Below are 141235 nucleotides of genomic sequence, written 5' to 3' on the forward strand. Positions count from 1 at the left end.
TGACCTGATTTCAAAGGCTGCTGATACTTCCTGGCCCAATCCTATAGGTTCTCTGAGCTGTCTTCAGATTCGGTTAGCTTAGTAGTTAGTAAATTCTGGACAAATGATTTCTGCCTTTGACCTCCACCCTCACATGTCTCTGTTCATTGGATATTCTGTACAGCTCTATGATGCTCAGCGTCTGGAGCTCATTTCCCTCTCCCAGCCCCATGTCCAGCTGCCTCTACTTTACTACTTTATTAAACACCTTAGCTGCAGCTACCCACACAATCTTTTTTTTTTTTAACCTCCTTTGTGAGTGCTCATGTCGGATATTATCAGCACACATTTTCAAATGTTTAATTGTGGGGCTGGGGCTGTAGCTCAGTGGTAGAGTGCCTGCCTAGCATGTGCGAGACACTGGGTTCAATACTTGGCATCAAATATAAATAATGGTATTGTGTCCATCTACAACTAAAAAAAATTTTTTAAATAATTAATTGTACATAAATTTATGGGCTACAATTTGATAATTTGATACTTTCATATAACAGTAATGATCAACTAAGTGTAATTAGCATTTTTATTTCCTTAAATATTTAATATTCTTTATATTGGAACCTCTTTGAACTATATAATAAATGTTAACAACCAATAGTCACCTTCCTGTGCTGTAGAACACCAGAATTTGATCCCCCTATCAAACTGGATTTTGATATCTCTTATTCTACTTCTCCCTGCCCTATCTACCTCCTATACTTCCTAACTTCTTGTGACCACAGTTCTACTCTTTCCTTCTATTAGATCAACTTTTTAAGCTTCCATATATGAATAAGAACATGTCGTATTTCATTTTGTGCCTGGCTTATTTTACTTAGCATATATCCTCCCGTCCCACCCATGTAGGACAACATGGTTTAACATGCAATTGTCCTTCCATGTTTTGTCTCATGTTACCAACATTCAGGAAATTTTACAAAGCAATTAAGACAGTGTGGTGTTAATGCAAGCATAAGCCAATAGGCCAATGAAACAGAACAGAGTCCTGAAATAAACTCACATGTATGCACTTGATATATGAAAAAGCCACTACTGCATTTTAAGGTTTAGGGTGTAGAAGAATAATTTTTTTCAATAACTCTTGCTAAAGACAATTGATATACATAGTGAAAAAAAAAGGACTTAGACCCCTACTTCATGCCATACATGAAAGTTCATTAAAGAGGATGGCGGCACATGCCTGTAATCCCAGAGACTTGGAAAGCTAATGCAGAATTTCAAAGTCAGCAATGTAGCAAGGCCCTAAGCAACTAAGCAAGACCATGTCTCAAAATAGAAAAAAAAAAAATAATAAGAGGACTAGAGATGTGGCTCAGGAAATTCCCCAAATAAAATAAAATTAAAATTAAAAAAGTTATCAGGAAAGCTAAAACAACATATATGCTAGAAAAATACAGGTAAAAGTCTTAATAAACCTAGGGTAGGGAAAAATTTAATAACAAAGCAAAATAAAAATCACTAACACTGGGCTGGAGTGAGCTCAGTGGTAGAACACTTGCCTAACAGGTATGATGCCCTGGGTTTGATGTCTAGCATGCATGCGTGTATACACACACACATACACACACACACAAACACACAAACAACTTTCCCCAAATTGATAAAGTTGGACTTTGTTAAAATTACTTCACAATACATCATTAATAAAATGAACAGACAAGTCACAGCTGGGAGATATTTCCAGAATATATTTAATGAACTTTTACAAATCAATAAGAAAAACACAATCCAATTAAAAATTGGACTCATGATGTGACATTTCACAAAGAGTGATATTCAAATATCAATAAACACATAAAGAGTGGTCAACATCAGTAGTCATCAGGGAAATTCATATTAAAAGTACAGTAAGATACCACTACACACCACTTAAAATGACTAGGATTTAAAAGACCAACATAAATTGGTGAAGATGTAGAGCAATTGAAAATATCATACATTGCTGGTGGGGATGTAGATTGGCTCAACATTTTGAAAAATTCCTGGAAGTATCTACTAAAGCTATATATGTGTGTGTACGTATACATACATTGTATATATATATATATACACACACACACACACACACACACACACACATGTATAGGTATGGCATGAAGTAGGGGTCAAAGTTATAAATAAATATATATATATATATATATATATATATATATATATATATACACAGATGCTAGAAATATACCCAAGAGGAATGAATGTATAGTACCATAAAAAGACTCTTATAAGAATGTTCATAGCAAGTTTTTTCATAACAGACAAAAACTGGAAACTGCTCAATGCTTATAAAAAGGAGAGTGGATACATTTTCATATATTCATACACTGGATTACAGCTATGCATGGTGTAATGTAGATTAAAGTCATACACATTATGTTGAGAAAAGAAACCACATATAAAAAGAACATACTGTATGCCTCCATTTATTCAGTACAAAATGATAAAAACAAATCTATCATGAGTGAGCTCAGAAATAATTACCTCTGGAGAGGACATTAACTGAGAAGAGTCACCTGTAATTTGGCAATATTTTGCAAAATTAAACATACACTTACCATAATGATACTGCAATTATAATTCTTTTTATTTAGCCAAATAAGTGAAAATTTATGTATGCGCACACACATACATGCATGTAAAACATACAAGGATGTTTATAACAGCTTTAGTCATAATTGTTAAAACAGCAACCAAGATGTTCTTTCAGTGAGTGAATGAAAGGACTCTAAATGATCTGTCCTCTAAAAATACAATGAGAAAATTGGTTTTTCAGATCTAGAAACTAACTGCTCATAGCATTCAAGGAAAAGTGGTTGAATCTCATTAACAACAGTGAGTTCTCTGGGCACACCTGTAATCTCAACAGCTAGGGAGGCTGGGCAGGAGAATCTGAAGTTCAAAGCCAGGCTCAGTGAGGCCCTCGGTAATTTAGTGAGACCCTGTCTCAAAATTAAAAAGGGCTCAGGATGTGGCTCAGTGGTTAAGCGCCCCTGGGTTCAGTTCCTAGTTTAAAAAAAAAAAAAAAAAGAGCTCAGGGCTGGAAATGTAACTCAGTGATAAAGCACTTGCACAAGGCACTGGGTTCAATGCCCAGTAGAATGATAAATAAAAGAGCAATGAGTTCTGTGGCATTTTATTTTGTGGGGCTTACATTTCCTCTTCCCCAGTTCTATAGTAGTTTGAAAATCAACAGCCTACTATCATGGTTAAAGTCAGCAGCAATGGTAACAACTTGATAGGACAGAACAGGGTTAAGATACTTCAAAGTCCCAATTGGAGGAGGATTGTCATTATTTGACCTGTTCAGTGGTTCCTTGGAAGAACAGACTCTGAGCTAATATACTTCAAAAAGACATTTTTCACAAGGGATTTGTTGGAAATTGTTAGGGACTCTTGTTTCATCAATATATGGGTCTGAAGTGGTGAGTAAGAGTTGGAGCAAATAATAAACTAAATAAAAATCTTAAAAGAATGGGAAATGAGATATCCTTTGGAGATTTGATAATCTCTTACATATTCCTAGGAATTTAGAAAGCTTTCATGCACATATGTAGGGATGTATTAATGGTAAAGGTTGTGTACATGGTCATGACTTCAGAAAACTCTAAGCTCTTACCTCTAGTATCTTTTAGGCTCTGAACAAGCAGGAAATGAAGGCTAATGTGAAGTTGTAAACTGCCTGAATGTTGAAGGCATGCTTCAATATGTACACAGAGCCCTTCAGCAAAGACTGGGAAACTTGTTTCCAGGAATTTTTTTATTTTATTTTTTATTAGTTGCTTGAGACAATACAATGATCTTGATATATCATACATTTGATTCAAATGGGGTATGAATTCTCATTTTTCCACGTGTACAGATTGCAGGATCACATTGGTTATACAGCCACACTATCCGACAACTAAGATAAGCAAATGAGACTTCAGTGGCTGAGCATGAGACAAAAAGTACTTTGCAGAATTAGGATTAGGAACAAAAAAAAAAGGATTAGGATTAGGAACAAAACACACACACACACACACACACACACACACACAGATAACAGACCAAACCCTTATGAGGGGTGAAAATCTCATTCCAGAATATAATCTACCTACCTATATATTTATATTGTAAAGAAAACCAATGAATTCAGACAATTGAGAAAATACAAAATGCACTATCTGGTAACAATGGAATAGAATTAGAAATCAATAAAAAGAAAATGTTGGAAACTCACACAAATGTGTGGAATTTAATATATTTTGTAACAAACAAGTAGTCAAAGAAGATATCACATAGGAAATTAGAAAATACATTTAGATGAGTGAAAACAAAATATACAACTTAAGAAAATGTATGGAAAGTAGCTAAAGCATTTTCTAGAGAGAAATTTATAGCTGCATATATATTAAAAATAAAGATTTTAAATAAATAATCTAATGTGATACCTTAAGAAATTTTTAAAAAGGAAAATAAACACAACAAGCAAGAAGAAAAAGATAAATATTAGAGCAGAAATAAATTACATAGAATAGAAAACAATAAAGTCAACAAACCCAAAATTGGATGTTCAAAATGATCAACAAAATTGAAAAAGCCTTAGTCAAACTGACCCATAGTAAAACACAGAAGATTTCAGTGACTAAAATCAGGGATGAAAAGGAATATATGACTACCAAGATTAGAAAAATAAAAAGGATTATAAATTGATGCTATAAACATTAATATGCCAAAATATTAGATAACCTAGATGAAATGGACAAATTCCTAGAAAAACACAAATTAATGAAACTAACTCAAGAAGAAATGGAGATTTTGAGTAGACTCATAATAAGATATTGAATTATTATTTAACAAGCTTCCCACAAAGAAAAACCCAGGATCAGATGGTTTCAATGCTAGAATAAAGAAGTAATACATGATTATCTCAATATATGCAGATATTTCCCAAAATTCACACTCTTCCATGATTAAAAAAACATGGAACAAAATAGGAATAAAAGGAAACATCTTCAGGCCTCTACAAAAACCCATAACTAACATCATTTGACTTGATGAAAGACTGAAAGCCTTACTTTAAGATTAGAAAAAAGACAAGAAACTCTATTTTTACCACTTCTATTTAGCATTATACTAAAGGTTCTAGCCAAGATCATTAGGCAAGAGAAAAGAAATAAAGGCTAACAAAGTAAGAAGTAAAACTATCTCTAATTGCAAATGACATGACCCGAAAATATAGGAAATTTTTAAAGACTCTTCCCAAAAAGCAGCGTTTATAAACAACTTCAGTAGAGTTTTAGGATAGAAGATCAATATTCAGAGTGAGACCAACCTAGGTAGGAGTTGAGAAACTAAGAAAGAAGGTGAGAGAACAGTAGGGGTTTCTGGCCAGATGGCTGGCAGCAGAATAGAAATCAGACTGGTGATTTAGTGAGGAGGTCAGTCACTAGAGGCAACTATTACAGCTGCAAAGGAGGAGTAAAATACGTGTAGCATTAAAAAACTATTCAAGGTGCAGTGTGGAATGCACAAATACTGAGCACAGGGACAGGGTAAGGAAGAAGGAATTGTCAAGGAAAAATATTCAAGTTCGTATACAGGGAAAATGAGGGGATAGTTATGCCACCAAATGAGAGAGGAGCATGAGAAGCAGAGTAGAGTGAGAATAAAGATAATATATTTGCTATTTTGAGGTTGAGGTTAAGAAAATATTCAAATCTTGCCTCTCTCACTGCAGGCTGTGTGATCTTGGATAAAATACTCATCCTCTCTGTGCTTTAGTTTTCTCATCTGTAATTATTGCCTTGGCCTTGAATATGTTGTGAAGGCAACTTGAGATAATAACTATAAAGGATGCTGAATGATGTCTGGCAAACTGTAAGTGCTCCATCAACATTAATTATAATTATTTAAAAAGGCATGTAGGCATGATCAAGTCTGGATTTTAAGGGGCTTGCCCGGGTCTAGTATGCCTGGAATTTAAAGTGCTAGAGGGAGACTGATAATGATGGATGGTGGGAGATAAGACAAGTCAAATTGTGAAGATCCATGAATGCTCCTAGGCTAAGGAAATTTGGCTTCTCTGAACTGGGGAGTAAAGTTTCAATCAAGGTAGTAATTGGCTTAGCTTTGTGTTCAACACCATTCTGGAGACAGTGGAAAGAAAAGATGTTCTCCAGAACACAATCTAGTTTAGGTTAAAAGAAAACAATGGATCAATTGGGACCCCTGAAAAAGGAGATGTTCTCAGATGACTAGCTTGGAGTTCTCTGTTTCACCTATAGGAATGGATAAAGAAGTAGTGTGGCTAGTGCCTTATGGATCCTAACTCAAAGCTCCAAAGCCATCAACTGTGCATGTAAATGGCAGTGATGATGGAAGGGAATCTTTCTAAAAAGATTGGGAACAAAGCAACTGAAATAATAAGGGCACTCCACAGTAGACTGTGTACAGGCCTTTGCAGAGGCAAGAAATTGTGTAAGGACAAATTTTGTCACTGTGACTGTGGTCAAGTTCCTTTTACTTGGGTCTTAGTTTCCCTCTTAATAAAATAGTAAGAAAGAATTTGATCTAGGAGTCTGAGTCTCTGTGGCCCCTTCCTACCCAGATATTATAATTAATTTTTTTCCCGTTCTTTTTTTTTTTAAATATTTTTTATTGGTTGTTCAAAACATTACAAAGCTCATGATATATCATCTCAGATATTATAATTAATTTTGGACACAATTTTCTAACACCTAGATTAACATTTGTTTTAGGCTAAAATTCAATATAACTTTAAGAAATACCATCCAGGCATGGTGGTGCATGCCTGTAATCCAGTGGCTCCAGAAGCTGAGGTAGGATTGCAAGTCAAAGCCAACCTCAGCTACTTAGCAAGACCCTGTCTCAAAATTAAAAAAAAAATAAAATAAAAAGAACTGAGGATGTGGATCAGTAGTTCTACCCTGGTACCAAAGCAAAAAAAAAAAAAAAAAATATTTTTCTTTTCTTGGTGAGTTACTAAGATTGTGAAAAGAGAGTTTTATAATGGCGATTTTATTCACATGTTACCTGCTTTCTATCAGATTTTTTTCTCACCTATTAATTTAAAATTATTTTAAGGTCAGCTTTAGCTCAAGCAGTTACTTCTTCACACTGGACTTTTCATCTGTTTATTTTAAAATTGTTTTAATGAAATTTTCATGCGACTATTTCTATTTTTAAAACTGTTGGCTAGCAATCAACATGTATTGAATTTTAAGGTAAAAAAAGATAAGTTTGGAAATCAGGTAAAGAAGCACTACTTGCAAGGTGAAGGTAGCCTTTTAAGAATAGGGAAGGCCTGTTCCAGGCCTTGAAGACCCAGGAAAAAGAGCCAGGAAGCAAATTCTAGGCCCATATCTGCTTGATGGCTTGTGTGAACTTAAGACAATTCCCTTCTCTCCCCCCCGCCACCCCCCAGGACTCCATCTCTACCAATATTGGTCTACTCTAGAGAAGCAGGGGCTTTCCAAGTATGGTCCCTGAAGCATCAAGATCTTCTGTAACCCTTGAGAACTTGTTAGAAATACACATTCTCAGGATTTACTTTTGACATACTTCAAGAAGCCCACAAGTGATTCTAATACACACAAAATTCTGAGAACCATTATTCTAGATATTTTCAAATTTTTGCAATGAATGAATGTCCCCTTTAAAATGATTTATAGTTCATATAATAGCTGATGAATTTTTACCTGTCTATACTCTATAACCATCATTCAAACCAAGAATATTTACATGAGCCCATAAATTTCCTTATGTCACTTTCTAGTCAATTTCTCCTGAGCCAACTCCAAGTAACCATTCCTGCTGTGGAATTTTTTATATAAGTGGAATTAGATGATATGTTCTCTTTTGTGTTTGCCGTATTTTATACAACACAATGCCTATGAGATTCACTCATATTGTTGTGTGCATCAGTAGTCTGTTTCTATTTTTGGACAATATACCACCATTTGAACATTCCATAGTTCGGTTATCTCTCTCAGGGGTGGTTAACCACTGAACTACATCTCCAGCTTTTTTTATTTTTTTGAGACAGGATCTCACTTAATTGCTTAGGGCCATGCTAAGTTGCTGAAGCTGGCTTTGAGCTTGTGATCCTCCTGCCTCAGCCTCTTGAGCCACCATACCCAACTTTCCTTTCTCTTACTTATACAAGTTGGGTCATTTCTCAATTTAAACTGTTGCAAATAGTACCCCTATGACTTTTAGCAGATATAAGCACTCATTGTTCAACAATATATAACCAGGAGGACCTTCACCCCTTATTTTTTAAATTAAATCTCATATTTTGACATCATTGTAGACATACAGGCAGTTTTAAGAAATAATAGAAAGCCGGGTGCTGTGATGCACACCTGTAATCCCAGTGTCTCGGGAGGCTACGGCAGGATGATCACAAGTTCAAAGCCAGCTTAAGCAAAAGAGAGCCACTAGGCAACTCACTGAGACCCTGTCTCTAAATAAAATACAAAAATAGGGCTGGGGATGTGACTCAGTGGTTAAGTGCCCCTGAGTTAATTCCCCAGAACAAAAAAAAAAAAAAAAAAAAAAAAAAGAAAAGAAAAGAAGCAATAGAGAGAGCTCTGGTATACTTTACTGTGGATCCCCCAGTGGTAACATCTTATAAATTCTCCTATAGTAGCACAACCAAGATACTGACAGTTAAGATTCAGAATGTCACCACAAGGATACTTCATGTTAGTCTCTTGTAGCGACTTCTTACACACATTCCATCCTCTAACTTGTTCTTAGCTTTTGGCAACCACATTTATTCTCTTCTCCATTTCTATATAGCATTGCCATTTCAAGAATGGAGAAGCTGCCTGGTGCAGTGGCACATGCCTGTAAACCCAGTGACTCAGGAGACTGAGGTAGGAACATTGCAAATTTAAGTCCAGTGTGTGCAACTTAGGAGACCTTCAGCAACTTAGCAAGAACCTGTCTCAAAAAAAAAAAAAAAAAAATTAAAAGGACCGTGGATGTGGTTCAGGAGTAAAGCACTCCTGGGTTCCATTCCCAGTATGAAAAAAAAGGAGAATCATAAGAAATGGAGAACAATGTTATAGTGACTTAAAATAACACACATTTATTACTCTATAATTCTGGAGGTCAGATAGAAGTCCAAAATAGGCTATAATTGAGCTAAAACCAAGGTATCAGCAGGACTGTATTTCTTCTGAAGCTTCTCGTGGAGAATCTGTTTGCTTGACTTTCGAAGCTTCCAGAGGCCACCTGCACTCCTCAGTTGGTGGTCTTTTCCTCCAACCTCAAAACCAGCAACATGGCATCTTCAGATCTCTACAATTATCACTCTCTTCCATCTTTTGAGGACCCTTGTGATTACACTGGAACCATCTGGATAACATAGCATCATCCCCTTATCCTAAAATCCTTAACCTAATCATACCCAAGTCCTTTTGCCATTTAAGGTAACATTCATAGTTTCCATGGATTAGAACATGAAGATCTTTGGGGAGTCATTATCCTGCCTATCACATCTATCTTCCTGGAAGAAGTTCATCTTCTTTCCCCCTTTTAAAACTACACATACATAGCCCAACATATAAAAACAGACATCCTCTGGTTGAGGTTGGAGGGAATCTAGAGCCCTTTAACTTCCAAGGCAACAACAATAGTTGGGATGATCATTAAGAGATTCTTAATGTCTCCTCCTAGATCGATGCTCTAGGGACCTAGAATTCCATTTCTAACCTTAGAATTGAAGTTGTGAAACTGTCCTTTTCCAAGTACATGACGGAACTCTCCTAGGGGAATACATTGGAATCAGAAAATATACTGATGCTTGAGTTCCCTTTCTACAGATTATAATTTGATCTGAGGTTGTGATGTGCACTTTGGAAACTTTAAAGGATTCTAATTTGCAGGCAAGTTTGGGAGCCACTGCCTCAAATGGTTGTTGTGAGAGTTTAAAGCACATGTGGGAACTTTCCTTGCAGTGTTGGATGACCAAGAAGAGATTGGTACAAGTCAAAGTGCCAGGTCCAAGATAAACTAGGTTTATTTGCTTCTTAGTTCCTTCATCGGCAAAATGAGGATAACATAACTAGGTTACAGAATAGACACCTTTTATAAACTCTAAAGTACTGCTTAATAATTTTGTATGTACATACATTCTTCATCCTCAGTTTATACTGCACTGCCTTCTGTAACAAGACCCAAGTAGTTTACACAACCTTTATTGGCACTGCAATAAGTAAGGAGATGGGACAAGATTGAGGCCTTCCTAATAAGGGGGAAGGACAGGGTTTGACCACCCATGAAGAGTTCAGAGATAGAAGTTAGAAGTCCCTAGGTCCTGATGACAAGCAAGTCTAGAAACACCATATGGTCAATGTAGGACCCATAACCACACTAGCAAAGCTAGCATTTAAGCGAGACAGTCTGTGATCTTGGAATTTTCCTGTATTTTTGAGCTTGTTCCCACCTCTTAAAATGGGGGGTGGTCATACCCCTCCTTCCCATAAAACTAAAGTGAAGATAAAAAGGAGATCAGGGATGGAAAAGGTGATCTGGAGAGTGCAAGTTACACTGAAATCTTACAGCCGCCCACCCAAACCACAAAGAAAGACTGAGTCACAGTGAAGTCTTCCTAAATTTTATTGGCACTGAAATAGAACATGGGTTGAGCATAAACCCTGCCAAAAACAATTTTTAAAAAACCCAAAAATACACAAAAAAACCTGAATATAAAATCTAACCTTTCTCCCCAGCCTCCCTGGGGGTGGGTTACTGCCCTTAAGGCAGCTAGATTGCCCCACAATTCCAGATTTGAATTTAGCCAAAACAGGGCATATCACCAAGTGAGTATCAATATAATTCACAGCAATGCACACAAGACTCCCCAGGGTCAGGTGGGGGGCAGGGATTGAGGAAGGCTCTCAGTTAGGGGCACTGCATGGAGGGAAAGGATAGCCCCAGGGGGGACTGAACCCTAGGGAGAAGGCAAACAGGAACAATAAAACCAAATACCAAGTGCTTTAAAAATGGATTGTATGACCTATAGTGACAGGTAATATCACTAATACTGAAAGTTTCTTACATTACTGTTTCTGGCAAAGTATCCTTTTATAATATAGTATATGCTTCCCAGGTAAAGGAATGAGGCCAAAATGATCCTGCCCCAAGACTAATATCTTCTAATGGTGCATTAGCAATAAAGGCAGAAATCAATATTGAGTTAGATATCACTAGAATATATAATACTGGTAGAAAGAAAAAGAGCACACAAGACAGAGAGGAGGAGGCCACTTCTGGGTTGAGAGCAAGGGGTCGGGGTGTTGAAGGGACCAGGTTAGAATCCCCAGCAGCTCTCTGATATGTAGCTCCAAGGGACACCACAGCTGGTGACAAGACCTGGTTAAAGGTTTGTCAGAGGTAGGGCCCAGTCACCACCTTGGATGGGGATGATGGGAAGGGGCTACTGGGCACCTGAGAGGATTGAGTAAACTGAAGGACCAGAGGCATGGGCTTCTCTCACCAGATGCAGCTTCTGCTATCCACTTCCCAATTGAGCCTACTGGTGCCAAGATCTAGGGCTCACCATATCAAGGCCCACACTGCTGTGAGGCAGGAGCTGTGGCCCATGTAACTCTGATAGGGGAAGTGGCCTAGAGCTCCTGGCTAAGAAAATCCTGAAGGCAGGTGTGAACATTCCTCCCTTTTGGCAAGAGCAGTGGTTGGGGGTGGCTGAGCTTTTGGGTACTTATCCCTATTATTCTAACTGTGGGGAATTTGTGGATTGGAGGGGGCATGGGTAGATACAGAGAAGGAACCAGGAACCTGGAACTACAAGGGGTACTTCTGCCCATAGAGCTCAATTGAGACAAGCCTAGGCTCATATAAGGCATCGGGGCAGGATCTTTTACCCAGCATTGGCTGACTAAAAGTGCCAATGGCCTTCCAGAATGATAGTGAAGCCTTTTGAAGGCACAATCTCCCTCATCCCACCCTGGGGAGAAACTGAGTCCCTGAACTCAGGGACAAGGCTTATTGGGACTGAGTTTGTAACAGGCCCAATCTGGGAGGTAGAAACAAGAATGACTGAACATCTCTTTATCCTCCAATCATTACCAAGCCTAAATAACTCTAAAAAGGATGGGCATTGGGAGGCCAAATCCTATGTAAGTTGGCACACTAGAACAGATAACCAGGGACCTGTCTGCTTCCCTATACCCTGTAATACCCTAACCCTGTAAATCATATGGAAGAGGAAGTCAGTGGTGGGGTAGGGGAGAGGAGCTAGCTTTCACCACACTCCACATTTGACTTCCAAAGGACAATAGTAAGTGGGGGGTGGGCAGTTGCCAACTGAAGTGAAAGTGCCTCTGAACTGGGAAAGTGGTTGGTTCTAGCAAGCTAGATTAAATGGAACAGAGAGGGGAAACAGGGTCCCATTGGCACCACATTGGGCTATTTGACTGCCCAGGGAAATGAGTGGGAACTGAGGTGCTAGGTTTGGTCCCATGGCTGCACTGTATGCTTGGCATGACTCCAGGGCTGCTCTAGTTAGTGGCTCCAGCACAGTGTGAGTTAGGCAAAAGTATAAGGAGTGTCAGGGAAAGGAAGAAGGGAGGAGGGGTCCCTAGAGGCTGGGTGCCCTTTACATGGACTCAAACTCATCGATGCGCTGCTTGGTGTTGCCCTGCCGGATCTGGCGCAGGGTTTTGTATTTGTCTCGGCCCAGTCGCATGTTCTCAGCATGGATCATGTCATTGGCAGTCTTCTTGGATTCATCACGGGCATTGGCCAGCTCTGAAGTAAGGGCCTGTGAGGAGGCAAGCAATGTAATGTTCAATGGCTTCCTTTCATTTAAAGTATACATACTTGATCAGATTTTTCTTTTCTGTTTTTTCCTCTCCCTGCCAATTCCAGCCCCATTAGCACTGCATGCGACAAGTATTGTTTCTTTTTTAAATATAAACTTAGGGGACCAGTTGATGTTTCATATTCCTTGAGAGTAGAACAACATACCAAAGAAAGATTTGAGTAGGAATTTTATCAGGTAAGTTTTTTTTTTCAGGTAAATATTTTATGAATGTAAGAGATAAGGAGTGGGTGGAAGGTAGGGCAAAAATAAAATCTTGAAAATGGAAGACGCAGCCAGGCATGGTGGCACATGCCTGTAATCCCAGCATTTCAGGAGGCTGAGGCAGGAGGATTGCAAATTCAAGGCCAGCTTTAGCAACTTAGCAAGACTCTAAATAATTTAGTGAGACCTTGTCTCAAAATAAAAATAAAAATAAAAAGGGATAAGATGCAGCTTAGTGGTAAAGTGCCTCTGAGTTCAATCACCAGTACTCCCCCAAAATTGAAGAGGCAACCTAGGGACTGATTAATAAGTGAGACATGCCCCCCCTTTAATGTTTTACTTAAGATAGCCTCAGACTCTAGTACAGCACTGGGACAGGCCCCTATATCTATTCCTTCATGATGATCTAGGGAAGACCATGGCTAGTAAGTCAATACACAAAGTCTCCTGGACCATTTGGCCTTGTCCAGATACCTTCAGGTGTTTCTGCACACGCTCGTTCTTCTCTGCCTCAGTGGTACGTTCCTCTTCACTGCGGTCCTTGGCCATAGCATCCGCCCTCAGATCAGCACTGGCCTCTGCCCCATTCTCATCCTGTTCATCTTGCTCATTCTCCGCAGGCTCTGCCACATGAGGTGTACTCATGGCAGTCTTCAGTTCAGCACGGGTCTTCTCCAAGTCTTCCTGTACCATCTGGGCCTATCCAGTGACAAAAAAAAGAAAAGGAACAGAGGTCAGATTAGGTAACCTGTGGCAACATGTGCATGCTTAAAATAATCTGGTAAAAGACAGATACCAGGTGGGACAAACAGCTTTATATGTTTAATCCCTAGTTTCATCAGCTATAAAATAGAAGCAAATGTACCAACTTTCCAGGAGTACCAGGGAATTTGGAAAGTGTTTGAGACAGCATTGAGCACCCTCTCTCACAATTTCTGCTGTCCAGAAAGACTGGAAGTGGGAGGAGCCCAAATGAAGGAGCTGGAATATGTACATATAGTACCCCTTCCCACAATGCTTTGTTCTGGCCACTATCTTACCTTTTGCTGCCACTCCACAGCCTCACTCTCCTTCTTCTGTCGGGCCATCTCCAGCTGAGAGATCCGAGCTGTCAGCTCTGCCATTTCTGAAGCCTACAGATAGATTAAAAGCTAGTGAGGTCTGGGCATTCTGGTTTTCAGAGCACAGGTGTCTTCCACCCAAGTTCTCTTGGGGAACCAGTGGAGAACCTAATGTTCCACTTGCTTGCTACCCTGGTAGCTCTTTTATAAATTTTCTTTTTAGTTGTAGATGGACATGATACCTTTATATTATTTATTTATTTATGTGGTGCTGAGGATCAAACCCAGTGCCTCACATGTGCTAGGCAAGCACTCTACCACTGAGCCACAACCCGCCCCTCCCTGTGGCTCTTTTAACCAGACCACTCCACTCCAGTCCCATCGTCCACACCCACCACCTTCTTGTAAGTCATAGTTCTCCTCCTAGACTGTAGGATTCCTGGAGGCAAAAAAAAAAAGTCTCTTCTTTGTATCTATCACTCTTTCTCTCTTCTTTCTTCTTCTTCCCTTTCTTCTCCTTCTCCTTCTCCTTCTCCTCCACCCGCCCCCCAGTATGGCCAAGTAAGCATGTGGTTTAGACCTCAGTAAAGCTGTGGAGATCACTGCCTAAAATGCAGTGCCTCAAGTGTCACAAGGTGATTTGAACAAGGGAAAATGCTTATGTACACAATCACACCTTCAACAAATTTCCCATGATAGCTTCTTCCTGAGAGATAGGTCATAGTTCCCTCTATTCCCACCTCAAATAATACAAGGGAAGAGTTTATGTCCAAGAATTTGGGCCACGGGTTCCTCTCTTGTAAATCACAAAAGCCTGCCCCCAAATACACTGACATAGTTCTGCAAATGATTTCAGGGGAGCAAACCCTTAAAATGGAGGTAGAAATGGGTTTCAATCCATGCTCAACCACAACTGTGTGGCCTCTTGGAAACCTCCCTAAGACCTCATTTTCTTATCTGGCCATATTATTCCATGTAGGGGTTAATCGCATAAGGTACTGAAAGAAATAATGAGAAAGTAAGAAAAAGGAAAATATGACTAGGATAGCAACACACAATAGGTACTTAATTGAGTGAGAGTCCCTTTACTTCTTTCCTCCATCCCTTTCCTTTGCAGGATTACCATTTCATATCTCCAAGGGTTAATAAAGTGAATAAAAACTAAGGGTGAGAGAAAACTGTTTGCAAAGGTTTCTGGGCCACACCAGTGACTCCTCAGCTTGTTTCTGAATGAGCTGTTAGAAGCCTGTGGAGTGGAATCCTGCTGGGAAGAGCCAGGCTTGAAGGCAGAGGTAGCTATAAATAGGTTGGCTGACAAGAGAGAAAACACAGGTCCCACAATTCCAGACCATCATGCAGCTTTACCAGTTGTTCCTGGGTCTTCTTCTGGTCTCGGGAAGCCTGCAGCAGGGCCTCCTTGGCCTCTTCAGCTTCTTGACGTTCCTTGGCCAGCTTTTCAGCCTCGCTCTGAGCACGCTTCCGTTCTTGCTCAAGTTCCAGAGCCCTGCGGGTTTGTTCTTCCAGTTCTGGGCAGAAAAGGAAGGAAAAGGAAGGTGAAGGAAAAATGAGGTGAAGGGAAGAGAGATGATAGTACATTAACATCTTTCCTGGAAATGTTCTACTCCATGGTACAGCTGGCAGATGGTTCTGAGAACTCTTCTTGCCCCATCCCTCAACTTTTCTGTGGCCACATCTAGTCTCTATGGTCTGGGTCTGCAGTTTAGGCATTAGAGTCTCCAGCTCACAGAGTCAGGCTTTGGGAAAACCCAATCTCCAGTGTGACTCCAGTTTTACCTTGCTGAGCCTTCTTAGTCTGTTCCTCGATCTGCTTCAGCTTCTCCATCAGTTCTTCCTTCTCCCGTTCAATCTTCTCCTTCTCCTTTTCTGCCATTTCACGCTTCTTCTTCTCATTTTCCAGCAGAGCACTGGGGAAGGGAAAGAGGAATAGAGCAGGATAGCAAGGTTGCATGGAAGCATAGAGATTCTCAGGGCTCCCTGGCCCTGAGTCCCTCAGTCAACATCATTCCAATAAACCCTGGGCTTGTAAACTTGAACCATTCTCCCTTACTTCCACATCCTTGCCCTCATATCACAACCCCATATAGGATATTATTATATTATATTATACTCAGGGCCCAGTAGGGAAACTCAAACTAGAATCCCAACTCTGCCAGTAACCCACTAGGTGAACCTAGCTATGCTACTGCTTCACTTCTGTCTTCATTTCCCCTATCTGTAAAAGTGGTCTAATAAGTCCTCCTCTGTTTGCCTATGGAATTTAGGAAGACAAGTTTTGGCTCCATGTTAAGATGCTATGCTTCAAGTATCTATGGCTAACTTTGCCTGTCCTAAAGCCCAGCTCTAGGCTCCTTTTACTCAGAGTTTATTGCAAATATGAAATAAGAATTTGTTTTTCTTAGCCATAGCATTTTTTTTCCAGTAAGCCTTCTTATCCCTTAACAATATGTTTTTTAATCCCTCTGAGCCCTCAGAATATTTGAGATACCCTCTTCCCCACCCCTCTTCCCTGTTATGCTTTTCTCCATAGCACTTTTAATATTCTACTTACTATGTAATTTTCTTATTTATTAGTCTGTCTTCTCCCAATAAAATTATAGCTTCACAAGAACAGGGATTGTTGGTATTTTTTCAAGTACTCATTAATTATTTACTAAGTGAATGAATGACACAACTTTGTAACTTAAGTTTCATATACATTATGAAACTCCAAAACCATATACATTTGAAACTATTTGTCCTACCAGGACTGTGAGGTCCTAGAGGGTAGGTTCTTAGCAGATCCAGTTCCATAAACTGCCTCCCAATCCTGGTAAATTTTTTCCTAAATAAATGTGGACTTCACGGTCTAAGCTATCATATATGGAGTCATTTCTAGTCTACTAGATTTGAAGCCTTCCAAGGTTTGAAACATTATATATATATATATATATATATATTTTTTTTTACTTTTTGGTACCAGGGATTGAACCCAGGGGCACTTAAACACTAAGCCACATCCCCAGCCCTTTTTTTATTTTGAGACAAGGTCTCACAAATTGCTAAGGCTGACTTTGCAATCCTCCTGCCTCAGCCTCCCAAGCCGCTAGGATTATAGGTGTGTGTCACTGCACCCGGCAGGTTCCAAACTCTTTATGACAGAGTATCTAGTACAGCAACACTCCTCAAACCCTAATATGCATAGGAATCACCTGGGATCTTTTAAAATAATTGAGGCAAAACATACATAACATAAAATTAACTATTTTAAAATGAATAGTGGCATTTAATACCTTCACAAATGTTGTACAAAATTCTTTTAGGTGTAGATGGACATAATATCTTTATTTTATTTATTTAATTTTATGTAGTACTGAGGATCAAACCCAGTGCCTCACATGTTCTAGGCAAGTGCTCTACCACTGAGCCACAACCCCAGCCCTGCAACCACCATTTTTGAGTTCCAAAAACATTTTCATCCTCTAAAGATCCTATACCTATTAAGCAGTTTCTACCCATCCTCCCTCCACTACCAGCCTCTGACTATCACTAATTAACATTCTGTTTCTATAAATTTTTCTATTCTGGACATTTCATACAAATAGATTCATGCAATATGCAACATTCTGTCTTACTGCTTTCACTTACCATAATGTTTTAAAGGAGCATCCATACTGTAGCATGTATGTTCCCCAAAGAGCCTTGGTTCCCAAGGTAATGGTATTGAGAGGTGAAAACTTTACATAGTGGGGCCCAGTGAGAGGTAATTAGGTCATTGGGGAACTATCCTCAGATCGAATTAATGCCTTTCAGGAGGGAGTATGTTGGATCTCATAGGACTGAATTAGTACTTGTGAGACTGGTTTGTTATAAGTGAGTCTGGCACTTACCCTGAATTCCTTCTTCCACATGTACACATGCTCCTGCTTTGTGAAGCCATCTGCAGTGTAATATTAGAGTCTGAGGCTTTCAACAGATGTGCCTGCCTGATCTTGGACTTCTCAGCCTCCAAAAACTAAAATATGCCTCTTCTTTATAAAGAACTCAGCCTCACATATTTTGTTATAGCAACACAAAGTAGGCTAAGATATACCCTACTCTATATTACAATTTGTTTATTCATTTATCCATTGGTAGGCTTTTGGGCTGTTTCAATTTTTTGACTATTGAAATACTACTGCTAGTTCAAGTGTTTGAACACCCATTTTCAATTCTATTAGGTACTTAACTAGGAATGGATTTGCAGGATCATATATAGAGCAATTCTATCTTTAACATTTTGATGAGCTGTCACATTCTTTTATTCCATTATATGTTCCCACCAGCAATGTACATCAGTTCCAATCACTCTACAACTTCAACATTTGTTTTCTAGTTTTATTTATTATATCCATACAAATGGGTATGGAGTGGTAACTCATTAAGATTACCATTTGCATTTTCCTAGTGACTAAGGATGTACCTGTTGGCCATTTGCATATCATATGATCATGATCATTTTCCAAAGATCCAATGGGATCTTATGAGGCAGATTTTCATCAGTAGGTCTGGAGTAGGGTCTCAAATCTTACCTTTCTACCAAGTTCCCAAGCTGATGCTAATGATGCTAAGGCTCACATTACACTTTGAGCTGCAAGGGGTTATAGTGCAAGGACTAGACACTTTGTATGGAAAATTCTGGGAGCCCTGCCCATTTCTGCTTAAAAAAAAAAAAAAAAAAAAAGCACCCTGAAGAATCCAAACTTAAATGTGCATGGAACCCTCTGCTACTCCCACTATACTGGTAGGTTAGTCTGGAGCAAACTAGTCCTAACACAGTAATGGCATGAGGGTCATAGATAATGGGGAACTATGAAATATCCTTTCCTCCAATAAACCTCTGAAACGTTAGGTTTCCAATGCCTGCTTCCCAGCAACAAGGATGCCTTTGCCTGAAACTAAACCTAGTGGTATCATCCATACACAGCTCGCTCACTTCTAGTCCTGAGTTGACTTCATATCCTGGGTACCTCTTACAGTCTGGGCATCTGTGAGGCTTCCTTACCCTAGTGCTGGCCCTTTCTCCAGGATCTCCTCTAGCTCGTTAGCACCTACCGTTCCATCTGCTTCTGGTGCTTCTCCTCCCGGGCCTGTGCCTTCATCTGCTGCACTTCAATGGTGTCAGGCTTACGGCGGCGCATGTATAACTCATGGTTCCCCATGCACAGGGCCAAGATTCGCTTGTTAATCCGCAGCCGGGGAGCATAGAAGACAAAGTCCTGGTGGGAAAACAGCAATGAAAATGTTTGGAGGAACAAATGAAAATGAGTTTCTACCTTCTGAAATGCTAAATCCACAAGCACTGGAAAGACTGCTTTACATTACAGATGGGAAGACTAATTATCAGAATGGTGAAGTGATTTGCCCAGGGTCAGATGGCAGGACAAGGGTAGACCCGAGACTAGAACCCAGGTTTCTTGACTCTGAAACCAGTGCTCTTTCCACCAAACCACAATTTCTTCCAACATACATTTATAAGAGGATCCCTAAAATACATTCATCCTAATATACCCAGTTAAAGAATCAGAACTGCCTTTATCTGCTAATTAGAGATCCTACTAAGTCTCAGGAGGCCTCTTTTAGAAGCCAAACAATCCTTGCACCCAGTGGGTGCAGTATGGGTGGCTAGACTGTTCCTGTAATTTCCAGAAAGCATATCTTAGACCCAGCCTTTAAATCCTTTTTGCAACAAGATAGGCTGTAAATACATACATAGATATATAAATCTCCTAAACATTGATTGTCCTGGTTGCTGTTTGTTAAATAAGCCCTTGAGCTCAGCTGGCTTTGTTACTTACCTTTTTCTGATGAAAGTTGAGCACAGCAGCAATAAAAAAGAACACACAAGAAAATCCAGTGAGTTTAAGTTTGTTGCTACAAATACCACTGGACCAAGGTCACTCTCTGATGGGCTAACAACCACCTCCTCTGCCACTGAAACCAAACTGCTATCATCTCATAGTTTGGGGTACAGTGGAAGGAGCACAGGCTTTCAAAGTCAAATGACCTAGGTACAAATCCAAGTGCTACCATTTTCAGTTGTGTGATCCTGGGCAAATCATTTCATCTTTCTGAACCTCAATTTCATGAACTTAACTGGAATGCTACTACCTACCTGATGACATAGTTAAGGCTTTAAAGAGACAACATAATATGGAAAAGTTCAGATATCTTAGGATTGGAGAATAAGGCTGAGCTCTCATGAAATGGGTCAGGCTCAGCAAGGTCACTGGCCTTGCTGGATACAAGGTATACCAGAAGAGTAGACACTCATCTCAGTTTTCTATCCTACTCTCAATCACCAGCTTTCCAGTCCTGTTAGATGCAGGAAACTGAGTGGGTGAGAAATATAATGAATGTGTAAAAGGAAGGACTGGACTCAGAATTTTCTTTTCTGGAGAGAAGTCTGAGAGGGCAAAGATAAAGTTATACCAAAAGAGCAAATTTGGAAGGTCATTTTTAGATTTGGACTTCTGCTGGCTCTTCCCTTTTTCCACAATTAAGATAAATCAAGTATATATCTACTTTCTGGGGCCCAAGGGCTTAAAAAGATGAGATACACTCTGTTTTCACCACAGATACTCAGAGCAGCAAGACAATAACTAAGAAGCAGCACTTAGGACTGCCTGTGGCTCTCCCTCACCCACAGAGTGAGACAGGTATCAGGGTGGCACCTGAAATGTGGGTAGCAGAATGACAGTTGGCACAGGGTGTCTCCTGGTCATTTCTTAGCATTGACATCCTTTGTATCTCAATCATCACTTGTGCCTCCTGTTCATGTGTGCATGTACACATGCACACATGTACATGTACACACAACACACACACATACCTATACACACAGAGACATGCACAACAAACCAGAAAAGGAGAGATGAATATAATGATATGATTGCTTCTAGCATTATCCAGGCCTTGGTGAGTACCTGTCATGGTCAGAGGGAGGGGTTACTTACTGGGGCTTTTTTGTCAATAGGCTTGATGACAAATTTCTTATCATTGAAAGAGATATTCCTGATTTCACTCCAGGGGAAGCCAATCTTAGGAGTCAGTCTGTAGAAATGGAGATCAACAACATTAGGACAAGGGCAAGACAAGAAGTACATAGAGGCTTGTGCCTTGCCCTCACCACCCCCCAAACCTCTCCCTTTAGGAGGTAGACCCACTACAGTGCAGACAATGTCATCACATGCCAGCAGGTTAATTGCTAGCACTCAGGCTGCACAAAAGACTCAAAACCACAACCAACATATTATTCCTTGTTCCAATCTCTGAGATTTAGTTTGTTTTGATTTTTGTTGAGGCATGGACCTTGTAACAATCCTTTAACAGCATCCCTAGTTCTATTAAACAGAGACTCTTCTATCCAAGGTTATGAAAGTTGAGGAGGAGGTAAATAATGAGTTCTGAGATTCAGAAGTTATATGGAACAATAATCTATTGATCTCAATCCTCACCAAGAACAGACCAAAAGGGAAAAATATAAGCAAGTGAGATAAGGTCATAGAATGAGTATTATAGGCCAAAGCCACTTATTATCACATGGGGCTTATATCTAATTACAAATCCTGACAAGGTAGGTTCTAAAGCAGCACTGTCCAAAAATTTATAATGATAACACATATCTACTTTTAAGTTTTCTAGTAGCCACATGAAAATGAGTAAAAAATAAATAAATGGAATTAAAATAGTCAAATTAATCCAACATACAACAAATACTACTATTATTTCAACACGCAAATCAATATTTAAGAAAATATCAAAGATATACTGCAAATTCTGTTTTTCACATTAATCATTCAAAGTCTGGTGTATAATTTATGCTTATAGCATGTCTCAATTCAAAGTAGCCACATTTCAAGTGTTCATTGGCCACCTATGGCTAGTTGACTACCATCATAGGCAGAACAAGTCTAGTCAATACAGGATTTCAACGTCTGAGAGAGGTGGTACAACCATCTGGACTGGATTAAATCAGGTAGAAGAAGAACTTTGGTGGGACTCAAGAGGTAAGCTAGGTGTCAGAATGACCCAAATAAACTAGGAGAAGTCTAAAGTATACCTGTCATTCTGTTCATAGATGTTGAGACCCAGAGCATCTACCCCCAGCCACAGCTCTGATCCTTTTTTGTTCTTAATGCTGAAGTAGTTCACACCGTACATCTCCAGATCTTGGGCAATCTTCAGATATTCCAGGACAGCATCCTCTCTGGGCGGGGTGGGGGGAGGTCACAGAGGGAAGCATTTGAATCAGACCCAGTGGGACAGAAAAGCCTACTTGCTCTGTATTTCTGATAAGGATCTTTTAATCAGTAGAAGGACATGGGGTGCAAGGTAAACAAATAATGGAGAACAGAGCACATGTAACTTTTACCAAGCAAAATAAACCAACTGGAACCTAGGCCCTGACATGTTAGTTGCCATAGAATCTATTTTCTTCCTCCCATTCAATGTGACAGTCTCTTATACAAGAACATTCTTAGCAAAACTTAGATAGGGTAGTAGTGATGGCAAAATGATGAGATCTGTTCTTCAAATAGACAACCCTCCAATTCTTTGCAATATTCAGAGAGCTCATTTCCTAGTTCCTTTTTGCATAGGAGCCCGCTGTTGACCCAGAAGCTACGTGGATATCCTATGGTCCTCTCAATTACTCAGTGCTCAGAAGTATTTGGCCTTTCGACTTCTACTATTCATGAAAGCACACAAACAAAAAATAGGTTTATGATGGTTCTGGTTTTGCCTTCTATCTTTAAGTGCTAGTATCATCCCTGCTTCTTTTTCTATAGTATCTCCCTTCAAGGACCAGTGGGGCCCACAATTGCTAGGTGAGGTTTACCTAAGCATGCCTCGGTGTTCCTCATGCCACACCTGGATCCGCTCCTCCCACTGGTCCTTGTTGAGTTTGTGCTGCTCCAGGACTCTGAAATGATAATTGGTAGTGAGTAGTTTAAAGTGCAAAGTCAATGTACAGGAGAGAAGGGAAGCCCACTTAGTTCTCCAAGACATGGAGTCAGCTCATGGAGATAACACTTGAAGCAGATTCAGATTACAGTGGAAGGTATTAAATTAGACATAAGTAACTGCTTAAGAGGTAGGAGAACTTACAAGAATGGATGGACAAGAAAGACAATGAGATCACCTTCCTATGTACCTTTAACAACAAAATCCAATAACGTGCTGTGTTCTCTAAGCACAACAGGAATGTATCAGGAGTCAGTGCTGACTTGAGGGGATAAGAGTAGAGATGAGCCACAGACCCAGGCACACTCTCTCCTAGATCCTCTTGGGGTCAACAGGTTGTGTTTTTAAGAATATTTCTCAGGAATGAGAGGACAGACAGCTTTTGGCTACAGAACAGAGAACTAAGCCCAAACAGCTTTGGGAAAAAAATAAAAGGCCAAACCTCTCAGATCTACTAGATTATAAATAAGGCTTGCTTTAAACATGCCATCTCAGCTATTGGGGCAATGAGTCAGGAAATGTTCGAGGGTACAACTTCTATCCCTAATACCTTCTGATGGATTGTGCACATGCCACAGCCCCAGTGGCACTAGGGATCCCAGAATGAGGCTTAATTTTGTTTTGTTTTCTAATATATAAGCCTATGGAAATGGCCACTGGATGCAACAGAAAAATCTCAGGGTTAAAAAAAAAATCAAGAAATTAGAGTTTCTGGTCTGGCTCTGCCTCAAATGAGCTGTGGGAGATGGGGCAAGTCAGTACAAGTATCTCTACACCTCTATTTCCTGAGCCAGGAAATAAGGATAATGCTTGCCTTATTCATTTTCTGTGTTGTCGTGATGTTAAAACAAAAATAATGAGTGTTTGAGAGCTCTCAACTTTGAAGTTTACAAAAGCAGAAAGCCCTGTACAGTGGTTATCAATATTAAAAGACTATTTGAGCTCCCCATGTCCCTTGCTTGCGTATTTCTCTCTCTCCCCTGTGAACTTCTGAAATAAAAGGTCTAAATCAGTGAAAGGGATTGAGAAAATGAAACGGGGGAGGAAGGAAAAAAATCAATCCATCTCTGGTTCAGTTATAAGCACCTGTCTCCAGGGTAATGAAGTTCTGTAATCAGACAGAGAGGAGAAAAAAAGCTTTTTATTTTGAGAGTCAGAGAAACAACAGGGCATGACGCTATATGCAAACGTCTCTCTGAGCAGCATAACATGGTCTTCAGACAGACCCTAGTGGAGAGGAATAGATCTGGCAGCCTCTTTGGAGCAGAGATTAGCTAACTGTGGGCTGCAGCCCCCTTTGGCTAGGGCAAAGGAGGCCAGGGTACCACCTCACCTCTGGGGCAGCAACTTGTCTCCAGCCAGGTAGCCAGATTTGTGAACCTCCTTATTGAAGTCACCATACTTGGACTGGACAGCATAGGAGGCCAGTAACACAGCAGTTTCAGGTGGGCAGTAAATGTCATCATTGAGAATGCCCTCCTTCACTTGCAGGAAGAACAGGCGCTGGGTGATGTCCTGGATCAATTCCTCAGATACATCCTCAGGGTAGAACTTGGCCCGGAACTTGAAGAGCAGGGGGCTTTCCTTCCGGACATCCTGTGCTGTCACCTGGGAGAATCAAGGGGTTATAGACTCTCAAAAAGAAGGTTTTAGTGGTGGAGGGGATGGCTACAGGGTAAAGAGGAGACATTGAAAGGTCACCAGTTTGGGTAATCCAAGAGAACTAGGGGACAACCATTCTAATAATACATACTAAAAATACTTTACTTTCTTTAGAGATCCCATCCCATGTCAATTATTACTTTCTGTTGGGAATTATTTTCCTGAAATTTCTTAATACCCACTGATGTTCAGAAGTTGTCAAGCCACTGTTATCTGTCCATATATACAACTGGCCTCATATTCTAAGGGCAGATTTAAGAAAATTCTTTTAAGGTTCTTCTAATTCAGTAAACTAGCACAGTAAAGACTGGGGAACTATGATTGAGGTCTCGAAATTGGCTGGGCAAGAGCAGAAACTAGATTAACTTTTAGGGGCTGGGGATGTAACTCAGTGGAAGAACACTTGACTAGCATGTGTGAGGCTCCAGGTTTGAATCCCAAGACTGAAAATAAAAAATGCTAGATCACCTTTAAAAGCTTGAAATTGGCTCCTAGTGGCTTTATATTTGTCCAGTAAATGTCTCAACTCTTTGGGAAAACAAGACTCAACCAGCAGAAAGTGAAGCATCCACTAGACAAAAATCAAGAAAACGAGTCATAGCACAGTATGGAGACCTCTAAGGATAAAATTGGCCAGTTTGAGGATACTGAGACGGAGGACTACTATGTTCCTGCTGAAATGACACTTAGAGCAGAAAGCATGAATGGATGAAATCATCCCACATGGAGTCCAGTTGAGGTGGAAGATCAACAATGAGGGGAGCATTATAATAGGGTCAGGCATCATTTAGCCAGTGAGAAAAAGGAAGCATGATAATACTGAGATGGTTAAGATTTTTTTTTTCCAGAATGTAAGTTCTGTGGCTCTTTTTTATAATAAATCTCCTACAACCCCTGAGTTTGAAAAGAAGAAAGGAATACAAATCCCCTCCTAAAGAGCCTCTAATGGATTTGGTCCCAAATAAATCAAAATTAGAGACATAACTTCTAATGGGAAGGGAAGGACCTTCCTTGTACATGGCCATTCTTCTCACTATCAGAATTCAAAGTAGGAAAAAATGAATTCAAAGTGGAGACAGACAAGAGCTTTGTCTTGTCCAACTCTGCCCTTATCTAATTCAGATGGTCAACAGACCACCCAGTGTCAAACATAGCCCTAGGTATCCCAGTTTTGCTAGCTAGCACATGCTATCTCCCTGAGCAAGTTCTGGTGGAGGAAGAAATTCTAAACTCTGACATAAGAGTAAGTAGTTACCTTCTTATTGAGTTTCAGCCAAGTGGAGAAACCCTTAGTGTCCTGGTACTGCAGACCAAAGAACCAAACTTCCCGCAGACCAATAGTTTTCACCACCTAGAAGAGAAAACACAAAACAACCATTGGTTGAATACCTATCACTATGCCAGGCAGAGGACACAAAGGTAAAGCCAAACTGTTCTTTGCCCTCAAAGGTTTTTAAGTGCTAAAGGTCCAGAAAGAAAATATACTTGGGTAGCAGTCAAGAACTGATGTCACCATCTTTCTGCTTCTGAGCACTATCATATACCAAGAGCCTCACATCTATTACCTTCTTAAATTTTTACAATAGCCCTTTGATAAAATTACAACTAGACCCATTTTATAGGCAGTAAAATTAAAGTTCAGAGAAGTGAAATGATTTGCCCAAGGTTCAGGGAGTGAGTGCAGTCAGGATTGAAATGAGCTCTGTTTGACTTGAAAACCATTCAGATCCAGTGCTTTCTATCACCACCACCCCCTTCCCTCTACAAGGCCCTGTAGCTATCTGCTGTCAGAATGAATTAAGGGCTGAGGACAAAGACTGTTGGGCTAATTCCTGCATCTTATTCTTGGAGATTACTCTGATATATTGTCTATCTTTTTAAAAATGTTTACCTATTTATTATAAAGGTATTACAAAAGATACAGATAAATAATCAGATGGAAGACATGCAAAAGATGAGTTATGGGAGGAATACAGAGCTTCTATGTACTCAAGCACTGCTTTCTCCAGGAACCTCTACATGTTCACCTCTCTAGGAACTTCCCAAACCCAGTCCTTTGAGTTTTTATGAAGGATTTATTATGTGGGCATAATTGATTACATCACCAACCATTGGTATCAACTCAACCCTCAGCCTCTCTCTATTGTCCTTTATCTTTAGAAACTGGGAGTAATGCCCACACCCTTAAGACTGAATCCCATTAACAATACCCAAGAAAGAATGTTTGAAAAGACAAAGCAGGGCTGTGGTATCTATACATCCCAAAGCTATGCTATCCCTGGGTACTGAGATGCTTTTTTCCAGCCCTAGTCAGAGCCCAGTCAAGATTCTCCTTACTACTTACACAGGTTGAGGGCAATAATGGGGGTGGATACCTCAGCATAGTAGCTGAGGATGCCCCCTGGTGCCCTGGGCCTCCTGGCTGAGCAGTGGGCAGGGAAGGGAAGCCTGCCAGGAAAAGACAGATGGGGTCTGTTCTCTAGTCCCTGACATTAGCATGTTAATGGTCTGGCTGTCTGCTCAATCCCAGCAGGCCTACCACTGGGGATTGTGGCAATGAAGCTGAGTCACATCCTAATGAGATCAGGATGATACCAAGCAGTCTTCTTTACCATTTGGGGGGTGGAGATGGGGGTTGAGGGTGGGGTGAATAGGAAACCTAAGAGATATAACTAGAAATATAAGCAAAGAACAAGAAGCCAGAGTTGCTGATGTCCTCCCCCTTGAACAAATTAATATTTTTCCTCCTAACACATACACTTCCACTGTAGTCACAAAGTTTCCACTATGCATTCAAAGTCAGGTCCCACAGTCACACCCAGAGCTTACAGTCTAGACATTCAGAGGCTCTAAAGAAAAAGTGTAAGTAATTACATGCCAGGCACTGAACACAAAATGATTCTGTGAACTAGCTATTACCCCATTTTATAGATGAAAAAATTAAGGCAAGGGGAAACCTGTCTAATATCATAAAGGCATAGAACACTAATATGTCTGACTCCAAAGCCTGTACCTTTTTTCTCTAGTATGCTATCTTCTAAAGCCAAGAGCTTATAGGAGCTTAGGACTCCTGGGGTTCTCACATGATTGTGTTATTTCTATTTTGGCTCAAACATCCCATCCAGATCATGATCTTTGATTACCTTTGCATCTAGATATGCTTTCTGGATTTCCCAGTAGGCCCAGTCAACAACCACTTTGAGAAGAAGTCATGTCCCCAAGTCATCAACCTTTGTTGCTCATCAGGTTACACTTTCCTTTCATACTTAATGTCAGATATCAGGAAACAAGAACAAAAGTCTCATTTCTATCTCCAGTTTGCCATATGATCTTAAAGCAGGATGTTTCCCTCTCTGAGCCTTAGCTTCCTTTCTATCCAATTTAAAGGTGTGTCTTACATCACATTTTGCTCAAGTTCTATCATTCTATTAATTAGGTTACAACATTATTTTGCAAAAACTGCTAAAAAATTAATCCCTTTTTCCACCTACTTCTTGCTGACTTGGGTAATTAGGAACATGTTTAAAAAAATTAATGGGGCCATGTGTAGTAGTGCATGCCTGTAATCCTAGCTACTCAGAAGGATCACAGGTTCAAAGCCAGTCTGGGAAACTTAGTGAAACCCTATCTCAAAATAAAATGGGCTAGTGGTATGCTTGCCTATCATGTATATGGTTCTTGGTTCAATGGTTCAATCCCCAGTACCACAAAAAAAAGAAACAAAGAAGGAAAGAGAAAGGGAGAAAAAGAGAGAGAATGAGAGAAAAACTGAAAAAATACATGAGGTGAGGGGAGGAAAGATCAAAAGGTTTCCAGGACTGAGGGCTAGTTGAGTCCCTTACTCTAAGTCAATAGACAACAAAATGTCAGCAAGTTCTAGATGGAGAAATATGAATGCTTATGTTGAAATGTGAACTGGCTTTTTAAATTTTCTTTTTAGTTATAGATGGACATAATATCTTTCTTTCTCTCTTTCTCTCTCTGAGGATTGAACCCAGTACCTCACACAGCTACTGAGCTACAACCCCAGCTCTGAACTGGCTTTTTTTTTTGCAAAAGATGGAGAAGATGGTTATGAACAAGGAAAAAAAAGTTGGGAGGAGGTGTTACTGGAGATTGAACCCTAGGGCACTTTAACACTAAGGTACATTCCCAGTCCTTATTGATTACTTTTGTTTTTTGAGACAAGGCTTCACTAAATTGCTGAGGCTGTCCTCAAATGTGGGATCTTCTTGTCTCAGCCTCCTGAGTTACTGGGATTATAGGTCTGCACACCATGCCTGGCAGGAAAGAATTTTTAAAGCGTGTCTTATCCTAAATCTAACATAAGGTCCAATTAACAGTTCTACTAATTTTCCACAGGATTGTAGATAAACAGTGTGTCTGATTACAAGTGTGCATGGGGTGGGGGAGAAGCAAGTTCCAAGAAACAATCCAGTCCCAAGAGAAAGAAAGACCCACTGATAATGCTAAACATAGGATGAAGCATTAAAGCTAGGATGCTAGGTCATGAAGGAATGGAGCAAACTGGCAAAAGAACTAGTAGAGCAGCTGGGGGCGAGGTGCATGTCTGTAATCCCAGCGTCTTGGGAGGCTGAGGCAGGAGGATTGAGAGTTCAAAGTCAGCCTCAGCAATGGTGAGGCATTAAGCAACTCAGTGAGACCCTGTCTCTAAATAAAATACAAAATAGGGTTGGAAATGTGGCTCAGTGGTCGAGTGCTCCTGAGTTCAATCACTGGTTCAAAAAAAAAAAAAAAAAAAGAAAGAAAAGAAAAGAAAAAGAACTAGTAGAGCAGTAACTGGCCTTTGCCAATTACCAATAGGCCAGCTGCAGAGGCTCGGAGAACCCAGGACTAAAGGTAAATAAGACAGGAACAGACTATATAGACAGTCTTGGAGGTCCTGGGAGTGAGTTCCTTACCCCTTTTTGCACTACATTGTCTGTTTCACTAGTGGGATGGGTAGAGATATGATGAGAAGAAGAGGATCATGATGACCCAAGTAGTTCTGGGATAAGGAGTAGTTATGAAAAGTTAGACAAATTGCTAAAGCAATGTCTAGAGAAATATTTCAGGATCACTGGGGGCATTTTTATCTGAGCACTGTCTGTTTCTTCATGAACATAGAAAAATCAGAAATATCAATTTTCCATTTCCTCAGGCTCTAGGGGTTGGAAATATGAGAAATCTCTCTCAGTCAGTACTGAAGTTCCAAAGGAAGTGAGGATGGGGGTGGGGCGGAGGAAACATGGTCTGAAGTTAGAATTAATACTGAAAAAGAACAAAGGACAAAACAGATGACCCCAACCACAGGCCATAAGGCAATCTCCAATTAAGGTCCATGCAGTTCAGGCATTTGGTCAGGCAACTCTTGTCCCCATTTCCAATTCCCAGGACATGGAGGTAGGGCTAAGCTTTGCTCACTTCCAGCTTTGCTTCCAGCTGAGACCTCCACTCCAAAAGGGAGGGGGGACCTCATTTTCATGTGAAAGGGAAGTATCTATTCCTGGTTCCAGGAATAATCTCTGTGGATCCAGTTACTAGAGTCTTTATTATACTACTCTGAGAAATGACTCCATCCCAAGAGGGCAAAAATCTTTCTTGGTTCCCTTTTGACTCCAGAAAGACAGTTCATCTGACCTGAACCAGTATATCTTAAACCTGCCATGGGAGAAATCTTTAAGCAGCAGAAAATAAGCAAATGCATACACCCAGGGTCAGGAGTGGGGGTGATTCATAGGGTGAGAAGATAGGAGACGGGAGATGGTTGCAAGCCATCCAAAATTTCTTTGAAGCTTCAGGTTAGTCTTTGCATTTGTGCAAATTTTACATTCTACTTCTTAAATAATGATTTTTAAATTATTATAAGTAAAATGAATGCTCCCAGATATGTACTAAATCACATTTATCCCATAGCTTTATGCCCCTCCTCAAATCTGCCACTTACTCCTAGAGGGATTAGGACATCAGTTTGTAAGACACTGGCTTAAGAAACTGGAGGCTATGGATTCTATTCAGCCCCACAACACAAATCCCTAAAACAGGCTGTGGAGACTGATAGGGTTCAAGCAGCATAAACTGGAAAACTGAAGTCCAGGAAGTAGAAGAGATCTGCCTTTGAGAAAATCCTTACTAATTACCAGGAGCTTCTGGAAGTAAGAAAATAACACCCCCCCCACTACCCTTAAATCTCTTGTGCATGTGGAGGCTGCATACATCTGAGGTCTATGGGGGGACATATCAGGTCAGTTCCGGAGCCCAGTGCCTCCTTCTTTGTACCCGCCATGCATCTGAATAAACAAACCAGTGATGACGTCTCAGCCACTTCAGAAGCCCAGTGCAGGATCAGGAAGCAAGGCTAGAGCCTCAAGAGAAAAACTGTGAGAAATTATGTGCAAAACTGCGTCAATGCCCAAACACCTGAGGCCCACTGAGATCCCATTATAGACTAGGCAACAGCTGTGTCAGCCACCCACCTGAAAGCAAATCAATGCACAACTGGAAAGCTCCAAGAGAGGCTACCACAACTGCTGTTTCTGCTACTTCACACTGCCTGTGCTCTAGTGAGCTCCTGCTCTATAGCAGAGAACACACTTGGCTATGGTTTTAAGTTTTAGGAGCAGATGGTGGTGGGGTGATGGGGGGAATCACAGAGGACATAGCTGACAAAAGATACCGGGAAAAGTGGAAACGATATCTGCCCTGATTCAAGTCTTAGCTATACCACTTCCTATAGCTATGAGACCTTAAATAAATATTTTCCCCTCTCAAAGTCTTAGTCCTCCATCTGTAAGATGAGGACATTAGTACCATATAACAGATGTTAGTGATTTGATAAATTAAAAAAAAAAAAATAGAAGAAAAGAGCTGCTGTTCTCAATGCAAAGTCATCAAGTGTGGCTTTCCAGAGCCAGAAAATCTCCATGATCTCATGGCTCCCTCATCTGAACTTCTAGCAAAATTCCCAACCACTTATTTAGCTTTTAATAAGAACAACACATCTTAGAATGCCTGCTATGCACCAAGCCCTTTACTTAATTCAGGATTAAGTCATAAAAATTCTGAGATTTTAATATGATTACTATTTTACTGAGGAAAGTTAAACAAATCATCCAAGGTCACACACCTAAGCAGCAGGACGGAATCTGAACCCAGGACTGACTCCAAATGCTGTGCTGTATATATCGCCTCATGTAACCTGAGCCTCACAGATGTTTCTTTTTTTTTTTTGTACCAGGGATTGAACGCAGAGGTAGTCAACCACTGAGCCACATCCCCAGCTCTATTTTGTAGCTTATTTAGAGACAGGGTCTCACTAAGTTGCTTAGGGCCTCGCTTTTGCTGAGGCTGGTTTTGAACTCACAATTGTACTGTCTCAGTGTGCCACCACGCCCAGCAGGTGTTTCATTCTTTGTGGAAAGACAAATGCATGTGCTTATCTATGCCTCCATAAGTAAATAACTCCAAGCCCTTAAGAGCACAGATGGTGTTAACTAGGTTTAGGGATTCTCCTTGAGACACAGTAAACCTTCAGTCAATATTGGATAGGTTAATGAATAGATGAATGGATGCTCTGAGATTTCACCTCTCTCTTAGAGCTCAAACACCATGAAAGAAGAGGGCAAGTAGTGAGACTCTGGCTGGAGACTAAACAAGCAAAAAGGGTCTCAAACATGGAACTCACAGTGGTGGCACTGCCCCCTAGTGGCATTTAGATAACCCAAGATCAAGTCCTTTGAAGAATCTTAGCCATCAGAGGTTGAGGCAAGTAAGAGAATCACTATATTGTGTATTCTTTCTCTTCCCTGGCAGTGAGCACATTCACAAGAAGAAACAGAGGTAAATGGGAGGAACTGGGCCCCACTTCCTTTTCCCACCAGGCCCTGAGCCTCCTTAAGCTATGGCTTCCCATTGTTGCCTGTTATTTATCACTGGTGCCAAGGAGGGTGCTTCCTCTCCAGTCTGCTTCCTCTCTGGTCATCAGCCAGATGACTTCTGGGTTCCACGATGGCCCCAGAGCTTTTGTCAATTCCTCTCAAGGAATAAAGCTACTTCCTCCCAGGTCCTGGCTCTGCCACAGGGACCTCCTGAATGATGGGTCTTAAGAGTCAGGCAAAATGGACTTCCTCCCTTATACCTTAAGTTACAGGGAAGAGCTCTGGTCCTCCAACTGCCTATGAATACAGACCTCAGTGTTCCTGTTCTGGCGTCCTTTGGCCTCAAGAGGGCCAGATATTCAATTCTTGTCTGGAGTTTAAATTTTTTTCTTTATACCTTTTATTTATTTATTTATTCTTTTATATGGTACTGAGGATTGAACGTAGTATCCTGCACATGCTAGGTGAGCAGCTCTTACCACTGAGCCACAACCCCAACCCCTGGAGTTTGAATATTTTCCCCCATGTTTTTCACCTATGTGGTCCTAGATCTGCCCCTTCTGACCTCACAGAAAGTGACTGCCCCCTCCTTCCTACAACGGCCCTTCAGAGACCTGAGGACAAACAATACATCTTTTCTCTTTTTCAAGCTAAAACAGTCTCATTCACCCCAAGCTGAATAGTGCATTGGTGGGAAAGTATAGTTGTTCAGTCAGAGCTGTCTGTATTGGAAATTCCATATCACAACTTACTGACCTCATGTTATTTCACCTCTCAAAGGCAGGATCATTATGAAGAGTAGTGCATCAAGCCATGTACATTAACTAAAATACTTATTTTATATGGTGAGAACACTTCAAATCTACTCTTAGCAATTTTCAACGATAAAACATATTGTTATTAACTACAGTCACTATTTTGTACAAAAGATTGTTTAAACTTATTCCTCTTATCTGACTGAAATTTTATATTCTTTGACCAACATCACCCTGACCTCTGTCTCCTAATTGTCCTTGTAACCACGTCTAGTTCTATGAGATCAACTTTTTAAGATTCCATATGAGTGAGATTATGTAGTATTTATCTTTCCCTGTCTGGCCTATTCACTTAACATAATGTCCTCAAGGTTTATGCATGTTGTTGTAAATGGCAGGATTTCCTTCTTTTTATGGCTGAATAGTATTCCATTGTGTGTATATATATATATATACCCTGATAATTTCCTTATCCATTCATCAGTTGATGGACATTTAGGTTGACTCCATATCTTAGCTATTGTGCATAAGGCTGAAGTAAACATGGGAATGCAGATATCTATTTGACACAATGATTTCATTTCCTTTAGTCACATACTCAGCTCAAATTTGCCATTCCACAATGTGTACATATTTCAAAACATCAGATTATATACAAAAAAAAATACATACCATTTTTATTTGCCAATTAAAATTAATTAATTTAGAACACCTGGCCAGAGATATTCAATAAATGATACCTCACAAGACAAACACTGGTCTTCTGGATGAGAAGTCATGAACTTCCTGGTTTCCTCTCCTTTTCTCAACCATTATGAAAAACTTTCAAGGGCTCTATTTGGGAAGGAGTAGCCTTCAAAACCAGTATACCAATCTAACCAGGGCTCCCTACCATCTGAGCTTCCTTCAGAACCACACCCACAGTACCAAACCAAACCAACACTCACAAAGAATTACCATGCCTTGTGGCTTTTAGAAGTTAATAAACCTCTTTGTTCAAGAATTTTTCTGCCCAAGGCTCTAAATCATGCTTTCCTCACCCTCCGCAGCCATCCCCCTCCAATGCAAACGGACAAAGCCCCCAGTGTTGAGGGCAGGGGATGGCGTCATTTGGCTTGGGAGGGGGACTGAGTAGAATCAGGGCTCTGAGAAGAAGTCTAGGTAGAGGCTGAAGGAGCCTCTGGCTCTCAGCTGGACCACAAAATGCACCCTGAATGATACCCTCCCCCCTATAGCTGTTGCACATAATGATATTGCTGTCTGAAACATAGGGCCTAACAGCCTGTGTAGTCTCTGGGCACCTAATCCCTTCAGTCTTAGAGTCAGAGACCTGCCCAAGAAGAGATGTCCCCCTGCCAGCTGCCTTCCCTCAACCCCTGCATATGCCAATAGCTAATCATACTTAAATGAGGCATTTCCCTTCCTTTTACAGAAAAGGGCTGCCTGAAATCCAAATAGTGGATATTAAAATAGGAGAAAAAGAGATATAGAATACATAAATGCCAGAGATAAATTTGGGGGAGATAATCAGATTTGAGAGATCCATTACACAATGTAGAGATGGGGAAACTGAGGCCCAAAGAGGGGAAAGATTTATATAAAGTATCACAGGGAGTTATTGTGAGAGCATCCATAGAGCTTAAAGGCTCACTTTCCATTCAGTGCCCTTTTGACTTCACCAAGCTATCCCTTTAAAAGCTCTCCAATGTAAAACCTGCATGCAAAGGGAGAATGCAAAACCTTAATATAATCAAAATGCATTCAGTCATTCCAGACTAGCACTGTAATCACTTGTGAGCTATGTGAATGTCAGCACATTACTTTAATTGTAGTAAATGCATGTGTTTAAAAATTTGTCAAACTAATTTGTATTTTTATAAATTAAATATCAATGATTACCCTGTACGATTCAAAACAAAAACATAAAACAAACTCTAGAGAAGAAGCAAGTACCAGCTAAATCCAAAGTTAGATATTCTGAAGATCATCAAGCCTATCTTTCAACTGTATCTCATGAATGAGACAAGAAGCATCATAGCATTGGGAAGGGAGCTATCATTTATTACATCTTTACTACATACTGGATGCTTTACATAACACTTTCTTTTCCTATTTGTATTTTCTTATTGTCATTCTCTTCTAATTTTTCTTTTTAGTTATAGATGGACACAATATCTTTGTTTTATTTATTTATTTTTAAATGGTGCTGAGGATTGAACCCAGTGCCTCATGCATACAAAGCAAGTGCTCATCCGCTGAGCTACAACCCCAGCCCTCTAATTTTTCTTTTTCAATCTTATGTAACTATAACTTGTTTAGGGAGTAGCAGGAGAGGTATAAATAATAATATACTATTTTGCACCTTCACAAAAATCTAGTTAAGGTAGATATAAGACTTTTTTTTTTTTTTTACAAAATGAGGATAACAATCCAGAGATATTTAAGAATTTTCTGAAGGTCTAACTAAGTAAATGAGAATTTTATTTCCTCATCCATAAAATAATATCAGTATTAATTCCTGCACTCAGATTGCTTTGTGATAGTCAAATGCTTGTCATAGTACCCAATATACATAACCCCTGGGCAAATGTTAATTCTCATCTGTATTAGCTACAGACAACAATTTTTCCACTTGCCATGATATCAGGGACTCAGAAGACATGCCCAAAGCTGTCCTCATAATTCTAGTCATCTCTTCCTTCCTTCTTCTTATATAGTGACCTGCATGGAAAAAAGCCACCCCCCATCTCCATTCTCCCATTGTCTTTCCTTGTACCAGAAGGTTTATTCACAAGAACAGAATTAGCCCATTTGAAAATGACCCCCTTCTTTCTTCCTTCCCCTAACTGACCATGGGGAATTTCTCATACAGTAGAAGGACCCAGAGAACAAGGGGGAAAAGGAAGCAAGAAATCATAGAGAATCCACCAAGGCGATGAATAGTCCCGATTTCCTGGACAATAAGTCAAACCTCATCCCATCACAGGCCACTGGAAAATGAGATAATGGTCCATCTAATGGGGCCCCAGTCTCTGGAAATGGTAGTCCAACTTTTGCTCCTGGAAGTTTGGTCATAGATGGCACATTCCCTTGGCTCCTACAGAGTCTTCAAATACCACCAAATTCTGTAGCCCTTACCTGATGTTATGGTTGGACATGAGGTGTCCCCCCAAAGCTCCTGAATTTCTGAAGGAATATTTAGAAATAAAATGATTGAACTGTGAGAGTTGCAATATAATTAGTCTATCTTAGTTTAAACTGACTGGGTGCTAACTCTAGGCAGGTGGGCTATGGCTAGAAGAGGTGGGTCCCTAGGGGTATGCCCTGGAAGGGTGCATCTTCCCTGCAGCCCCTGCCCCCTTCTCTCTCTCTCTGACCACACCATCAGCCAAGAAGCTTTCTTCTGCTGGGTACTTCACCCGTGATGTGCTGCCTTATTTGACCAAGAGCAATGAAGTTGGTCATCTATGGACTGATACCTCTGAAAATATGAGACCCAAATAAATTTTCCATTCCCTAAGTTTTTCTTTCTTTTTTTTTAAAGAAATGCTTTTTTAAATTCTTTTTTTAAACTTTATTTTATTTATTTATTTATTCATTTTTATGTAGTGCTGAGGATCGAACCCAGGGCCTTGCATGTGCAAGGCGAGCGCTCTACCACTGAGCCATAACCCCAGCCCCCCTAAGTTTTTCTTGCTATGTATTTTGATCACAGCAGTGACAAGCTAAAACATTCAGCACACCTGTCTGACAAAGGTGATTCATAGTGAAGGCACATCCCCTGAGTTAAAAATGGAAATAAATGCTTCACCAATGGAGAGTAAACAATTATCTCCATAGCATGGCCCAAAGAGATAAACTACCTTCCTACTGTATCCATCACCTCCAGTGTTTCCTATGTCACAACATTTCTTTAAAAGAAATATTGCCTAGAGTAGTGGCACATCCTGTAATCTCAGAGATTCAGGAGGCTGAGGCAGGAGGATTGTAGGTTCAAAGCCAGCCTCAGCTACTTACTGAGGACCTAAACAACTCAGCGAGACCCTATCTCTAAATAAAATATAAAAAAGGGCTGGGGATGTGGTTCAGTGGTTAAGCACCCCTGGGATTGATCCTCAGTGCAAAACAAAAACAAACAAAAAACAACACAGAAGAAATGTACATAGAATTCAATACCTCAGGGAGAATAAGCTGGTTTCCTTCTACTAAAAATAATAAAAAAAGAAGTGACAGAGACCGTATGTTGCAGTGGCAAGAATAAGGGCTTCAAATCCCCACAAGAATGTGTTATTCAGCCAGGCATGGTGGTAAACGCCTGTAATCTTAGCAGCTTAGGAGGCTGAAGTAGGAGTATTGCAGGTTTGAGGCCAACTTTAGCAACTTAGTGAGGCTGTAATCAACCTACTGAGACCTTGTCTCAAAACAAAAAATAAAAAGGGATGGCTCATTGGTTAAGTGCCCTTGGGTTTAATCCCTGGTACAAAAAAAAAAAAGAATGTGAGGTTCAAAATTCTAGTCAGACACCAATAGTGAATAAGAAGTTATTTAACTTGTGAATCTCATCATTAAAATGAAGAAGAGAGCACTTACATATTTCATAACTTAAAGGAAGGCTCCATATGCTTTTGATTTTGGAGCATCTAGTACAGAATCATACTCTCCTCCTCTTCTCTCCTTTGTTTAGGACCAAGAATAGGATTAATTAGGGCCATGGGGGTACAGTTTTCCAAACTTAAAATTTGCCTTCCTTCTCTATTAAGTCTGGGGTCAGCATTTGTTTAGACCTATCTAGGAGGATCAAGTAGGTAAAGAAGTTCTCTGACAAAAGGCAAGGGCATGGATAGTCAGCATTGTGATGAGAGCTACTGGGAGAAGGGAAGGTGTTTAAGGAGCAATAAATCCCTCCCTTACCTGGTCAAACAGCTGCTTGCCAGTGGTGTTGGGCTGGATGGCAAACTCCAGCTCTGCATCCATGGTGGTCACACGCACACTGATCTAGAATGAGATTAAAGAAAGCAGGTTGGTCAACTCAATCTGTGCTCATCAGAGACTAGGATAAGTGTCTCTGTTGAACTATATAGGAAGGAACTAGGATGCTAAGAACCTGAGTAACTTAGATATTGGTGGGGTGAAGGGGGGCTACTAACATAAGCCACAACCCAACCCTGTACCCAACCAGGTTATTGAAGACAAAAAACACACAGACACAGAACAATGTTTACCAAAGGGCAAATGAGAATGCAAATCAGCCTACTACTAAGAGAATAAAGTGTTGACTATATTTCTTCCGGGAAGTCTTCTCTACCTCCTACAGCATTCTCGTCTCAACTCTGATCTACTACTTGGATTATCTAAAGTACTGTGAGATAACTGTGGAGGCAAGTTAATGGTGGGATAAAGAACACTGGGTTACAAACCTGTAACTGACTCAAGTATACAACCTCAGATAATTCTCATCTCTTTCCTGTGCCTTAGTTTCCCTTATCTGTGCAAGGGCAGAATTGGGGCAGGGACAATTAGTTAAAGTAGCTGATCTCCAAGGACCATTCCAGTGGGTGACGTATGTGGTTCTATACACTGCCTTGCATTGTTAATGCTTCCTGTATTTATGTTTCATTGGCCTCCCTAGGCACAAGAGAGGAAGGGGGCCTCAGCAGAGATGGGTGTGGACAACATAGAGGTTCTACCAAAACTATGTGAAGGAAGGGACAAAAGGATAAGTCCAGAACAAAATAACAGGTAGCCACACACGATTTCATCAGCACTAGTAAACATAGCCACTGCGTTTACAAATATACTTCCTAACCTAGGTCTTAAATATTTTTTCCTTTGGCTAAGAGGTTGGTAGTGATGATAATTGTACTGATAGTAACAATACACAACAGCATTCATGTATCCAGACTTTCTACTCACTGGATACTTCATATCAGTCTACATTACCCTGTGAAGTAGAAAGTATTATCTCCACATTGGGGATAAAGAAATAAATATTTGCCTAAAGTCACATTACTAATAAGTGGGAGAGACACATTTGAATTAAGGTCAAAGAGCAAACCTCCTGATTAAAGCAATATGTAATTTTTTCTTACAAAGTGTGAAAGTCTCCCATTAAAAGAAATCAAATATGATTTTTTAATTATCAGACATTTTGCTTAAGTAAACTATATGGGGCAGCCACAAGATGGCTTATTATATATTCATATAAAATCTTTACAAAGACTATTTCATGCCCAGAGAAGATACTTTAGTTATATTATATAAGTATAAATAAGATTTCATATAATACATTTCAATAAATCAACTGCGTTATATATATATATATATATATATATATATATATATATATATATATATACATATATACACACACACACACACAGAGATGATTGAAATAATGTCCAAATGTTAGTCAGGGGTATTTTTTGAGTAGTGATGTGATTGGGTGCTTTCTTTTTTAAAAACACACACACAAAAAATCTAATTTTCTAGGTTGGTGCCATACTACTTATACTACTGAGGGAAAGACTAAATCTAGAGCTCTATATTCTCAAAGAAGTAAATCCCTACATAGTGGGTAAGACATCAACCTCTGAGCCTTTCCTGAGCACAAGGGTCAGGTAGCCAGGAAGAGGGGGCCAGCAACCATTTTGCTGGTTAAACAAGTCTGTTGAAGATCAGGCCCTGGTGGGGGAACAACTTTGTAAATAAATCTCACCAGGGATCCAGGGAGGAAATCTATTTCAGGATTGACAATGGGACAGGAAAGGCCCTGAAGGCAGGAACAAGTAAGTAAGTACCACGTGGGAGTAAAGCAAGGTTGGCCATCTTGACTTGGTGTTACCCTAGGCTTCCTGCCAATTCAGTGACTCCAATAGAATGGACCCTCATAAAGCAGCGGGAATAAGATCAAGTGGACTGGAGTTTCGGGGGCACCATGCTGTATCTAGCCTCATATCACCCTTGAGCTGGGTCAGGGGTGACCTCATAACACCAATGACAGGGGGGACAGGAGAGAGTGGAATGGAGACAGTGGGCTTTCTAGTACACTGGACTTCATTCTGACCTTAAAGTTTGTATAAAACTTAGAATTACCTCTCTAGTACCCAAGACTCAGTGGGTACTCACAAAATATCAGTTATATGAATAGGTAGCAACTGAGGGGTACAACACATAGACAGACATAACAGTACACACATAGAGAGATTGAGAAAATTTACATCTCTACCTTTTCATGCCATGTATCAATCTTGCTAATGTGGTGAAGTCCATGGACCCCCTTCTTAGAATATATGTAAATGCATGAAATAAAGTAAATATAAGGAGGTCAATTATTTTAAAGATAATCAAAATTTGATAATGTATGTTTATTTATTATGTTAATTACCTAGAACTGAGTCTTATTAATAAATTATTGGGGCTGGGGATGTGGCTCAAGCGGTAGCGTGCTCGCCTGGTATGCGTGCGGCCCGGGTTCGATCCTCAGCACCACATACACACAAAGATGTTGTGTCTGCCGAAAATTAAACAATAAAAATTAAAAAAAAATAAAATAAATAAATAAATTATTACTATCATAATTTCAAATTCATGAGTATAAATGTTACTTTGAGAAATCTATAATGATTAAATGATGACATAAAACTATTTTACATTCCCAATGGTGAGAAAATCATAGGGACATTTACTTCTGGTGCATTTTTTTTGTTTTTGCCTACATTCTTAATTGGAAAATAAGATGAATTATAAGTTAGAGGTTAGTGAAAACAAAGACAGTAAAAACAAAGACAGTTTCTCAATATATATGTGGGATCAGTTCCAGGACCCACCACAGATATCAAGTTCTATGGATGCTTAAGTTCCTTACATAAAACAGCATAGTTTTGCATATAACCTATGCACATCCTCCTGTATACTTTAAATCCTCTCTAGTTTACATATAGCACCTAATACTATGTAAAAGATATGTCAATAGTTGTTATACATATATTACCTAGACAATAACAACAAGAAAAAAGTCTATACATGTTCAGTATTGACTCAATTTTTCCCAAATATTTTCAGTCCACAATTGGTTGATCTATGTATGAGAATCCACATATTTAGAGTGCCAACTGTATACATTTTTCCTCCATCCAACTTCAGAGATCCTTCTCATTATAAACTCTATCCATGATTCCCATGGAGGTTCAAGGATTTCAGGTTAAAGTTCTTCCTACACATTTATTTTAATTTACTCAAAAGATGGAACACAATGTTTAAGGAAAACTGTGGTTACAGTAGAGACGTAGAACAATTCCCTGCCCTCAAGTACTTGATGAGTAACGATAAAACTAAAAATGTACAAGGGAGGCTCTAAGAAGTGTCAAACCAGAAGAACAGAAAAAACTTTTGTGGAAATAGAATCTGAGTTCAAAGTGGTATTTGTACCAGTCTCTAAAGACAAGCTGGATTTTTTCAAAAAGGGAGACTGTAGGAGTAAAGAGTACTCAAGTATCCCAGGTAGAGAAACCAATATGTGCAATGGCCTAGATGAAAGCAGGGACACAGAGGACCTGTTTAGAACCAAGTATGTAGATTTATTCCAGGATGAAGGAGGCTTTCACAATAAAGAGTGAACAAAGAAGCTGGGGAGGCAGATGGAAGGTCTTGAAGACTTTGCTAGAAAGCTACTTTGCTAAAAAGCTGGATCTTAATCCTGTCACTATAGCCAGCTAGGCTAGAGGTTCTGAAAAAAATCTGATAAAATAAAAACTGAGATTTTTGGAAGTAAGTAGGGAGGAAACTGAGGAAAGAGGTAAAACTCCAGGGAAACTTTCCACAACCTAGGAGTTCCCTTTAGTTCAAACTATTGAAAAGAATTTTCAAGGAAGTATGGCAGCATCTCTTGCAAATCTTGTCAATTGAAGGTCATGTCAATCTGACAAAGGGTGAGGCTTACTACTAGTCCTTAGGAGGTTCTCAGATATTTGTTAAGGAAATGTTTCTTAAATAAATTCATTAGGAATAAGCATGCCAGAGAGGCCATTGTTGGCCATGCTTCCTCCCTCCTAGACAGACATCAACCTGGAACAAGGGATCTCCTAAAATCTGAAGCTGTCCATATGAAACCCAAATAAAATGAGTTTCTCCTGAATTCTGCTCAGGGTTTCTGTCACTCCTGTGGAGCTTCTCTAATGATTGAAGCCTGAGGTTTCTGATCTTCATTATGGAGACATTAAAAAAAACAACAAATACAAAGGAACTTCCATTCTTGCTACACTTAACTCAAAAGAAAATTTGAGTCATAAGGACGAGGCCATGGGTTTGTGTTCTCCTGCTTTCTCTGTGTCAGAATTGGGGTGAGAAGCCAGGCACAGTGGTACATGCCTGTAATCCCAGAAGCTCAGGAGGCTGAGGCAGGAGGATCGCAAGTTCAAACCCAGCCTCAGCAACTTAGCGAGGCCTTAAGCAAGTCAGTGAGACCCTGTCTCTAATAAAATATAAAAAAGGGCTGGGGATGTGGCTCAGTGGTTAAGTGCCCCTGGGTTCAATCCCCAGTAACCCCCCCCCAAAAGAAAGGATGTGGGGTGGGAGAGAATAAGGGTAATAACATAACTGGGTCCTGAAGTTGAGGGAAGTTTAGGAGTTCTGATCTCTGGGACCCAAATGTACAAGATGAGCTGTAAGCGCAGACCCACTGCCACACAGGGCCCAATGGATACTCACATTTGTGGGTACCCACTGCCCTCCTTTTAAGTCTGGTATCTGCTCTCTCACTGAGAAGAGTGTGGTCTAGTTTGGGAGGCAAAAACCGGAAAATGAAACCTCTGAATTTGTCAGAAATTTCACAGGCAGCCCCTTGGCTTGGCAGGAGTAGAGGTGCTAACCTGGGAGGAGTAGCATTTTAATATGTAGTCCCCAGCAGAGAACTCTAATACAGTTAAACTCCTGCCTAAGCTGGGATTGAGGATCTAGGCACAGTATGAGGTAAAATATTGTGTCTATGGAGAACATTAAGGGTTTAAGAAACAAAAAATGTCTGGGTGTTTATTGGGGGGGGGGGTGTCATCCTTTCACACACACTAGCCCTCCCACCTCTAGTCCAAGAACAATAAACCTATTGTTATTTATTGAACAATTGAACATAGACACTTCCCACACCAAGCTCTTCTCTGAGTACTAACAAACCCATCTTGGTGGTCCACCATCCAAGGCTTTAACTAACTGGGATCTCTCCCATGTACCTGATTGGCTGACCTGAGAAACAAAAATAATCAAATCAAATGCTAACTCTTCCTTGGCAGCAGCAGTTAAAATGCTTTGTTATATAGGCCTGGCCAGCTTCACATAAGGGACTGTATTTCACTATAGCCAGGAACACCCAGGTGATAGAGGGGTTCTGGTGATGGTTTTCCTACTGTCACTGAACTACAATGTGACTCTTTTCTGGAGAGAAGTTTGAAAGAAACAGATGGGAAAACAGAGAGAGTCAAAAAATCACAAGTAACTAGCCTAATACATGGCGCTCCTAGGCAGAAGGAATAAGCATTACTGGCCCTACTTCATAGATAAATAACCAAAGTGCACAGATGCAGGTGACAAAGAATAGAAATGAACACTTACTGTCTGCCAACTATATGCCAGCCATATCACCCACAGTCTGACTTAACATCACTAAAGTCACATTTACTCAGACAGCAGTTGGTGGAGGCGGGTCTTCTGGACATTCCTGGAGCTCCTTCCACAACTCCACCCACCTCTCTAGTCATGCTGATTTCACTGCTGTCTCTAGACACTGCCTTGGCAACTATTTTGGCCTTGGCCCAAACACTCTTGGCATAGGAAGCCTGGGTACATCTGGGAAACACTACTTGGGAAGGCCCCCTTGCCTTGCTGGGACAGAAATTGTGAGTCAGCCCAGTTTGGTCTGAGCTCAATGACCTCACCTCCCACCTGCTATCTCCCCATTCTCGCCTAGTGCCCACTCCCTCTAGGCTTTCCGTGGGGCTGATAGTGTGAAGAAGAAGGCAATTATAATTTGGGGGAAAGGAAGCAAGAGAAAGGACAAGCCCTACCAGGGCAATGCTAGAAATCCAATCTGTTTCCTGGCCAGAGTAGTCACCACTATGTCACCCAAACTCCTTCATCAGCCTGGAGGCAAATCCCTACTATTTTAGTTCCAGAACCCACAATTTCCTGCTGCCTGTGCTGTGCGCCAGGGTAGGGCAGGCTAGGGGCCTGGTCTGTCTTGCTTCTTGGGATGACAGCACTGCCTCAAGCAGCTATTTTCCATAAGGGGAAAAATAAGAGTCACTCTGAATCTTTAGCTTAGGAGCCATTCTCCTCCTTCTCTTCCTGTTCCCTCTAGTCTTCCTCCTTCCCCCTCCTCCCCCTCCTCATCCTCATCTCCTCCTCCTCCACTGACTCACTTTCTAGCAATTCAGCCTCTTCCAACCCTCAAGAATTAGTACCTCGTACAGTTATCTGCTCTGACCTCTTCATGCTCATTTCCAGATCTTTAATATATCTGGCAAAACCTGCCTGGGGTTAACCTTTTCCTGTGCCTGTTCCTTTTTCCAGTAGTTTCTAAAAAAGAAAACCTATGCAAACCGACCCACACCCATACCTTAATGGGTCAGCATTAGTTCTTTAACCACTCCAACTGCTCCAGAAGGCATGGGAGACAAGGGACTCTTTCATTTGCTTTGCCCCAGCCCTGACCTCCAAAAGTTCCCCAAGAACCATTCCAACTGAGAGACAAGAACATACTGGAGATTGAGTGTTATCTTCTAATTATCATGTGTGAGGTATTAACCCATCTTAGCCATGAGAGCATAACTACCTTATCACTATGAGAAGGGAGCTCAGGGCAGAGGACAAGGCTGAAAAAAAATCAGTAACGGTGATGTCATTTTAGCAAGCTGAAGCTTCCATCAACCCAGACTTAATTACATGATCTTTTGCACACACACCCCCCCCCGTTTTTCTGTCCATATGTAATAGGAAAGAAAAAAGATCCTTACTATCTACACCTTACTCCAGGTCTCACTATCATAAGCAGCTCACCCAAGACAAAAATAAGTCCCTAAGAGCAAACTGCCTCACCTTATCACAAATCTCCTTCCCAGGCACATGGGCTGCTGGGCCATGTCCTTACTTAGCATAGCCATTCCTCCTCTTTATACTTCTTCATGGTTTTAATCCACTCACCCTATCATTTGACTTCTCCCTTCTGAACTTCTCATCTCTGGTTTTCCAAGACAATAAACATTTCAGAATCCCAAACTCAGATCTGAAAGGGACCTCAGAGATCATGTGATTCAAAGCCCACAAAATACTGCTGGGGACACTTAGCTCCAGAGAAGGGGAGGCACTGGCTCAGGGTCACACAGCTTATAAGTATTATGCAAGCATGGATTGAAAACCTGATTCTTGACTGAATAGCCTATTTAATAAGCTATAGTGCCACCCTGGCTCTTAGAACACAGTAGACAATTCATGTGCACTACTGCAGATCTGGAAAGACTTATGTAGAAGAGGCTGGATCAGCTTACTTCTCTGAAAAATTCTAAGCTGGCACTGCTTCGAAGTCTAGCTTCCAACAGAGGACAGGCTTAACTTTCAGGCTGAGACATTCACCATCATACATTATAGGGAAGCTCAGTCTTTTATAACAACATGGAAGGAAAGAGGCAGAGAATTTCAGGAAAATATCTTTATCAGTGCAGCCAAGAATGGATTCCTTCAATTCACATAAAATTTTGAAGGTGCTGAAATACAAAGGAAGCAGGTCCACCGTTAATAAAGTCTCCAAATAGGCAAAACTACTCTGGGACCACACCCAGCTGGGCTTTACTCTCTCACGTCAGTTTCCTGCTTGACCCAGCTTCCTGCTTGCATGCTTTACAGGAAGTATTGGTAGACTGGAGACACAGACCATTTTTGGATCCCTAAAGATGACAGTTCTGCCCAGGGCACCAGAAGAGGGCTCTATTTCCCCTGCTCAGGCGCATACCCCAGCAACCTCCAGCATTACATCTCTCGAGCACACTGGAGCTGATCCAGGACCTAGCTTGGGTTCCATCAATTGCTCATGGGAATCCTACCCTGTCTTCTGTTAAAAAAGTTGAAGCCACAATCAGTCAACTATGCAGGGGAAGGAGGTAGCTTCTTAACTTAGTCAAAAAAAAATCATTTAAACCAGGCATGCCTACAATCCCAGCTACTTGGGAGGCTGAGGCAGAAGGGCCACAAGTTTGAGGTCAGCCTAGCCAAAAAGTGAGACTCTGTCTCATAATAAAAATTAAAAGCTCACAGGTAGAATCCCTGCCTGGCATGTGCAAGGATTTGGTTTAATCTCCAGTACCAGAAGAAACAGCAAAACAAAATTTTTACAAAAGCTCTGTTTTCAACCAAAGACTACGCTAAGTTTGGCTTCCTACTTACCTTGCTGGTGAGCTGGTATCCAAACATGGTACCTGGGAAACCCCCCAAATTGAAGTCCTTTTCCAAGAAATAATGGTCTCAGCTCTTTCAGAGGCAAAGTATGATATAACAAAAAGAGGCTTTGGAGTCTATTTGACCTTTCTCTTTCTAAAATTCAGTTTCTAGGACTGGTGTGGTAGAGCACTTGTCTGATATGCTTGAGATCTGGGGTTTGTTGAGGTTGAGGTTGTTGTTGGGTTTTGTTGTTATTTGAAAACAACAAAACTTGGTTTCCTAATGTATAAAGTGGGTCTAATAATGTCAATCTCACCACAGGGTCATTGAACAATTTATCTTAAAAAATAGACATGAAAGTACTTGGCACATCATGAATAGAATGTGATAATTAACTCTTCCTCTTTTAGCCATTTTGTTACAAATATCCTAGATGTCAGAGATGATTTAAAACAAAAACTCATTTGACTATAGAAGACTAGGAGCTGCCTGAGAAAACCTCCAAAGAGCCATTCTAGCATAAAGGACTCTTTTCCTTTAGGGGTAAACTCTAAAATGTAATTACATTTCAAGTTGGCTTAGACAATGTGAAACCACGAACAATAGTTAGATGCACACACATACCCCTAAGTTATTTTAAATGCTTTCTCTCTTGGGAGGGATAGGGATCTCCCCACCACCCAGAAAGAAGCAGAGTCACATGGGGAGCAAAACACAGCAGAGTACTTATGTTACCTTATGCTTTTCAAAGGCTGCTTGATCTTCTTTCATTATTCTGGACTCTGCCTGTCCATTTTCTTCAGTCATGTCCCAGAATATACACAAGCCCCCATCCCTCAACACAACCCACCAGGACTTCCAACTCCCTTGGTTGGTAACCCAGAGATCACAGACCGAGTTGCAGAATGGCTCATCAGAATTACCCAGGGCAAAATTATAAATACAGATTCCTTGGCCTCATGCATAAAGATTCTGATTTACTGGGTTAGAAATAGGGTCCAGGCATCAGAAGTTAAAAGTCTCAGATAATTCTAAGACCCAACCAAATTTGGGAGCCCATGGCATGGATTATAGCTTCCTGAACCTCTTATGGGCTATCAAAGGGAAACACAGCAAGTAAAGAACTGCAGTGATTGATAAATAGCTCTCCCAAGTTAAACACAACCCACATTCACAAAAGATCAAGGATATGGTCAGTCCTGCTACTGCTCCAAAATCCCTCTGCAGTTTGGTTTCCCTAATTGTAAAGTAAGGTAAGAATTATGCCTGCTCCTCCCTACCAAGAATCATTACTGTCCACCACTGCAGAAACTATTTTACACTAAAGTAATATGTTTGTATTAGGAGGAATATGGCTTTATATTCTGAAAACCTGAGTATAAGATCCAGCTCCATGAATAAATAACAAACTATGAGCTCTCAGTTCTCCGCACTTGTAAAATGGGCATCATGATGCCAAGTTGGCAAGAGTATTGTGAAGTGCTATTACATTGTTTCCGAAACTTAACTGATCATACGTATCATTGTGTTGCTAGTCAAACAACCTAGATTCTTGGATCCTACCCCAAGCTTAATAAAATAGACCCCAGAAGAGAGGTTTGAGAATTTATATTTTGACAAGTATCCCAAGTGATTCTTACCATCTGGGAAGTTTATCTTATTTTTTATTTTTATGGTACTGGGGATTGAACCCAGGGGCACTTTGCCAGCGAGCTTTATCCTTGGTCCTTTTTTATATTTTGAGACAAGGTCTTGCTGTGTTGCTGAGGTTGATCTACGACTTGTGATACTACTGTCTCAGTCTCCCAAGTCACTGGGCTTACAGGCATGCGACACCATGCCTGGCCTCATCTTGGAAATTTAAAGTAACATCCCTTGGCACAGACAGTGGTGAGATGAGAACATAGGACCATACAAGTCTGGTCCTCAAAAATGCTTTCTGGGCCAGAGATTCCCCATGTCAGGGACCTTGAAGTTAGCCCAGAAAAGCAGGCTCTGCAGACAGGAGAAGGAGACTTCAGAATTCCAGTCAGAAAACTAAGTGTGCCAAACCTTTGGCTGTTGTCCAGAGTCTTCAATCATCCCCCCATCTAGTCAAGAACCAGACAGTGGGAGAAAAAAACTGGTGCAGATACTTCAACAGCCAAAACACATTGATCAAAATGCTCTAATTCAGGCCCCAATTAGAGCCTCTTAAGATCTGAGCTTCTTTACTTATTAATTTTTTTTCTTAGACAAGAGACTTACAAGTTGCCCAGGTAGGCCTCATACTCAGGATCCTCCTGCCTGTCTCTCTCAAACACTGCATATTCACTCTTTCCTGGGAGAACTTTCAGGCAAGAAACAGACCTTAAATTATGTTCTCCCTTTCCTGGGTGACCTAGGAATTTAGAGAACAAAATGGACGTAGTAGAGGATGTTGCATTTACATACTGATATCATCAAGTTGGAGAAGAGAGGAGGGAGTCTAAGATAAGCATGACTAACAATGGTACACTGGAATCAGCTTACAGTAGAGTTGATCAGGCACATCTCTTCCCAACTTCTTCATCAAGGACTTTGTGTTGGCAGCTTGAATCGGCCACAGTGGGAGTATTTACAACATGGGAATTGCCAGACAGTACAAATCATGTTTTTTTCAGAGAGTTAATTGTTATTACAAGCATACTAGCCAAGAAACACATGCAAAACAAGCATCCTTCAACCTGTTTTACCAATGAGGAAACTGAGTTTTATGGAAGGGAATCAAATGCCATCTTCTAGCTACATAATCTTCACCAAGAACCATGTTTGTTTGGTGAGTTAATAAAACCCTGTAACCCCTATCAGCATTCCCAGAGTAGTAGCAGGCCCTTTTTATTAGCCAAAAGGTTGACTCAAGGCCATCAGCTAAAGGTTAAAGGAGCTTGGTGCACCAACAAAAAAAGCTTGGGGTCAAAAGCCCAGAACTGAGACATGAAGAAAATAAGAGACAACCCCATCTCCACCAGAGGTGAGGGGCTGGAGTGGGGCATGGAATGTGCTGAAAGCTCCAATAGAAATCATTGCACACTCTTAAGATTTCTTAATAAATATCTGAAAATGACTTGGGGCTTTGAAGTCCCTAGGCCTCTTGAAGCCTCAGTTTCCCTACAAGTAAGGTTAGCATTAGGGCTGGGGCTAGGGTTAGCTTTAGGGTTAGTGTTAGGGAGTAGTAATGCCTATCTCATAGGATTGTTATGAGGTTATCATTACCCCCTTTACTTATAGGAAAACACCTGGAATGCAGTAGATACTTGATACATTTTAGTTCCTTTCTCCTATAACCTCAATGGCCAAGCCTCTGGCCCATCTATATACAATAATAATCTTTTCTCCACATGTACAGTGTTGTACAAATTATTTATTTTTTTATTTACTTAGGTACTAGGGATTGAGCCCAAGGGAGTTTTACCTTGAGCTATATCCCCAGCCCTCCTCACCTTTTAAATTTGAAATAGGGCTTTGCTAAATTCCTCAGGCTGGCCTCAAACTTGCTATCATCCTGCTTCAGCCTCCCAAATCACTGAGATTATAAGAGTGTTCCATCACACACAGCTCTATAGATTAAAAGATATGTGTACACATGCATTGGCACTGGATTCAACCCTGTATGAAAGGAAGGGCACAGACAAGCACCATTTTACAGAAGGGAGAAATAGTGGCTCATTGAAGTGAAAAGCAACTTGTTCAAATGCAGAAACAAAACTAGAAACCAGGTCTCCTCAACTACAAGTACAATGGTGTTTGTCCTTCTAAATTGCTCTTATCTAAGGTTACAGAGGATCCTTCCAAAGGCTTAACTATTATCATTTACTCCATCTAAGAAATTTAGTACACGCTAGCCTCTAGCTCTGTCTTAGGATGCTACAAGAAGGGTCCTCGCTGAGATGTGAGAAGAACAAAGCAGCACATGGTAGGGGTGGTCCTTTTTGTGGTGGAGACAGTCACACTGTTACCTGGGAGCAACCAGCCAAGAATGGTGGCCCAGAGCTCAGGTCTGGGTCTGGTCCCAGTAACTTTGGTATACTCCCTATTCCCTCTAGGTTTGTCTATCTCCAACTGTACTTGGTAGGTCTTCCTCAGTGGTTTCCAACTTTTTTAGCAGCTTCCTGCCTCCTCACTCTCCCAAACAAAAAATTACATGAAACTTCAAAATCTGAAGTACATAAAATCAAAGATGTTCTGGTTGAACAGGGTTGCAGCTTACCAGACAGCTTAGCAAAATAGTTTACTACCCACTGGACTAGCAACTTGGGGATAGGGAGAGAATTCTAGGTCTGACCTTCTATAATTCTATGCAAATTAACCTTGCCAATAATTCCTCATGGGAATTATACGGTTCTCTGGGCCCTTAGTTTCCCCATCTGTAATTATGAGAATAGTTAAACAAGTTAGCCTTTAAAGGCTCTTTCAGCATTGTTGACTCCAGAAAAAAAAAAAAAAATAGAGCCCAGCTATCCCCATCATGAAGAGGGACCAGCATGAGCAAAGCCCTATCCCTATGCCCCAGAAAGCCCCCTCAGCCTTTGGTGACTCTGAAATGAACTCTTCAGGCAGTTCCTCAAGCACTGGGTGAATGGCGGCTGGGCGGTGGGCAGACAGGCAGGAAGGCGGGCGCCCCACCCTCTCTTACACAGGAAGCTAGCTACATCCTCTTTTCCCCACCCCAGGCAGCACATCTCCAAAGGTCCCCGGTAGAAGCAGTGGGGGCAGGGAGAAGAAGAAGATGGGGCCTAAAAGGAAACTGAACATGCAAATTACCTCAGTGTGCTAAGGAGCCATCTGGGGGAGATAACCAACTAGGGCCCTGAGAAAGAGCAGCAAAATAGCCCCATTGTCTACTGGGGCCCAACACTCTAACAACTCCTTGCCAAAATGACCTATAGGGTGCTGAAGTCACAAGGCAAGGCCTGGTACAGGGACCAATATGAACCCACTCACTTTATGCCACTGAGCTTCTGTCAAGGAGGCAGGCACCAACTTTCATGGCTACACTGCCAGTAACTTTCCTGCGCCCGCCCCCATACCCAGTGACTGGGGCCCAGCCCTCCCCACATCCTGTTCTCAGAGAACACGTGTCTGCCTGGGGAAAGATAATGTCATTACCACACTTCCCCTCCCTGGATGAGGCTTTGGTTGACTGGGGAGGGAGCTGGAGTTGTCTGCCTGAACAGGCTGAATAATTTGCAGTAAATCTCCCAGTTTCACAGATGAGAATAAGAAGGGCCTGCTACTACCCTTAGAAGGGTGACTTCCCCCCAAAATAAAATAAATAAAACATCTATCTGGATATGAAAAAAAAGATGAAAAAAAGGTGACTTATCACTGGGAATAATGTCCACATTACATTGGATGATCCATGCCTAGAGAGATGATAATGGTCAAAAACAGTTCTATTATAACCAACATTCTTGAAAAACACAAATTAGCAACTTCTCCTACATTTAGGAACTGGACGTAACAAGCCAGGGTTCTTCTTTGACTAATGAACAAGGAGATGCCAAGACAATAAAACTGATATTTTAGAAAGGATCCCAAACATCACTGTTTCACTAAACATGGGTTTTAGATGCTAGCACTGGCACTTCTGCTTAAGCAGCTTGATTTAATAGTCAAAGAGTGACTTTGGCCACTTGGAAATAGAAAATGACTTCAAACCCTTAGGAGCAGCTCTAAAAACAAAGGAGTGGTGAAGGGGTACCACAGCCCCACTCATTGTTAAATCTTTCTTCACTCCTCTATAATCAGCTCACTCCCTGGCTCCCCTTTGTCTTTCCTTTTCAGCTTGTAAATATAGCAAAGAATGTGACTGAACATTCCATCTCGGTATTCAGGGAGGGCCTCCTCACCCAACCAGGGTAAGAACTCAGAAGGCAGATACCATTCCACAGTACTGCCTAAGTGTACACCTTCAGTGTAGCATAGTCCTTGGCTGGCTTATAAAAGGGATTTTGGCTGGCTATTTCTGAACAGGATGTCCCTAGTGTCACCCACCCTGCTAGTTCCCCACACTAATCTTGTAGCCCAATCCAACTCTTGTCCACATTAAGAAACAAGCTTTATTGAATAGACTTAAAAGAAAATACAGACTTTCAAGAATACCTACCTCCAGTGGATTAGCTAGAGGCTGATCTTCCCCGAGTGTCTCTGTTTATAGCCACTAGATCACAGTCTTCACTTTTGTCATGCCTGCCTTCCTGGAGGCAGAGGTATAGAGACCCCCAAATAATGCCCTCGGGTTCTGTGTATCTGTGATTGTTTTTCGAAAGTCCCTTTGATGGACAAATGTGGTGGGGGTGTGAGAAGGTAAGAGAACATATGGCATCCAGCTTATTAATTTTTGGTCCCTAAAAGGGCTTGAGATAACTTCTCTAAAAGCTGGCTTTGTTTTTTGTGTTTTTTTTTTTAAGTTGATAAAACCACATCTTGCCCTGTAAACCACAAACTCAGCTACCAATTTACTGAGACCAGTAAAAAGTATTTAACCTATCCAGCAACAATACCAGGGTTTTAGCACTCCTCCCACCATAAACATATATTTTTGCACCCCCTAAGGCTGAGGTGAGCATTCATGAACCCACCCAGTCCCCTCCCCCCACATACACATAACAGTTCTTTGGGTAGAGCAAGAACCCTCATTCCTATCATCCCCCAACTTTTGTCTAGTTTCTTCAGAAAGTAGCAGGAATATAGCCCCACAAGAATATAGAGATTACCCTGCAGCTTCCATAAAGTCCTAAACAACATATATTACTCTGCAATCTAAAGAAACTCCTAAAAATCTGTTTATAATTCTAGTAGGACCTGGAAAGGAAAATAAGGCTCTTACTTACCTCAGATGTTTCAAAAAAGGACCTACACCCCTGACATAAGCATATATATATTACATATACATATACACACATAGATACTGGTTCCATATACCACCCATATCAGACACCCAGTATGTATGAAATTAAAGATTATTTTAATCATGTGTATGTGTGCATGTGAGAGAGAACACACAGGAGTGTGTGAAAATATTATTTATTGGAAGGAGTCAGCATATAGATATACATGAATGGGGTATAATCAGTGACAGAGGTAATCAGAAGCAACTGTGGAAACACAAAGAAGGGCCATCTAGTCCATAATGGGTAAAGTAAAGAGACAAGGGCAAATAGGAAGTTAAGCTTCTAGAGAAAGAGCTAATGTATCCTGAAGGATAAATAAGACTGTCACAGAAAAAAGGTTAATGGGAGAGGGGAGCTTGTGGCGTTCTGGATAGAGACAGCATATACAAGGACACAGAGCAAGAAACACAATGCAGTGCAACAGAGAAACACAATAACTGAAAACCCTCCAAAAGGCATGAAGTTAAAAATCAAGTCCTTCCCAAAAATCCATCAGAAAAGAAAAAAATTAGAGACCACTTTGACAATTTGGTATTAGGCACCAGCTTATCAGATATGGGGCATGTGCCACAGACAGATAAAACCAGACAAGGTAGCCCAATATATAGGTAGGCAGCTGACTCTGTTCCTACAACCCCACTGAGGCCACAACTTAACTTGATGAGCACGCCCTCCCCTAGCTCCCACAGACCTCATAGGAGACCTTCCAGAACTGAGAGAGACAACTATAACATGCTTTTAATCCTCATATATAATCCATCCATCTACAGATAAGGACTGAAGGGGCGACCAGAATAAGATTCCCCTGCACCCACACCCAAGTCTCCCCACCCCACATTCACACAAAGAGGAAGTGAAAGCTACCAGCACAGCAAGGGCCTGGGGTGGGCCCCAGCCAAGGCTGCCTGGCTTCTGCAAAGGGGCAGGGGCCCTCTGATTTCACAAACTGTTTTGCCCTCTGAGTAAGGGTTCTTCTAATCATTTTCTCTTCTGCATATCCTCCAATCTTCCCACCATAACTATCCTTTCTACTCTGAGTGTCATACACCTCTTCTCCTTTCCCCCACTACCTCATCCTGGGACTTTCAAGACGCCCCAGAAGTGGGGTTCCTCTTTAACAGAGATAGACACACCCATGCAGATTCTCAGACTGTTCTCTTCCCCTCCACCCAAGGGCAGTAGCAGAAAGCACCATGGGTAGAGTTCACTGCAAACTAGATCAGTCATGGGCATCACTAACTCTTTCAGTTTCCTATCTATTTAAAAAAAATCATGTAGAAGCAGAGCCTAACCATGGTCCTAAAACTCACTGATCTCAGGGCAAAATATGAGATTTAGAGCAGAAACCAGACCCCCAAAAGTCACAGGAAAATGTGAGGCTATTCTGCTTGGGATGGTCAGTTACTGTCACCTGAAAATTATCTAAGCCAACTTTACTGTCTACTCACAAATATGCTTCAGTCCTTAAGGAGTGGAAGCATTTTTGCATATTATTCACAATCTATTCCACTATTGTGGGTAGAGGTGCAAGGCTTTGGGAGCACTAGAGAATGGGAGAGGATAAGCAGCCTTGATGAGTGCTGCTTACCACTTTGTGCCCTGGACATTACTGCTGGTCAGAAGCCCAGTAGTTATGTCTCCCAGGTCTAGTAGCCTGCAGCTGGGTGGGCATCTACAAATGGAAAGGCAGGCATGGCACCAAGAAGACAAGAAGACAATCCACAGCAGACCTAGAGTAAATCCTCTTATAACCCTGACCTTTGCAGGAAAGTGACCTAGTCTTGATACCACACTCCTTTCACTTAAAAGATTCCCAAAGGTACAACATAATATGAGTGACAAAACAGGCATATATCCACATAAACACACAGCAGCCAACATACTGCAAAAGGAATAAGGACTACAGATGGAACTGGGAATGTTTCCCTGGCTGGGTAAGCTTACCACTAAGGCCATACTGTAATATTACCCCAACTCCAAAGAGTCATAGTATCTTCCTACAAAAGTAGCCAAGTTTCCCTCTGTTTGGACATAGTTCCACAATAGCACAAAGGAAGCACCTTCTCAAAAAACCAGGTTTGATTCAGCAAGGCCAGGGATGGAGTGTGGGGGAAGGAACAGGAAGAGCTGGCCCCAGTTCTGGAATCTCCTGTTGAGTACAGCTTTGGACTTTTATGTTTGTGTTTTCAAATCTCCTTAATTACTATCAACAGCAGCTGCATACTTATCAGATTTGGGGCCATCTGGGATGAAAAGCAAAGTTTTACAAAAGAACAGTGAGCTGGAAGAAAGCTTTATCTATCAGGTTCTTTCTACTCCAAGGAAGATACAATTTTAATTTTAACCTAAGATAATTATGACCCCAAGAGTACCCCAGGAGATAGTAGTTTAGTTAGTAACCAACATGGAAGGGATTAAGAATTGTGACAAGCAATCCAAACAAAAATCAAAATTAAAAGGCCTTAGGGGCTGGCGTTGTGACTCAGTGGTAGAGCGCTTGCCTAGCATGTGTGAGGCACTGGGTTCAATCCTCAGCACCACATAAAAATAAACAAATAAAATAAAGGTATTGTGTCCATCCACAACTAAAAATTAAAAAAAAAAATTCAAAGTCCTTCAATGTGCCTGTCTCAGGAAAGAGGTAAGTGTAAAGGAGTCATGAGAATGTAAGAAATGGGCATAAGCTGGGTGTGGTGGCAGGCACCTATAGTCCTAGCTACTTAGGAGGCCAAGGTTGGAAGATTACTTGAGCGCACGAATTCAAGTCTAGCCTATGTAACATAAAGGGACCCTAGTTCAAAATATAAAAATTAAAATAAATAAAAATAAAAAAGAAGTGTGTAGCACACCTGTAAGTCATAGTGACTTGGGAAGCTGAGGCACGACTGCGAAATTCAAAGTAACTTAGTGAGGCCCTAAACAAATTAAGAAGACCCTGACTCAAAAACTAAAAAGTGTTGGGGATGTGGCTCAGTAGTTGAGTGCCCCTGGGTTCAATCCCTGGTGCCAAAAAGAAAAGAAATGGTATACAATAATTGATGGTAAAAGCATAGTCTACCAGGGTTTGGTACTGTTTGTGTGGGCCACATATGGTTTCTATTGCATATTCTTAACTTATTTTTATTTTTTTCTTGCTTGCTTTTTTTTGGGGGGGGAGCGTAATTTGGGATTTAATGCAGGGCCTCCTTGCACATGCTAAGCAAGTACTCTACTATTGAGTTGTGTCACTCACCCTTTGTTTACTTTATTTTATTTTGATACAGGGTTTCACTAAATTGTCCAGGTTGGCCTCAAACTCATGATCCTCCTGCCTAGGACTCCCAATTAGCTGCTTTTTTTTTTTCTCTCGAATTTTTAAAATGTAAAACCTATTCTTACTATACATACAAAAATGGGCCCTTTAGAAGCAAATCTGCCAATTCTTAGGATAGATCAAATACTGGTAGGCTGATAACTCCATTGACTATCTGCAAGGTCTCAACCCTGGACTAATAACTCTCTTCAATTCTAATTACCAAAGAAGATGGGAAACAAAGGTCTCATCTAAAAGTTAATCAAGTGTAACTAGCCCACATACTGGATAATCTCACACAGTAGCCTACTCCCTCCCCATACAAAAGCATTGGGAGAAAATAGATAATAAGCTTATACCACCAACCGTCTTTCCCAAAAGCTCATTCACATACCAGGAAGGCACTAGGCTAAACTGTTCTCCCAATTCTTAAGCCTCTGGATTAAGTCCCTGACCCTGGAGAGCAAGTGGCATGCATAGGAGAAGAAAGAAAAGCAAGGGGACTCCTCCCAGCTGTCCTATTAAGGGCTCAAGAAACAAAGGGACACATGTGGCTTGCTTTTCTTCCTATCCCCTCAAAAAAGTTGAAGAATAAAAGGAAATCAAGTTGAAGATGCCAAACTCAGTGGGAGGGAGAGGCAAAGAACAAAACTAATGCCAACCACAAAGTTACAAGGCTAAAGACCTGCATTAGTGGCCAACACTATGCTCGGGCCATTCTTCTCTGGACTAGGTCTAGGATGCTCATTGTCTGGCACTTTTCTCACAAGGAACTAGAGAGGAAACACAACCATTCAGGAGTGCCCACCTTCTAACATCCATTTCTTGAAATTTGCACCTTGATTGTTACTTCTCTAGGAAAAGGAAAGAAAAACATGTATATGTAAAAGTGTGTACACCTGAAAAGTCAAGTACTGCCAATAACTGTGGGCTTCTGGATATAAGGGATACCACAAGCAGGCAATCCTCAGATGCAATCCTTTCTTCCCTATTAGGTTCCATATTTTTCAGTCATGAGATAAAGGTCATCTAGGGAATCTAATCTGACCCAAGGAAGGGCATAGGAGTAGAAATGCCTATTGAGCTCCTGATAAATGTGAGGACATTTTACTAGAAATTGGGAACACAGAGATTAAAACAAATCCTGAATTCAAGTGGTTCCCCAGCTAGTAGAAAAAAGACATAATTCTTGAACCTCCCAGAATAAAGTATGTACTACATCTACACTAAAATTCCCAATCACCTTTATCTTTTGGAGGTTGGAGACAGAAAAAAAACTCATGTCTTCTTGGTGATGCTTGATTCTCCACATCAACCCATTATGTTCTATCATCCTATATATTGGACACCTATAAAACCTATGAAATTTTATAGGACACTTATGAATTGCTCAATTTAAGTTTTATAAGACAATGTGACATAATGGGTTAAATACCTTCTCATGCCCCTGGGGGGGGGGGGGGGACAAAGCCCCCTGCCCTACCAAAGAAGGAGCTTATTCTCTAATCAGGTCAAAGATCACTTTGTGACATAGTGCCACAGCATGTACGAAAGTTTGATACAATCTGAAAGTATAGGAGCAGCAGGGGCTGGAGCCTAGGAGAAGCTACCCTATGGCTGGTCAGGTATAAAGGCCATCCCCAGCTGAAACAGGAAGCAGAGAACAAGCAATCCTCAGTTCCCAAGAACTCTGCCTTGGACACAGGACAAAACCCCAGCTTAGCACTTATATAGAGAGCTGAAGAGTGAAGTCACCAGGTCCTTGGGCTCTTACTCACCAACTGCCTGTAATGTTCCCACTAAGTGAATGCCTTGGTGCCCACGGCATTACTCATCTCCCATTCTATCCTATCCTTCCCCCACCATCACTGGTCTTCACATGCCCAGACAGTGAAATTCGTCCTATAAAGAGAGCTACTAATTTCCTAAAAGTCTTGTTTGCTACCTTGAACCCCACTCCTTGCTTCAGCTGTTGTAGGTTGGGGGAAATTACTGCCATTTCCTCCAGGCCTTCTGACCAACCTTAGAGGATGCCCAATTAAGCTGTCGGGCCAACTTTACCTCCAGCTACCAGAGTAGAAAAACCCTAAACAAAGTCTCGGCTCAGCTCAGCTGTATCCATGTTGTATGGGCACAGGACTCTGATAAGATCCTTTCTCAGGTTTGATTTTCTTGCAGGTAAGACAGAAAAGCTCCCATTAGAGATATAATTATAAACATTTGCCCAAAGTTAGAATCCCTTACAGGAGTTGGGCATGGTGGCACACACCTGTAACCCTAGCAACTCAGGAGGCTGAGGCAGAAGAATTGCATGTTCAAAGCCAGCCTCAGCAACTTAGCAAGGCCCTAAGCAATGCAGCGACACTCTGTCTCAAAATAAAAAATAAAAAGGACTGGGAATGTAAATTAACTAATTTACATAAAGTGCCCTTGGGTTCAATCCCTAGTACAGCAACAAAAATACAAAAAAGAATCCCTTAGAGGATTTGTTAGAAAATATCAATGTCCACAGACCTAACTCAGACCAACCAGGCCTATGGGTGCTTACATACACTGGCCTAGACCAGCTGCACAGGCAAGCTGGACTTCCCCAGGCACACTCTGGCCAAAATGGATCAGAAGACAGGGAGCCTAGCTAGGCCCATGCAAAAGTTAGCCTTCTACTACAACAAGGGCAAATCTAAAAATTAATTTCCAGATTTATTCTAGGGTCACTACAATCAAGAATTCAAGTTTCTCCCTTCTTTAACACTTGTATCAAGTTCACAAATAAAATACAATGTATCATCACTAACAAACCTAACTGCACATGATTTGACATCAAACAAGTATTATGACTTTTCCTTCTTCTAAAGGACAGTTCTCTCTGCCATTAAGAATTGTATTTTTCCATTTACCACCTATGGTCCATATGGCCCAACATTAAGGACCTCCCATCCTATTCAGAGTGTATGGTGACAAGGGGGAGCTGCTTTTTCTGCCTCTACAACCTTCGCCTGCTCTAGTGACACATTCCCATGTGATGGTGTCACATTCCTGAGGGCTTATCAACTGCTTGTGACCAAGAACTGGTAAACGATCTACTCTAGGATGTCAGTCTATAACCCATTTCTGGTGGGTTCCCTAAGAATTCTCTCTCCAGAGAACCTCTTTCCTCCTCACCCACATCAGGCCTAGACTGACTCCTGTTATCCTCACCTGCCTACCCCTTCACCCAGTCATGCTCCTGAACATTCCCAAGACCTTTTCCACTTCAAAAGTCAGATACAGATAAACACTTCCAGCCTCCTATAATTCATACAGTTGCCTATTTGGCTCAGTTTTCCCAAAGAATGAGACCATTTCAAAGATGTTTGCCAACCATCCCTCTGCCCATGGGAGGGCAGACAGGCCCCTATTATTTTTCAATAAGTCAGAACTTTAGAATAAGAATGGCCCTCAGAACCAGACATGGTGCTTGCCTGTAATCCCTGTGACTTAGGAGGCTGAGGTAGGATGATAGCAAGTTTGACACTAGCCTGGACAACTTAGCAAGAACCTGTCTCAAAAAGAAAAAAATAGAAAGGGTTGTGGATGTAGCACAGTAGTAGAGCACACCTGGGTTCAATCCCCAGTACCACCAAAAAAAAAAAAAAAAAAAAATAGCCCTCAGCCCTCAGAGATCAGTCAAAGATGTACAACACTTTATAGAAGAGATGGTAGACCAGAAAGGGGCAAGATTGCCTTGGTATAGGTTGGAGGTGTAGCTCTGTGGTACAGTACATGTTTAGCATTCACGAGGCTCTAGGTTGAATCAATACACACACACACACACACCCCCAGGGAAGCTAGAAGCAGAACCTAAATACAATCCTTCAAATCCAAAAAGTCCCCTTTGCACAATTCCCCCAATACCTCATCATCTCAACAAGAAACTAGATCAATGTTCATATTCCTGCCAAGGTATAAACAGGAGCCTATATTAGTTAGGTCTAAGTAGCCCCCAAACAATTTTTGCTTGCTAACAAGTAATTCTTATATGTCTACGAGCATGGCAAAGCCAAGCAAGTTATTGGCTCAACCAGGTGGAAAATGCAACTATCCTTGAAGGCAGTGGTCTGACACTAGCAAGAGGGTGACACAGGAAGCCAGCTGCAAAACAAGAGTTAGGCCAGCCCCAAGCTGGCAGAACACAAACAACATAACAGGTGGCCATCCCTACACAGCCCCAACAGCCTGAATTCTCTCTAATCATTTTTCTTGACTCATGATCTTTTAGAAGGGAGGCTAAAGGGAGGTTAGCAACTACTGGAATGGGGAAAGGGCCAAACATTTAAAGGTGAACCTTCATTGCTAGCCTCAGAAATCTGGCCTAAGCATCACCAGAGCTTAAGTCCAGGTTTTATGAAAGAACATCTCCCTCCCCTTCCCATACCCCGCTCTGTACATAGTCTAAAATCAAAGTCTTCTACCTTCTGTTTAAGTCCTGTGCATGTTACTCATTATCTGAGTAATATTTTCAGAGTCACTTGACTCTTTTGAGTCTTGGTTTCCCCGTATGAGAAAATGGGGATAATTCCTAACCTGACAACAGGAGAGACTTAATGAATATCAAGTGATATAATAATAGTGGTAAATGGAGGGGAACTTTATAGCCAGGCATGGTGACACACTCCTACAATCCCAGCTACATGAGAGATTAAGACAGGAATATAGCAATTTTGAGACCAGTCTGGGCAAATTAACAATAAGATCCTGCCTCAAAATAAAAATTTTAAAAAGGGCTTTACAACTATGAAGAATATTACAAATGTAGAGAATCAGCACCACTTATATTGGGGAATTTTGTTTTTGGTCCAGACAAGGTAAAAAAAAAAAAAGTTAAAAAACACTGAAAAATAATTACAGAGCAATACCAGTCAACATGTAAGAGGATTCCTTCAATTCATATCTGAGTTGTCTATTTAATTAGGGAACTACTTGGAATGTAGGCAGCTATCCCCTAAACTTATAACTCCCTCCCAGCTTCCTAATCCTAATTTCTAATTCTTTTTTGGGCTGCTCAAGAGCTGGAGGTTTCAGAGGATCTTGCCCAGGAAGACCCTTTCAAGATATTCTTTGGCACTGACTATTCCTGCCAAAGGTTGAATCCCAAGGGAGTGTCGGGAAGGGAGGACTATTTAAACGCTCCCTGGAATATAGTCCACAGAGAGCACTGTCACGCAAGGTCATATCTGCCTCCAGTCTAAGAACATCTGTACCCCTCCCAATCCCTGTTTCACAAATTTGTCACCCTGACCTGAGTTCACAGCCTGAAGGGTGGATCAGTGAGGTCACGAATGACTTGTGAAGTAGAAGTCTATCATATCCATTACTTCAGAGGGCAACATTCATCATTTTCCTTGTGATTAAAATCGGTTACACATCAACTAAAAGTAATACCCACAAGCAATAGCAATCTAACCACTTTAATTTGGGAATTTTGGGGGTATGTCTACCCAATAATTATATCTTATTTGGACTATCATAAGAGTCAAGGGAGTTTGTAATCCCTGAGCTCACATGACTTAGGGCAGGCAGTCCACAGGTAGCTGGAATAAGGTTTGTTATGGATAGTTGAGAGCCAATTATATGGCAATGCTTCATTGGTCCCCAATGGTCTATAAATGAGCTATTCCACAGAAGTGAACTTTTCCTGATAACTGAGGCTTGCCCTTTTAAGGATCATAACCATTCTTAATGGTGAGCTGAAAGTCTTTCATCTACTGACACACTCTATTGCCTTTGTCAACAGAAGCTATTAAAACATGATTTAAACTACTCTAGGCATCTGAATCCTGTACGCATGATTTTCTACAGAGGTAACATTTGAGGACTTTCCAATTTTACCTTATCCAAATTTCTTACCAACTCCAAGGCTAGCACTATCATTCTCACTTCATCAACGGGAGAACAGGAGGCTCAGGGAAGTTGAGGAACTTCCTCAAGGTTGTGCAGCAAGTAAGTATAGAAACACAAAACTTCATACAAGTGTGGCCTACAGTAAGTGCCTGGAGATACATGAGATCCAAGTTTTCTTAAACGGCCAAAATAATATTTAAATATCATTCCATTTCCCTTTTTAGAGGCTGATCTCAGAGCTTTGCTCTCCCTGCCCCACAAGGATTCAAAAAGCTCCCATCACTCAGTCTGCAAGCAGCTTCCTGTTTGTCTGAAGGGGAAGGCAATAATGCCTGCAGTGGCCTGTAGGCCCAGCCCAGCCAGGGTCAACCTCTGGTGGCAGAGGCTCCAGGATTAAAGGCGGGGCAAGAAGAAGCTCTGCTCCACCCACCATGGAAGTCTGGGAACTGGGAACTAAGAAGGCAAGAGAAGGGTGGGGCCTGCCATGAGTGGGCAGAAGCGAGCCAGCATTTCTGGTAATTCTGCTTCTCCTCTCCCAGCTTGGCTCCTTCAACATGATCAATATCCTCAAGCTAACAAGGTTTCTAAGACCAGGACCAGTGGTCACTTACACTACATTAAAAATATAGAAAATTATGCTCTATTTGTGTAATATGAATTGAATTGCATTCTGCTATCATATATAACTAATTAGAATAAATAAAATTTAAAAAATTTAAAAAACATAGCACAGGTATATAAATTTCACAAATCTCTATCTCCCTAAACTCTTCAACTGGGTGGCTCAGCTACAGATGAGCATTTTGCAAAATTCCACTTTTCTACCACCTGGACAAGATTGCTGCTGTGCATGCAGAAGGAGGGAGGGAAGATTCTAATTCAGCTTCACTGATTAATGACAGACCTTCCCACTGCTCTTCTTTGGAAAAATGTATACCCACCACCAACACACACACACACACACACACACACACACACACACACACACACACACACCACAGTTTCTTTCCTTTACCTCAGACAGTTCCATGAGCCAGATGTCTGATGAGCAGGGTTCTCAGTTAGGAATTACCTGAATAAAAGGACACCAAACTGGCAAAACCACAGAACCAGAGATGGGACCATCACTTCATTCACAGGAAAGTGTCTTACCTATCCACCAATAACTCCAACATCAATTAGACACATGTGAAATTACAGTAATATCTACAACTATGGTCTACTGAACATCGAAAGGGGAGCATGCTTTATCCCAACAGCAGGGTCCACAAATCCCATCTTGTTCAGAAAGCCTTCACTCCTAAGAAAGCAAGCTTTTACAATGCCATTATTTTCCATTCAATGAATATGGACCCTTTATTTGTACAGATGTTATGTGTTCTTCTCATTTGTTAATTTGCTTATTAAGGAGCCCAAAGAGAATTTAAAATCTGGTTTGACAAAAAAATGGCCACCACATAATAAGGCAAAAAATCAAGTTGGAGAACAATAAGAATTAGTGTTACTTGTGTGTTTAAAGGTACATATGTATGAATGCATTGAAAAATACATTTACATCAATGGTTAATGGTGGTTTACTCTGGAAAGTAGAGTCAGAGATAGAAGACAAGGACTTTTTTATTTTTCAGTACTGTTTCATTTATTACAAAAATATATATTAGTTTCATAATGAAAAAAATCTAATCCAAAATTATACAATAAAGTCTATTTTTATTTAAGTCTGCCCAACAAACAATTGTCTGTTAACATTCCTTGTACAGTGTCTAGCTCAGCACTGCAAAGATAGACAGGAAAAAAAAAAGTGCTTTAAAAATAAGGTAACCTTCAGAATCTCTACTTTAGGGCATCCAACCTTACCTAGTAAGCCTAAACCTATACTTCCTAAATGCTGGTCATGCTCTTCCTTCCAGAGCAAGAGAAAAAGATCCTCCTATTGCCCCTCAAATAAGCCTACCTTGAGCAGAACATGTTTGAATCTGTAAGTATATGTAGCTCTGGGCCTTCAGGCAGGCTCGGTGGTAGTGGTGATGGTGGTGCCAACAGCTGGAGTGAACAGCTGCTGGGTTCCCCAACATGATGATCTCCAGGACTTCCCTGCTATCCTTCCTGATCCATGACTGGCTCTGCTCATCCCTGAGCACAGAGGCCAACCCAATTCCTAAACTTTGGAGCACAAATCACTTAGGATTAGATTATACAAGGCAGCCCTGCTGGCCATGCAAAAGGAGAGTGTGCATAAAAACAGGCTCTCCAAGGTACATAAGAGGGACAACGCCTTCTCATTCCTTACCACTACTAAGCCCCATTCTGCCAGGATCCAGATAGGTTCACATTAGGTAGTTTCAAGTACACCACTGGGAATGCTTGGCTAACTGGCAAACCTAGCTAAAGGAATCTAAGACAATTCCAACTTGACAAGAGTCTATTCAACAAATATTGTATATATCTATTCAACAAATATTTGTTGAGAACCTCCTCTATGCCACTATATTAAGTAATGGGGATACACTGGGTAATGGGACAGAAACCATCTTTGTTCTTATTCTAGTGGACCAGGCTAAGGTAATGGACAGACAACTCTCCTGAGAGCTTCAGCTTCAAGACCAACTTCTGCTCCGGACTTATTACATGACTTCGAATGAGTCATTTTATCTTGCTATGTTTTAAGGTTAACCAACAGATCTTCAACAGGCTCAGGTAATTTGCTTCTTTATAAAACATAAAATCCTGGAGTAGACTAGGAGTTTGCAAACGTCTAAGACAGCAACAAGTATGTGGTGAAAACAAAAAGAACAGTAGATCAAAAATCTCCACTCAAAGATCTTAAATTTAGCTTGCAGGGTTCCCTGAGAGCCAGTTGTCCCACAAAGGTGGAATTGGAAAGCCTCTGAAGAGCGTACAGGCAATGAAAGACATGAAGATCTGTCCTAACATTGCATGGCAGGCTTGGGCCCAGGAGAACTGAAAGGTACCAGTTTCACTGCAGCTTCTATAACACTTCTACGTCCATCTAAAAGGATCTTAGGAAACCCTCTATTCTACTACCATTTGTTTGATGCTAAAGAGCTAAGTAAACTGGGCACAGTGGTGCACACCCATAATCCCAGCTATTCAGGAAGCTGAGGCAGGAAGATTACAAGTTCCAGGCCAGCCTGAGCAACTTAGCTACATGCTATCTCAAAATCAAAAAGTGTGGGGGATGTAGCTCAGTGGTAGTGCAGTTGCCTAGCATTTGTGAGGTCCTCAGTCTGATCCTCAATAATGTAAAAGAAAAAAAAAGGCTAAGAAGAAGGTGGTACCTCCCCACCTCTTTCTTTCTCCCCAGTCACTTCTCGCCATTCTTGAGCAGGACTGTGCTGGAGATAGTTGAAGCTATGCTGCTCAGATGGGCAGGGAAATGGTACCTCCTTGCATGCCTCCTAATAAAGAGCATGAGGCTGTTGAGCCCCTATGTGGGGGGATCAGAGAAACTAGCATCTGGCATTCATGGCTCAGAGAAGGCTTGATGGGATACACATATGACAAAATTTTAAGAGACCAACTAGAACAAAATTTCTGGAATATCCTGGGCCTACCACTCATTCCTCTGGGTCTTATACCTCACAGAGCATATTCAGAAGCATGAACATTCTGAATGAATCCTCACTATATATAACCTTAAAAAGTAGGGTACTATTACCCTTTCCATTACACAAATGGGAAACTAAGATCTGGAATATTTTAAGAAGTTTGCAAAGTTGGGTGTGGCGGTACATGCTTATACTCCTAGTTACTTGGGAGGATGAGGCAGGAGGATCACTTGGTCCAGGAATTTAAGGCCATCCTAGACAACATAGCAAGATCCTATCAAACCAAACACAAAAGAAAAATGAGAGAGAAAATAAAAGAAGTTTGCACTGGTGAGTTGAGACCAGCCAGGCTTTCTCTGTACTTATACTCAGGCCTCTCTTCCTTATAAGTACAAATTCACTCTCCCCTTCTTTGTGCTCTTTCTTCTGTGACTGGTGCCTAGCATATTCTACCAGGTGCTCAACCAGTGCTGTGGGATTCCTTGCATACATTGCTGCTGCTGCTTTTCTCCATGTCTATCACTGATGAAACAGTCTTCAAAGGTTTAACTTTCCATAACCATCTGCATCTGGAGATGGCCTCCTCTTGAGGCAGGAGGAGTTAGAAGCTTTCAAATCTACAAGTTTGCCATAGGAGAAAGTCTGGGAGTTCAGATGGTTGCAAAACCATGATAAACATCATAACAGAAGTTCTTAACTAAGTACACTGGGCACACAGAAGTTGATGCAATTAATCTACTTAGGAGTATTAAGTAAAGCTTCCAGGGTTTGAGGATGTAGTTCAGTGGTAAAATGGGTGTGTAGCTTGTGTGAGGCCCTGTGTTTGATCCAAAGTGCCAAGGGAAAAAAAAGAGGAAAGTCTCAAGCATAGGTAGGGAAAGTGAAGAGGAAGCACCTAACATTTCAAGCTGAAAAAAAGAAGCATAGGATAAAGCAGAAAGAAATAAAAAGGCATGATGGCTTTACCACAGTTTTAAAAAAAAAAAAAGAGAGAGAGAGAGCGTTATAGCTTACTTGGGAAACCCTGATCCCACAAAGCTGAAACATAGTGTGAGTGTGGGAATAAGTGGGAGATGAGCCTAGAAAGGGAGGGAGAATGGGGCCAGGTATCAAAAGGCCCTCCCTACATGCCAGACTAAAAGGTTCAAATTTTCTTATGTTTGCATAACTTGCTAAAACTGAGAGTAACCTAAATGACCCCCAAAGGGAATAGTTAACTGAATCTGGCATAGTCATTGGATGAAGTTTTAAAAGCCATTAAAATATTCATTTTTTTAAAACCTAACACTTGGGCTGGGGTTGTAGCTTAGTGGTAGAGTGCTTGACTAACACTTTTGAGGCACTGGGTTCAATTCGCAGCACCATATAAAAATAAATAAATAAAGGTATTGTGTCCATCTACAACTAAAAAAAATTTAAGAATAAAAATGAATAACTAGCATTTATCTAAGCTTTTAGTGATATATTTAATAGGAGGAAAGAAGTAGGACTTTTTATGCACACTATGATTTCATCATGGAAAACTAAGGTACAAAAACACGATGTGACAAGAAATACAAATAATAATTGCTATGTTAAAGTGGTGGGTTTATGAATGATTTTCTCCCTGTATTCGCAAAACATTGTCATATGCCATGCTGGGTTTTATCAAAAGGGGAGATATGAAAATTCAAAAAACACTCTTCTTCCATTTGATTTCATATTCCTTCTCCTTCATCCTCCTGCTTGCCTACCCTAACTCATCAAGACCACTTTGATCTACCATCTGCAACTGGCATCCTTAACAATCCATATGAGGCCCCTAACAAGAAGAAGAAGTTGCCAATAAGGCAGCTGCTCACAGAAGCAAGCTCCTTCATGACCCAGAGGCCATTCCAGCTCGATGCTGGGAAACAAATTTGCTCCCAACAGCATTGTCCAGCTCTACCCAACTAAGTCTTCTCTATTAAAACTACATTTGGAATTTTTTCCTAAAGAATGGTATATAGGTGCCAATACTTCTATCTTGCCCTCCATCCAGAGGCTCAGAGCAGGTGAGGCTCAAGTTCATGGACACCTCCTAGGTGGCTGAAAGACAACCTGGAGTCCCTGATTCACAAGCAAGCACTGGACAAAATGACAGTGAAAAAGAAGAGGAAGAAGTGATGTAGGAGGGGAAGATAGGGTAAAAACAGATCCAGACAAGGGTACATACAGCATCCCCAGAAACTTGCTTATGCCATATCATCCTAGCAGAAAATTCAGAATCCCCTTTCCTTTTATTTATATTTCTAACCCATATTCATAAAATGCAGGACTAGTTGAAAACCCAACACTCAGCACTAGGCATGTGGCAAAAACTCCCTGGCTAGAAATTCCTCCACCCAAACCCACATTACCTAGTTTTCCTCATCCAAGGGCAACATAGACACCAGTGACTCAGACAGAGGAAGGGGAAGGGGAGCTTAGCAATTTAAGACTCAGCCAAAAGCAATTTCATAGCCTCAAGGAGAAGGATGTTGTAGGGGTGGGGGGTAGAGGAAGTCAAATCTCATTTACGCTCAGTTTTGATTTGTTTCTTGGTCTTCCCCTTCCCTGATGGAAGAATAACCAATCCAAGGGTCTTGTATTCTTCCTGGAGTCACCAATGACCAAAAATAGCCAGCAACTGTAGTCTGCAGGCTGGACTCCAAGGCCCCACCCAAGGCACTCAGTCAACAGTTGCTTCTCCAAGCCAGGCTCCCCACAGCAAGTTCAGTGGTAGCTCAGAGCAGAGCTCACTGAAATAAATGGGGCCACTTATGTATTGATAGCTGGGGTGAAAATAACACCTTTGATGCCATTCTAAAGGGGAACAATGGCAACTTCTACAATCATTACTGTTTGCTGTTACACTCTTTCCAAGAACCTTCTCTTAAAGGGTTCAGAATTTCTTAAAAATTATCAGAATGTCAGAAAAAGATAGTATCTCCATTTCACAGAGAAGGAAACTAAGGTTCATAAAAAACGATGTGTCCAAAGTCACAAAGGCAGAGACCAAAACTTAGATATGCTGATTCAGTCCACTATTCTTTCCACTATACCATTTCTACCAAAATGTATACTTTAAAGAAAGATATCAGACAAGTGCTCCAAGCTTGAAATGTCAAAGGCTCAACTCTTCTAACCTAAGCTCAGGGCTGGGATAGGGACCTTGGACTAAGCCCTCTCGGGAAATCCAAGCAAGAATGCTAGGCATATAACAGGCACATGCCAAAAACTGGACTTACCAACTTACTTACTTACTTTACCTACTCCAAAGGAATAGTTTCAGGTGTTGAGAGTCCCAGCCCCACCCAACCCCCACACTCTTTTCAGGCCAAACAAGACCACTCCTAGATTGTCAGAATTCTAGGTAAGAAGCTAGAGAGGGGTGACCATGCAGGGTCAAGATAACAAGAAGAGATAAGAAAGTAGGGTGGGGAAATCACAGTCATTCCAGAGCTCTCTCATCTTTCTCTCTCACTCCCCATTCCTACCCCTGTTAGGGCTCTAACCAAGGAGAAAAGATTGCAGGTAGCCTTGCATAAATTTGAAGAAGGCGTTCCCTGTACTGAAGGAGAACAGGGGACTAGTTGAGGTGAGGGGGCCATTTGAGGGGGGCGAAAAATAACCAAATAAGGTAGATTTGACTGGTAGGGAATCATCAGGAAAGGTTCCAGAAGCTGACGTCGCAGGGAGGAAGCCTTTAGTCATCGGTTTCCTCTGGCAACTGGACTAAGGCCAGGAGGCAAACTCCCAATCTTAGGAAAATGCCCAAGCTGTGGCAGCGAAAAAGACAACTAGGCTAGATTTTTCCTAGACCCACCTCAGGCCCTCCTCAAACAACTCTCCAAGTACCCAAAGCAGAGATGCGATATTCAAAAATGGCTGGTGTTCTGTTCTCACCAAGCATATGCTAGATCCACCATGGTCTAGAAACCAAGGAGAATAAGGAACCAGAGAAAAGGGGCTTTTCTCTACTACATCTACATACAATTAATATTGCTGATATGTTCATGTAGGGGAAATGAAAAATTTAAAGGCAAAGTGGTCACGTGACTTTTGTTTTCATTAAGGAAACGTCTAAGAGCTAGTCAGTCTCTCACAAGTATCTACAATGATGTTTAAAGAGGAGTTCAGCTCACTGTAAATCCTTATAGATAGCAAACTAATGATACCATATTGGTTGTTTACCTTGACACCCGCCCTCCAACTCCATACCACAGATTAGTCAATCTCAGTTAAAGATTACAAGTAAGAAAGAGCCTCTTTGTATACTTCATCAAAAACCCAGGCTGAGAGTTCTGAAAAAGGACTGGGCCAGGTGTGGGGCAGATTAGACCAAAAAAATAAGATCCAAAACTATCTAAACATAATTAACTCAAGAAAAATAAGACTTGCCGGGTGTGGTGGTGCGTGCCTATAATCCCAGCAGCTTGGGAGGCTGAGACAGGAAGATAGCAAGTTCAAAGCCAGCCTTAGCAATTTAGCAAGGGCCTGAACAACATAGTGAGAACCTGTCTCAAAATAAAAAGTAAAAATGGGCTGAGGATGTGACTCAGTGGTTAACTGCCCCTAAGTTCAATCTCCAGTACAAGAAAGAGAGAGAGAGAAAGAAAGAAAGAAAGACTTCATTTTTCCCAGGTATTTAGGGGAAGCCAAAACTAAAGAGGGATAAAAAAATGCTGACCAAACCTGCCTAGATAAGCCTTCTTCTCCTTCCTTGGATTATATGGTGTTTTTTGTTGTTGTTTGTTTATTTTTTTTCTGTATTGGGGATTGAACTCCAGGGCACCCTACCCCTAAGCCAAACCTTTTAATTTATTTTTTTGACAGTGTCTTACTAAAATTACTGAGGTTGACCTCAAATTTGCAATCCTCCTGCCTCAGTCTTCCTGTTGGGATTATAGGAATGAGCCACCACACCCAGTTAATATTTGGTTTTGTATGACCAAATACTCACAATCTCAGGTCTTGATCAATGCCCTGAACACACAAAGTATCTAGCAAATTCCCACAAGGCAAAAGTGTTGCCAGGTATGGGAAGAAATGCCAGCCTTCAAAGTCACCAATCCCACTAGGTGAAATGGTACATGCCCTATAGTCTCAGCTACTTGGAAGGCTGAGGCAATAGGATCACAAACCTAAGGCCAGACTGGGAAACTTAGTGACATTCTATCTCAAATAAATTTTAAAAGACTGGGAATGTAGTTCAGAGGTAGAGTATTACACAGAGATTGTGGGGGAGTCACCAATCCCAGGAGCTCCCTGATAAAACAGTACTAAGCAGAAACAGAGCCATTTACCATACTAGTAGCCCTTACCTTATACTACAAGTCCACTGAAAGGAGCAACAACTCTGGAGTCTCTGTCATCAGCCACAGCCAAATCTGTGCTTTGAAAATCACCCAAAAGGCCTTGTCTCCAGGTTCAAGACACAAATGCCACAACTGGTTCCTGGCCAGAAAGTGCCACAGTCCTTGACCTATCACAACCACACACTGAGAATTCTTTCTCGTATCTCCCCCTTTTCCCAAATACCTGATCTCATAGCAAAACCACTGGAAGAAGTGAAAGCTGTTTCTAGTCTGCTGACCTAAACAGAGTCCTCAATGAGCTCTATTCCTTGATTCTGATGGAAGCATGAAGGAAGGACCCTTTTATATACCTACTTGGACAAGAAAGATAACAGATTTGTTTTGTTTTGTTATTTTGTTTTGTTGTTTTTTGTTTTGTTTTTGGTGCCAGGGATTGAATCCAGGGGACTTAACTACTGAGCCACACACTCAGCCCTTTTTATTTATTTATTTAAATTTTGAGACAGTGTCTCATTAAGTTGCTTAGGACCTCGCTTAGTTACTGAGGCTGGCCTCGAACTTGCAACCCTCCAGTCTCAGCCTCCCAAGCTGTTTATTATAGGCATGTGCCACTGTACTGGGTAAAAGACAACAGATTTATAAAAATTAATTCACACAATTCTGGAAAACCCACGGTCTTCCCCACAGACTTCTTTAAAAATAAAAAAAAACCTTTAAACAATTTGCCATATTTTATTGGTGCATTATAATTATGCATAATAGTGGGATTTTTGCGATATATTCATACTTGCACATTATATAACAATGTCATTTGGTCAATATATTTCCCCAGTATTTCCTCTTTCCCTTCCCTCTTGCCTCCCCCTTGTCCCTTTCCTCTATTCTATTGGTCTCTCTTTGATTTTTATGAGATGCTCCCAAACCTCTCTTTTCCATTTTTTCTGCTGTAGCTTCCACATGTGAAAAAACAAATGACCAAGACTTTCTGAGTTTGGTTTATTTTGCTTAACTTGATGTTCTCCATCCATTTTCCTGCAAATGACATACTTTCATTCTTCTTTACAAATGAGCCCACAGATCTTTTCAGAAGGTTTGCCATTTAAGAACAGACTATTGGCTCTAAATAATTCTTGAAAGATACCAACAACTTAGTATATGTATCCATGTACATTTCTGTAGCTCCCTTTGATAGAATCAGCACCTTAAGCCTGCCTTTATTTCAAATAAATTCACTTTCATGAGGGTGCTAATCTAGGGTCACATGTTTTATATCTATGTACAAAAGCCACATCACTTTTCCAACCAGAATATCCATTGCCCCAAGTATATACATCCTTTAAGGCCTTGTTAATATCCTAGTAAACCCTTCCTTATAAAAATCTATAGATAATCCTAGGCATACATTTGTCTCAAGCCGTTTATAATTGGGTTAACCCTAAATCCCCATTTAAGTAGATTTTTAATAGTTTTTTAGTTGTCAATGGAGTTTTTTATTTTTATATGTGGTGCTGAGAATCAAACCCAGTGCCTCACACATGCTAGGCAAGCACTCTACCACTGAGCTACAATCCAGGCCCTTAAGTAGATATTTGAATGCAGCAACTACATCCTCTATTCATTTGTTTATATCATCTACAGTGAAAGCTCATAGAAGTCACTCAATAAATGATAGGAATACAGCTTCCTGTGCCAGGCACAGTGGCTAATGCCTATAATCCCAGCAACCAGGAGATTGAGGCAAGAGGATTGCCAAATTCAAGGTTAGCCTCAGCAACTTAGTGAGGCCCTAAGCAATTTAGTGACACTCTGTCTCAAAATGAAAAATAAAAAGGGATAGGCATGTGGCTCAGTGGTTTCAAGTGGCTCAGTGGTTTCAAGTGGCTCTTAAACCAAATTCCCCCATATAAAAAAGAAATAAGAAAGAAGAGAATGCAGCTTCCTGCTTTCCTTCTTATTCATCCTATCTAGCAGAGGGTTGGACATAATAAATAATAAATCATGGGGCTGTGGTTGTAGCTTAATGGTAGAGCACTTGCCTAGCATGTCTAAGGCACTGGGTTCGATCCGCAGCACCACATATAAATAAATTAAAATATTGTATCCACCTACAACTAAAAAAAATTAAATATATTAATAATAAATCATTTATTCACTTTACCAATAATCATATCAACATTATATGGTATATAACAGTTATACCAATAATAATAATAATACTTATAATTAATATTTGTATAGCATTATTAGATGCTAGGCACAGTCATAAGCACTTCATAATGAGTTACCTCATTTAATTCTCACAACAACCCTATGATACAAGAATCATTATTATCTTCACTTTTGAGGAAAATGAAGCACAGTAATCAGTAATTTAGCCAGACACAGTGTTCTATACCTACAGTTCAGTTACTCTGGAGGCTCAGGGAACAGGATTAATCACTTGAGCCCAGGAGTTTGAGATGAGCATGGATAAACACAGTGAGATCCCATCTCAAAAAAAAAGAAAGAAAGAACAGAACTTTAGAAAAATGGAAAGAGAAATGATGGGAAGGAAAAGAAAAAGATATTAAGTAACTTGCCCAAGGCTACACAGCTAGTTATTCACACTTTGGGGATTTGAGTCCAAGCAGTCTGGTTCTACAGTCTGTTCTTTTCAATACTATTGTGTGCTCCCATTCTATGAAAGCCTGGAAAGTCCATTTTTGGTTAGCTACCTACCACTGACTTCGCCTACAAGCACCTAGAAGTTAGTGGGGAGAGTTGAGGCCAGGAGTCTCCAGTCTGTATCCAAAAGGGTTTCTATGGCAGCAAATATTGTCACCAAACTGGAAAGGAAAGTACCATAATGTTCTCTTAACTCAAGGGACAGGTCAAGTGTAGAACACTGAGTCAGAATTCAAAGAAGTCAGAGCTCTAAACTAAAAAGGGCAAAGAGAAAGAGGGGAATTTGGGTTAGGGGCAGGCAGGAAGAGAAGAAAGTCATTCTAAGGTCCCAGAAGAACTGAGTCACCCACTCACTGGAACCTGCCACAGCAGAAGGTATTTAGGGAAACTCCATTGCAGCCATCTTGTTAATGTAATCACCATGGAGCCAATTCTCTGGAAGTTTATGCCCCCTGGGTGAAAAGACTTTTCTTCCCAAAGCAGTGGGAAGATCTTCAGTGGGAGATCACTAACTTGGGATTTAAGAAAGTCAAGTTCTCCTTTCCAATTTATGGAACCCTTAACAAGCTACCTGAGCCCTCTGGCCATCAAGCCAGAGAATATATAACTCTACTCCCTAAAGATTCTTAGGACAGCATGATCTGGTCTCTAGCAAGAAAACACAGCAGGTTTCCCTTTTTTCAGCCTACACATCTGCTTCCACTATCCTTTACAGCCAAAGCAAAATACCTTCCTAGGAAATGCTACAAAGAGTACCTAAAATCAGAGCCTGAATAATCTCTGTATAAAGAAGTCCCTGAGGTCAGCTCCAAACACTCAGGGCTTGTTCTTTCCCTGACCATCATGGTCAAGTCAACTCCAGCATAGAGGGAGAAAACAGAACTCCCTGGAGTGAGCACCTTTTAGAAAGCAGGTATTTAAAGTTCCTCCCCTATACTGGCAGCTGGGCAGGTTGGATTTAGTCCTGGCCTATTACTAATTCATTCAAATCGCTTCCCTTTTTTGTGCCTTGTGTCCTCACTGAAAACATACAGGCTAAACTGGAAGGTTTAAGGCCAACTTAAGTGTCCTGTGGTGAAATACCTCTGGATGGTGAGAAACCCTAACCAATCAGAACAATCACTTAAAGGAAAGCTTAAGGCTGGGAAGCTCTGGGTTATTTTAAGTGCATTTGAAAAGCTGCCTCCACACAGCTAGTCCCCAGCTTTGCTTATGTCTTCCAGCTTCTCAGTGTCTACCAATGTATCTAACTATCACTCTCACCTGGTTAGAAAGAAATTTGAAACTTGACCTAGTATCTTCATGGCCTTTCAGCAGAACTGTAGGGGGTCTACCCTACCCTCAGGCAGGCCCTGGGAAATGTTTGAAGAAAGGCAGGGAAACCTATAAAGCTTATACTTTCTCTCCATTTCTTTCTTTCCTTAGTAAAGCACAGTTTTTTCCCCTCCAAGGACAGGGAAGAAAGAGGCAAGAGTGCTCACCCAGGTCTTGTCAGATCTACTAATGAAACAATTCAACTCCCAAATTAGAAAATCTCCATTCTGAACTTGCTCTGGAAGTAACAGCACTCCAGAAGTTTAGGGAAACAAGATACATTTTAGCAAACTGTTCAATGTTGTATTCCCTAGCACTGCCTGGTACATAGAAGTTACTCAAATTTTTAGGAAAGATTGTCTGAAGAAATGAAAATAGGAACAGACGCCCCAAGGAGTACCATCAAGGGCTGGGGATGTGGCTCAAGTAGTAGAGTGCTCACCTAGCATGTGTGAGGCACTGGGTTCGATTCTCAGCACCACATAAAAATAAAATAAAGACATTGTATCCACCTAAAACTAAAAGATAAATATTAAAAAAAGGAGTACCATCAAGGCTCTCAAGAACATCATTACTAGATGGGTCCCTTGAGTTTTTACCTAGTACTGGAGACACTGAGAGACTGAAGAAAGAACTTAAGAAAGGGCCCACTTCATTTGGATCACTTTACAGAGGACAAGAATAAGGATCTTGGGGCTGGGGTTGTGGCTCAGCAGTAGAGCGCCGGCCTAGTACATGCAAGGCCATGGGTTCAATCCTCAGCACCACATAAAAATAAATATAAAGGTATTGTGTCCAACTACAACTAAAAATAATATTTAAAAAAAAGAATAAGGATCTTCTTACATAAAAAAGGAATAAAATTTTTCAATATAGTTTTACTGTCCATTTCCCAGCACACACCTTTCAAATTCACATAATCCTGAGATAACCCTCCAAAGTGGCAGTTCCTATACCACACATTGGAACCTGGAATTAAAAAGGTTTTCGGCTCTGCCAAGCATGAAATGGGAGGAGGGATGAAGAGCAAAGCCAGTCAGTCATGAAAACACCAGCCCCATCACTTAACCAACAGGCTCCCCAAAGAAGACTACCTTTGTACTCTGGTGTTGGTGTGTGTGTGTGTGTGTGTGTGTGTGTGTGTTTCCTTTCAGGGCAAAAGAATGAGGTAGGGTAGCAGAAAGAAAAGATTGAGTTAAGAAAGAGGCACATGATAAATCCAGTTCTATCTTAGAAAAATCAGAGACTGACACAGGTCTATGAAGATCAGAGCAATTCTGTCCATGAAAGGCCCAACCCTGATACTGTTGGTAGCCAAATATTCTCCCCTCCAGGGACACTGAGTCTAGAAATTCCAGTAGGAATGTGACTCCCAGGAATACACAAAGGGACCTAAGAGAAGCTGTTGCCAAGCAACACTATTAGAACTGAGTTCAGAATAATCATAGCTGTCATCTCATCTCATCCAAAGAGAATTAGGTTTAGAGGCAGAGGGATAGACCAGATGACCTCTAAACATTTCTTCTAGCTCTACCATTCAGTAAAGCAGTTACATGAGAAGAGGAGGTAAGAGAGAAGAAAGAACACCACCCTCAACATCTAGTAAAAAATGGAAAGTTAGCAGATTTATGGTCAATACCACTGACAGAGCAACATTCTTTCCTCAAACCTAACATGGGAACATAGATTAGTTGGTGTCCTTGAGGATCCCACAAAGGCCCTCTTGCCCAACCAGCCCTTCTGTACCCAGAATGCTCTTCAAAGACAAGCCTTAAAAAATCCCAAAGATGGGTCATTATAATCCATGCTTTCAAGAAGTGTGCAGTGAACTAAAACATGAAAAAAATGAGAGGTAGAAGCCTCTCTCGTACAACCTCCATTCCTAATCACTTGCTCCACCCTGAAGTCCATAGGTAGGTCTGGTTCAAGGGTTGAAAGACTTAGATTCTGCCTCCTATTTACAAAGTATCACTTTAGTGCCACTTGAATGGCTCAAGTAATGTTAGGAATGGAAGGAGAATAAACAGTCTACATAGCCCCTGTTAAAGTTTAGCTGAATATAGACTGAGAAGCTCTCAAATACTTCAAGGAGCTATGCTCTATGTCTGCTCACATGGATGATGCCATCAAACGACCACTTCATCACCATTCCCCTGACCTGTTGCTCTACGGCTAAAAACCCAGCAAATCAAAGAGATGTTACCAAGATTGACCCTCTAAAAACTAGACTCAAGTCCTAGCACTGCCACTGACATACTGTATCATCTAAATTAGTCCTTCCCCATCATAAGTTTCAAGTTCCCCATCTGTACAATGGGAAGGATTGGACTTGATACTTGTAGAAAGCCTTTTAAATATTGACATTTAATAAATCATAAGGAGAGAGCCAAAAAACTCAAGAACATTTTGAAAATTCAAAATAATTTCTTTCTATGGAATCCAAGATAACTGCCAAATCTTTCTGATTTGGGGAAAAAATGTTAAATGAGGTAGGGAGATGGAAAAACCTTTTTACTCATAATTTTCTTATCACCAGAAATCACAGCTGACAGTTAATAAGCGTCTCCATTTTGGCTACTACGGCAGACTCAGGAAACTGGCAACCAGAAGCAGAGTCCAAGAATGGCAAGAAGGGGGCTGTGCATGTTTTAACACATTTAAGGGAGGCTGGCTTAACTAGGAGAAACAATTGGCTCTAAAAGTGAAACTGGCCCTGGAGAGACCAGAGACATGGTTCATATGAATGAATGGGTTTGATTTTTTCCACTACCTTTATCTATCTGTCATACTCCAGAAATAGCCTAAAGCACACCAGTGGAGAAGGAGTGGTGAGAAAAGGGAATTTTCCCCTCTTCATTAAAGTTACTGGCTGGTATACAGTGAACTAGGGTGTGCCCCTGGATGGCTCAGCCTTGGGATGAGGAATAAGAAAAGTAACAAGAGGCACCTTGTGACACGCCCAAATCTTACCAAGAGACCACACAAATGCCAGCATAGGTCACTTTTCCCAAATTACATATTTCCTTTCATCTGGTGACAAAGAAGTCCTGAGAACAGTGTACAATTTGCTTTCTGCAAGAAAGTGAACTCAAACTTCAAGAACCAATGAATGGGCCATAGTAGTGGGTCAACGGAATGAGCATTAGTGGGCCTGAACCCCAATTGCGGCTCAGTACCATGCGCCCTTAGGTAGGGTACTTTCTTATAGGCCTAAATATTCTTATTAATATTTTTTGAAAAAGAGGATTACACTAGATAGTCTCCAAAGTCCCTTTTTCTATGGTCTTAACAGGCATGACATAGTTGTTCCCCCCCAAAATTGCCATTTCTTGAGTTTAACAGAATGAGGGTCTCTCTCTTTCTCAATATGCATAAAAATACTTCAGTACTCAGGTACTTTTAGCACCCCAGGCATGACTCCAAACATTCCTCTGTCTCCATATTTAGGGAAAGGATCAGCACTCCTTTTTCCTATTTTGACTGAGTTGGGCTAGTTATTGCAACTTTGAGCTGACTTCCAGACCCATCAAATTGTGTTTAAAGTTAGATGTCTCAGAATTGAGGATGAGATATACCACTAAAGAAGAGAGGCCACAGAATGGAGTCTAAATCAAACTGGACAAAGCCATACCTTAAGAAGAGGCAAGAACCAACAGAGTGAGATAGACAGAAAAGAGGCTTCTTGGAGGATATTTGTAGTCCTCTGTGTTGGCAGACAGTGGGTTTTCTCTCATCCTTTTGCACTCTCTTACTTTGTAGGGGGAGAGGTTTGGTTAGAAAGTGTGGAAAAGTCCCATGTCATAAAACCACAGGCAATTCAAAAGAGATGGTGAAAATATATATTTGTTGAAAACTTGGTGTTTCTGAAGGACAGTGTTGTGGAAAGGCAACAATGACTTGGCAGTGAGATTGGAATACAGCAATGTGGCAACAAAACCTCAGCATGCACCCAAAGAACTGGGTTCCCTAGTCTTCTCCTCTCATCCCATGGGCTCACAACCTTTCTCAAGGTTACTAGTCACTATCTCCAATCTACAAGGCTCAAGCAATCCCAGCATATATATATGGGAACACTGTACCTTGTAGGTAAGTCCAATAAGCTGCTTGACTCAAGCCAAGGTGGTCACTGAGCCTTCCTGAACAAGGGAAGGGCCCCAGCAGCCATTTGGCATGACTTGCACAAAAGCAAGCAGAGCTCATTAGTCAGGCACACCCCTCCCCCGCCCCTCCCTCTTGGGCATCCGGCCCCCCTAGGCCCCACTCCCAAGAGGCTTCTGCTCTTCTCATAATAGCCAGTGGGGTGGAGACCAGATCCCAAAATCAACCACCATTCTAGAAAGGTGTGGCCCCATAGGAGAGAACCTACTACACCTCAAAGAGCAGTCAGGAGGGGATAGAGAGGCGTTAACTAATGGGAAGGCCAGGGATTTGGCAGGTAAAAGGGAGGAAGAAACTGGTCCTCTCTCCCAGTAGACTGAGTAGGCCTCTCCTGAGACTGGTGCCTAGTCAAGTGTTAGCACTCCTGGGTAAAAGGGGGTTATATGGATGATGAGTCCCTCTACATCTCTTTCCTCACTTCCTAGTGGGAAACAGCAGGAGCCGCCCTGGGTGGCTGTATGAAAGGTGGGGGCGGGGGGGTGCAGGATCCGCCCTGAGCAGCTCCCTCTCTACTCCCTGCTTCTCTCTATTCTCATAGCCCCTCTAGAAAAGTGGCAGCCTTGCCCCCAAAAGGCGCCAATTCCTGGGCCCTAGGAAGTGTACTCCTCACAACTTAAGTCCTCTGTCCCGAGTCCAGGGCCCTTTGGGGGAAGAGGGTACCCCGAGCCGCCAACGAAACCTTCCCCACTGTCGCATCCCGGATGCAGGGAACTGGAACCTGAGAAAAGGGGCCGGCCCCGCCCTGACCGCACTTCTAGCCTGGACATCCCCTCACTCACTAGGGCGCTCCAGACCAGGACCAGGTCTCCTCCCCACCTCGGGCCATGGCGGAGGGAGAGTGTGGCGTCCCAGGCAGGCCGGTGGCCGGCCAAGCCCATGGCCATTAACATAAGGCTACGAGGGTCAACTAGTACCCCAGGCGTCTACAGCGCCAACCCCCAGCACTCACCGTCTTGGGCATGGTGGCGGCAAAGGCGGCGGAGTTGAGGAAGTTTGGCTAGAAACTGTCGGGCAGCGCTGAGCACGTAGTACCCACGGCTCAGACTCCGGGGGCCGGGGGCTCGGATTGGGTCCCTCTCTAGCGTCGGGGAGACTGCTCGGCTTCCTGCTAACGGGCCACGACTTCACAAACCCCACCCAGGAAAGAGCCACCCCCGTTGCGCCGCCCGCTCCTTTATGTGGCCCGGCTTCCGCGCCGCTCCCCGCCCTTGCGCCCGCCTCCCCGCCTCCCCGCCTCCCCGCGGGCCGCTGGCCTTGCCCCGCCCAGCCCGGCCCTGCCCAGCCCAGCCAGCCTGGCCACGTGGGGGGCCAGGCTGGGCTTGGGCAGCCTAAATGGGGCTCTCACCCCCGACCAGACCCATTCCTCTCCCACCTCCCTCCCAGTCCCCAGCCTCACACGTCTCGGCCATCCTGCCCCGCCCCCGCTCAGAGCCAGAGCGGGACCCTGGGCCGCACCCTAGCAGATGCTTAGGCAGCCCCTGACTGCAACTTTTCACTGATGAGGAACTCACTATCTATCACAGCCTGTTCCTCAATGCAATCCTGCCTCTTAGAAAGTTCCTCCTGGGCGCGTCTGAACTCTTTTTCTGTGTGACCTCCATCGTTGCGTTTCAGCTCTGTTCCCTGGAGCCACAACTATCCTCCTACAATCTAACAGCTCCTCAGAGGTCTGAAGATCCTATATCCCCCAGGAAACGTCTCTTGACTAAATGCCTTATTTCCGCCAAACTTCATCCATTCTCTTCTGTAGGACTCATATTTTCTCTGCATCTTTGTTAGGTCTTCATTTTCACAAGAACCTTTTCCCCCACATCTGTATTCTACTCACTTTTGTTCTGTATCCCAGCGGCCACTCTTCTCAAATCAGTGTCCTCTTTCTTCAGCCCCCTCCCCAACACATTCCCTTTTTGATGAAGCTATAATTCCCTCGGGTGAGATGTACCTCTCTATTCCAGTCCCTTAGGGTGTGTCTATGAACTCCCTTTGTACTTCTTGTCAAGGTCACAGAGTCCCAAGACAGCAGTGTTGTAGCCTGCAGTTAACCTGGTTAAGTCTGAGTTTTAGTTTGAAAGTAACTGGCCATAGTCCTTTATTCTCCTCTCCACTGGCAATCGTGCAGAGGCATGGTTTGAGTATCTTTTGTGAAGTAGGGCACCACATACCTTAGTGTGGGACAGTGGAAAGACATTTGAGAGGGGTGGTCAGGACACCTTGCTTCTACTTGTAGCTCTGCCTCTACTTGTACCTCTGTATGGTCATGGTTAAGTATGTACTCCTCTCTGGTCTTGAGTTTCCCGTTCTGTAAGAAGGATTGAACCCCTGGGCTTCCAAGGTCCTTTCATTATAAAAGGATGGGAAAGGATGTAGAGTGCTTAGGACAATAGAGCAACGTAGTAGGGCTACATAAAGGCTTGCATTTACATTCAGAAACCAACAATTTTATTCCCTCTTCCTTGATTTTCCCAACTTAACAGTGTGCATGAATCTATTTGCCTCAGTTTCTCTCACTACTGCCAAGATTCATTAATGGATTCTAGGATAAACAAAGTTCCCCACTAAGACCATCTCCTTAAGCTGAACATTTGTTCTGAAGAGGAGCAGCACTTATCAGAAAATCTCAGCAACTGGGTTAGCAATGGCACTCCTTGGTACTGCCATGGCCCCTTTTTTCCCAGGAGCTCAAGGAACTCACGGATTCCTTCATTTGTGTTCATCTAGAGCCCACAGAGCTCAGCACTAGGCTAAATGCCTAAAGGCAAAGGAGAAGTTGATTGGAGAGTCCAACTTTCTAGAAAGTGGAAACTCCCTATGTGTTATTCCCACCTTCCATGCCAATTCCCACCTCTGTGTGCATGTACACACACACACACACTGGAGAGTTAGGTACAGTGTCAGCAGCTAAATGGGAAAGGGGGTACAGGAGTCCAATTGTAGGTGTGGTGTCAAAGGGTGCAGGAGCTAGCAAAGTAAGTGGAAAAAGGGATTGAGGGACAGAGTGGGGTTGGATCTCAGGGAAAGAGAAGGATGGAAAATAGAGAGCACGGATTATCAGATTCTGTTTAGTTCAGTCCTCAATCTGAGTCATGAGAACTGAAGATCAGAAAGGAAAGGATTTACCCAAGGCCTAACTACTGGTGTGAAGAATGAGATAATAGAGGAGAAAAAGAGTTAAAATCAAAAAGTTACTGCAACCAGGTATACTGGCACACACCTGTAATCCCAATGACTAGAGTGGCTGAGGCAGGAGGATTGCAATTTCAAAGCCAGCCTCAGCAATTTAGCAAGACTCTGTATCAAAATAATAATAATAATAATAAAATAATAATAATAATAACAACAACAACAACAGGGAATGTAGCTCAGTGGTAAAGTGAGAATGTATTCAATTCCTAGTGCAAAAATAAAGCTATTACAATAGTACAAGCAAGAAAGGTAGAACCAGGTAAGTAGGTGCCCCCTCCCTACTACACCAGAACAAAGTCAGTTATGGTGATTATGATTGAACAACCAGACAGTGCTCAGAGGTTAGATTTGAAAAGCTTTAACTAAAAGTAAAATAATAAACTAACTTGAATAATAAGAAAGATAAAATTATGATTCTATCTTCTTAAAGGATCATACAGATATTCTTTAAATTTTGGGATTAGAACTGATCATAATTAAAAAAAAAAATAGAAACCCTCTGGCTAGAAAGCATTCATCCCAGTTGTCTCCATGTTTCCAAAGCAAAGCAGATGCAGCTACAGTACTCTTATTCAAGATGGCCAATGAAATATACCTTTGTTTCCTACTTCTTTGTATACTACCCTATGCCTATATGTAACTTTTGGTCTCTCCTCCCACTATGATCTTATGTGACTTGAAAGTTAGACCAATATTCCTGGGACCAGATTAGTTCCCCAAATTAAGTTTATATATGATGAAGTTTATGCCCTTGATTGTAAAAAGAAATACATGGAAATAAAGGCTAGCTATCTGCATAAAGTTTGGCTACCCTAAGAGAAGTAAGAGGTATTTGGTGTTTTAGATTATCTGAATTTGGAAAGTTGAAGAACAAGCAAGCCTTTTTCAAACAGTAAAGCTAAGTTGGGGTGAGGGGGAGCAGAGGATGAAGCAGGGACATTTTGTAGCTGAAGACCAACAAATCTGAGGCTATCATAATCAGAGTGCAGGAGATACAAAAGAAGATGATTTGACCTGGGCTCTAGGTTGCAGGACTTGGGGTCCAATTGAGAAGGCTCAGGATTCTTTGCAGTCTGAGATTGTTCCAGAGCTGCAGAGAGTCTTGGTATCAAAGTCAAGGGAATGGCAATAAGAACTTCATAAGGTTGATTTATGTGGAAGCCTATGCCAAGCTCAAGAAAGAAATGAAATTGGACTTGTAATCACCTGCCCATATATCATTCCCACCCTAGATCTAAGATCACTGCAGTAAAGAAGCTTCTGCATTCTAAATGGTATTCTTCTCTCAGAGGACACAGTGCAGTGCAGGTCAGACAATACCCACAAAGGATTTGGGTGGGAAGCAGTCCTGAATCCTGGGATACTTTGATGACAAAATCCTCCACCCAATACATTGGATTGGTAGCATAATTGAAAGTTCCCCATGAATAAGAATTTTTTGGGAGCTGCTTATCATTTTCATCATTGTTGGGAAGTTCTTCTTTATGTTTAAATTACGTCCCTTGATCTTTATTCATCACATTTGTTGATCATCATGGAAGGAATGAACTAAGCATCTGAGGCTGTTCTTCATAGAAAAGAAATGTGTTAGAGAAAGAGGACAGACATCAGCTTGATATCGGGTATTTTTTAAATTTTTATTGGTTCTTGGTAGTTATACTTGACAGTAGAATCAATTTTGACATAACTATAAAAGCATGGAAAATATCTTGTTCTAATTCAGTCCCAAGTACCTTCCCTTCCCCTTCCTTCCCCACATTCCCTGCTCCCTCCCCTCTAATGATCTTTCTGCAATTTACCCATAGTTATTTTTTAAAATAATTTCTTGTGGATGTACACAATGGTGCGATTCACTGTGGCACATTCATATGTATGTACATAAGAAAGTTATGTCAGATTCATTCCACTGTCTTTCCTTTTTCCTATCCCCCTCCCTTCTCTTCACTCCCCTGTCTCCGCCACTGAAATTCATTTTTTAATCTCTCCCTTATTGTGGATTAACTTCCACATACTGGAGAAAAAAATTCAACCTTTGTTTTTTGGGGGGATTGACTGATTTCACTTAGCATGATAGTCTCCAGATCCACCCATTTACTGGCAAATGTCATAAAGTCATTCTTCTTGATGTAGGTCTTAATGTCTGACATCTTGCTCTCTTTCTTCCCCTAGGTCAGTAGCCCAATTTGTGTCTCTTAAACAAAAGAATAGACTTTAAGAGTAGACTTAAAGCCAGGCATGCTTGTAATCCCAGTACCTCAGGAGGCTGAGAGAGGAGGATCATGAATTTAAAGCCAGCCTCAGCAACTTATAGAGGCCTCATGCAATTCAGTAAGAACTTGTCTCTAAATAAAATATTGTTAAAACTGCTGGGAACGTGGTTCAGTGGATGAGTGCCCTGGATTAAATCCCTAGTTTATATATATATGAATAGACTTAAGAATACACTTAAAGAACAAGATCTCCTTGTGGTACAATGTGACTTAAAGCATAGACTGATGCAGTAGGGAAATCTTGTTTTTAACCACTTGTTTTTACTCACTTCTAGGAAACACAAAACAAAGTTTGGGTGAGAGGAAAGAAGATAATATTAATGAGGAACTTACCATGTGCTGAGCAGTGGGGAGATCATTTCAATATCTAACCTCATCTATCCCTCACAAAAATCTTTAGTGATAACAATGAGGACATCAAGGCTCCGAGGAGTGAAGTGACTTATCCAAAAGTCACATGGTTTGTACAGTGGACAGTGGGACAGGGATCTGGGCCCAGGTCCTGTCAGTTTGAAGTCTACCTTCTTTCCATCAGCTGGAACCTGTGACTGTCTCAGTCCTGAGCTGTGACCAGGCATACACAAGGGAGGAAATGTCTTTTGAGATTGTATCACCCTGCACCAGAGTGGTCCGACTGGATAACTGGAGATGGTGGGTGGGTAATAACAAACAGTGGTGATAAGGCTTCTTGCCAATATCGAGTGCCTGAGAATATTTATTATTAATCACACTAATGGACCACAGTGAGAGGGCAGAGAGTTACTCTAGCTTTTCCTCTAATAAAGCTGGAAGCTTTTCAAGAGCTTCCCACAGCCAGCCAATATCAATTCAGTTTGAACCAAGGTCCTCATGGAGTACAAAACTGGCCCGCAGAGATACTCTCTCAGTCAAGTCCCTAGCCCCCAGCCCAGTGGCCGGGCATATGTGACCAATCCTTGGGTGCTGAGAGAACAGTCAGTCCACTGGACACGTGGTCCCTCCATGAACCATGCAGTTCACACTCCATACACCTGGAAGGACACTCCCCATCCCTCCACCCTGCCCACCTGTCCAGTAGGGCCTGGGTGCCTGGTAGGTGCTAGCTTCTATGCAAGGCTCCATGAGGAAGGCTTGCCCTCTTCCTCCCCAGCGACTGTATCTGTTGGTGGTTTTGTTGTTAGCACCGTCTGTTGTGTGCACAATGTCATCATCTTTAATTCCCCTCTGCCTGACCCTTGCCATCGGTCACCAAGCCCTGCTCTCTGTCTGTCTGTCCTTCCCAGCTTCTCCCTCTCATCTCCCCTGCCAACGCCCTAGGCCAGCCCTCACAGATTCTGGCCTGAGCTGTCCAAACAGCCTCCTCCCTGGTTGCCCTGCCTCAATGCTGCCCTACCCCAGCCCCCACCATGGGGACCATGGTGATCTTCAGACAGGCAGCCTTCACCTGTGCTCAGTTGGCAGGCGACCTAGTCCCCAACACACACACTTCCCTTCCCAGCTCTCTCTTCCTGGTGTAGATCCTCAACACAGGCCTTGCCCTCTAGCCAGGATACTCTCACCATATGCAGCAATGGTCTTCCTGGGTCTCAGTTCCAGCATGAAGTCCTCCCTCAGTTGCTCCTCCCTCCTGTGCTCTCTGCCTGCCCCCAATCCTGTAGCACCCTCAGTAGGTCCATAGTGCTCTCTTGTTAACTACTGCTCTTCTTTCCTTCATTCCACTGCTACAGCAATGACATGTGTCATATATATCATTGTGTTCCATTCAGGTCTATCCTTGGGAGGTCAGGCCAGATTTCTCAGCAAGACCAGAGAAGAGGAAGGATCTGCTCTTATCATTTCCAGCCCTATGGGCTTATCAACTTGTATTATGTCCAGATTCTCTAAGAACTGGAGTTCCCCCTCACATTACCTCAGTTTCTCCTGCTAGGAGACAAGACCAATGGAATTGAGCTTCCTATCTCATATTTCCTCTGGCCCAAATCACAACCAGAACAACACACACACACACACACACACACACACACACACACTATTCCAGCTTTGTTCCAGTTTACCTTAGAGGAACATTGTACTAGGCACAAAAAAAGCATTTACAAGGACATTCACTATAGTGCTATAATAATTAAAGGAAACAACCTAATTGACCATTACTTGGGAACTGACTAAATGCATTATGGTAGGGCTGAATATGTAGCTTAGTGTTAGAGTATTTGCCTAGCATTTGTGAGGTTCTGGGTTTAAGCAACAGGATGCAGTTCAGCCTTTTGAAAACATGAGCTACAATGAAAATAAGATTTTTGATCCACTGTTAAGTCACAGAACAGTACGAATAGGATAGTCCCATTTATGATTTAAAATACCCAGGTTTTTACTTGTTTATAAGTTCCTAGAAAAGGAAAGCCAGGCACAGTGGCGCACACCTGTAATTCCAGCAACTTAGGAGGCTGAGGCAGGAGGATCACAAGTTCAAGGACAGCCTCAGCAACTTAGTGAGGCCCTAAGCAACTTAATGAGACCCTGTCTCAAAATAAAAATTAAAAGAGCTTGGGATGTAGCTCAGTGGTACAGTGTTCCTGGGTTCAATCCCCAGTACAAGAAAAAAAAAAGAACAACAACAGAAAAGGAGAAAGTTGATAATAATAGTTATCTCTGCAGATGGAACCTCAAGAAGGAAGAGACTAAAAGGAGTATTTTTACTTCTTAATGTATGCGTTTTGTATATTTTGATTTTTCCAATGAACATAAATTACTTTTGTAATAATGTAAAACAGTAAAAATGAAAGAAAAAGAGGAAGAGGTAGAAGAAGAGGAAAAGAAATAGGAGGAGGGAGAAAGGAAAAATAAGAATAATCCAGGAAAGAATGTATATTAATTGGGCAACAAAATCAAGGTCCAAAAAGTTTATGGCAAGCACAAATAATAGTAAAGTTTAAAAGTGGAACAAATGTAAAGATTGTGCTTGAGTCCGATCAGTCAACCTCATGAAGAAAAGATAGGAAAGATGTGGTCTAGCAGCAGTATGGATAAAAACATCTCTGAGGTTTTACTTGATAGTGAATTCTATAGATGTTAAAAATGGGTTATGGCTGCTAAGAGAGTTGATTCAAACTTAGGAGTTATTTGTGTAAAGAAGAAAGGGGGCCATTCTGCCTTCTTGTGCCCTAGTCAGATGTTGTTTGAAGAACTGTATTCTGCTATGGCTGCCCAACTTTAAGAGATGTGTGCATGCACACATACACACACACACACACACACACAAACACACACACAAGTCTGTCCATAGTGGTGTGAGATGGCTAGAGAGGGAGCAAGGACCTAGGATAATTGAAGGATCTGAAGCTGTTAAATATTGAGAAGATTCACAGGGATGTTATATATGTCTTTGGATTTTTGCATGCCAAGGAGTGAATTTAGCACCAGTGAGAGAAAACTACAATGCAACACAAGTGAAAGGGTTCTTAGGGCAGTGCTTGCCACAAACTGGAGAGAGTCACTCAGAGAGCACTGAGGTCCTCATAATTGGAGGTGTGTGAATAAAAGTTGGATGACCCCACACTGGGAGGTTGAAGAGGAGATTTCTATGCTCTGAGAATCATGAAATCATTTCAACCAATATGTTGAAAACCTTCAAGTGAGCTGGGTGTGGTGGTGTACACCTGTAATACTGAGAAGCTGAGGCAGGAGGATCACAAGCTCAAAACCAGCCTCAGCAACTTACCAAGGCCTTAAGCAACTTAGCAAGACTCTGTCTCGAAATATAAACAAGAAAATTAAAAGGCCTGGGGATGTGGCCCAGTGGTTAAATGTCCTGCGTGCATTCTCAGTACAATGAATGAATGAATAAATAAATAAACAAATAAACAAACAAAAAACCATCTCAAATCATTTTTTCATTCACTTCTAAGAACAGCTTAGGTAGACAGCATAGATGTCACTCTATATTTGACAGATAAGGTAACTGAGATTTTAAAAAGTAAAGTCATTTGGCCATGATCACACTACAAATAAGGACTTGAAATCAGGCCATTTGTTTTTATTATTCATGTATCTATTGAACAAAATGTTGTGTGTATGTTTACTATACACAAGGTACTGTAATAGGCTCTGTCAATATAGACAAGAAAAGATAGAAGTTCCTACCCTCACAGAGCTCACTAACTGGTGAGAAAGACAAAGAAATGAGTTAGTGAAATGTCTCCTTTCCACTACTCCTTGCATTCTAAGTGTTGAGTTACGGGAATCAAAGGCTTCATCTTAGTAGGGTCAGTGGAAAATTTACTCAGGATAAATAGCTCTCACCTCAATGAGGCTAGAAAGCTGCATATAGGTGATTGGACAAGAAATATAAAGGAGGATGTCCTATGGCTTTGAACAGACCGCTCCCCAATTGCTGAGGCCTCTATGACAGCGCAGACCCACAACTCCTACTGTTGCTGGAGGTACACATGCTTTATCTTTATGTATATGCCTTTAATTGCAGGAGGGTACTGTGGATTTAACTCATAGGCACTCAACAACTAAGCCACATCCCCAGCCAGTTTTACATCTTGTTTTGAGACAGTGTCTCCCTAAGTTGCTTAGGGCCTTGCTAAATTGATGAGGCTGGCTTTGAATTTGCAATCCTCCTGCCTCAGCCTCCTGAGCTGCTGGGATTGTAGGTGTGTGCCACCATGCCAAGCTATGCCTTTATATACATGCATGGAGGTAGCTGTATCAATTTTTTCTTTTTATTTATTTATTTATTTATTTTTAAATTTTTATTGTTGGTTGTTCAAAACATTACATAGTTCTTGACATATCATATTTCACACTTTGATACAAGTGGGTTATGAACTCCCATTTTTACCCCGTATACAGATTGCAGAATCACATCGGTTACACATCCACTGTTTTACATATTGCCATACTAGTGTTGTGTATGAGAGAGAGAAAATGTACACCTGGAGCCAGGTGCAGTGGCAGAGATACCTGTAATCCCTGCAATTCAGGAGGCTGAGGCAGGAGTATTGCAAGTTCAAGGTCAGCTTGAGCAACTTAGAGAAACCCTGCCTCAATGTAAAAATAAAAAGGGCCAAGGGAGTAACTCAGTGGTAGAAGGCCTCTGGATTCAATCCTCAATACTGGGGGGAAAAGCATATCTGGAAAACAGAAGACCTGGTTTTAGTTTCAGTTTTGCCATTTATTATTTTGATAACTTTAGGAAAATCACCTAATTAACCCAAATTTCAGTTTCCCCACCTGTAAAAATTGAAAATATATATATATATATATCACTTCCCAGGATTGTTGTCAATAGGATATGTAAGGTTACATATGAGAAGTTGAGAAGTGTTTCACAAATCCAAGTGCTTGCACATGGAAAATGGGGCATCATAGCTATGTGTATTTTGGACGTAATATAAGTTCCAATGTCTTTCTGATCCCAGATGTACCTTTGTTTAGCAATGTGGGTGTTGTCCATATGCTCCCATGCTTGCCTGATTGTGTCAATTTGCTTATAGTATATCGTTGTGCCTAATGTGTATTTCCAAATAAGCCTCTTCTTCTCATAGCCCACCTTCCTAAAATAATTTTTCTTATTCCTTAAACCCTAGTCTCAGACTAGAAAGAATACTAGTATTCTTTTAGCTTAGAAATGCAGTTCTCAAAACATCCCTAACTATATTTTAAGAGCCTTCCCGCTACTTCCCACTGAGCCAAAAGTACTGTTTTATATTCCACTGAACCATGTGTCCATGCTGATGTGAGCCCATATGTGGCTGTGTCTTGGTGGAGAAAATGCTAGGCCCTCCCCAGGGTTTGAAGTGTGCCTCAAGTCAGCCACATCTTGGGTTCCTGGGCCTCTCCAGTGACTCCAGAGGATGTGGTGCTGGCAGTTTAATGCTGCAGGGAAAGAGGAGGGGCTGTCCACCCCCCCCACACACACACACATACCACTGCCAACTCCTCAGCTTCCCCTTCTCCAAGGCCTTTGGGATTGGAAGCCAAGCATTCTGACTCTACTTTCCTCAGTTCAACAAAGGCTTAAATATGCTTCCAGATAACTGGCTCCAATGATGTCCAGCCATTTATTCTGTGTATTAGAATGTTTGACAAAATAGAGGCCACCCTGTGTTTAACTCACAGAACCACTGAATCTTAGAGAATATTCCTTCATAACTGCCTAACCCACCTCTTTTATATCCTTGTAAAAGAGTGAAAACAGAATCCTAAAATATCACACCTTTAACATCATCTAGGCTACGTGTCCCCATTTTATATGTCAAGAAACTAAGGCTAAGAGAGGTGAACGAACTTGCTCAGGGAAAATTCAGTTCTCCTGACTCCTATGCAAGTGTTTCCACTGGGCCTGCAGATGCAAGAATAATACAAAATCAAGCAAGTTAGTAAAGAGACAAATGGTCCTACAGTCTGTTGATTGGAATAAATCTGAAAAATAGAAATCAAGATTTTAGGGAGAGGGAAAAAGGTACAGAAGCTGTCTGGTGGGTCTCTCCGCTGAGAGTCAACCTGGACATTGCTCAGAGCAGGATCTAAGACCCAGGAGAAATGTGGGTTTCTCTTGTCCAGCAGCTGATCTGCAAACAGGGGAGATCTCCCTCCTGTGAAATCAGATTCAGATCTCCAGCAAAAGCTCCTGAAGGACAGGGTTGTGGCTTACATTCTCTTTTCATCTCCTAGAAACTTGCCCAGTGCCAGGCCTCCTGATTGATGATGCTTGCCATAGAGATGAGATCATCCTGGCTGCCTGGGCAAAGGCCTCTGTCTGGGATCCACCCACTGGCTGGCAATGTCCCTGTGCTGCAATTGCACCAGCTCTCTGGTGCTCCTCATTCTAGTTATATCCATCATTCAGGGGCCTGGATGAGCACAGCACACCCTGGGGGACCTGAGCTTGTCTGATGACCTAGGGGAGATGCTTCCAATCTTCAGGCTCTGACCTCATAGACCTCACTGGGGATGAGAATGGAGGTAATGAGACACCTTTACATCATCACACTTATTCATTCATCATTTATTCTACTTTTATAAAGTTTTCTGCCACCTGAGCTCTCCCACTTTCTAGGCAATGCTAGAATTGGGTTGTTTCTACTCCCTGCACAGTATTATACCTTTAAAGATGCTGCTTCTTCTGCCTGGTCCACTATTATTTTTATTTTATTTTTTTTACTTCTTGTACTGGAGATTGAACCCAGGGGCACTTTATTGCTGAGCTCTATTCCCAGCCCTTTTTAAAAGATGTCTTTCTATCTATTTATTTTGAGACAGGGTCCTGCTAAGTTGCCCAGGTTGGCCTCAAACTTGCTGTCCTCCTGTCTCAGTCTCCAAAGTCACTGGGATTACAGGAGAGCACCATGACACCAGCCTCTGGTTCACTTTTTCTGGAAAATTCTTCCTCTGATGCTTTGCAAAGGTGGCTTCTTCCCTTGCTTCAGGTCTTAGCTTAAATATTACTTCTCTCTTCAGTCATTGTAAGGTAGAATGCCCTCACCTCTCAAAAAAACAACCCTTTCTTCTCAATCTCAAAGATTTGTTTCCTGCGAGAAGTGTGGCACACCTGTAATCCCATCAATTTGGGAGGCTGAGATAGGAGGATTACAAATTCAAACCCAGACTCAGTAACTTACTGAGGCCCTAAAGCCAACTTAGAAAGACCCTGTCTCAAAATAATGAAAAAAGATAAGGATGTTGTTCAGTGGTTAAACCCCCTGGGTCCAATCCCTAGTACCAAAATAATTTTTTTCTTTTGTTTCCTTCACAGCACTTATTGTAGTTTGCAAAAGAGTATTTTATCTGTGTGTTTACTTGTTGAATATCTACCTCTGTGTAGTAGATAGAGTACTGGTTCCTCAAAGATGTTCACATCCTAATTTTAAGAACCTATGAATATGTTATATAATATCATAAAGATGAGTTAAGTTTGCAGTTGGAATTAAGGTGGCTAATCAACTGACCTCAAGATAGGGATATTATCCTGGATTGCTAAAGTGGGCTCAATATAATCACAGGTCTTTATGAGTGGAAGAGTGAAGCTAAGTACAGTGGTGTGCACTTATAGTCCCAACTGCTCCAGAAGCTGAGATAGAAGGATTGTTTGAGGGAAGACATTCAAGGCAAACCTGGACAACATAGCAAGATCCCCATCCCTGTACCTGCAAAGTGGCTAAGTGGAAGAGAGAGGCAGAAGAGGAAATCAGAGTAATGTGATGTGACAACTGGATCTGACACTGCTGGCTTTGAAGAAGGAGAAGGAGCAACAAGCCAAGGAATGCAGACAGTCTCAAGAAGCTGAAAAATACAAAGAAATGGATTCTTCTCTAGTGCTTTCAGAAGGAACTCAGCTCTGCTGACCTGTTTTGGACTTTTGGCCTCCAGCATTGTAAAAAAGAATTGTGTTAAGCCACTAAGTTTATTATAAATTCATTAAAATTATTATAAATTTAACAGTAGTTACAGAAAACTATTACCCCCCATGAGACTGTGATTATTTTTTTTTCTGTACTGGGGATTGATCTCAGGGCCTCACATATGCTAGACAAGTGATCTACCACTGAGCTACATCTCCAGCCCTTTTTATTTTCTATTTTGAGATAGGGTCTCAGCTAAGTTGTGTAGGCTGACCTCAAACTTGAAATTCTCCTGTTTCAGCTTCTCTATTCCCAGCAAGTATCTAGTTTAGACCATATATATATTTTTTTTCTTTCTGGTTCTGAGGATTGAACCCGGGGTGCTTAACTACTGAAGTACACCCCCGACCCTTTTTTACTTTCTATTTTAAGATGGGGTCTCACTAAGTTGCCTAGGATCTTGAGCTTGAGCTTCCTGCCTAAACCTCCAAAGTAGCTGGAATTATAGGTATATGCCACCACACCCAGCTAAACCATGATTTTTGTGAGGCCAGGACCTTTTCTTCTCACCACCACAGTCCCACCACTCGACACAGAGTAGAGATAAATGGGTGAAATCTTGGCATGCCTTATACATCAATCCTTCACAATGTCCCTCAATATGGAGTGGTATTTCACCTAAGAGGCTAAGTCCAAGGGAGGCCAATATCTCCCTAGTCAGCACCTGAACACCTGAAAGGAAAGATAACCTAGAACATACATCATTTATTTCTCAGGTACATCTTTTGTTTTTCAGAAAGAGAATCTTATGGACTCCCTTTATCTATCCACGCAAGAATGTACATGCATTCTTCTTTTCTCTCTCACACACACACCCACACCCACACACACACACACACACACGCACACACATGCACACATATGCACGCGCGCACGTGTGTATGTGTGTGTGTGTGTGTGTATATAATCAGATTATGCTGCTTATCCAAGAATCTTTCCTATAGCACCTGGTATATGCCATGTGCAATGCCAGGAGCTTGCTCATATGTTATTTGTGGATGGTAGCAGTGACAGTCTGTTTTCCCATATGTTGTTTCGTATTAGCTCATTTGCTTTTTGCTTTGACAGTGTAGGGATTCCTAGCCCTTCTACAAAATGGCTCAGAGAACATATAAGCCTGCCCAGGGCCATATAACCATAAAAGCTGGAACTGGAATCCTATTCTCTAGATATGAAACTCAGTAATAAAAAAAATAGTTGTAGATGGACACAATACTTCTGTTTTTTTTTTTTTAATTTATGTTTTTATGTGGTGCTGAGTATTGAACCCAGTGCCTCACATGTGCTACTCACTAATGTTTTTGTTGTTGTTTTTTAACTACCACATACATCCACTGCTCCCTTAAATACAAGCTTGCATATTGGACCTAGAGACCACATCCTGAACACTGTTCCTTCTCCCTGCTGAAGTGATATGCTCTGCCTTTTAGCAACCATTTTCCCTCCATTTTCTTCCTAGTGAAAATAGGCAGTAAATTACATAGAAAGGTCACAGGATTTAGCATCCCAGCCTAGGTCTGTAAGCTCACTCACTAACATCTGGGCAGTATGATCTTTGGTATTCTCTCCCTGTCTACCACCAGGCCCTGCCTTTTATTTCCAGTCACATCTCTTCCTTTAAGTGCAACTGAAGCTGGGCTTGGTGGCACATACCTGTACTCAGGAGGCTGAGGCATAAGAATTGCTTGAGCCTAGGAGTTCAAGGCCACCCTAAGCAATATAGCCAGACCCCATCTCAAAACATATTAACAAGTTAACACGTCAAATGGAAAAAAATAAATTCCACTGAATTTTTCTAGTCAGATTGGTATATTCATTGACCTTGTCCACCCCTCCCAATACCCACAAAAACTCGACAACAATAACTATGATCAATATTGAGTGCTTTTTATATGTGAGGAATTGATATACATAATTATTTCATCCTCGTGTGAGGCACTGGGTTCAATATCCTTCAAATCATAGGTTATTATTGTTATCCCCATGTTATAGAGGAAGAAGCTAAAGCCAAGAAAGAATAACTTGTCCAATGTCATTGGCCCCTGAAGATGATATGATATGAGCCCAGATGCTCTGATGCAGGGTCTACACTTTTTATTTTGTTTTCGTTGCTAGGTACTGAACCTAGAACCTCATGCATACACACTAAACCTGCATTCTACCACTTATTTACACTGCCAGTCAGTCCCATACTTTCGACTACTATACTCTCTTGGCTGTTGTATATTCTCTCTCTCTCTCTCTCTCTCTCTCTCTCTCTCTCTCTCACACACACACACACACACACACACACACACACACACTCACGCTGCCTATTCATACACTTTGGAGACTTTCCCCTAGTTGTTCTTTTGTCTGTGATTTGATGTTTGTATTCCTCCAAGTCATGTTGAAACATAATTATTGCCCCAAGAGCATATTGCCCCAAGAATTAAAAGGAGGGACATTTAGGTGATTAGGTCACGGGGCCCTCTCGTCATGAAGGTGACTAATAACTCTATAAGAAAGATGAAGGGAATTAATTAGGTTCCTTTTTGCCCTTCCATCCTCTCTTGCCTGTGAGGATATAACATTAAAGGTGCTATCTTAAAGGTAGAGACCAGGCAATCACCAGATACTGAAATTGCTGGCTTTATGATCTTGAACTATGACCTTCCAGCTTCCAGAACTATGAAAAATATTTTTCTGTTTTTTATAAATTACTCAGTCTGAGGTATTTTGTTATATTGAGTGCTTTCTGTGTTAGTAATAGCAGTATAAATGTACAAAGACACTTTTCTCCTAGAAAGGGGAAAAGGGAGGCTTGGGGGAATAAATGAAGATGGTTCATCAGGCAGAAGGAACAATATCTAATTGTAAAGGAAGCAAGAGAGATCTTGGAAATGTAAATATCTGAAAGCAGACTGATGAAGCTAGAGGACCAGGTCCATGTAACAAATATGTCCCACCTCACAGATGCCTCCATCTCAGCATTTGCAAAAATTCTTCTGATCTTCCCTCTCAAACCTGTCTCCTTCCAGAAACTAAGAATCATCCTTAATACCTCCTTTGTCCCCACTCACCCCCATTTCATCCTATTGCCAATTCCTATCACTGAACCTCCTCAGTAAGTCTCAAATCTGCCTGATTCTCTCCATCTCCACTCTAAATACCTTGGTCCCAGTCAACTCATATGGATAACTGCAGCAGGTTCCTAACTGATTTCCCCACATATTTTCTGGCACTCCTCCAACCCATTCTCCACAAGGCAGTCAGAGGTATCTTTTCAATATGTAAATCTGATCGTGTCATTGTCCAACTTAAACGAATTCAATGGCTCCTTCTTTTTGCTCTTCTGATGAAAAACAGAGAATCTTTGTCATGGCCTTAGAAATTATCTTATGATCTGGTTTCTGCCTATTTCTCTAGTGTATGTCTCAACCAACTCTGTCTCTTGGTGTTTGCCTCCTAGCCACACTACCTTTCTGTTTCTAAAGTGTGTCATGCTTCTTCCAACCTATTCCCCCAAGAAGATCTTTGTATACTATTTATTCTTGAGAAGGCACATGTTTCCCCACTCCCACCATTTACCTAATTAACACCAATCCAACCCTTTGGTTAAATCAAATATCAGTTTTAAAATGTTTTTAAGTTGTAAATGGATACAATACCTTTATTTTATTTATTTTTATGTGGGTCTGAGGATTGAACCCAGTGCCTCACACATGTTAGGCAAGCACTCTGCCACAGAGCTATAACCCCAGCCCCTCAAAAATCAATTATCGTGGAACTTTCTAAACCCTGCCACATATCAGGACACTTGTCACATCTTTAAAGATCGGGCCACCCTTCTTTAAGAGAATTTACCAGAGTTTGTAAGTATACATTTAATTGACTGTTGAGTTGATTAATGTTTGTCTCTATAAGTGGCCCATAAATTCCATGAGAATAAGAAGAGTCTGGTTTTGATAGCTATTCACTTTCAGTGCCCAGTACAGTGCTTGGCATTTAATATAGTTGGTGCTCAGTAAGTACAAATGAATAAGAGGTGCTAAGTTCATAAATGGCTTTGTGTATAATATTAGGATTTTTGTTTTGTTATATTTTGTACTGGGGATTTAACCTAGAGGTGCTCACTTTTCAGCTATAGATTTGGACAGTAGCATCAGGAATGGAGAGAAGAGAATAAATTGGAGCCAGATTAAATGAAGTAGAATAAATAAGGCTCAGAGATTTGGAGTCTTAGGAGAGGACCCATTTATGGAAGTAGGGAGAAAATGATGTCGTTTTTAGACATAGTAAATTTGAGGTACCCATGAAGTATCAAGGTGGTGATTCTCAAGAGACCCTTGAGTAGTCTTTTCTCAAGTCTCCTCCCCATGCCTGTTCTCCTTTTCAACACCATGTATGTCCTCTCTCTTGGAGCCACTAAGCATTCCCATGTAAGTTCAAAATTCTGTGCCTTCAAGCCTTCTGTACCTCAGTTTTATAATCTTTTTTTAAAAATTTTTTAATATTTATTTTTTAGTTTTCGGCGGACACAACATCTTTGTTGGTATGTGGTGCTGAGGATCGAACCCGGGCCGCACGCATGCCAGACGAGCGCGCTACCACTTGAACCACATCCCCAGCCCCTTATAATCTTTTTCCACCTGACCACCTCCTACTCACCTTCACAACCCAAGTGTCATTTTTTCTGTGTAGCTATTCCACCCTCAGCCTCACAACTCATCCAAATTCCCTTCCTTCTCTGTGCTGCCACAATGCTTTGGACACCCACTTCCCTCATGAACATGATTCAGGGAAACTCCATGGGCTAGAAAGAGAACTCTGTTACGGGAACCTGGAAGTACAAGGGATTATTACATGAAGCCTGAGAAAAGACCGAAAAAAAAAAAAAAAAAAAAAAAAAAAAAAAACAGCACTGATATATATGAGAACAAGAACCACAACAGAGATCCTGGGGTACTGGTCCCTGTCAGGGTCGAGGATTCTGCCCAGACCAGCCTGAGAAGCACATTCTGAGAGGGATGGCCTGAAGGTCTGCCAGCCTGGGCCCAGAGTCTACATGGCTCAGCCTAGACTCAGCCCAGACATGAGAGGGTGGGGCTGGACCTCCTCCCAGCCCAGTATCCCAAGGATGAGTCAGGACTAGGCGTCAGCTCCAGTATTCAGAGGTTTGGGCCAGGAGTGTGTTAGTTGTGTTTGTTTTTTTTTTTTTTAAAGATAGAGTGAGAGAGGGAGAGAGAGAGAGAGAGAGAGAGAGAGAGAGAGAGAGAAATAATTTTAATATTTATTTTTTAGGCGGACACATCTTTGTTTGTATGTGGTGCTGAGGATCGAACCCGGGCCAGGTGAGCGCGCTACCCCTTGAGCCACATCCCCAGCCCCCAAAATACCTTTATTCTATTTATTCATTTGTATGTGGTGCTGAGGATTGAACCCAGGGCCTCACATGTGCTAGGCAAGCACTCTACCGCTGAGCTATAGCCCCAGCCCTGTTAGTTGTGTTTTGAGATTGAGGGTGCTCTGTAACTTTCCCATTGTTTTTGTTAATCCCTCTCTGTTTGCCTTGGAGTTACAAGTGGTTAAATAGCATCAAATATCTGATCCTAGTTTAAAACTTTTCAGTGGTGTTCTGACACCTACAGGCTAAAGTCCAGAATCAGGGTAAATATGACCAGTTTTATCTCCTATCTGTCTACCCAAGCCCTGACTTTCAGTTATACCAAATGCTGCAGTGAACTGAAAAAACTATGTTTTCTTACTCCTATAGGCCATTGTATATGCAGTTCCCACTACCTAGAATGTCCTTCCTCCATTGGCCCTCTCTGTTTACCTGAAGAACTATTACTTTTCTTCTAGTCTCAGCTCATCTCATCTGAGAAGTCTTCCCTGACCATAGCCAGTTGCCTTAAGCTGGATTAAATTCCCCCATGCTGAGCTTCCCATAGTCCCTTTTCTCTTTGTATTGAGAGCATGTTTGTAGGGGATGTTAAATACAATACCCCCAAATGGACATATGGGCCTATGGGGGTCAGAGCAGTGCTTGAGAAGTAATACACAACTCTGGAATGAAGGGGCTAAGCATTAAGTTATGTCGAGTTTGAACCCCAGTTCTGCCCCTAAATGAACTATATGATCTTGGGTCAGTTATTTTACCTTCTAGGTTTCAATCTATCTGTTTGATGGTGGGATAGGACTGAAAGTTGCCTGCTGTCCCTTTGATCCCTGATATCCTAGGATTGTTTGTTTATTTATTATTATTTATGGTACTGAGGATGGAACCCAGGGCCTTGCACATGCTAGAGCCACATCCCAGAACTCCTGATATCCTAGAATATTTTTTAAAGTTGGGGGAAGAGGTAAGGTAACCCATAGGAGAAGAAGAAAAGGATAAATGAAAGCCAGTCTGCCATTACAGTGGACTTTACAAATTTAACTGGCAATCATCTTGTGATCTTTTCAGCCTGGCAGGTTTTGCTTATTATTTATAACATTCCATCCAGAAGGGTGTTCAGTGCTTCACAAATCACTGAGCCCCTTCACTAATGTTATTCCATTTTACAGAAGCCAGGAGAGAGGCAGAATGAGTGTTTAAAGACTAGTCCCATTTTACAGAAGAGAAAACTGAGGGAGGGGGAAAGGTGGTTATCCCAATAAGAGCTCAGATGACTTAAGATTTAAATACTTACGGTCGCCCTCTGTAAGATGATCAATCTTTCCAGTTTTCCAGGGATGTGGGAATTTATAATATTAAAACCAGGAAATTAACTAACCTACCAGCCCTCAATCACCCTTGAGGCAGGGGCTGGTACTTGGAGGGACAGGGGAGTAGTACCATTCCCTTTTCCATAGGTCCTGCCCTACAAGGAATCAAGAAGCTTACCCAGCCCCTATTTCTTCTCCTTCAGGTTAGATTGCATCTGTCTGAGCTTCTCTTGGTTTAGTGGTTCACAGTCCTGGCTGAACATTAGAATCACTTGGGAGATTTTACAAAAATAAGTATACCCAGATCCCACCCCAGACCAATTAAATTGGAACCTTCTGGCTTGAGTGAAGTCTGGGCATCAATATTTTTAAAAACTCTCTGGGTGATTCTAATTTGTGGGCAGGCCTAGGAACTACAGAGTCTAACCATTCTAAGCCTTAACCACAGAGTACTTGGGCCCCTGGATAGAAAACTCCTCCCTAAGGGCCTCCTCCCCTCCTTCCTTGCCCAGCCTACCAGCCTACAAAACTTCCTCTAGACACTCAAAAGAGGCCCTTGCAGAATGCAGAGCCCTTCCCCACCCCTCCCTTTTCCTGGCAGCTTAAGGTGATCCCCTTCCCGGAATTATTGGCATTTTTGCAAAGGAATTTTGGAAAGCATTCAAGATTCAAAGGACAGAACACTAATGAAAAATCAGACCTTGAGGAGGTATCTTGAAACAGGGGGGTAGGTCTAGTGCCCTTGGAACCACACCACCTACTTAACCACCTACCTATTCAGCCTAATAGTAGAGCCAATTTAAACTCTGACCCAGAGGGAGGGGAGCGGGGGGGAGTTCCAAGCTGTGGTAGAAGTCCTGTCTTTTCCACAATTCAGAGGCCATGGGAGAGGGAGGGGCTGGTAGGGCAGGGAAATGGGGGATCTTTTTAAGGGGTTGAGGGTAGAAAATCAAGCTGACTGTGGCCTTTGCTCTAACTCATTGAAGGTTCCAGTGGGCTTTATTTCCTGCCCCCCCCCATCTTTGCCTTTTTCATCAGTCTCAGGCAGGCAGTGCAAGTATACAACATTTGTCAAGTCTGAAGAGTCTCGAAAGCTAGAAGAAAAGGGATTTAGGGGTCATCCAAGTGACTCCCTGACCCTCTCCTAACACACTTCCTGAGTGAGAAACTCACTCACTCCTCATCCCTAGCTAGACAACATATTTAATCACGAAGACCTGAGCCATACAAAGAGCTTCTTTTATGTAAATCAAAATAAATTTCCATGGGGTTTCAATCCTCTATGGCTCCAGCTCCTTCAACTGTTTCCCTGACTCAGGTTCCACTCCCTCCCAGCCTACTCACTTCCTTCTGGACAGACTCCAATTTGTCACTTATCTTTGTACCTTTTAATATGCTGTGCCCAAAGCTGGACCCTGGAGAACTGCCTAATGTAGAAATCAAATGTTACCTCCCTTCTTCTAGAAATGATGTTTCTATTAATATTGTCTAGGATAATTCACATGTGTGTGCATGCACGCACTGAAAGGAAAGTGAGGAACTGGGAGATGGGCAAGCAAGATAAAAGACAGAGACCAGGCAGAAATACACAGGAGAGTTTATTTGTCAGAGCTAACAAATAAAGGCACATCTCTCCATTGATGTAGAGAGGCCCTGAGATGTTTGGGTGTTCAGCTTTTATGGGGTAGGAGTTTGAAGTTGTAGTTGTGGCTGTGGCACTATGGGATAGGCCGGAGAGAGGGGTGCTTGTGTCAGAGCTAGGTCAGTGGGGAATAGCATGGGATTAGTTTAGGTCGCTAGCACCATGGGGCTTTCCAGAGTCAAGGGGTTGTGTCTTTCTGGGATTGATTTAGGGTTATGGTACCATGACATAGGTCACTAAGGGGGGGTGGGGGGAGTTGAGTAAGAGGAAATAGGAAAGCAAAATTTATCTCATAAGATGGCGGTTAACATTTAAGATGGCTGCTGGAATGTTAAATCAATACTCTATACACACACACACACACACACACACACTAATTTACATTCTGCATGCTGTTTTATTGCTTTTTTTCATTCAGAAGTATTTTGGGGGCATTTCTGTATCAATATAGGTCTATTTCACCATTTTAAGTAGCTTCATAGTGTTTCATTGCATGGATGTATTATAGCTTATTTACCCATTCTGCTATCAAAAAAACATGTGATATATCTCTATATACTTATGTATATATCTCTATACACTCATCCACATTTATTCCTCAGTGGGCGAAAGGGTAAAAAATGAATTTTTGACACCTGTGGTCAACCAACCTTCAGATAGTTTTTTATAATTTACATTGCATAACTTACAATGTGTATAAGTACTTTTCTCTCCACATGCCCACCAACACCAGGTATCATCAGTCATTTAAATCTCTGCCAAAATGCTAGACTGAAAAAAAATTGTAATTATTTTATTATTTAATTACTACCGAGATTAAGTATCTTTTCATGTTGTTAGTGGTTTATAGTTCTTCTTTTGTAGCTTTTTTTGTGATGCTGAGGATGGAACCCAAGGCCTTGCACATGCTAGTCAAGCACTGTACCACTGACCTACACTCCCAGCTCCTATATTTTCTTCTAGTACATTTAGGCCCTTTTCTCAGCTACTTTACATTTCCTCTTCCCTCCTTTGCCTTCCACCAAAACTTACCATCTGTTACCTACTCCCATTTGCTTCCTGCTAGGTGACTGCTAGATTAAAGTTGTAAACTGAAATATGCTAATATTTCCAAGGTATGCTGTTCTGACATGTTAATAGGGAATTCTTGAAGAAGTAAGTGTTACCTCACAGGAGTGCCTTTCTAGTGATGACATTGTGAAGGCTGAAAGTAATAGAAAAAAAATGATTTGGAGGCAGCCAATTCAGAGAGGTAGAACAGTATAGCCAAAACAATAGTAGGTTTGTTTTGTTTTGTTTTTGTCTGTTTTTTCACACCAGGGCCTCAAACATGCTAGGAAGTGCTGTACCCTTGAGCTGTATCCCTGGCCAAATACCAGGTTAAAGTTGAGCAAAATTGAGTTTGTGGTTCATGCCTGTAATCCTAGAGATTCAGGAGCCTGAGGCAGGAGGATCACAAGTTTGAGGCCAGCCTGGACTACTTTTTGAGATCCTGTCTAAAAAGAAAAAAAGAGTTGAGAATGAAGCTCAGTAGTCAAGAGCTCCTGGATTCAATCCCTAGTACTGTAAAAAATAATAATAAAAAAAAAATAAAAATTTTAAAAAATAAACTGAACAAATCTTCACATTTGGATCCCAACAGTAGTTGTGTGGTATGGGCAATTCATATTCACAGTCTGAGTTACAATTTCCTATTCATAAAATGAAGGACTACCATGAGTTCTTTGTAGTTATCACCTATTTGCTACTTTTGTCCTCCCCCTCTGGTCCCATTCACTGCTGCTCCTCCAGCATCCAGGAAAGCACCTGGAGAGCAGGTGTTCAGTAGATGCTTATTATGTGAATTAATAGACACACAAGTGAGTGGCTGGCAAACAGTAGGCACTATGTGCAGCAGTTCTTATGATCTCCTTTCCTCTCAAAATTTCCCTTAGAGAAGGCCCAGGCTTCAGCTGCCACTCCTAGAAGAAAGCTCTTAAATTTCTTCTTCTTCCAACCTCACACAATATGGACTGCCTCTTTTCTCACTGGTTAAGAAGCTGACATAGCCAAGCAACCCAGGGCTAAGGAGAGGCTGGACCTGTACTCTACTTCCCTCAGTGAAGCTAGCCATGCTGTCCAGGAGGTGCCAGTCTTCTCTATGAGCCACACACATTACCTACATAATGGCTTAGGAACCAGAAGCCCTGCAGTCTATACTGTTTCTACTTCCCAGGTAGAGAACAAGCTTCCAATCTGGCAGATTCAGATTTGGATACTGGATCTGCCACTTAATTACCCTATCATCTAGGAAAGTAAACTTTCACATCTCAGGAACTCTGATGGTTCTCCTGAAAACAGGACACTCATATGCTGTCCTACTTCCCTCATGAGGGGCAAGTGAAGTACCTAGAGGTCTATACATTTGATACAGCACTTTTTTTGGTACTAGGGATTGTGTCCAGGGTCATTTTACTACTGAGTTATATTTTAATTTTTGGGCAGGGTATCATTAAGTTGCTGAGGCTGGTCTTAAACTTGTGATCCTCCTGCCTGGGCCTCCTGAATCATTGGAATTACAAGTGTGAGTTACCACACCTGGTTGTTGCAGCACATTATGCATGTGGAGTTATTTTATCTCCCACAACTCCATATGCTGAATATAATGATGCATATATTACAAGATTCAGGAGATAAAGTGACTTGTCCAAGGTTACACAGTTTGAAAGTGACAAAGCTGGATTAAAATCCACATCTTTCTGATTATGGTTGCTCCTACTATAAGGTCCTTGGTTAGCATCTGGATGGCCATTTTAAGTGAAAGCCTCCATTTTAAGGAAAAATTTCACTTTCCGCCCAAGGGCATTTCTGAGAAAAGCTTACCACTCCCTCATACCAACCCCACCCTTAATTGCCTGCATTAGGACCTATCAGGCTCTAATCCCTGAGCCTGCCCCATAAAAGTCCCAAACCCCAAGCCTGTTTTGCCTCTCTCCTATAGAGAGATGACCTTTATTTGTCAGCTCTGACAAATAAATTCTTGTATATCTCTGCCTGGTCTCCATCTTTCATTTCTCACTCGCCCATCTCCTGGTTCCTTGCTTTCCTTTCACCTACTAAATGGCAGGGACTATGTTAAGCATAGATACCACCATTAATAATTCCTGGTCCCTCAGATTGCTTACAGTTTACAGGAAAGATCGATGTGTAAATTGATGATCCAGGCATGAGGTAATAAAAAAAAAATGGCAGTGAGACTGTGGGTGAATGTCGGAGGACATCTAATCCAGACTTGGAGTAGTAGAAAATATTTTACAAAAATAGGGAATTCTCCACATAGACAAGTGAGGGGAAAATTCATGCTAGGCAGAGGGAACAACCAGAAGTGTGAGAGTATACATAAATTTACAGAATTGTATTTTAACAAAGAAAGAAGAACCAAATGAATTGATCAGAATAGAATCCAGAAACATTCTGAACTACCCAAGAGAATTTATGGTTAATAACTGTTGAACATCAGTTATATATTTATTTAAAACCCATGATGTAGCATGTGTTCAATCATGTATTAGGGAGATAGACATGGTGAAAAATCACTGCCCTCATGGAACATATGTCCTAGTGAATAAGACAGACAATAAATCAATAAAATTAGTATAATATATAGTATGTTAGATGATGATAAATGCTAATTAATAAAGCAAGGAAGGAGATAAGAGATGTGGCAGAAGTTGCAAATTTAGATAAGGTAAATCAAGGAACACCTCAACAATGAGGCAACAATTAAGTAGAGACAGGAAGGAACTGAGGGAAGAAGCAAGATATCTGGGGAAAGATCATTCCAGACAGAGGAAGTAACAAGGGCAAAGTCCTTATTTGGGAGCTCATATGTTTTAGATACAGCAGGGAGGCCCTTTATGGCTGAATCACTGTGAAAGGGATAAAGGAGAATACTTGGGGAGATAGTTATCTTTGGATGGGAATAGGGCCTGGAAAACTGGAAGAGTTTTACTTTTTATTTTACTGTACAGTTTGTTTGAATTTCTACCCATAGGCATGTGTTAACTTTAAAAAAAAATTGAGAGAGAGAGAGAGAGAGAGAGAAGAGAGAAGAGAGAAAAGAGGGAATATAAGGTTGGTTTAGGAGAATATCAGAGTTTGAAGGTCCCAAAGGAAAACACATCAAGTCAGAGAAGTTTGTAAAAGGAGCAAAATCACAAATGGGTTTGCCTTCCAGCTAAGGGATTTAGGATTTTATCCAGTAGATACTGAGGATCTAGTGAAGACTCTAAGTTGGAGTAACACAGTCAAATTTGCCTTTCCACTTCCACCCCACCCAAAAATATGATAGGTTTCTCTGGCCAGGGTGGAAACTAGATTTTCAGTGAGAGACTGGAGGCAGAGAAACCAAACTATTGCTATAATCCCTACCAGAGACAGTAAACTAGGGCAGAGGTGAAGGAATGGTTTTAAGAGATTCTTTTCTTTCCTGCTTTCTTTTTTGAAAGATATTAATAGTGCCCTTTCTAGTCATCACATATAAATATTGAGGGAGCAAGACTAGCTGACCTCTAGAATCCCTTCTAGGATGCTTTGGGATCTTGGGATTTGAGGCACTTTATTCACCCCTTCCCATCTCTGCATGGCTCATCATCTACTGCTACCTTCCCTCTCCTCCATGGTACTCAAATCTGGGACAAAATTAGGATGGTTTTCACAGTGGCTAGTGAAAATGAGGAAGAGTATAGGACAGGCCTCAGTTATTCTATCTTCAATGAATCCTCCAGCATCCCAGGCTGAATGGAGGGGGTAGATGCCGCCTTCTGGGATATTTTGAAAGCTTCTAAAAATAGCCTCAAGGCTTCAGTCAGAGACTGTAGGGCCAGAACACAGACTGAACGTTGGAACTTTTAGTCTTTGCCAAGTTCCCACCCCAGGCTCCATCCCCTGACTGAATAAGCCAGTTTTCCCTCCTTCTTCCCTAACTGAAACTTTCAAATTTAGCCCTAAATCTCTACCCCTAACTTCTCTACAGAGAGCAGCTTATTCTCTCTGAAGGTCCCCGTGAGCCTTGGAACAGGAAAGAAAATGAGACATAGGGAGAAGTTGACATTACACACACCCATGTAGGTCACAAAAGAAAGAAAGAGACAATGGAATATTAGGAAAAGATTGAAGGAAAGAGAGTGGCAGAGAGAAAAACAGAAAAAAAGCAGAGTTTGAGAGACTAGGCAAAATAAGAAAGATTGAAAGATAGGGAGGAATAGAGAAGACAAGATAAAATCAGAGAAAAATAGAAAAAAAGATGGACAGAGTGAAAGGCAAAGAGCAAGGGACCGTGGAAGCCAGAAAGGGTCAGAAAAAAAGTAGCCTTCATACCTTGCTCATCCTAAATCTTTTTTTGTTTGTTTGTTTTCTCCACATTTTTATTGGTGCATTATAGTTGTACGTAATGATGGGATCTATTGTTATATAATAACAAATGCACAAAATATAACAATATAATTTGGTCAATATCACTCCTTAACACTTCCCCACCATCCTAGATCCTTGCATTAAGCCAACATTCTGAGGCTGGTGCCTTGGGCTAGACTCTGGAGGTGGTCTCTCTGAAGTCCAATGCCTCCAGGTTGCTGACAGGAACACCAGAGGAAACACATAGGTCCCAAGTAAGAATGGCAGTAAGCCCAAGCAGCCCCATATTTTCATAGTGATATCATCAGTTATTCATATCCATCATGTATTGCAGATATACAGACATAATTTCAAAACATGTATTCTGGGCTGGGTCTGTAGCTCAGTGGTAGAGGACTTAAGCAGCATGCATGAGGTTCAGGGTTCAATCCCCAGTATTGCAAAAAAGGAAGTGCACAAAAAATCAGCCCTTCAAATTGAGAATGTTTTCCTAGTTAATATTTTTAAACACTTTGAATTTGTTGTCATGAGAAGGATCAGAACAATGTATTTCTTCACCCTGATTTCACTGATTTATTGTTGTTGTTTTAAAAATTTTGAATTGCATATAGGCAGGGACATCCTAATCTGTTTATCATCTATGTTTCTAAGGTACTTACCTGGCATTGCTGCCATGGCTCTGGGTGGCAGTGTAGGACAATGGGAAGAACCTGTTTTCTTCCTGTTTTTTTTTTTTTTTTTTGCATGCTTCTCACACTGTTTCTTCTCAGTACCTTCGACAGGCCAAAGATTCTTGGATCCCTGGACAAAAATATAAAATATGTAGCAAAAAAATATTTCATTTGATAGGGGGAGAGTTATACGGGTCCATTGGAGAAAGTAAGGAGGTGAATAAAAGGAATTGATCAAAAGGGTGAAAAAAGAGTGAATGGTCTGGTGGTAAGGCATCAGATCATGTAGGTTTAAGGCCCAACTCTGACCCTAAATTGTTTTATGACCTTGAGAACATAATTCATCCTTCTGAAACCCAGACTTTTTTGTGGTATTAAGCATTTCCACTCTAACTGAACTCTATTCCCACCCCTTTCTTAATAAAATGGAAACCCATGAGATTTGCATGAGAATGTGCCCTTAGAAACTACAAGTATGAAAAGAGTTTTTTATGGCAAAAAGTTGTAGAGAATGTTGGGACATTAAGGTCAACATGCTTTCCTGGTACAGACAAGCATCTAACTAAGACTCAGATAAAGAAGAGGCTTGCCCAAGGTAATAGTCAGTCTGGGAAGACCAGGCCTGGAATGCAAATTCCTGTTCAGTCCAAGCCCTCTGCCCCTCATCTCTCTGTGGTTCTGGGAAATGAATCTATGGCCTTAAGCACTCTAGGTGAACACTACCACTAAGCTAAACCTCTACACCTCCAGCTCCTAATCTAGAGCTTTCTGAATTTCACTAGAGCAGGAACAAAAGCAGAAATCAAAAAAGCGTATGGGAAGCCGGGGAAAATCAGGGCAAACACGAGTAGGGAGTTAAAAAATGAAAGTCTGCATTTATTGTCTTAATAAGAACTGATATGTGATGAATTAAGTGTTTGTGGCCATATTTGGGCTTTGTTTGGTGATGGGTTAGAGAGGAATTATAAATATGTCTAATATGTAACAAGCTTTTGGTTACAGAAACCCTTGGAAAAAGAGCATATCCAGCCCACCAGGGACCCAGGAAGGAGTCAGCAGGCATCTGAGCAGGAAAACCTAGGATATGAGTGGTGTCACCAAAGTCCCCTCATTGGCCAAAGATATTCTTGAGCATTCTATGGCTTTCCAGTGCTGACAGGGTGAAGTCCAAACTCTATTTTGCAGCATGTGAGTCCCTGTTTAATTCCTCACCACCTCCTCCCCAGCCTCATGTCAGGTTTCTCCCTACGGCCATAGCTGACCTATAGCCATTTTAATCGTCTTCTGTCTACCACAGTATTCTTTATCTGTAATTTCTGCCTGAAGTGCATCCATGCCAGCTTTCCTTTTGCTTAGCTAAACTAACTTATTCTTCAAGTCTTAGCTGAGTATCAGTTCTACTGTGAAATTTTTCCTCAGCAGTTTCTATCCCTAGACTGGGGTCGCATAATTTCTGAATCATGACTCCTCTGATTAGCAATCTGGATTAACATTATTTGTTTCCATGTCTTTGTTCTCCATGAGATTATAACCATTTTGAGGGTGAGGACCATGCCATCTCTACCTATATAATAATCATAGTTAACATTTCTAATTGTGCCAAACACTTTATATACATGAACATTCACATTAGTCTCATTGAAGTAGACATTATGAAGTAACTCAGGTCACACAATGCAACACAACTGCACACCTATTAGAACGGCTAAAATAAAAAACAGTGACAATAAACAAGGATGTGAAGAAATTGAGTCCATGAAGGTCGTAAAGAAACTGAATGACACAGGCATTATTAGTGGGAATGCACGATGATAAAGACAATCTGAAAAAAAATTCAATAGTTACTCCTCTTACTCCTCCCCTTCCCCACCTCCTCCTTTCTTCTTCTGTCTCCAACTACAGTATAGTCCAGCATGTCTTAGTCTATTTTGTGCAGCTGTAACAGAATACTATATACTGGGTAATTTATAATGAATAAGAATTTATTGACTTATGTTTCAGGAGGCTGGAAAACCCAAGCTTGATGTACTGAACCTGCTAAAGTGCTTGCTAAAGACAGAGGGAATACAAAAATTGGTTCGAAGAAAAGGGTAGTTGCTGTCATTAACTGACAGAGGCCTTTGAAACTACTTTGTGGGGGAATTTGGGAAAGTTTGGAAGTGTAGGCTGGAGAATGCTTTAAGCAGAACTTAATGGGTAATTCTGGTGGAAACTGAGAAGACCAGAATGCATAAAGAACTGTAGATAATAAAAACTGCTCATAATGTTTCAGAGGCCTATATTGGGAATTGGACTACATATTATTCATGTTACATCCTGAATAATATAATAATAATAATAATAATAATAATAATAATAATAATAATAATAATAATCCTCTATTGGGAATTGGAGTAGATATTATTCATGTTACATCCTGAATAATAAGTTGTCTACATTTTGCCTATGTCTTGAGAATTTCTGTAAAGCTGAATTTAAAGGTGGTGGACCATTTAGTCTCTTGGAGGAACTGTAAAGACAACACAGCATTCAACATGTGAAATGGGTATTGCTGATAGCATTTATCCATATTTATTGTGTGAAACATGAGCAAAAAGACAGAGAGGAAATATTTGAAAAACTTGAAGTTTGACTCGCAAAGAAACAATTTAAAATTGGGGCCAGGGAAGTTGTGGTTGTAAAAAAAAAAAAATTACTGGCACTAAAGAGAAGCTAAGTACTTTGCCCAGAGACAACTGGAGAGATATCGCAACAATCAACATCCCATCACAACCTCAAGGATATAAAAGTGAGAACTCATTTAAGAGACCTTGGGGGCACCCTGCTCACACAATGGTGCCTAAGAAGTTATTTCCCAGGGATTTGGTTTACTATGCTCAGCTGCCCAGGCACTCAGAGACCACTGATCAAGTTGGCAGCAGACTTTGGCATCATCCATGTGGTGCTGGTTTTCTAGGAATGCAGGGTGCTTCATTTTGAAGATATGGAGGCTTCAAAAGAAGGCCTGAGAGGTCAGGCAGAGTGGAACAGGGTTTTATGTGCCTGTGGGCAGCACATGAGAGGGCAATGTATGCAGCTGTGGGAAGGAAGCTGAAGCTGTAGTGGAGACACCTGGGTTTAAGAGAGGCTAGTAATGTGGAATGTGTACTAAGGAAAAGTGTTGGCTGCAGACAGAGCCAGACTAAAAGAGAGGCCATGTGGGATACAATTCGCAAGCCCATGTTAGGTTCAAAGGGCCGTTCAAGTCCTTTGGACCTCACATCTCATGTGTCCTAGATGCTGGAGGTGAAGCTTCAGAACCTAATGTTTGCCCAGTTGACTTTCAGTCTTGTTTGGTCCCATCCCTTCTTTCTATGCCCCTATTTCTTCTTTTTGCCATGGAAATGTTTTCTCTGTTCATTGTATATCAATTATGTGTAACTTGCTTTTCATCTTTAAAGGATTGCAAGGTCGAGAGTTTTCCTTGAGTCTTACATGAGACTTTGGACTTGGACTTTTGGGCAATGATAGAGCTATTAATTCTATGGGGACTGTTTGAGATGGACTAAATGCATTTTGCATTGTAAGATATGCATGAGCTTTTGGGGGCAAGGGGAAGAATGTTATGGTTTGGACATGAGGTCTCCACCTGTAGCTCATGTTTGAGACAATGCAGGAATGTTCACAGGTAAAATGATTAGATTATGAGAGCTGTGACATAATCAGGGGATTAATCAATTTGATGGATTGATAATTTGAATGTAGTAAGTGGGAGTTAACTGTAGCCAGATGGGGCATGGCTGGAGGAAGTGGGACATGGAAGGCATGCCTTTGAGATTTGTATTTTGTCCCTGATACCTCACTTTCTTTCTCTACTTCCTGGTTGCCATTTGGTGAGCAGCTTTCTTCTATCATACCCTTTTGCCATTATGTTCTGCCTCACTTTAGATTCAAAGCAATGAAATCAGACAACCACTGACTGAACCTCTGAAAGTGTGAACCCCATATAAACTTTTCTTCCTCTAAGATGTTCTGGTTTTGATCACAGTGATGAAAAGCTAACTCAGCCAGCATCTGGTGAGGGCCTTCTTGCTGCATCATTCCATGATGAAGGAACAAAGAAAAGAGAGATAGTAAAAGGAGGCCAAATTTCTCCTTTTATAATGAACCCATTCAATAACAATGACATTAGTCCATTGTGATTGTGGAACCTGCATGACCTAGTCACCTCTCATTAAGTTTTACTTCCCAACACTTTTGCATTGAACATAGTTTCTAACATGTTATGGTTTTGATATTAGGTACCCTCTGAAAACTCATGTGTGAGACAATGCAAGAGAGTTTAGAAGTGAAATGATTGAGAGCCTTAACCTATTCAGTGCATTTTAATCCACTGATAAAGATTAACTGTGTGGTAACTGTGGGCAGGTAGGGTGTGGCTGGAGGAGGTGGGCCATTGAGGGCATGCCTTTGGGTTATATATATTTGGTCTGTGCTGAGAGGAGTCTCTCTCTTTGCTTTCTGGTACATGTTCTGACCTGCTTTCCTCTGCCACATACTTTTGCCATGATGTTCTACCTGACCTCAGGCCCCAACCAATGGAGTTGAGTGTCTACGGACTGAGACCTCTGAAACCATGAGTGCAAAATAAATTTTTCCTCCTTAAAATTATTTTTGTCAAGGCTGGGGTTGTAGCTTAGTGATAAAGTGCTTGCCTAGCATGCATGAGGCACTGGGTTTGATCCTCAGCAACACATAAAAATAAACTAAAGATATTGTGTCCACCTAAAACTAAAAAATAAATATTTTTTAAAAAGTTGTTCTTGTAAAGGCTGGGGTTGTAAGCTCTGTGGTTGAGCTCTTGCCTTGCATGTTTAAGGCACTGGGTTAAATTCTCAGAACCACATAGAAATAAAAGTATTGTGTCCATCTACAATTAAAACTTTTAAAAATTGTTCTTGTCAGATCTTTTGGTCACAGCAGTGAAAAAACTGGCTAAAACACAACATGTGCTTTTTGAAGGGTACATTCTAACAATAGCACAGCAATTACGCTCTTGGGCATTTATCTCAGAGAAATTTTTTTTTCCATTGGAAAACCTGCACATGAATGTTCTTAATAGCTTTATTCATATATTGTTCCAACCTGTAAACTACCCAAATGTCCTTTAATGGATCAATGGTTCAACTGTGGTACATCAATAACATGAAACACTACTTGGCAATAAAATGGAATGAACTAGTGACACACAGAGCATTCCAGACCAACCTCCAAAGAATTATCCCAAGTGAAAAACAGTTAATACCAAAATATACATACTGTAAGACTCCATTGGTATAACATTCTTTTTTGGGGGGAGGGACTGGGGATTGAACTCAGGAGCAATCAACCACTGAGCCACATCCCGAGCCCTATCTTGTATTTTATTTAGAGACAGGTTCTCACTGAGTTGATTAACATCTCACAGTGGCTGAGGCTGGCTTTGAACTCACGATCCTCCTGCCTCAGCCTCTGGAGCCGCTGGGATTACAGGTATGCTCCACCATGCCCAATTTGATATAACATTCTTAAAATGATAAAATTGCATGCAACTACTCCTCAATTTATAATGGGGTTGTATCCCACTAAATCCTCCATTAGTTGAAAATGTCATAAGTTGAAAATGAATTTATTATACCTAACCTACCAATTATCATAGCTTAGCAACACAGAACACTGTAGAACATTTGTTGTTTCCCCTTGTGATCATGTAGCCGTCTGGGAGTTTAGGCTCATTGCCACTACCAAGCAGCTTGAGAGAGTATCATACTAGCCCAGGAAAAGATAAAAATTCAAAATTTGAAGCATTACTGAATACATATTATGAATACATATTATTACTGTAAAGTTAAAAAATTTTTAAGTCAAGCCATTGTAAATTGGGAATCATTTGTATATGAAAAACAGATTAGTGGTTGTCATGAGTTAAGAATGGGCTAGGACAAGAGAGAGGTAGGTGACTATACTAGAATGATATAAGGGATCCTGGTGATAGAAATGGTCTATATCTTGAATGTATCAATGTCACTATCCTTGTTGTCATACTGTATCACAGTTGTGCAAGATGTTATCATTGTGGGTAACTGTGGACAATTATTTTTTTTTTATGGTGGTGGGGATTGAACACAGGGCCTTGTGCATGTGAGGCAAGTGCTTTACCAAATGAGCTATATCCCCAGCCCAACTGTGGACAATTATTGAGGATCTCTGTATTAGTTCTTAGAAATGCATGTACATCAACCATTATCTCAATATTTACACTTCAATTTTTTTTTTTTTTTTGGTGGTGCTGGGGATCAATCCCAGGGCCTCACATATGTTACAAATGCACTCTATCATTGAGCTAAATCCCCAGTCAAATAATTCAAAAAAGTTTTTTTTAAGCAATGAACTATTTATACATGCTATGACATGATGTATCATGCAAAAATTACACTAAGTGAAAGAAGTTAGTAAAAAACCAAAACCAAATAGAACAAATAATGTATGATTTAACTGATTTGAAATATTTAGAAAAGATAAATCATAGATTCAGTAGACTAGTGGTTGCCTATGGCTAAGGAAGGGGGAGTGATGGAAATGGGAGTGACTGATAAAGGGAACAAGGTTTCTTTTTAGGGTAATGAAAATGTTCTAATTTTAAATAGTGGTAATGATCGCACAATTGTGTGAATATAATGAAAACCACAAGACTGTATACTTTAAAAGGGTGGAAAGTTGGAGATGTGGCTCAATGGTAAGGCACTTGACTAGCATGTGTATGCCTCTAGGTTCAATCCTCAGCACCACAAGAGGAAGAAAGGAAGGAAAAGAGAGTGAATTTATGGTATACCAATTAAACAATTAAATACCAGCTGGGTGTGGTAGTGCATGCATGGAGTCCCAGTTTGGGGAGGCTGAGGCAGAGGATTGCTTGAGCTCAAGAGTTTGAGTTCAAACTGGAGAACATAACAAGGTCCTGTCTCAAAAACAAAAACCAAAAAAAAAAAAAAAAAAAAAAACATGTAAAAGCTATTCCTGAAGAAGTCCAAATATTGGACTTACTAGACAAAATATTATTATTATTAATTATTATTTTTATTATTTGAAGTGCTAGGGGTCAAACCCAGGGTTGCAATACCTCTGAGCTATATCTCCTGCCCTGTTTTGAGAGAGTCTTGCTAAGTTGCTGAGGCTGGCCTCAAACTTGCAATCCTCTTGCCTCAGCCTCCCAAGTTACCATGATTACAGGTATACACCCTAGCTTTCTAGACAGTGATAAAAGAAACTGCATTGCATATGTTCAAAGAGCGAAAAGAAATTGGGAAGAATATATAATTTAAATTTTATTATCAGTAAAGTGATCACTATAAAAAGGAACAGAAATAATATGAAAAACACAAAACCCAAAAAAGGTAGAAGTAAATTTTTCCTTAATAATAATTACTTTAAAATTAAATTCATAAACCAGCCCATCAAAACAAAGAGGTTGGCAGAATTTTAAAATATACATGATTTATACACATTCTACAAGACACATACTTTATTTTCAAGATGCAAGATACAATTAGGTTGCATATAGAAGGATAGAAGAAGACATTCCATGTAAATAAAAAACAAAAGATAGGGCTGGGGATGTGGCTCAAGTGGTAGCGCACTTGCCTGGCATGCGCGGGGCCTTGGGTTCGATCCTCAGCACCACATAAAATTAAATAAAGATGTTGTGTCCACCGAAAGCTAAAAAATAAATATTAAAAAATTCTCTCTCTCTCTCTCTCTCTCTCTCTCTCTTTAAAAAAAGATAACTAGATGGCTATACAAATATTAGGCAAAATAGACAATAATTTAAAACCTGTTATGACAGACAAAAATGAAGTTATATGAAGTTATATTTTGATAAAAGGATCATTCATAAGGAATATAATAATTAACCAGGTGTGGTGGTTAATTAATCCCAGCTACTCAGGAGGCTGAGACAGGAGTATTACAAGTTCAAGGCTAGCTTGGGCAACTAACCAAGTCTATCTCAAAATTAAATAACAACAACAAAGCCTGGGGATAGAATTCAGTGATAGATTGCTTGTTTGCTTAGTATATACAAAGATCTGGGATTGATCCTCAGTACCACACGTGTACACACAAACACACACAGACACACATTCAAAAGAATATATGATAATTAAAACATATGCATCAAACAATTAAACCCCCAAAATATGAAATAAATAACAGAATTGAAGGGAAAAGTGCACAGTTCTGTAATCATAATAATGAAAGACTAAATGCCCTACTTTCAATAATGGATATAATATCTAGACAGAAGACAAATAGTAAATAGAAGATTTAAGTAACATTATCAATAGTTAACAGAAATATACAGAAGTCTCCACCCAGCAACAACCACATATATATTCTTCTCCTGCACACATGAAACATACTCTAGGATAGACCATATATTAGGTCATAAAACAAGTCCCAATAAATTTTTAAAAGATTGATATCATACAAAATATCTTTTTAAATTACAATGGAATGAAGCAAGAAATCAATGATAAAAAGAAAACTATAAACTTTTAAAAAATATATGGAAATTAAGCAACATGCTCTTAACCAATGGGTCACAAAAGAATTCACAATGGAAATTAGAACATACTTAGAGATGAATGAAAATGAAAACAACATATAAAATGAACCAATCAGAGGGAAATCTATAGCTATAAATATCTACATTAAGATAACTCAAATTAGTAACCTAATTTCATGTTGATGAAAAATTTTAAAGTATACTAAACACAAATTTAACAAAAGAAAGGAAATAATAAAGGCCAGAGATTAAACAGAGACTGAAAAAACAATAGAAATAATCAATTAAACTTAAAGTTTGTTGAAAAGTTCAACAGAATTGACAAACTTTCAGTCAGACTGACAAACAGAGAATAACATGTAAGTAAAATAAAAAATGAAAGTGGATACATTGCTAACAAACTCGAAAAATAAAAAGGAGTATAATACTATGAACAAGTATATACCAACAAATTAAATAACTTAGATAAAATGAACACATTTCTAAAAACATGAGGAGACTCAAGATAAAATATAAAACCTTAACATGACTGAAAATAAAATGTAAAACCTTAATATATGTATAACAAGTAAAAAGATTGAATCAATGTTTAAAAACAGCATAACAACAAAGGAAAGTTCAGAACAAGATGGCTTTACTGATAAATTCTGTCAAACATTTAAAGAAGAATTAATGCCAATTCTTTTCAAACTCTTCCAAAAAAAAAGAGGAAGGAACACTTTCCAACTCATTCTATGAAGCCAACCTTACCCTGATACTAGGGCCATATAAGGACATCTTAAGTAAAGAAAATTAAGCCTAATATTCCTTATGAATTTAGATGTAAAAATCCTCAACTATGGCCAGGCCTGGTGGTGCCTACCTGTAAGCTCAGTGACTCAGGAGGCCTAGGCAGGAGAATCCAAAGTTTGAGGCCAGCCTAAGGAACTTAGTGAGATACCATGTATAAAAATGAAGTCAAAACGGATCAGCAGGGCTGGGGTTGTGGCTCAGTGGCAGAGCAGTTGCCTAGCATGTGTGAGGCACTGGGTTCAATTCTCAGCACTTATCAATAAAGAAATAAATATCCATTGACAACTAAAATTTTATATATAAAATAATATATATATTATTTATATATATTGTATATATATATATATATATATATATAATAAAGTTCTTACTTAGATTACTGATTCATTCTTAAATATATCAGCAATCTAAGTAAGAACTATAAGTCTTAGAAAACATAAGTGAAGTGCAAATCTTCTTGGTCTTGGATTTGACAATGGTTTCTTAGAAATGAGATCAAATTTAAGAAAAGAAAATAATAGATTAATTGGACTTCCTCAAAATTTAAAGCTTTTATGCAACAAAGGATATTATCAAGAGAGAAAATTTGGTATATATACAAAATGGAGTTTAATTTAGTCATAAAGAAAATGAAGCCGGTGTGGTGGCACACACCTGTAATCCCTGTGGCTTAGGTGGCCATGACAGAAGGAATTGCAAGTTCAAAGCCAGCCTTGGCAACTTAGTGAGGCCCTAGGTAACTTAGCGAGACACTGTCTCAAAATAAAAAGGATTGGGGATGTGGCTTGGTGGTTAAGTACCCCTGGCATTTGCAGGAAAATGGATGGAACTTTACAACATTATGTAAAGTGAAATAAACCAAACTCAAAAAGTTAAGGGTTGTTATGTTTTTGCTCATGTAGAAGAGGGGAAAAAGGAAAAGAAAGGTATATGTGGAGGGTAAATCTCATGAAAATCAAAGTAAGATCAGTAGAGAAGAGGGAAAAGACCAGGGGGAGGGAGGAGGGAAGGGAAAAGCAAAACACCGGGGAATGATACTGGTCAAATTATACTCTTATATCGTGCACATGTACAAATATATAACAATGAACCCCATCATTATGTACAATCATGATACACTAATTAAAATATGGAAAATAAAAAATCAAAAGAAGGGCTGGGATTGTGGCTCAGTGGTAGAGTGCTTGCCTAGCACGTGTGAGGCCCTGGGTTCTATCCTCAGCACCACATAAAAATAAATAAGCAAAATAAAGATATTAAAAACAATAAAAAGAATATTATAAAGAAACTGAAAAGACAACATTCAAAATAAAATAAGAAAATAAGTGATAAGGGTTTACTGTGTTAGCTTTTCATCACTGTAAAAAATACCTGCGATGATCAATTTAAAAGAGAAAAGGTTGCTGGGGATGGTGATGCATTACTATAACCCCAGTGATTCAGGAGTTTCAGAGCTCCCTCTGTCACTTAGTGAGACTGTCTGAAACATCTTTAAAAAGGGAGAGATATGAATGTAGCATGTATCTCAGTGGTCAAGGAGTCTTGGATTCAATCCTCAGTAACAAAAAAAAAATGGGAAAAAATAAAATAGAGAAGGTTTATTTTGGCTCACTGTTTTAGATGTTTCAGTCTATGATCATTAAGGTCTATTGCTCTGGGCCTGTGGCAATACATCATGGTAGGAACATGTAGCAGATCAAAACTCTTCACCTCATGGCTGGGATACAACCAAACCAAACCAAACCAAACAAACAAAAGATAGTGGAAGAGTGAAAGATTGGTATCTCAGTATCCCTTTTAAGGGCACATATCCAATGATTTAAATATCTTCCATTGGATCCCACTTCTTAAAGTTTTCACCCCCTCTGAATAGCATCTCATTGGGAACCAAGCCTTGGAGAACACTGAAAATCCACAGTGTAGCAAATATTCAGAATATATAAAGAATTCCTCCAGCTCAATAATAACAAAAACGAACAACCTATCTTACCTTACTTTCTGCTGCTATAAAAGAATACCCAAGAGTAGGTGAATTCTAAAAGCCAGAAATTTATTGGCTGAGAGTTGTGGAAGCTGAGAATTTCAATATTGAGAAGCCAGCATCTGGCAGATGTCTTCTTGCTGCATCATCACATAGCAGAAGTAAGAGTATGAAAGGAAAATAAAGAGGACTCAACTCACCCTCTTATAACAGACCCACTCCCACAATAACAGCACCAATTCTTTTATGAGGGCAGAGCCTTAATAGCCTTATTACCTCCCATTAGGTCCCACCTCCCAGTGAATGCTTTTGCATTGGGTGTTAAGTTTCTCACACTTGCTTTTTTGTTCACACTCAAACCACAGCATTCTACCATTTCCCTCAAAACTTACTTCCTGCTCCCATGAAAAATATGTACATTCTATTCTGATATTCCCAAATCTTAACAGTCCAGTACCAACTCAGAAGTTCAAAAACCAGAGTCACATTTAAATCAGATATGGGGCTAGCTGGGGATGGTAGTACACAGTTGTAATCCTAGAAACTAGGGAGGCTGAGGCAGGAGGATTGCAAGTTTGAGGCCAACCTGGGCAACTGAGTGTGACCTTGCCTTAAAATAAAAATTAAAAAGTCATGGGGGTGTAGCTCAGTTGTAGAGCACCCCTGGGGTTAAATCCCCAGTGACAGACATACACACACACACACACACACACACACACACACACACACAATCAGATTTGGGTGAGACTCAAGGCATGATTCATCCTGAGATAAATCCCCTCTAGCTATGAGCCTGTGGAATCAAACAAGTTATCTAGTTCCAAATTACAATGGTGTGACGGGCTCAGAACAGATATTCCTATTCCAAAAGAGAGCAATGAGAAAGAAGAAAAGGGTGGCAGGTCCAAATAAGTGTTCAAGAAGGCAAATGACCCCCCTCTCCCCTATCCCCCTCCCCCTCCCTCTTCCCCCTCCACCCTCCTCCTCCTCCTCCTCCTCCTCCTCCTCCTCCTCCTCCTCCTCCTCCTCCTCCTCCTCCTCCTCCTCCTCCTCCTCCTCTTCTTCTTCTTCTTCTTCTTCTTCTTCTTCTTCTTCTTCTTCTTCTCTCTCTCTCTCTCTCTCTCTCTCTCTCTCTCTCTCTCTCTCTCCCACCCACCCTTTCTCTGGTACTGGAGATTGAACCCAGGTATGCTCTACCACCAAACTACATCCCCAGTCATTTGGGGAGTGATACCAGGGATTGAACCCATGGGCACTTAACCACTGAGCAACATCCCCAGCCCTTTTTATTTTTTTAAATTTTGCATAGAGTCTAACTAAGTTGCTTAGGGCCTCACTAAGTTGCTGAGGTGAACTTGGAACTTGCAATCCTCCTGGCTAAGCTTCCTGAGCCACTGGAATTATAGGTGTGCATCACCATACCCAGAAACCAGTCATTTTTATTTTCTGTTTGAAACAAGGTCTCCCTAAATTGCCAAGGTTGGCCTTCAACTTGTGATTCTCCTGCCTTGACCTCCTGGATTGCTGGGATTATAGGTGTGAGCCACCATGCCCAGCACAACCAACCAAACATTAATACTCCAGAATTATATTTAACTTTGTGTGTTGCCTTCTAGACACATAGTGGTAGGAGTTGCTCCTTGCTCCCATAGCTTTGCTGGGCTCAGTCCCAACATCAGTTCTCACAGGGTGGACTCTTGTGCCTCTAATTCTCCCAGGCTGGTTTTACATGTTGATAACTCCACAGTTCTCAAGTTTCTAAGCTGGCTCTGACCCCACTATTCTGTTTGGTATTGCCTTAGTTGGGGTTTTGTATAGCCACTCTGACACTCTGATAACTAAGCTATCTGTAATATCCATTAGAATCTAGGGAGAGTTGTCATGGCCCCACAGCCTGAAAAATCTGTGTGTCTGCAGGATTAATGTCATGTGGATGCTTCTAGTATCTGCTGTTTGTACCTTACAAAGATGCAGCTAAAGTTGCACCTGGAACCCCTTGATCCACTCCTGGGGTGGCTGAGGAGCACTGCAGTAGAATTCAGGGAGCCGTTATGTGAGGCATTGCACAGCATCACATGCTGAGGTCACATGGGTACCTGTCTTTAAATTTTGCCCTCACAGTTCTAGTTTGCCTTGAAGATCTCTAAGATGATTTTGGTTTTACTCTCTTCTTGTCATGATGAATAGAATCTGGCTTCCTCTATCCATATTAAATCTTCATAATTAGCAACTTGCCATACTTTACTATCCTCTCCTGAAGTTACTTTTTTCATTCTTTACATGGCCAAGCTGAGAATTATACAAATTTTTATAATTCTCTTTCCTTTTTTTTAGAAAGGGGGGGGAGAGAGAGAGAGAGAGAGAAGAGAGAGAGAGAGAAATTTTAATATTTATTTATTTAGTTCTTGGCGGACACAACATCTTTGTTTGTATGTGGTGCTGAGGATCGAACCCGGGCCGCACGCATGCCAGGCGAGCGTGCTACCGCTTGAGCCACATCCCCAGCCCCTCTCTTTCCTTTTTAATTATAAATTAAAACCTTACATCATTTGTCTCTTTAATTTTATTGTTTGCAGTTAAAAGAAGCCCACAGCTCCTTCAGTATTGTGAGTAGAGGCTGCCATGGTGGCGCGCACCTGTAATCCCAGCGGCTCAGGAGGCGGAGGCAGGAGGATTGTGAGTTCAAACCCAGCCTCAGCAATTTAGCGAGACACTAAGCAACTCAGTGAAACCCTGTCTCTAATAAAATAGGGCTAGGGATGTGGCTCAGTGGTCGAGTGCCCCTGAGTTCAATCCCTGGTACCCTCTCACCTCAATATTGTGCTTGGAAATTTCTTCTACCAGATAAGATATCCTAGTTCATAATTCTTTTAATTTTTTTTTTCAGTACTGGGAATGGAACCCAGGAGCACTCTACCACTGAGCAACATCCTCTGCCTTTTTTTACATTTTATTTTTGTTTTTTAATTTTAAGACAAAGTCTCTGTAAATTTCTAAGGCTGGCCTTTAATTCACAATCCTTCTGTTTTAGCCTTTGGAGTTGCTGGGATTACAGGCATGCCCTACCATGCCCAGTTAGTTTATCATTCTTAAACTTTACCTCCCATGAAGCCCATAGGGATGGACACAACTCAACCAAATCCTTTGTCACTTTGTTACAAGAATGCATTTACTTCAGTTTCCATATTCCTCATTTCCTTCTGAGGCATCTGTTACATTGAAATTAAGTTTCCAACATGTGATTTTGAGGAAGCTCATTCAAACAATAGCATGGCCCAATTTTTTAAATAAACAAATGACTTAAATAGATGTTTATTTTTAAATTGTATTTATTTATTTATTTTATAGTTGAATGCATTTTGACACATTGTACACAAATGGAGTATAACTTCCCATTCCTCTGGCTGTACATGGTGCAGAGTCACTCCAGTAGTGTCATCAAACACGTATATAGGATAAGAATGTCTGTGTCATTCTACCGTACTTCCCATCCCCACAATCCCACCCCTTCCCTCACTCCCTTGTACATTTCTTCAAATAAAATATAAAATGTCAGGCTCCAGTTTTGGGGGGCTTATGTTGACCAGGAAGGTCCAGCAACACTGTGATGGTACTCCTGGAGAGCGAGCAGTTCCTAAAGGAGCTGACCAGGCTCTCCCAGAACTGTTGGTTGTTGAGCAGCATGTACATCACCTTGAAGAAGGATGATGGTCGAACTAAACCTGCACCAAGGAAGGGTTCTGTGGAGGGCGTTGAGCCCTCAGACAACAAGTGTCTGTTGAGAGCAATGGATGGGAAAAAGAAGATCATCACAATGGTGAGCTCCAAAGAAGTGAATATGTTTCAGATGGCTTATTCAAACCTATTAAGAGCTAACATGGATGGGCTGAAAGAGAGACAAAAAGAGCAAAAGAGCAAAGCAGCACAGGGAGGCACTGAATCCCCTGCTTTTACCAAACCACTGAATTACTATATTTCCCTTTTTATTATAGTTTTGTTTATTAATCTAGGTTACTGGTTCCCTCATTAACTATTTTCATGTGATATCAGGGTCATTTTGGAGAGAAGAATGATTGCAGTGTTTACAAGGTAATTTTGGTAAGAAACTAGTTTATTTCAGATCTGTGATGCATAGTTATAAATCCCTAAATTAATTTTTAAAGTCTCGGTAGTCATCCCTGTGAAGAGCAATGTATCATTAAACACCTGTTTATCAGCTATATATATATATATATATATATATATATATATATATATATATATATAGTCAATTAAGCACACATAAATATACTCAATATCATTGATCATTAGGGAACTGCAAACCCAAACCACAAGAGGATATTTCTTCACAACTACAAGGATGATTATAACCCAAAAAGAAAGGAGCATTGGTGAGGATGTGGAAAATTTGGAACGTATTTGTGCATTATTGTTGGGATTATTGAATGGTATAGCCACTTTAGAAGATGATGTGATAGTTCCTAAAAAAATTAAATTATTATATGATCTGATAAATTTGCTTCTATTTTCAAAATAATTGAAAAGACTATACACACATGGTCATAGAAACATTATTCTTAATAGCCAAAGGAGAAGCAAATTCAAGTGTCCATCAGTGGGATGAATGAACAAACAAAATATAATATATACATAGGAAGGGATATTATTCAGCCTTAAAAGAGGAATTAAATTCTGACACATGCTACAACATGAATGAATCTTGAGAACCTTATGCTACATGAAATAGGCAGTCACAAAAAGACAAATACTGGATAAGGATGTAGCTCAGCTGTAGAACATTTGCTTATTATGTGTGAGGCCCTGGCTTCTATCCCCAGCACTGCAAAAAAAAAAAAATTAAAGGAAAATACTGTATAATTACATTTATATGAGGTACCTGGAGTAGTTAAATCCATTGAGAAAGAAATAATGATGGTCTCTAGGGACTGGGAAAAGGGGAAAAATGGGGAGTTATTTCATGGGTATGAAGTTTTAGTTTTACAAGATGAAAACATTTCTGGAGTTGGGCTGCACACTAATTTGAATATCCTTAACACTACTGAACTGTATACTAAAAGCTATTAAGATGGTATACTTTATGCATAGTTTGCCACAAGTGAAATAAAGAACAGTGTGTGGGTGGTACACACTTTTGTAATCCCAGCAACTCAAGAGGCTGAGACAGGAAGATTGCAAGTTTGAGGCCAGCCTGAGCAACATAGTAAGACCCCGTCTCAAAAAACATATAAATAAAAAAGAATAAATATTAAAACCTTAAAAGGAATGGAAAGTAAGTTATGGCAATATTATGGAGAAATTCTGTCCCTGACAGACATAGTGGTGCACATCTATAATCCCAGGAACTTGGGAGACTGAGGCAAGAGGATCACAAGTTCAAGGCTAGTCTTGGCAAATTAGTGAGACCCTGTTTCAAAATAAAAAAAATAAAAAGGAATGGGAATGTAAATCAGTAGTACAATGCCCCTGGGTTCAATCACACACACACACACATAAATAAGTAAAAAAAAAAAAAAAAAATATATATATATATATATATATATATATATATATATATATATATGACAAAATACATTGTCAATGAGAACGTAAAATATTACAGCTGCTATAGAAAATAGTTTAACAGTTTCTCAAAATTTAACAGATTCTTATCATATAATATAGCAATCCTACTTCATGGTATGTACCCCAAAGAATTATAAAAACAAACCCAAACAGATGTTTGCATGGCAATTCTCCATGCAGAATTATTCACAATAGACAAGATGTGGAAGTAACTCCAGTGTCCATTAAAAGATGCATGGATAAAGAAAATATAGTTTGTATTGTATATATAATGGAATATTATTTAGCCATCAAAAGAAGAAGTTCTGCAGGGCTGGGTGGCACACAACTATAATCTCAGCTACTCAGGATGCTGGGGAGGAGGATCACAAGTTGGAGTCCAGACTGGGCAAACAGTCCAGACACTGTCTCAAAGTTTAAAAAGTGCTGGGGATGTAGTTTAGTGGTAGAGTCTCCTGGGTTCAATCCCTAGTACCACCCACATACAAAAGGAGTGAAGTTCTGATACATGATACAATATGATTGAGTCTTGAAAACATTATGCTAATGAAATAAGTCAGAAACAAAAGAGCAAATATTGTATGGTTCCACCTATATGAAATACCCAGAATAGGCAAATTCTTAGAGACAAGTAGATTATAGGTTGCCAAGGGTGGAGTGAGGGGGAGGCAGGGAGTGGGGAGTTATTACTTAATGGTTACAGAGTTTCTGTCTGGGATGATGAAAAAGTTTCAGAAAGAGATAAGTGGTGATGGTTGCACAACACTATGAATGTAATTAATACCACTGAATAGAATGCTTAAAATAGTTAAATTGGAAAATATCATGCTACAGCTACAAAAATCCTACTGCTTTAATGATGTAATTTACTGTAATCCTTTCTCCATGTTAGGTACTATTCTAGGTACTGGGGAATCAATAGTAAAGAACATTCTATTGAGAGGAGTCAGATGAATCAAGAAACCTAGTTTTTAGCTTCAATATTGTTGTGGTCCTGACTGACACTTTGTCTTCCGTCCTCTGTGATCACTTTCTGAATCCTGACTTGGAGCGAACCTGGGTCCAGGCCCTGGAGACCTAGATAGTAGAAGTAGGTACTTCATAGTCCAGGACAATGGACATCCCCTCCCTTCCCTCTGCTCCCTAGGGTGCTGATTTTGCCTTCTCCGGAGCAGGTTTGAGCCTCAAACTTAAGAATTGCCTTGAAAAAGAGAGTCTAGGGCAGGCATGGGAAACCTAGATGTTTCTAATTCTTTACCATATTCCCTTAGTCCCTGGTGCCTCACTGCCTTGAGCTCTCCTTGACTTCATTCCTTGGTTGCATGGAGAGTTCTCAGAACTGTTCTTCCCTTGTTTTCTGGTGAGATTTCTCTGATTGGTTTTCCATTCCCCACTCCCTCCCACCTTGAACTCTGTGTCCACAACTCCAAAACTCAACATGGACAAAATAATGGACCAATACAAGTCCCAGTTCAGTTTTAAATTGGGTATTTGGTGACAAGGAGGGAAAAAAGTCATTTACTCCTCAGTTTGGCAAACATTTAATAAGCCTTTATTTGTTCACAGTTGCTGATAACATTGCTTCACAATGAAAATATGGTAATAACCATTTCTTGAATACCTATAGTGTACAAGACAGTTTCCAATGATCAACTCACTGAATTTTCATACAACCCTGTGTGGGGGCAGGAATTGTCCCCGCTTTTCAGCAGAAAAGCTGAGGTTCAGACATGGTTGAGGTCACTGAGGGTGTCTAAAACCCATAGACCATCCCACAGTTCATGTGTACCCTACAGAATCTGTGTACCATGCACTCTGCCAACACTTCACCTCAGAATACTCCCTGCAACCCTCAGAATATACTGCATGCTTCACCCCAGGCTTCTCTTATCTTACACCTCATATCTCCCTTACACAAACTGCCAATGTTTTTTTTCCCCTGCACACCACAAAGAAACTGACATGCACATCCAAACAGAGTTTACAAGGACACTGACACAACTTCCCCATCCCTAACACTTCACACACACACACACACACACACACACACACACACAAACACACACACACAAACTTTCATGGTGTGATAAGCCATGCCTTTCACCCCCCACTTAAGTATGAATACATCTCTCAATAATACACAGTCACAACTGTGTTCTAGCAACAAAACTGGACACTGAGATTTTTCACTCATTTTGCCACATCCCCCTCCCTATCTCCTTTCTCCCAGGACTTCCCTCTATTCATACCAAGATGTTTTCATTTCACTCATATACAGATGCCATGCAGTCTCATACACATTAACAGGACCCACATAGGCCATACCCAGGGATTTACAATCCTCCACTGTCCTGTCTGTGTACCCAAACTGTGGCACTTAGAATCACATAGCAGAGGTGGCCGTGCAGACAAAACTAAAGATAAGACTCTCTGATAGAGCTACGATTGCCTTCCACCTTCGTTTGTACCTTTCAATACTGGAGTTTTGTTCTTATGTTTTCCTTTATGGTAGGAGAGGTAGAACCACAAAAGCATCTCTTCTGTCCCCTGTTTTCTACACATTCTTCCCAGGGTAAGGAGGAATTGGAGATGAGGGCAAAAAGTGATCTGGTATAGCAAAAACCTCCTGGATTCAGGTAAAGGCAAGGATATGGGGGCCTTCTCCAGGAATCTAGGTTTAAGATTGACAATTGATTACTTATTCTACACCTGCCACTGCTTTTTCCATGGTCCCAAGAAAACAAGGGTATCAGGATCTTTCTTCACTGCCAATGTACCGTTAGGTTACTCCTTCCCTGACCCTGTGTTTCTATTTACCCCATATGTCAAAGAGAAACTGGTTATCTCTATCACCACAAGGAATGGTGAATGCAAAGGGGCTGTATCAGGCCTGGTCTAGGCTGAGAAATTTCTGTGTGACTAAATTTTATCAAGGTCTCCCTTTGAGTTAGAGGCCCTCCAGGGGTTTGTATGTATCATTTTAAGCCCAGAAATGAGTTGTCAAAGGCTTTGTGTAGTAGTGTGATGAGTAAGCTGGCAGGCTTTGTGGTCAAACTACCTGCACTTGAATCCTTGCTAGTTGTATGACCTAAGGCAAATTGCTAAAAGTGCTTTGACCTCAATAACTGCCATAGAAATGGTGCTCATGATGATATCTCTTTCACAGGGTTGTTTCACAGATTAAATGAGAGGATGCAAAGTGCCTGGTCCATTGAAAAGAATCAATAGATATTGAGTGTATATATGAATAAACTAACAGATTTATTGGGCTTCGGATCACAGATCCAATAAGTATCAGATGTAATACCTGCTACTCAAGTATGTGTTCCACCAAAATGTAAGCTTCACAAGGGCAAAGCTATCATGTATGTTTTGTAAACTAAAGCTCCTAGAACAGTGCCTGGGACATAGTAAGTACCTTTTTAAAAATCTGAATGAAACTGGGCATGGTTGCCCACGCCTTAACCCCAGTAGATCAGGAGGCTGAGGCTGGAGGATTGCAAATTCAAAGCCACCACCAGCAACTTAGCAAGGCCCTAAGCAACTTAGCAAGACCTGGTCTCAAAATAAATTTTAAAAATTAAAAATACATAAAATAAAAAGGGCTAGGGATGTGGCTTAGTGGTTAATTGCCCCTGGGTTCAATCCCTGGCGCATGCGTACACACACACAAAGAATAAATGAGCAAATAAATTGATACTATATTCCAGGCACTGTGTTAGTTGTAAGGCAGCTGAGATGGAGTTGTAAGGCAGTAAGTCCTCACAGAACTTATAATCCAGTCAATAAATTGACATTCACACCAACAATTGAGCTTTTGGTGAATGCCATGAGGGAGGAGTGGAGGGTTCTGTGAGAGTAACATGCAGAAGAAATTTTCCATTCTAGGAACCAGAAAAGAGTCTCCCAAAGTCAATGACTATCTGAGACCTTAGGAAGGAGTGATTTAGGTGATAAGTAAGGAAAGTATTAAAGAACCTGGACTGTTCAAAGATCAGAAAAATGATCAGTGTGGCTAGATTGTGGTGAGAAAAGGAATGAATAAAAGGAGCTGGAATTGAAAAGACAGATTCCAGTTCATGTGGGCCCTTGCATGCCATGGCAAAGAATTTGGTTTGTGGTCATAATGTGATAGGATGACACTGGAAGTTTTTAAGCAGAGAAATGACATAACCTATGCTTTCTGAAGGTACTTCTGGCTTCCTTGTGAAGAATGGGTTGTAGGGTAGAAAGGCAGAACAAGGAAGACCTATTAGGAAGCTAACGCAGTTGTCCAAGTGAGAGATGATAAAGATTTGAAACTGATTGGTGGGAAGTAAATGAAGAGATGAGGATGTATTTGGGTATATTATGAGTGGAGCAGGACTTGCTGATAGATTGGAAAGGGAAGAAGTAATAGAGAAAGAGAAGGCAGTTGGGCACAGGGGTGCATGCTTATAATCCCAGCTACTCAGGAGACAAAGGCAGATGAATCATAATTTCAAGGTTATCCTGGGAAATTTAGCAAAACCTTGATTCAAAAATTTAAAAAATGAAAATGAAAAATGTGATATAGCTCAGTGGTAAGGCATCCCTGGGTTCAATCCCCAGTACCAATAAATAAATAGGTTGATTAATTAATTAATTAATTTAAAAACAAGAAAGAGAAGTCAAAGACAACTGAGATTTTTGGCTTGCTATCTGGATAGATGGTGGATATATATATATATATATATATATATATACATACATGTAGATATATGTATATATATATATGTGTATATGTATATATGTAGATATATGTACATCTACATATATACATACATGTATATACCTACATATATACATATATGTACATGTATGTATACATATGCAAATTATATGTATATACATCTATATTTATATATGCATAATTTTTCATATATATTTATACACATATTATATGTACTCCACATACATATTATACATGCATACATGCAGGTGTATATATATATATAATTTACAAAAACACATGCATATATGTGGACATATACATACATATGTATGTATATATGGAATATTATATATATTACACACATGCATAGGTATATATGCATATATGTATATATATGCAATACAAAAATTCCTGTATATATGTGTATATATATTGAAAAATTTGGAAAAACAGGCTGTGGAGTGAGGGAAAACAGACATTCTTATATGGCTGCCTTTGGTTTATCAGGGACATCTAAATGGAGACATCAAACATGAGTGTGGAGTCTAAGGGAGAGTTTGAGGCATCTTTAATAGAATTATAAGTTCTGTGTATGCTGGAGAAACCATGGAAATTGTTGAGGAGTTTGAAGCACTGACTTTTGTTTTAACATTATCTCTCTGGATGTTGGGTTGAGAGTTGACTGTAGGAGGGTAATCCTGGAAGCAGGAAGAAGGCTACTTCAGTCACAGAGGCAAGGTATAATGATGGCTTGGACCAGGGTGATGGTGGTAGAGGTGAGGAGCAGAGATTAAATTCAGGATAAAATTTTATTCTTTTTTAAAGATATTTTATTAATGCATTATATTTATACATAATAGTGAGGTACATTTGATATATCATACATGCAAATATAATTTGATCCATTACAGTCCCCCGTTCTTCCTCTTTCCCTCTCCTCCTTCCTCTCCCTACTTCCCTTTTAGGATAAATTTTGAAAGAACATACCACAGATCTTGATAATAAGTTGGGTATGAGAGGTGAAGGAGATACGAAGGTAAGAGATGACCCCTAGTCTGCATTTTTCTAGTTGTGTCAATAGTAGTGCCATCTACTGAGGTAGAACTGATTGGGGAAGATGAGGTTTGGGTAAAAAAAAAAAAGATGTTTAGTTCAGTTCCTTTTCCCTGCCCTACTTGTTCTCTTTATTTCTTGACAATCTGCAGCCACCCTCAAAAGGAGTATTTGCTCTATCTCAAATTCCACTATCAGAGAATATATAGTTTATGTTGATATATAGAATTTCCTGGTCTCTATTACTTCTACACACTTCTCCTCAGGCAATCACTTCTTTTCCTGTGGCTTCAATTACTGTCTTTATGTTGATGACTTCCAATATTCTATTTCTAGCCCTACATTCTTTTCTAAGCTCCAAACCATATGGCCAACCATCTATTGAATGAATATCTTCCCTGATATCCCACATGCACCAAATTCTACCTTGAATCAAATCAAAATTTTCATATTACTCCCTGTATATCTCTCTCCAGTATTTCTAGTTGGATCAATGTCCTACTGTATGACCAAAGTTCCCTGACCAAAGAGCACATAAGTCATCTTTATCTGCTCTTAGTCCCCATATATATCCCAACACTGACTCCCATAGATGCTACTTTCTGTATAATATAGAGTAGTGGTTAAGAGATTGAATTCTAAAACCAGCCTGCCTTGGCTTATATTCTAGTTCTGCAATTTAGTAGTCACTTGAACTTTCTGTGCCTGCGTTCCCCACCTGAAAAATGGGAATAATGATAATAGTACCTATGCCTACTTCATAAAGTTGTAAGGTTTCAATAAATTAATCCAGGTGATACACTCAGAGTAGTTGCCTGGCACAGAGTATGTGTTTACTTAGTTAATTACTTATTAATTTAACTATGATGACAGTGAAATGATGATAGTGTTGATGGTGATGATATCTCTAATACTTAGTTCTCTTCTGTCCCTCTTGATTCTGTCATATTGATTGTCATATGTCTGATTGTCATATTGATTGCTCCTAGACCACAAGGGACTCTTAACTCAGATGAATTGTAACATAATAATAGATGTGCCATGCACAGTGCTGGACACTATCATGACATGAAAGTTTATTGGATATACTTTATCACCTTCAGGAGTCTGGAGAAGCAGTCTAGCTTAGAATTGTACTGTCCAAAATGATAGCCACTAGCTTCAAGTGGCTATTTAACTTTAGATTCATTAAAATAAAATCATATTAGAAATTAAATTCCATACACACATTATCCATATTCCAAGTGCTCAACAGCTTAGGGTGAGTCTATTCCGATTCATATTCTGGATCTCTCATTTCTAGTTGTGTTACCTTGAATAAGTCATATAACCTATCTGAGCCTTTCTGTTCTTCCATTATATGAGTTCAATAATAGTACCCACCTTAAGTTTGTTTAATCTTCCCATGCTCCCCCTCCCAACCACACTATGAATCAGCCTCCTTATATCAGAGAAAACATTCAGCATTTGTTTTTTTGGGATTGGCTAACTTCACTTAACATTATATTCTCTAACTCCATGCATTTACTAGCAAATGCCATGATTTTATTCTCTCATATTGCTGATTAATATTCCATTGTGTATATATATACCAGATTTTCTTTATCCATTCATCTACTGAAGGGCATCTAGGTTGGTTCCACAATTTAGTCATTGTGAATTGTGCTGCAATAAACATTGATGTGGCTGTGTCCCTGTAGTATGCTGTTTTTAAGTCCTTTGGGTATAGACTGAGGAGAGGGATAGCTGGGTCAAATGGTGGTTCCATTCCCAGATTTCCAAGGAATCTCCATACTGCTTTCCAGATTGGTTGCACCATTTTGCAGTCCAATGTATGAGTTTCCCTTTTCCCTCACATCCTTGCCAACACTTATTGTTGTTTGTATTCTTAATTAGACAAACTCTAGATAGGGCAAAGGAGAGGGAGGGAAAGGGAGGAGAGAAGGGGTAAAAAAATATGGTGGAATGAGAGGGACATCACTACACTAAGTACATGTATGAAGAAGACACAAATGGTGTGAATATACTTTGTATACAAGCAGAGATATGAAAAATTGTGCTCTATATGAATTGAAATGCATTCTGCTGTCATATATAACAAATCAGAATAAAAAAATTTAAAAACAAAATAATAGTACCCACCTTCAGTTGTAAGGATGAGATGAGTTAATATATGAGTTAATATATGTAGAGTATTCTGGTTGTGGCTCTGGAATTCATTTCCCTTGTAATCTTAGGCATAGTGTTTCCCTTCACTATCCTCCATGTGGTTATTGGGCTCTTTTATTGAATTCTAAGCCCCCTACAAGTTACCATAGTCATTATAGGACAGGATTCTATTTAAAATGGCATAAAAGAGTTGATGTGGAAAAAAATATAGCACATGTGAGGGATAATAATTAGAGCTGTCATTTATCTATTGTTAACTCTGTGCTGGGCATTGTACATAATTCTATTTAATTTTTCCAACAGCCTTATAAAGTAGTCACTATCCTCATTTGCCAGGGAAGAAGATGAGGCTAGAAAAATAGGTATTTGGAAAGGCAGGGCCACCATATAAGCATTAGTGAGTGGTAAGGTAGGCATTCAACTCACATCTTCATGGGACCAAGACCACACTCTGAGCCACCCTGCTGTACAGTTTATGAGACTCGATTGAAGAGAGTGAGGCTGGGGAAGTAAGTCATTCAGTCTAGTATAATACGAAGAAGTCATGTAAGGGAGAAATACTGGAAACAGGGAGACCCATTAAGAGAAGCTTGCATGCAGATGGGAAATGATGGGAGGTCTTGATCTAGGACAACAGCCCTAAGGATGAAGAGAATAGAACAAATGGGAGATGTCTATCACTCTATTGTCAACATCTTGAGGGCAAGAACTGTCCTTTTCATCTTTGTATCACACCACCACACAAACATGTACAGCACAACACTTTGCACACAAATCCACTAATTCAATTCACAAGACTCAGTAACCGATTGGATTTGAGGAGATAAAAAAGATGGCTTCCAAGTTTAGAACCTGGGTCGTAGGGAGAATTCTGAAGTTCCTTTCTGTGTAGCTGTAGAGTGCTCAGAGAACATCCAAATTCCCTTGTTTCCCCTCCTCTAAGGTTTGTCCCTGGCAGGGTCCCAGTTAGGGTAAATCCAGCCTTCCCTCCTAATCATCTCCCCTCTGGGCTGGGAAGGAGGCCCTTTCTTCTTGGGCCTCCCTTCCGATTTCCCCAGCCTGTGCAGTGAGACCTTCTTCATAGTATTTGAATCAGAGGAAACAGATAGACTGAGGAAGTGTAGAAAAAACAGGTCGCCTGGGCTCTGAGAGCCAATGTAAACACTCGGTGGTTTCCTGTTGTTGCAGCCCAAAGCGTCCCATGACATCATTCCTGGCCTTTCCAGAACACACCGGCTCAGCCTGGCCTGCCAACCTACCCAGAGCTAAGTGGCAGTCACCCCCTTCCCCACCAGGGTTAGATCCTCCGGAACTGAGAAACTTCTCCAGGACAACTATGCCCCACCTGCCCAGCCAGCCACTTAGGCCTTTCTAGCCCTATAAGGCATTAGAGGCTGCAGACCGGACATGCTGTCCCACTTCCCAGAGACCCAAAAGCTTATGGGTCAGAGAAAGATTTCCCAAACTGGAAAAATAATTTTACTTCTCTTAATGGAGATTTGGAGTCAGGGGAGAGGGAGGAGAGTGTGACACACAGCTTCAGAGTAGGCCCTAAATGCTTCCTCCCCTTAGCACTCCACCTAAAGGCCCACTGCTTTATGTTCCCAGTGTTGGTCAGAAATTCTCACAAACAGAACTGTAAAGGTTCTTTCATGACCTTGTAGCCTGATCTTTCCATGGGGCAGGTGAGAGTGCTGAGACCCAGAGAGGGAAAGGGACTGGACTCAATCCCACAGTTGATCAGAGCAGTATAAGCCATCTACTGCCAGAGGTCTGAATCTGAATCATCCCAAAGCAGGATGATATAGTTGCAAGAGTTATTGACAGGATATTCAGAAACTGGGGTTTGAGCTCTAATTCCTCTATGAGAGCTTGGATAAATTCTTTCTCTCTGGGCCTTGGTTTAAACAGCTATAATTCAATTCAAAATAACAAAGATTTATTGAGAGCCTAGTATGGTTGGTGGAACTGGTGGCTACTGGGGATGAGAGGAAAGCATGATGAAAACACTCCCTAATTCACAGATTGAAATGGAAAGGAAATGAAAGAGATGGTATGAATTCTATAAGAGACCGAGAGTCTGTGTGGATCCCATGCCTCGGTCTGCAAGTAGAATCAAATCATAATCAGACATGTAGGGTCCTTTGGGGCTTCAGCCCCCTGCAGGCTCCCTTCACAAGGCAGCGGTGTTCTCATTGGGCCAGAGTTTTGCCTGAAAAAACAAAAACAAAACAAAACAAAAAACCCTCCCCAGTTCCGTTTTCATTTAGCTGGCTAGATTTGCATAGAGAAATAGCGAGGTCCTAAATTATTGTCTGGAAAATCAAGCCAAACGCATTATGGTAATTCCTGCAGCCAGCAGTAATTGGATTTCGAGCCGTAGCTGTGCCATGGAGCACAGACAATTCGAAATAGCTCTTTTAACCAATCAAATTCATCACAGCCTAGATTAGCAAACAGAATTCAGAGACACGTTTGGGGGAAAAGGATGCTTATTCTGGCACCTAAAGATGCACAAGGCAATGTGAAGTCATTCCTTTAGCCAATCAATTTAACCGCAGCGTGGATTAGGCAAAACACGCACACAGCAAGGTACAGACGCATTTAGACTCTTGGAGACGCACATCCATACGCAGATGCATACGCAGGAGGCTGCATAGGCACATTGGAAGACACACAAAATAACGCACACACGTACTCTCTGAGCAGCAGACACACGGAAAACACACACACACACACACACACACACACACACATTCCAACCAGAAGCTGGGAAAAGACAGCTAGTTGTCTGGGAGTTGGGGGCAGTACGTTATGACACCTTGCTCATCTCTCTCCTTCCTACCCCACCTATGGTAATAATGAAAGATTTAGATTATTTTATCTTAGAAAGTCACCTCTCCACGTCCCAGCATCCATACCCACCCCCACTTCACCACATTAGATTCTTATTACCTGTCGCCTGGACTACAACAAAGATCTTTTATCAGGCCTCCAGATGTCAGTATCTTTCCTCTAATCCATCTTCAATTGAGTTGCCTGCCAGAGGAAAACTTTTTACAGCTCAGCCTTATTCTTGTCTCATCCCTGCTCAAAACCCTCCCCTTCCTTCCTACTGACAGCACAAGCCAACCCAGATACCTGACATTCATAGGGTGACCAAAACCTGGAGCTCCCGTGCTCCTTTTCTTGCTCCTTCCCCTTCAGAGGGCAAATTGCACCTTGCCCAGCTCTCTACCGGTGCCCAGTCACAACTCACCTGTTCCCTGTAGTATTCCCTGGAGCAAGAACACTTCCTTCTGCATCTATCAAAATGTTACCCACTTTAGATTTTCCTGTATTTTTAATTTTTAAAGAAGGATAACTACATGTTGCTATTTGAAAATTGTTTGATGTTTTCATCCTTCAAGGACCTACCCAAAAGTTACTTTCTCCATGAAGTCTTCTACTAATTTCTGTAAAACATTGTGTTACAGAACTGAACTTACCCCAGTCAGCCTTAACAGGAATGGATGTCTTTGTCCTCAGGGGAGAGTTAATGGGGAGATGAGGACAGTACTCCTCTGATGCTAGTGCTTCCTCTGGGGCAGACATTGTGCATTGCCTGAAGTCCTACAAAGAAACACTGACAAACTCCAGGCCTCTGGAATCTCAGGCCAACCTGTATTAAGCTACCTTATTCTAGTCATAGGTTTGAGTTTCCATACTGCCATGAGGTTGCTGTGTGACTATGAATAAGTGTCAAACCCTCTCCTCTCTGGCCTTGATTTTTAAATCCTTTCAGTTCTGGTTTCCATTATTTCAAGATATAGGATTTTATGCAGCTCCTGTCAGAAGGCCTCTGGGGACTTGGTATGTTTTTCTCTCTCTCTCTCCCCTCTCTCTCTCCCCCTCCCTCCCTCCCTCCCTCTCAACGTTTTTCCCTTCTCCCTACTCTCTGTCTTCCCTTCTCCCATTTCTGTTTCCTTCTTTCTTCTATCTCTCCCTCTCTCTGTCCCTGTCTTCCTGTTTTGTCTCTTTCTCTTCCTATTTTCTGTCTTTGTCCTTTAGCTTTTTGCCTCCCACAGTCTTTCTTTCTTGACCTCTTGTCTCTCCCCCCTCTGTGTCTCTGCCTATTTATGCTTTTCTTTTTTAAAAAAAGAATCTTAATATTTATTTTTTAGTTATAACTGGACACAACATATTTATTTTATTTATTTATTTTCATGTGGTGCTGAGGATCAAACCCAGGGCCTTGCACGTGCTAGACAAAGGCTCTACTGCTGAGTCACAACCCCAGCCTCTATGCTTTTCTCTGTTTTCATCTCTCTGATCCATCCTCAACCCTAGAATATGACTGAATGGCTTTGACCGAATGGCTTCCCATCCAAAATAATTTTGGTGCTTCCTGAATATTGTTGGTAAGCACAAGTAGAAGTGGGGTCTTTCTGAGGTCTTCAAGAAGTTCAAGTCCTCTGCCTCTGAGGAATGGTTCACAGAGCTAAGGAAGAAGGTAGCAGGAAGAAGTGTCCCATAGCAGAGCCTGTTAGCTCCTACCCTCCAGTCTTTCACCCAAGAAAAGGGCACTGCCTACAGATCACAAATGGTCTTCATCTCCTAAATGATCTAATCCAATGATTCTTAGCAACTATATTCCTACTTCTCCGCACACCTCATCATTTTGCAGATGCAAAACTAGGTCTACAGAGAAAGGACTAATCTATTGCTATACAGTCAAGTAATTGAAGAACTGAAATGAGAATGCTGATCTCCTGACTCTTAATCAAGTGCTCTGAAAAAAAAAAATATATAAAATTGGTTCAATGCCACCAGCTGAAAGGCATTGTCGAGGTCACTTTGCCAAGAGAAGAAGAGAAAACTGAGGATGGCCACTGGGTGTGGTGGTGACCTAATCAATATGTAGATTGTGATACTTAAGGACAGAATCTGAGTCTCCTTTGTCTCCAATTAAATCTCAACCCAGTGTCTGGCCCCAGCCAAGTGATTAATAGATGAGAGAGAGCAATGCCAGGAGGTACTTGGGGGACATTGATGCCTCTTCTGGGGCTCTGGGTATTTATGCAGAACACTTCAGAAACTTGGAAATCAAAGGATCAAGGGATTTAATCAGTCTCTTCTAAACTTGCTCAAATGCCCCCTCACCCCCACCCTGGCCATAAATCATTTTCTTTTTTATAAAAGAAGGGGTAATGGTGTATGCCTCATCTGGCTCCCTGGGGCTTGGGGAAGTAGCAGTGAAAAAAAAAGATAGGAAAGAGCTTTGACAAAAACAAGACAGCGCTCTGCAAATGTGATGGCTGGGTGCTATGGTGATGTCCCAGCTAGTAATTATGTTCTCTGCAGCGCGACTGTGGGCGCCGAATGAGTCATCCTCTCACTCTCAAAGCCGGGAGGCCTTGAAAGGGGAGAAATGAGGTGAGCCTTTTGTTGAGAGTTTTTTTTTTCTTTTTCCTGTGGAGGGGGTGCAGAAGAGGGGTAGGCAGACACCTCACTACACAGTCACATATACAAACTGTGCCCCATATTCCAGCTTCTTGACAACAAAAGGGCTTAAGTAAGGACCTCACCCCGACCTCTGCTATTTAATTCTGCGATTTGGAGTGGGGGAGGTCTCTAAGTCATTGGGGTATCTGGAAGACCAGAAATCAGAGTCCCAATTTCTGTTGATTCCCAGTTCTAACAGCCAGCCTTGGTCTATACTTCTGTCACTAATTTACTGTGACTTCAAGCAAATGAAAATCCCTCTCTGACCCTTATCATCTGTAAAAGACAGCATGAACTGGATGCCTAATGTTATGTTTCAAGAGTCCTGCACTAGGATTCAGAAGACCTGGGTTCAAGTTTTATCTCTGTCACAATTTTATAATCTTAGACTATTTATTTTCTGGGCTTCAGTTTCCACAACTATAAAAAAGAGGCATTTGGATTTGATGCTTAGCAGTGTGTGCCAAGAGTTTTGAACTGGGATTCAGGAAATCTGGGTTTTCGCCCTAACTGCCACAGAGTGAATCATTGTCTGAATTTAGACTGTTTCACCCCTTCTCAGGGCCTCAGTTTCTCTTTTTATTACGAGGGGAGCTGAAATAAGTTATTTAAACACACACTTTGATGCAGAGAGCTTGTGGTTCTAGAATGTTACAAGCACTCAAAAGGAAGTGAAGGGAGGGAGAGGCCACACCCAAAATAATTTTTCATAAACTGGCCATGGTTGCCCTCTATTGGTCTAAGCTGAAAGTGCAGGCTGAAGTAGACAACACGCTGAAGCAACTGTTAAAGAGCTGAGGCAGGAGGAAGACAGAGAAGACAACTGTATGCTTCACTAGATAGGGCCAGACATAGGATGGGGTTAGCCCACAAACTTTTCAGTCTCTCCTAATGAGAGAAATCCAGATGAGAAGCATGTGCTTGGCATCTGACCCTTCTCACCAGACACAAGAAACAAGGAGGATTTCCAGGGCTATGTGGACAGTAGGACCAGTGGGGTCTCTGCCATGGGCAAAGTGGGCAGGTTAAGGGGGATGAGGACAAATATTTAGGGTGGAGTGTGACTGAATTGTGAGAATGGTTCAGGGAACAAGTTAGCTCATGGCTAAGGAGTTTTCACATGTGAGGAAAGAACTCTTCTTTACATATGGCAGGATGTACTCAAATTAAAGGTATGTTTCAGCATTCCCATTGTTTTACCCAGCGTACAGTTGATGTGACAAAATATCTGAGATAATCAATTTAGAAAGGAAGAAAGTTAATTTGGGCTCACAGTATTGGCGGTTTCAGTCTGTGGTCATTTGGCTCATTTCTTTTGGTCCTATGGTAGCTCTGTACATCATGGTGGGAACATGTGGCCAAATAAGTTGCTCACTCCATGGTGGCCAGGAAGTGGGAGAGGAGAGAGGAGAGGTTGAGGTCCCCAAATTCCCTTCAAAACATGCTTCCAATGACCTAACTTTCCTCCACTAAGTCCTACCTCTTAAAAGTTCCACTACCTCCTCCACCACAGGCTGATGACCAAGCCTTTAACACCTGGGCCTTTGGGAGACACTTATCTAAACTATAACACCCATCTTGTCCCTGCCCTCCTCAGAAGAAGGGCAATTCATATCTGAGGAGAAGAGGTGACTTTAGTATTGGAGTGAGAACTTAATCATGAGAAGAGACAAAATACTGGGACATTCTCAGTATTCAGAAAAGGCCTTAAGTTCTAGGGGATTTGAGGGCATTATGTGCTGGAGGCTCAGGATGGATTCAGATATAGAGTTCTGTCATAGAAACAAGCACTAACTAAGCTTTTCATCGCTGTCATTCTATAGTGTTTCGTAATAGAAGTACCAGGCAGGCCATGAATCTTTGTGCTGTCCTCTCCCTTCCCTTTTAGTTAATGTCTTGACTGTCCAGGCAAGATGCAAGGGGGAAAATAACAGGAAATAGTCTTTCTTCCTGTGTGGCAGGGTGATTGCAACTCTGCTCCTGACTCGGTATATAAACCATGTCAGTATATAAACCCAGCTTCTCTGTGAGCCTCAGCCCCCCCCACCCCAATTAGGAGGGGATTGGTCTTGATGAGATTCCAGGTTTTTCCCTGGAATCTACCTGACATTCTACATGATTCTTTTTATAGTGTGCCATGGCATTTAATGCTCTTCTCTCCCTACTTTAACATCCCACTTTTCTCACTCAAGCTGTCAAGATTCTGTGCAACATCCAAGCCTCAATTCCATCCCTTCATCCACCACCACCATTTCCACTACTTGAAACAGGGTGCAGCCTTGCTTAATTTTATTGCAAATTCTGATCATTCAACTATGACGCTAGTGAGTTAATAAAGATTGATGCATAATTTCTCTGAGGTCACAGAACTCCCAGCTCTGTCACTTTTTCCCTTGGGGAAAAATCACCTCAATATCTAGACTTTATTTTTCCCTATCTGTACCTTAAGGGCAGTGGACTAGAACAGTCGCTGAAATCTGCAAATTGCTCCAGCATCTTCTACTTCCAGGCAGTAAGAATATAAATATTGTCTTTGATGTTTTTCCATGATTCTGGTTCTCTTTCAGTGCTCCTAATATGGAAACCCCTCCCCTAACAACCTCCCACCTTGTATAAGTACCCAGGGTTTCTAGAAGCATTCCCTAAAGAAGATATCCAAGCTTCTATTCCTCAACTCCTGGAC

At 40.9% G+C, this 141235-nt stretch overlaps 1 protein-coding gene across 1 annotated transcript; it reads right to left on the reverse strand.

Moving 5' to 3' along the window:
* Positions 1 to 10641: 10641 nt before the first annotated feature.
* Msn (moesin) lies at positions 10642 to 81139 on the reverse strand. The gene is made up of 13 exons (XM_027935893.2): positions 80929 to 81139; positions 38363 to 38446; positions 26075 to 26170; positions 24491 to 24765; positions 23033 to 23116; positions 22256 to 22402; positions 21150 to 21246; positions 19249 to 19412; positions 15952 to 16082; positions 15523 to 15683; positions 14137 to 14229; positions 13571 to 13795; positions 10642 to 12832 (listed from the first exon to the last, which is right to left on the reverse strand). Exons 1-13 carry the CDS (start codon positions 80938 to 80940, stop codon positions 12668 to 12670), a joined length of 1734 nt encoding a protein of 577 aa, XP_027791694.1. The 5' UTR covers positions 80941 to 81139; the 3' UTR covers positions 10642 to 12667.
* Between the last annotated feature and the right edge of the window lie 60096 nt (positions 81140 to 141235).

Source organism: Marmota flaviventris, chromosome X (assembly GCF_047511675.1).
Source record: "Marmota flaviventris isolate mMarFla1 chromosome X, mMarFla1.hap1, whole genome shotgun sequence".
In the NCBI taxonomy this organism is placed as follows: Eukaryota; Metazoa; Chordata; class Mammalia; order Rodentia; family Sciuridae; genus Marmota; species Marmota flaviventris.

Coding starts and splice junctions, on each gene's coding strand:
- Msn (XM_027935893.2), bottom strand. Junction 21,247..22,255: donor ATCTATGAACAGAATGACAG/GTATACTTTAGA, acceptor CCATTTCTACAG/ACTGACTCCTAAGATTGGCT. Junction 13,796..14,136: donor CTGTGGAGTGGCAGCAAAAG/GTAAGATAGTGG, acceptor GTCACTGGATAG/GCCCAGATGGTACAGGAAGA.